Source organism: Podarcis tiliguerta (genome assembly GCF_965153285.1).
Source record: "Podarcis tiliguerta genome assembly, chromosome: 17".
Taxonomy (NCBI): domain Eukaryota; kingdom Metazoa; phylum Chordata; class Lepidosauria; order Squamata; family Lacertidae; genus Podarcis; species Podarcis tiliguerta.
The window spans coordinates 7,126,376-7,237,630 of record NC_139550.1 but is presented as its reverse complement, the minus strand read 5'-3'; the positions used below and the strand labels follow the sequence as shown (position 1 = coordinate 7,237,630).

General features: G+C 45.9%; 3 protein-coding genes across 5 annotated transcripts; 2 read left to right on the top strand and 1 right to left on the bottom strand.

Annotated features, from left to right (window-relative positions):
• Positions 1–762: 762 nt before the first annotated feature.
• Positions 763–67,190, top strand: CORO2A (coronin 2A). Of its 2 annotated transcripts, none has more exons than XM_083420174.1 (12): positions 763–1,384; positions 43,602–43,802; positions 47,940–48,056; positions 49,567–49,716; positions 50,924–51,103; positions 53,413–53,529; positions 54,147–54,251; positions 54,508–54,604; positions 57,763–57,875; positions 57,983–58,073; positions 60,787–61,046; positions 63,832–67,190. In XM_083420174.1, the coding sequence occupies exons 1-12, from the start codon at positions 1,370–1,372 to the stop codon at positions 63,961–63,963; spliced, it is 1,578 nt and encodes a 525-aa protein (XP_083276300.1). In that variant the 5' UTR covers positions 763–1,369; the 3' UTR covers positions 63,964–67,190. The 2 variants fall into 2 exon arrangements, with proteins under 2 accessions (XP_083276300.1, XP_083276301.1); XM_083420175.1 differs by lacking the exon at positions 763–1,384 and adding an exon at positions 35,748–36,049.
• Positions 67,191–69,782: 2,592 nt separating this feature from the next.
• On the bottom strand, positions 69,783–89,233 carry ANP32B (acidic nuclear phosphoprotein 32 family member B). 2 transcript variants are annotated; one of them, XM_083420678.1, is made up of 7 exons: positions 88,801–89,233; positions 82,128–82,277; positions 77,063–77,185; positions 75,079–75,274; positions 71,427–71,536; positions 70,880–70,943; positions 69,783–70,402 (listed from the first exon to the last, which is right to left on the bottom strand). In XM_083420678.1, exons 1-7 carry the CDS (start codon positions 88,852–88,854, stop codon positions 70,329–70,331), a joined length of 771 nt encoding a protein of 256 aa, XP_083276804.1. In that variant the 5' UTR covers positions 88,855–89,233; the 3' UTR covers positions 69,783–70,328. The 2 variants fall into 2 exon arrangements, with proteins under 2 accessions (XP_083276804.1, XP_083276805.1); XM_083420679.1 differs by having other exon boundaries at positions 71,427–71,533.
• An 8,876-nt stretch (positions 89,234–98,109) lies between these two features.
• On the top strand, positions 98,110–106,816 carry HEMGN (hemogen). Its single transcript, XM_083420765.1, has 4 exons — positions 98,110–98,346; positions 101,006–101,099; positions 103,399–103,733; positions 106,609–106,816. Exons 1-4 carry the CDS (start codon positions 98,265–98,267, stop codon positions 106,701–106,703), a joined length of 606 nt encoding a protein of 201 aa, XP_083276891.1. The 5' UTR covers positions 98,110–98,264; the 3' UTR covers positions 106,704–106,816.
• Positions 106,817–111,255: the final 4,439 nt, after the last annotated feature.

Here is a 111,255-nt window from a genome sequence, read left to right as displayed (position 1 = left end):
ATTCCCTCCTGCAAGAAGGCAATTCTTGGCTTCTTCACTATGCAGCTTTCCAAGAATGCTGGAGACATACCTCTAACCTGCAGGAATCTTCACCCAATGTCTGGCTCGAACCCACGAACCTGAGATTAAGAGTCTCCCGCTCTAGGTGTGTGTTCACATTATTCCTGTGATTGTAATCTGTTTTAACTGTTGCTGGTTTTCTTAACTGTTGTAACCTGCCCGGGGACCTGCTGCTAAAGGGCTGGGAATGAGTGTAATAAATAATAATAACATACCCTCCAGGGATAAGGAAAAGCAGGTCATTCTGGGATCAAGTCAGAAACCGGGGCGGCTTCTATAAATCTGGGGGCTGTCCTTGGAGAATAGGGACATTTGGAGGGTCTCTAACAACAACAAAAAAATTATGTAACCTCGCCCATCTGGCTGGGTTTCCCCAGCCACCCTGGGCGGCTCCCAACAGATTATTAAACACACGACAAAACATCAAACATTAAAAACTTCCCTAAACAGGGTTGCCTTCAGATGTCTTCTAAAAGCAAAACCAGAAACACAATATGCAAAAACCTAAATAAATTATGCAAAAATAGGTTTACAGTATACATAAAAAAAGAGAACAGAATAATGGATGCAAAACAGTTTTCAAAAACGCAACGGGGGAAAAAACGATGCCAACCATTGCGCTTGTTTCATTTGCGTAATTCGTACCGATTGCAGAATTGCGACCGCCCGGCTTAACCCTTCGGCGCCCGGCTCTCCCAAGGGAGCCGCCGCCTCTCTTCCCCGCAGGGACGGGATTTCGGGCTGCCTCCCATCTCCGCCCACCCGTCATCATCCACAATGCAACAACCGCCGCCTCTGCCGAGGTTTCTGCTCCTGCTTCGCCGGACTCCGAGGGCGGCACACAAAGGAAGCGGGAGGTGGGGGATCTTGGCCTGTCCTTCTCCTCTCCTGGCTCCACCCACCCCCCTTTCTCTCCAAGCGCGCGTGTGGACCCTGCAGTGACTTTGCAAGCGTGCGCTCTGCCCGGGAAGCGTGCATGCTGGAAGCGGGCAGATTTTGATGGGGTTTTAATTTTTTTTAATTGGTGCGTGGGTGACAGCAAGCAAAGGGTTTCCACCCCCCACGCATCCCCAAATATATATATATTTATAAATTCACGATCAATGAATGAACGTGATTCCATGATCCCGCAGCACCTGTAAAAGGGATGTGCTTAGGTGTGCTCTGATACAGGAGGAAAAACGGAGGAGGAAGAAAAGTGTTGCGGTGCAAGAGCAGGCAGGAGCTGAAATCTTTGCTGCGGAGAGAGACGACTGTGAGCTGGGCGGGCTCGCCAGCCCTTGGACGCTGCACCAAAAATCCAGGCTGCATGACCATCACAAAGGTAGGAAGAGGGAGCGGTGCAAACGAGGGACGAAAGCGACGCACCTGCTCTTGAACCGCGTCGCAGGTGCCGGGCATTTTGCAAGCGCCAGCCCAGATCCCGCAGTTCCACTGCTGCGTCGTGCGTCCGGCATTATAACGCACTGGAAACCGTCCGCTCGCAAAAACAAAACAAAATACGGGGGGGGGAAGTCTTGCAAATGTCCCTGAGCGGCTTGGTGGATCAGTCTTAGAAGGGTGGATCCTCCCGACCCTGCGTCGTTCTGGATCTGAGGGGCGGGGCGAAATCACAACATCAGCAAAAAATGCTTGCATGAATTTTACAGCAACATATACTTAGCTATCAAATCGTCGTCGCCCTCTACCCCTTTTTAAAAAAATACATCTGTCGGGTTGGGTGAGTTGCAACATTCATGTTTGCTCAGGGTAGAGGGGAGCCCTATCTGATTCCCACCCCAGTCCTTGTGTGTAAAAATAAGAAGCATGATCCGCCAGCAAGTTCTCCTGGGCAAGGAAACGCTTTTTCAGCCTGCAAGAAATTGGCACATTTCTTGTTAAGATCTGAGCATATTAGAGGAACTGATCTCAACCCTATCTTGTTCTAGATATGCGGGGAGGGGAAAACATTAGCTCTTGAGAGAAAATAAAATCGTATTGATTTAGGGCTGCCAACTTTGATTCCAGGAACAGAAGGCCGAACGAGGCCAGAGCCTGGAGGGATCTGTTTCACTGGGATAGATCTCCTGGGCGCGCCTAAGCTGGCCTTGGAGTTTGCTTGCATTTCAGGTCACCTGCGGCGAGTAGAAAATCTACTCCAAGTGACGAGCCATCAAATTTATTTGCCAATTTGAAGAAAGTTGGTTCTGCTTTTCATTCAAGCTGTCAGTGTCAAGTCCCCCTCTTCTCAGAATTCTTCTTCCTATACAGTATGCATTTCCAAACGCTAGCTATTTAATTTAATTTAATCATTGCTTTCCTACCCACCTAATGCCAACTAACTGCTCCATTGTGCTTGCAACCAGGTGGTTAAACAATGCCCCAAAAGGGTGGGTTGTTTCAAGTCTTTCAGTGCATCCGTATTGGTGAAAACAGGCTTCCAATCTGCTCTAGTGCTTTTTTGGAGCCAAAGGATGGTAGTTACTCTGGATAAGATAATTCAGAGTCCAGGTTTGATATTGTCTGTGTGACCTCGGTATGCCCTTCTGTGCCATGGGCTTGTTGCAGACGTAGATAAGGTGGTTGACTAACACAGTAGGATAGATTTATTGCCCTGACTTTGCCCTGGGGGCCAGGGAGACTTATGGAGGATTTGCAACAAGAATATTGCTGTAACTTTGCCCTTGAGTTCAGGGGAACCTGACGAGTGTGCAAAAGGATTATGATGTTATTATTTTCAAAGGAGGTTTTGTCTGCAACTGAGAACCACATGAAGGATAATAATCGTACTCTAGTTCCATAGAAATTCTTTTGCTATGAGAATGGGTGGCTAGACTCAAAAGAGAAGACTCCTGCACTTTTAAGCAAAAGAAGCAGAGCGCAGTCCAACAGGTGTAGCGTTTGTATCTGGCCATCCTAATGGGTGCTAGGTGATTTCTGAGAGATGTGGCTTAGTGTCGGTTGATCCAGCTATTAACTGTTGGGTGCTAATTACGCAGTTCTGGAGATCATAAGAATTGCTTTGTTGGATGAGATCAATACATTGTGCTCACGGTGGCCTTCTAAGTGCCTCTGGGAAGCTCATTTGCAGCAGCTATCCTTCCATGGTGTTTTCCTCCAGTGTCTATGACCACCATCTGGAGTTTGAGAACCATACCTAGCAATGGTTTGCTTATTTAAATGCCTAACGTTGCTTCCCCCCAGCCACATCCGATTCCCAATGACTGCCATGAAAGAGCCATGTAGTAAAACCAATAAACATTTTCTCCAATAATGAATCAAGTTAGGAAGCCAGCAGCCAAATACTTGGTTAGTTATTTAAAAGCGAAATGTGAACTTCAGCCTTCTTTGTGTCTTGAGCTCTTGGTCATGGGCACCATTCCTCTCCCCCCCCCTCCCCACCATTTCTTTCCCCTAATTTTCCTTCTGCTCCATCCATTGGCAGCATTCCCTAGTTCCAAGCTTTCAAGCTTGGACTCCATTGCTTTGGCCTGCTTCCTTCACCACCCCAAGTTCTCGTTTGCTAGGAGGTCCTCCTGTTCCTTTTTCATTAGTCCTGTTTCCCTGCCCATCTATAGGATCTGAGCAGCTCTTCTTGAGAGATTTAGGGTTAGAACAATGCAGTTCTTCAGCCTGTCTTGCCTACCATAGTGGCTCACCTAGAGACTTCTCCTCTAAGCCACGGTATGTCAGGGCTAGGCTGTGAGCAGCAATCTGAGATAAGCCAGGGACCACAGAACAAGCTACAAGTCAGGACCAAAGAGTAAGTGGGGTGTAATGGTTTTGAAATGCTGGACTAGGACCTGGGAGACCAGGGTTCAAATCTCCACTCAGCCAGGAAACTCACTGAGCGACCCTGGGCCAATTCCTGACTGTCAGCCTAACCTACCCCATCCATTCTTAAGGAAATCAGCCCTGAGGGCTCACTGGAAGGACAGATCCTGAAGCTCAGGCTCCAATACTTTGGCCACCTCATGAGAAGAGAAGACTCCCTGGAAAAGACCCTGATGTTGGGAAAGATGGAGGGCACAAGGAGAAGGGGACGACAGAGGACGAGATGGTTGGACAGTGTTCTCGAAGCTTTTGAATTCTGGTGCTGGAGGAGACTCTTGAGAGTCCCATGGACTGCAAGAAGATCAAACGTATCCATTCTTAAGGAAATCAGCCCTGAGTGCTCACTGGAAGGACAGATCCTGAAGCTGAGGCTCCAATACTTTGGCCACCTCATGAGAAGAGAAGACTCCCTGGAAAAGACCCTTATGCTGGGAAAGATGGAGGGCACCAGGAGAAGGGGACGACAGAGGACGAGATGGTTGGATAGTGTTCTCAAAGCTACCAGCATGAGTTTGACCAAACTGCGGGAGGCAGTGGAAGACAGGAGTGCCTGGCGTGCTCTGGTCCAGGGGGGCACGAAGAGTCAGACACCACTAAACCACTAAACAACAACAAAGCTTTTGGCCTCTGGGGTATAGTGCTGGAACTTTCCTGTTCCACTCATTAGGCACCATGGTTTTGTGGGGTTTCCCCTTAGCTCAAATTACCAGGTGGTTAATTAACACCGAACTTTCCTTTGGGGAGTTGAAGTATGCTCACCAGGGAGAAACACACTGGGGCTTGGGAGCCCATAATAAATGCGTGACACACACCATAGAAATGGGTGTGACAATGTTAAGGGCAGGCCTAGGCTGCGCTTGAATCGAGGCAGAGGTGTGTGCAGATTCTCTAACCCGGGACTCTGAGATCAGTAGCTGCCTCCAGCAGGGCAACTAGCAGAAAAGTTTGTGCTCTGTTGTTGCTATGTCAGTGGCAGAAGGTTTGGTGTCTTGTTCTCACATCAGACCTGGCCAATCCACAGGCTTCGTGTGCTCTGTTAGTTGGAGAGGTTGATATTGGCTGCGTACCTGTGTTATAGATGGATATAGGACACACAGTCCAGGGTCGTTCTCTGGGACCAGGAGGTTCCTGCTTCAAGCCTTGAGGCTAAGCAGAGACCTGTGCAAGCCTTTGCTTTGGGAAGTATATGATTGTGTCCTAGCATTAACCGTCAGGTGCATGTGGTTCATTGAGAGGGGGATAATGAAGCCACATTGGCAAGCCCTGCCTCCACCGCTGACATTCACTGGGTCCACATCAGTTGGTGTGGAGCTCCCCACAAATACTGATGCATGTGCATAGATCTCATGATGGGAGTTACTGGCTGGACAGGACCTCCTCTTTACGTGGAAGAAGTATACATGCTAGCCAAATGCACAGGTGGCATGGTACATGACTGTTGCACATGTCAGCAGTGTTAGATAAATAAGCTAGGTGCCAAATGGCTCCTTCAGTAGGGTTACAGTCACCAAAGCATAATATCTAGTTGCCATTTTGGGGGCCAGAGGGCTTGAAAGTCATATTTTCCAATAAAACTTACTGGTTCCTGAAATATAACTGCTAGAATTCTACAGCACGTATAGGCAGACTCCAGCCCTCCAGATGTTTGGGACTACAATTCCCATCATCCCTAGCTAACAGGACCAGTGGTCAGGGATGATGGGAATTGTAGTCCCAGACATCTGGAGGGCCGGAGTTTGCCTATGCCTGTTCTACAGGATTTGCTGCTAGTGTGTGAAAACAGTCAAGATCCAAAGATGCCCAGGCATGCACCTCCAAATGATGGAGACATCAGAGCCCATCCTAGTGCCTGGGCATCTTCACTTGGTTGCAAGTGGCCAATGAAGGGACCCCTGACCATTAGGTCCAGTCATGGCCGACTCTGGGGCTGCGGCACTCATCTTGCTTTATTGGCTGAGGGAGCCGGCGTACAGCTTCCGGGTCATGTGGCCAGCATGACTAAGCCGCTTCTGGCGAACCAGAGCAGTGCACGGAAACGCCATTTACCTTCCCGCTGGAGTGGTACCTATTTATCTACTTGCACTGGCGTGCTTTCGAACTGCTAGGTTGGCAGGAGCAGGGACCGGGCAATGGGAGCTCACCCCGTTGCGGGGGTTCGAACCGCCGACCTTCTGATCGGCAAGTCCTAGGCTGTGTGGTTTAACCCACAGCGCCACCCGTGTCCCTTCGCAAGTGGCCAGTAGCTGGGTACAAAATGTGCCTGGCGAATTTTGAATGCTGCATGTCGGCAGTGAGGCATGGCCAGCCCACACAACCCCAGATCTTCCTCCCACACGCTTTCAATGTGTGCGTATGTGTGTGCCTTCTGAACCCGCCTCACGTTGAGAAGGCTAGCAAGCCACTGTCATTCGATTCCCCCACCCTGCGTCTTCACCCACAAAGCACTCCATACGTGGTACAGGACTCGTGTTGAGTGTAGGATCAAGCCCTTGATGAACAGCTGTAATGTGAAGTTAATGAAAGGTAAAGGGATACTCAAATAAGTTCATTTTCATTCCTCAGGGTGTAAAATGATCGTTGTGCCGGCGGCCAAGGAGAGGCTTTGTGCAACACGGCACACAGTTGATGTTGTTAGAGCTGGCCAGGAGCTTTCCGTCTTGTGGCTGTGATTAAGGCTGGAGAGTGAAAGAGACACTGTAATCCTATATTGATTTACTTAATGCTGGCTGGTGTGACATCTAACTGGTTTAGTATCACTGGCTATGCAGAGAGCTGGTTCTCTCTACAGCTTTCGCATCTCTGACATGCAATACTGATTTTATTTTCTGTTGCTGTCCTGTTAAATATGCAGCTCGGTTGGTTAGAGCGTGCTGCTTATAACGCCAAAGTTGCAGGTTCGATCCCCACATGGGACAAACTGCATATTCCTGCATTACAAGGGGGTTGGACTAGATGATCCTCAGAGTCCCTTCCAGCTCAAGAATTATTAGAAACAAATAAGTGTGATTATCACGGATGCTCTGTTGTCTTGGGATAGATACATGCCTCCTCCAGTGGCAGGCAACCTTCATTCTATTAGTGCAACAGAATGCCCCTTGGTTGATGCTAAGCTATCTAATCCAGCTTGTGTAAGTGGAGGAGAGGTGGGTCTGCCTTATGCTAGGACCCATATAGCTCAGTTGGTAGAACGTGAGGCCCTTCATCTCAAGGTTGTGGGTTTGAGCCCCACATTGGGCAAAACGACTTTTATATTGCAGGGAGTTGGACTAGATGACCCTTGTGGTTTTGTCCAACTCTACAATTCTATGAGACAGATGGTCCATGGTCTCCAAAATCTCATTCCTTCCTAAACCAAGTTACCTAAGGAGCCAGGAACTGAGCTGATATTACTTATTGTTGCACTGGGTGCTGTACAAGCGAATATATGAAAGTCATGCGGTTGTATCCATTGGTGGCTTTCTGCTATTGCAAAGCACTTCCACAAGCACAAGGCATTTTTGACAATCTCCCTGCTCACTGCAACCGTCTGTGTGCAACTCCCCCCCTCCCAAAGCTCCTGTGGGTTGTGGGGCTCTCTGGAACATTATGGGATGTGGCATGGGTATGTCTGCAGCAGGCAGGGGTGAGGAATGAAAATCGAGGGGCCTTACCTCATGCAAGCAGTACAGTGGTACCTCGGGTTAAGTACTTAATTCGTTCCGGAGGTCCGTACTTAACCTGAAACTGTTCTTAAGCTGAAGCACCACTTTAGCTAATGGGGCCTCCTGCTGCTGCCACGCCGCTGGAGCACAATTTCTGTTCTCATTCTGAAGCAAAAGTTCTTAACCTGAAGCACTATTTCTGGGTTAGCGGAGTCTGTAACTGGAAGCGTATGTAACCTGAAGCATATGTAACCCGAGGTACCACTGTAGTTACCGTATTTTTTGCTCTATAAGACTCACTTTTTCCCTCCTAAAAAGTAAGAGGAAATGTGTGTGCGTCTTATGGAGCGAATGCAGGCTGCGCAGCTATCCCAGAAGCCAGAACAGCAAGAGGGTTTGCTGCTTTCGCTGTGCAGCGATCCCTCTTGCTGTTCTGGCTTCTGGGATGCAGAATATTTCCCCCCCTTGTTTTCCTCCTCCAAAAACTAGGTGCGTCTTATGGTAAGGTGCGTCTTATGGAGCGAAAAATACAGTATTTCACTAGAGCAAACCTGCTGTTAGATACAACTCAGCAATGGGGAATGGCTCCCCTTTGCAGCTGTGGTTTATAGAGCCATGGAAGAGCAGAAGTTCAGGCTGTTGGTCAACAGTGACATGCCGTCCGTGCATTGGGAGGTCGGAGGCAGGTCAAGGTGATAAGGCCAGAAGAAGCAATAAACCATGGGGAAAAAAGCCAAGGCTCTTGAGCAGATTCTTTCTTGAAGAACCTTCTGGTCTATTTAATGCATTGTGCTTCCTGTTAATAAATCAGTCCATTTGTGATTTTAAAGAATGTACTGTACTGCTGGTGATTCATTATCTCACTGCAAGCGAAACTGGGGACCTTTCCAAGGACTGCCTCGCCCTCGATAAAAGATTCCCTCCCCTACAGTCTAATGGTGGCCCAAACCAAGGGAGCTGCAGTAGATGACAACTCCCATCTGGAGAAGAACGACGTGAGGCAGGGCATTTGGGACATGGTCTGCATGATCAAGCTGATATTCATTGTTGGGGTTTCTTGGGTAGCAGAGGCAATGAAGGATGGGTTGTTGTTGTTGTTTAGTTATTTAGTTGTGTCCGACTCTTTGTGACCCCATGGACCAGAGCAGGCCAGGCACTCCTGTCTTCCACTGCCTCCCGCAGTTTGGTCAAACTCATGCTAGTAGCTTTGAGAACACTATCCAACCATCTCCTCCTCTGTCGTCCCCTTCTCCTTGTGCCCCCCATCTTTCCCAACATCAGGGTCTTTTCCAGGGAGTCTTCTCTTCTCATGAGGTGGCCAAAGTATTGGAGCCTCAGCTTCAGGCTCTGTCCTTCCAGTGAGCACTCAGGGCTGGTTTCCTTAAGAATGGATAGGTTTGATCTTCTTGCAGTCCATGGGACTCTCAAGAGTCTCCTCCAGCACCATAATTAAAAAGCATCAATTAGGAAATAAAGCTGTTGGCATATCCTGGGTCAGATTTACTGCCAGAAGCGCCTCCCATCACTTGGTCTTTTTGTGGTTTCTATATGGAGGCGGAGCTACTTTTGTTGGGTTCACATATAGCTTCCTGAAGGTTGCCCACACCTTCTGGCTGGCAGAAGTTCCCCGTCCCTGCTGTATGGGATAAGAGTTACAGTTACTGCATCCAGAATCGGAATGTGAAAGGTTCACGGAGCTAGTAGGAGTCTGAGAATACACTAGTGTCCTGCCCAGAGATGGGCTGCTCAATGCTGGCACTCCTAGTGGATTAAGATCAAGCTCTCCAGACAGCTTATATGGGCTAAACGGCAGCAAGCAGATTAAAAATCGTGCCTTGACAATAGCTTTCTTTATTGCCGAGAGAAGATAATATAACTGTTGTAGTTTAGATATATTAAAAAAGAGATTAAAATCCACAGTAAAAACAAACATCAATAAAGAAAGCCATCTAACAGGTGACCAAAGAGATAGACTTTGGATTAGCCAACTGATACATCAAATTAATAGAAATTATTGTAATTAATAAAGCAGCCAACACCAGCAAAGGATTAGAGAGGTTTTGCACTCTGCATGGATATTGGCCCCATCCTTTAGTCTGTTGATGGTGGTTTCCTTCCAAATACTCTGGTTTCATACGGGTTATTTTGGCTGCACATGGGACTGGTTATAAAGAAGCTGACATCCTTACAGTGGTGCTGCTTTGGGGCAAGGTTGATTCCAGCATCTGTCCGCCACACAGGTTGTGCTTGCCCATGTCCACCAGTTATAAGTTATCCACCTTGAGAAATCCAGCTGTGGAGGTTGGTGCTTGATTGCTCTGGTCTTGCCTCACACCCAGTCAAGAGATGAACCAGGGAGAGCTTCCTGCTGCTTTTCTGTATGCTCAGAACAGTGACTCATGGAGAAACTGGTGGGTGGGCTGCAAGGGATAATAATCCTTACTTTTGCATCCTCTGAAAATGATGTTTAAGAGTAAAGCATGCTTCCTGTTGAGTTCGCGGGGAGGAATCGGTGCACTATTAGAATGTGAGGAAATATTGCATTTGAACTTTGGGATTTCTGCTGGATGAGATGCCCCAGAATTAAATGCACATCTTCATCCAGACAGTGAACTTCAATTGGGATTCCTCCCACCACCCCTGCTAATAGTCAAGATGGGTGGTGGAATTCCTATCAGTATGGAAGTGAGACATTATAGGACCACCCAAAACAAGGGCCAGGGTTCTCCATACTTGTGGACTTACAGGACATACATAGAAGTGTAGATTTGTAAATGAAAACACCAAAGACCCCAAAACAACTCTGAACTTCCAAGATGTTGATGGGGCGGCAGTGGAAGTTGGATGAATAGCAATTGGTCTTCTCAAGGCCCTAACAGGCTGCAGCAAGTATCCTAGAGGGAGTGATTGGTACTAGGATGAAGAGAGAAAGTACCGTATTTTTCTCTCTATAAGATGCACCAGACCACAAGACGCACCTAGTTTTTGGAGGAGGAAAACAAGAAAAAAAATATATACTGAATCTCAGAAGCCAGAACAGCAAAAGGTATTGCTGCGCAGTGAAAGCAGCAATCCCTCTTGCTGTTCTGGCTTCTGGGATAGCTGCACAGCCTGCATTTGCTCCATAAGACACACACACATTTCCCCTTACTTTTTAGGAGGGGAAAGTGAGTCTTATAGAGCAAAAAATACGGTATCTATTTGCATAGATAAACTCCCAGCTTCAGTCTCCTGGATCTCCAGGTATGATTGGAAGAGGTGCTGCTGGTCAGTATAGAATTATGGAGATAGAGGGACCAGTGGTCTGGCTCAGAATAAGGCAGCCTCCTCTGTTCCTAAGAAACACAGTGACGAGCTTCTTTCATTTCCCTTAAAGAATAAGTGCTGCTGAAGCAAAATGGCCTGTTTTATTAAGAAAACAAGGCGAAAGCAAGTTCTTAAAATAGCGATCTGCAGTCGTATTGCTTTTCTGCAGTTGTATGGATTTTTAAAAATCTCTCATACAACACAGAAACCAAATGTGTCAGAACTTAGCAAGTGCCTCAGAGTGGGAGGAGTAAATGAAATGCTACCCCTAAAGTTGTTAAAAAACAAACAAATCTTCTCTGAAGAACACAGGAAAGTTTGGGAGGGGGAAAAGGGGAAATGACAACTTTTTCCCCTTCCCGCTCTCCAGAAACCTCCCTATTCTGATATGTAAAAATCCTGGAAGGGTATTAGGGATGGAAGGATGTGTGTCATGAAGTTAAAATATATATATATCTTCATGTTATTTAGGGAGGCTTCAGGAGATGGGAAAGGAAAAAGAAAACCTATTTTCTCATTCTCCAGAAAGTTCATCCAGCATAGTGATTCAGTGACTCTTTAGATATAACTGGACTACAATGCCCATCATCCCTGACCGTTGGCCATGCTGATGGGAGCTGTAGTCCAACAACATCTGTAAGGCCACAAGTTTCTCCTTCCCTGCTACATAGCAATAAAGTGCTCAAGTTTAGGTCTAGCAGTCAGCCTGAACCCATTTGGCTCTGTACAGCCCAGCGAACGAAAGCTTGAGGATGGGAAGACAAGCAGACATTCTTTTCTCCTTTCTCTTGTCCTGAAACCTCTGTGAGCCCTGAAGAGCACTATGAAATTACTTGCCACATCACTGAACAGGAGCACTTCTTAGATGCTGGGGACACACTGTAATATTTTGATGCATCGTGACACAGATGCATTGCGCATCAACATTCAGTTTTGCTTCTGCGGCAACGTGGTGTTGATATCTTCATCTCGCACGTGTAGAAAGTACGTAGGTCTGCACGCACAATTCTTTTGTTGGACTGGACCACTCTACCCAGAGTGAACTGGGGGAAATGTGTTCGGTTGAGAAATGTATTCTATCACTATCTCATTTTTCACTCTCTGATGTATTTCCAAAAATAGTTGCTTTCAAGTTTTGTTGACTAGTGGACTCGAATACATAGATCTCTCCTGTTGGAACCAGTTCACCTCTATCTTTAGAGTATCAGTTTGCTGTTGTCCTGCTATATATCATGGCGGGTATATCATCTTCCTCTAATAATCAGGAAAACAACTGCCAAGGAGTAAAAGCTTTATAAGCTGGAATTTGCCCTATCGCTGAAACCAAAAGTACACGATTACTTGCGGAGAAAACTGATAAGGAGTAATATTTTCTTGGTGTCCAAGTTACAAAGAATGAAGTGAAACAGAGCATTGTTTCTAGAGAAAGTAGACCAGGGCGGACTTGGATTTTTTGTGTGTGTGTTGTGATCCTTTATATATTGGTTTGGAAGGCCGCTAAGCAAGAAAGATGGACTTACTCAGAGAAGAATTTGGTGGAGACATTCAGACGCTCTTGATCTGAGATTTGGCTTTATTAGTATGCCCACCTAACAAAGCAAAAACATGAAACTTGGAATTTTAGGTAGCTTGACGATGTTCCCTTTTTTTTTTTACAAAAGTGTGGGGATCGTTTTCATCTTCTTGGATACAATGCTGTGCTGTGCTTTGGTTGTCTTTCGCTTTGGCTTAGTCCTTCGCTGAGGTGGCAAGTCTGTGTCTGGAAGCTCAGTGAGCTCAGTTGGTTAGAGCGTGGTGCTGGTAACGTGAAGGTTGCAGGTTCGATCCCTGTATGGGACAGCTGTATATTCCTGCATAGACTGGTCCTCAGGGTCCCTTCTAATGCTTCTATGAGTCAAAGAGTTTGAAAGAAGCATGGACAGGGTGACAGCAAGACCGATCAATTCAGTAACAAAACCCCCCAACTGAGTTGTTTAGATACAATAAATTCAATAACTGACCATTAACTGCCCTTTAATGGTGCCCCCGATTTGCTGCCTAAAGCAATTGCTTCACTCAGCCCTCACAGAAACAAGCAGAGCCTTGTATCAAAGGGCTTTCTGACTGATAAGTGCTATCTGGCCTGGGCAAAGGTGTAGCAATAGTTGTGTCAGCTGCTTAGCTTTTATTGCCCTTGTTCCCACGAACCCTCCTCATCTAATTATTCAATTTGCAGTGGAAAACCTTTGAGTTCTTCTTGGGGAAGGCTGATATCAATTCTTCCTCTCCATCACCCCACTCCACCCCGAAAAAAGAAATTGGATTAAAGGCTATATTTGGCTTTAATCAGCATCAATTCTCTGTTAGCTTTGTGGGGTAAAATTTGCTTTGCTCATAGATCTGGGAAGCCAATGAAAAGTCTCCTGCAGTTAACCTGTAAGAGGTAGAAGGCCTCACTTCCTGTTGTTTGAAAAGTTCAATTAGCAGGCTCTGCTTTTTTATGAATGGCAAGTTGTTTCTTTGCTGTGATGGGGGCTGGCACAGAATTCACAGGGTTGGCTTACAATGACACCGAAAAATGCTTACAATTCATTGGGGGTTGCTAACTGATCCCCAGCAGCTATCAGCTAGGAGACACCTTGCAGTTGTTGCTAGCCTGACACGGCTACTTGGATCAACAGAGCCACACAACACACCATTTGGGGACCTCTAGAAGCGCTCTCTGTTTCAGCACTGGGAGAGGGTAAGGAAAGCATTGAAGTCCTGGCTGGTGGAAGGCAGATAAACTTTCAGGTTTCCCTTCTGGTCCTAAAAGAAGGGAGTTTTGTTTTTTAAAATGATTTAACATAATTGTTACAAAGTATAAGCAGAATATTGCAAATACATACACATACAGTGGTACCTCGGGTTACATACGCTTCAGGTTACAGACGCTTCAGGTTACAGACTCCGCTAACCCAGAAATAGTGCTTCAGGTTAAGAACAGAAATCGGGCTATGGCGGCAGAGGTGGCCTCATTAGCTAAAGTGGTGCTTCAGGTTAAGCACAGTTTCAGGTTAAGAACGGACCTCCGGAACGAATTAAATACTTAATCCGAGGTACCACTGTATATTTCAAATAAGCACATATATATGAAAAAGGAACAAAAGAGAAAAAAAAAAGAAAAAATAAAGAGAAAAAAAGAAGAAAAGTTGGAAGAATTTCTTCCAAGTTTATTCTACAAATATCTCAATATGAAAATAATAATAAAATTTCATTGATTGACTTCCCTCACTTACACTGCACTTCCTATATACATTTCAAGCAAGATTGTATCTGTTATTCCGTATTTTTCCCATACAATCTCACACAAATATTCTAATCAATAAGTTTTCTAAATCTTTCATAAATCTATTCTAAACACAACCAAAAACTTACATTTAATCATTGTCTACATAAACAATCCAGAGGTTTTAAACAGCATCAGATTTAGGACATTGAGGGTGGTTCTGCCACACAGGGTACTGAACTGAGGGGGTGCAAAATTGAGAAGATCCGTTTGGGGACACCAAATTTTGGGCTCATGTTCTGAGGCGCCATATTACGAAAGTTCACCCCTGCTTCAAAACCGGGGGCTGGAGTCTACACACCCAAGCTGACCAGTTGTGTGTGTGTTTGTTTAGTGATACTCGTATGAACCTTCTAACATGTTCACTGAACATCTGAGAGGGTAGCAGGCCTCCCGTTAGAGCTCAAGGCTAGGTCACACTCCTATTTGCTGCGCACAGACTGCATTTGCAGTCCTGGGTTTTTAATCTATGTTCACACAACATCATCCAAAGTGCAAGTGTATCCTGTACTTCGTTATGGGTTGTTTCTCAAACCAGCTTCACACCAGCTGGAGTCCTTAAGTCATTTATCTCTAGACAAGGTGTGAACACCTTTGCAAAAGGGTAGACACCTCTGCCTATTGGTGCCTCCTCATGTGTACACAAACAGAAATGAACTGAAGCCAGGCTGGTGTGAGCAGCTTGGGGAGGAAAGAGCCATGAAATGAAGGTGGAGGAGGGACCTCAGAGTGCTCTAAGGTGGTAATGTGAGTACACTCCAAGTGGATTCTGATATAATACCAAACTGGTAGGTGAGTGATCCTTTTTTTTGATAATAATTTTTATTAGCTTTTAATTACAATCCAAAGGTAGGTGAATGATTGTTGGGCTCACCTGCTGCAAATTGTCTGGAGGCGGTCGGAGGATGGATGGCGGCTAACAGATTGAGGTTGAATCCTGACAAGACAGAAGTACTGTTTTGGGGGGACAGGAGGCGGGCTGGTGTGGAGGACTCCCTGGTCCTGAATGGGGTAACTGTGTCCCTGAAGGACCAGGTGCTCAGCCTAGGAGTTATTTTGGACTCACAGCTGTCCATGGAGGCGCAGGTCAATTCTGTGTCCAGGGCAGCTGTTTCCTAGCTCCATCTGGTACACAGGCTGAGACCCTACCTGTCCGCAGACTGTCTCGCCAGAGTGGTGTATGCTCTGGTTATCTCTCGCTTGGACTACTACAATGCGCTCTATGTGGGGCTACCTTTGAAGGTGACCTGGAAACTACAACTAATCCAGAATGCGGCAGCTAGACTGGTGACTGGGAGCAGCGGCCGAGACCATATAACACTGGTCTTGAAAGACCTACACTGGCTCCCAGTACGTTTCTGAGCACAATTCAAAGTATTGGCGCTGACCTTTAAAGCCCTAAACGGCCTCTGTCCAGTATACCTGAAGGAGCGTCTCCACCTCCATCGTTCTGCCCGGACACTGAGGTCCAGTGCCGAGGGCCTTCTGGTGGTTCCTTCGCTACGAGAAGCCAACTTACAGGGAACCAGGCAGAGGGCCTTCTCGGTAGTGGCACCCACCCTGTGGAACGCCCTCCAATCAGATGTCAAAGAGAAAAATAACTGCCAAACTTTTAGAAGACATCTGAAGGCAGCCCTGTTTATGGAAGCTTTTAATGTTTAATAGGTTATTGTATTTTAGTGTTTTGTTGGAAGCCGTCCAGAGTGGCTGGGAAAACCCAGCCAGATGGGCAGGGTATAAATAATAAATTATTATATATTATTCTAAATTCTTTATTTCTTCCTTACAGTTTGACCAGGGAAACTTGGAAATCAGCATGAAACCGTGGCTCCCAGTCCTAATATACAATGGTCCGCACAAGCCACAGTTTGCCAGTTTAGACAAAATGGTAAACTGTGGTTTGTCTCAAAAGTCAGAAAGGGATTAAGGGAATTGCAGTGTGCCGTGGGAGAAGGGAGTGTGTTAGTCAAAGAGTCCTTTGAGTTTCATCTGTGGAGTGCCACAGATGTTTCGACAAAATGTCTGAACCGACTCTCCCTAATGTTGAAGGATGTGGTGCTCAACAGGCACGAAAATTTAACTTTGGCTTCTGCTAGGGTGTTGGAAACCTGGCATGGCTAAGCTGACTCTGTTGAAACCACTCCACCTTTACACCAGAAAAATTGGGTGTTGATGATGTGGGAGGCTTTTTATTAAGCGTACTCTCTGACTCGATACAGATAATAATGGTAATTTTCACAGTGACAGACATTGCTTGGTTTATGGCGTAATGACTGTGGGAGTGTATAGTTCTTGTTTTTGAAAGTTTTGCTGGGAGAATTGAACTGTAAAGGTAAACAATATCTATTCACTGGTGAGAACTTGTGGAATCTGTCCACCTTGAATACGTCACCATGAACAACAAGCCGGTTTGAGAGCTCTGCACTCCTCAGGGATGGGTGCCGAGCCTAGACTGTGGCTGACTCCTTAGCAACTCTCATAAACAGAGATGATTTCACACAACTTGTGGTCAATTTTGAGAGTCTCTATTTGCCTTTCCTCCCCTGACTTTGCTTTTTGAGATAAAGCAGCCTATGACTAAATGATAAAGCCTTTATTAAAGATGGAGCAGAAACCGGTTAATGCTACTATTTCTCTTTTTGAGAGAGAAAGAGAGAGAGAGAGAGAGAGAGAGAGGCAAGGCCCTGTCAAGGACCTTTAAGGTTAATGTCAATCATTGGTCACACCCAAACCATATATTTAAAGAATTCTTATGCCTTTTTAACAGTCATGGGACTTCTGGGAACTGTAGCTTGTTGCTTAGTGTTGTAACCCCCTCACAGAGCTACAGTTCTCAGCAGCGCCCTTAACAAACTATAATTCCCAAGATCCTTTTGAGGAAGCCATGACCACTGAAGTGGTATAAAACTGCTTTCAATATATGGTTCTTTTGTAAATTCCAGAGGCTTTGTGTGTGCCTGTGCAATACCTGATCACTCCTTGGGGTGAATATCTGAATTTGTGTGGCTTCCTGTTTCCTGGTCTGACCAGACTAGACTTTTTTAATATTCTTTTTCCTTTGGTTATTGATTATGTGCATTTTTTAGCAGTTGACCCACAGATGTGGAATGTGATTCGACCACTGTTTTTTATATATAGAAAAAGGGTGCCATTACTCGCCATAAAGTTGTTACAGTTTAAATGCCACACTTTTAACTTTTGGCGTGAAATGGTTCTGATATTGAGTAAACCCAGAAAAAACAGCACTGGGTTCCACAGGATATCAGACAAGCCCCATCCTTTGTGAGTTTTAGATGCTCTGAAGACTTATCTCTTCCCTGAAACTTTTAACAACCCATATCATCTGAATTGCAGAATTATTATCTGAACCTGATTTTCATATTTTAGTCCTATGGTGCTGTTTTCATGTTGACACTCTTGTGTTTGAGATGCAGTGGTACCTCTGGTTACATACTTAATCCGTTCCAGAGGTCTGTTCTTAACCTGAAGCTGTTCTTAACCTGAAGCACCACTTTAGTTAATGGGGCCTCCTGCTGCTGCCATGCGATTTCTGTTCTCATCCTGAAGCAAAGTTCTTAACCTGCGGTACTATTTCTGGGTTAGCGGAGTCTCTAACCTGAAGCGAATGTAACCTGAAGCGTATGTAACCCGAGGTTTTTGTGGTGTTTTTATATGGCTTTAAATGGTGTTTTATTGTGTGTCTGGTGCTGGGTTTTTAACCCACTTCATGAATCTTTGTGTGTGTCTCGCAAAGTGGTAAACAAATTTGTTAAATGGAGAAACAGTAAAATCAATGGGAGGGTGGGGGTTTTTTGACTGGGGCAATGCCCAAAGAGGAGAGGAAGGTGTTAAAACAGCTCTTTGTCCCTATATTTGTTTTGCCAAGGCTTGCGGCCTACGAAGGCTGAGGTGGACAAAACAAGAGTAGGAAAAGGAACATGCAACCCGCATTCAATGTCTAGTGTTGTCCTTGACTTCTTAAGGCCTCTGTCAAGCACAGTGAATGATTGCTTATCTTCAAATGGCTTTTCAGTGGGCAGCATGCCCAGGCTGGAGCCAGTCAGGATGATGGTTCATTTTAATTGAATGATGTGGTCATGTCCATTAAGGAGTTCTGCATCGGGGAAAATTAAGCAGGAGGGAGGTCAAACATTTGGTGCATATTTCTTTCTGTTCCGGGATGCAAATTGGTTTGCCATAATAGCTGTGCTCAAGAGTCTTCCGAGTGGGGATTACTAGATTCCTCCTCTTCTTCTTCTTTAGACTTGCTTGTACGTACATGTTTATCGCTTGGTGATTTGTGTGTGTGTGAATGAATCATCACAGATTAATTGCTAGAGGTGAAGATTTCACTTGGCCTTCTTCAGGTCAAACTCAGGGCTTTCCGTGGGAGTCAGTCACTGAAATATACTCGGAGTCGAGAGTGGATTTCATGCTCTTTATTCAGCTCATAGTGGTGAGGAGGAATGGAAGTTCCCCCAGAATGTCTGCTTTATATACATTATTTACACAATGGGCCCCATTTGATTGGCTAATTCCAGGATTCTCCTGTAGGCCAATCAGGTTGCGGATTCCCTTCCTCTTGGAGCTGGATTGGGTGGCTCCTGTGGACCAATCAGACTGCTGCATTCTGGACCCTATTGTTCTAGGACCAATCAGACTGCTGCATTCTGAATCCTATTGTTCTAGGACCAATCAGACTGCTGCATTCTGAATCCTATTGTTCTAGGACCAATCAGACTGCTGCATTCTGAATCCTATTGTTCTAGGACCAATCAGACTGCTGCATTCTGAATCCCATTGTTCTAGGACCAATCAGATTGCTGCCTTTTGGATCCTATTCAACTCAGTACATACCAGTCACTCATTCAGTCTTGTGCTGATGGGTAAATTGAGAGAGAGTTGTTAGGAAGATCCTTATTCGCCTCACAGAGCTACAATTCTTACAAAGTGGAGGAACAGGGTTTTCCTAACTCGCAACAACTTTAACAAACTAGACTTCTTTCCCATCCTTCTCATTATACTGTAATATATTGATGAACACTTTTATTATGAAAATAATGTTGTCTTTTCTTCTTTGGATTTTTAAATTTTGTACCTTTGTTATTTCTTTATTTTTTCTTTTCCTTTTTTTATTGCTTTAGAAATTTTCTATTTACTACCCAATTTTATTTTTCTTCATATTTAAAGGGGTAGCACATAATATTTGTATAGGTATGTAAATTTTTAATCAATAAAGAATAAAGAATAATATTAAACAAAACAAAAAAACCAGACTTCTTGGGATTCTTTGCAGGAAGCCATGACAGTTTAAAGCGATATAATACTGCTTTAAACGTATGTTGCATATGAGTACAAGCCTTTTTCTTAACGTCCTCTTAGACCTAGAGAAAGGATCTTGGGAGGAAAATGTCAGCTGAATCTCACCTGCCCCCAAGGAAGATTTTTATCTGAAACCTGCTGTTTTTAACGAATGATTTCTCTAATGGAATAACAGCTTCTCCTTCGTGCCAGCTTCAAGTTTGCCTTTTTCTTGTTGTGTTGGTGCCAATTTCACCCCACCTTCTCGCTCCCTCTGCAATGAGTGTTCAGTCTTCATGTTTGAAAAAGGAGATCAGATTGTGGACCTCCCTATCAACATTGACTTGCAGTTCATTTTCCAAATACACAGCACGAAACTGGTCATAAGGAGCCTTTTCCTGACACAGCTTGATCAAGTGGGAGTTTGCCAGGCCTCCATCGCTTGTTGCAAAATAAGAAGGCTGGCCGTTATCATCTGCAAGATGGCTGGTGTCAAGCAGTTACGCTCAGAAACGTCTCCACATTTCAAAATGTTATCGACATGACTAATAAATTGGAACCGCTGCAGGTTTTCTCCCCAAGGAGGTGACTTTTGCAAAAGATATTCTCAGCTGCAGATGAACAAGGCCTCTTGCAATTGGGAAGAAATTCAGCCAGCCTTTTGATATCATTGCCAAAATGCTCCTCACTTCGGAAAACAGCAATAAGTTCTAGGGCCAGCGTTGCACGTTTCCTTTTGTGTGAGCGAGCACCAGAGGCTAATGGAGGAGCTTTGTAATACAGTAGTTGTCTAATTTGCAACAAAATAATCAGATTACGGTAGAGGCAAATGCACTTCTACAGTGCAGCTGCTAATAATTCTGTTTCAGGCCCACCAAGGAGAGCTACCGTTGTTGCGGAGAATATGAATCTCTTAATTCTGTGTCTGGTTTTGTTATGTACTGAGTTGAATAGGATCCAAAATGCAGCAGTCTGATTAGTCCTAGAACAATAGGATCCAAAATGCAGCAGTTTATTGGTCCTAGAACAATAGGATTCAGAATGCAGCAGTCTGATTGGTCCAAGAACAATGCAGCAATATGATTGGTCTGCAGGAGCCACCCAATCCGGCTCCAGGTGGAAGTGAATCCACAACCTGATTGGCCTACAGAGAATTCCGGAATTAGCCAATCACGTGCAGCCCATTGTGTAAATAATGTATATAAAGCAGATACTTTGAGGGGACATTCATTCCTCCTCACCACTATGAGCTGAATAAAGAGCATGAAATCCACTCTCGACTCTGAGTATATTTCAGGTTCTTTTCCCATTCAAATTATTTACACCCCACCAAAAGAAACAACAACTTCAAAGGACCCAAACCTCTGCAAGAAGATTACCTGTTGAGTGGGGTGGGGGGGAACCACACTCTAACCATGAGTTTCCATTGAACCATGAGTTTCTATCATACAATCATAATGAAGTGTTAGTAAGCCTTCATTACCCTAGTAAAAGGATGGTTTCCCAGCATCCTTAAGTAAGGTAAAGGTAAAGGGACCCCTGACCATTAGGTCCAGTCATGACCGACTCTGGGGTTGCGGTGTTCATCTCGCTTTACTGGCTGAGGGAGCTGGCGTACAGCTTCCGGGTCATGTGGCCAGCATAACAAAACCACTTCTGGCGAACCAGAGCAGCGCACGGAAATGTCGTTTACCTTCCCGCCAGAGTGGTACCTATGTATCTACTTGCACTTTGACGTACTTTCAAACTGCTAGGTTGGCAGGAGCAGGGACCGAGCAACGGGAGCTCACCCTGTGGCGGGGATTCGAACCGCCGACCTTCTGATCCGCAGGTCCTAGGCTCTGTGGTTTAACCCACAGCACCACCCGTCACCCACCCACACATATATACACATACATATATAAATATACATACACACACACACATGGAAATTGACTTCCCTTCCACTCCTTCCATGGTTCATTTTCATTTCCCACTATTACTGCATATTCTGATCCGACCACTTGAAAATTTAAGGGGTGTGTGTGAGTTTCTCCAGACCACTTAATAATATTTTTGTTTTGTTCTACAACTCAAAGCACATACATAACTCATATATTAATAACCCTAGCCTTGTCTTTCTAATATAATGGATGCGCTTCTGGATTAAAGGATTATAGGAAGGATTATATTCTGGATTATGTGAAGAAAACCAAACCATCAAAATGTTTTTTTCTTCAGCACCAGTATCATAACAAAATTCTAGCACCATATCCTAGACCCTAGGCCAGACCACCGAGAAGAGCTTTTTTACTAAATTCTCCAGGAGAATTTACAAGTTTGGCGGTACCAGCACTGTGTTATGTTAATCACAGGCCCACAGTCAGGGTTTGTGGTTAGCCTATTTGATAATCTGGCACTGCTCAAAACAGCTTCGACCTCTATCAGGAAAAAATCAATACGTTCAAGGCCAAGTACAGAAATCCTCGAATGTTCCGCTACCTTATTAGTTGTTTTGCTTTTCCAGTGCTACCACATTACTGCTGTCTGCAGGGAGCCATAGCACACCAAAAGTGGGTAAAAAAAAAAATCACACACCCCAAAACCCACCAGGACATTTGTGTGGAAAATTATGGGATTTCAGTTTGAGAACTTCTGAACCAGAAGTGTGATGGGATAGAGGGAAAGGGGACAGATTATTGGGAGCTGGAGAGGCAGAGCTGGAATGAACCATGCGTTGCCCCATAGTAGTTGCCGTTTTTACACAGGCCAGAGCTGAGACAATGGCTATTTATGTTGCTCTCGTGGCTGCTGACGTGAATAAACTCCTTTGTCATAAAGTGCCTGTGTGTTTTTCCTTGCAAGGCTGGTGCTCTTAGCATTCGTTGCTAATTTACAAGCCCTGAAGATGCTCAAGGACGAGCTTTTGGCAGTTGCTGAATTCTGCATCTTCTTCAGATGAAATCTCTCCCACCCCAAAATTGGGACCTGAACTGGGACGCCTCTGTTGGCCTACCATTGACTCTGACAGAAAACAAGATGCTCTTGTTTACAGGTTGCAGATCTGCAACCTTGATGTTGTTATTGGGCTACAGCACATTCATGTTTTCCGGGGATGATGGAAGTTGTTGTCCGAAATCACCTTGAGGGCAACTGGCTGCTCTGGGCTGTGGCTCAGATCCCATGCAAATAAACTGTTCTGAGCTCACTTTGGATGACAGCCTGGCCTGGATACAAATTGGTAAATATATTCAAGCAAAAGGCTGGTAGAGAGGCAGCCAGCACAGTCATGCTTTAAGTAAGAAAGGGAGAGAGAGGTTTGATTACCGTATTTTTCGCTCCATAAGACACACTTTTCCCCTCTTAAAATCTAAGGGGAAATGTCTGCGCTTCTTATGGAGTGAATGTGTGGTCCCTGGGGCTGGGGGGGGGGGGGAAGCTGGGCTTCCCCCGCCAGCCCCACAAGCTCCTGAGCAGCTCTGGGGTAGCCCACGAAGCCTCCGTAGGGCAGTGGGGAGCCTTTATCCCACTGCCCTGGGGAGGCTTCGCGGGGCTATCCCTGGCTTTTGCGGGAGGTGGGGGAAGGAACAGAGCGAGGCTCTCTCACTTCCCGCAAAAGCCCCCAAGAGCCGCGCTCCCTTTAAAGAGCTGCGCGGAGTGTGTGTGTGGCTCTTGGGGGCTTTTCCCCGAGGAGGGAGAAGCCCGCAAGCGCCGCACACACGCTCCACACGGCTCATGAAAGGGAGCGCTGAGCAGAGCCTGGGATGCATACAGGCTGTGCTCAGCGCTCCCTTTAAATAATATATTTTTTATTGAATTCCCCCCCCACCCCAAAAAAAGTAGGTGCGCCTTATGGTCAGGTGCGCCTTATGGAGCGAAAAATACGGTAATCTAAAGAGGAAGCCTCTGGCTGGAAAGTGAAAATGATGGTGTTGCAAATATCGACAAGGCAAGAGTGGGAGGAGTAGCAGTCGGGGGTTCCTTCTAAGATCATGGGAGCAACCCTCATCTTGCGGATTTTTGAGCAACTGAGAGTTTCCATCCTCGACCTCCAGACTCATCATTCCACTTGTAAATACAGTGGTACCTCGGGTTAGGTACTTAATTTGTTCCGGAGGTCCGTTCTTCACCTGAAACTGTTCTTAACCTGAAGCACCACTTTAGCTAATGGGGCCTCCTGCTGCTGCTGCCGCACCACCAGAGCACGATTTCTGTTCTCATCCCGAAGCAAAGTTCTCGGTCCAGTATATCTGAAGGAGCGTTTCCACCCCCATCGTTCTGCCGAGGTCCAGCACCGAGGGCCTTCTGGCGGTTCCCTCCCTGCGAGAAGCTAGGTTACAGGGAACCAGGCAGAGGGGCTTCTCGGTAGTGGCGCCCTCCCTGTGGAACGCCCTCCCATTGGATGTCAAAGAGAACAACAACTACCAGACTTTTAGAAGACATCTGAAGGCAGCCCTGTTTAGGGAAGCTTTCAATGTTTGATGTATTTTAATATTTTTGGGGAAGCCGCCCAGAGTGGCTGGGGAAGCCCAGCCAGATGGGCGGGGTATAAATTTGTTGTTGTTTAGTCGTTCAGTCGTGTCCGACTCTTCGTGACCCCATGGACCAGAGCACGCCAGGCACTCCTGTCTTCCACTGCTACCCGCAGTTTGGTCAGATTCATGTTTGTAGCTTCGAGAACACTGTCTAACCATCTCGTCCTCTGTTGTCCCCTTCTCCTTGTGCCCTCCATCTTTCCCAACATCAGGGTCTTTTCCAGGGAGTCTTCTCTTCTCGAGGTGGCCAAAGTATGGGAGCCTCAGCTTCAGGATCTGTCCTTCCGGTGAGCACTCAGGGCTGATTTCCTTCAGAATGGAGAGGTTTGATCTTCTTGCAGTCCATGGGACTCTCAAGAGTCTCCTCCAGCACCATAATTCAAAAGCGTCAATTCTTCGGCGATCAGCCTTCTTTATGGTCCAGCTCTCACTTCCATATAAATAAATTATTATTATTATTATTATTATTATTATTATTATTATTATTATATTATTATTATTATTTATTATTAACCTGAGGTAATATTTCTGGGTTAGCGAGTCTGTAACCTGAAGCGTATGTAACCCGAGGTACCACTGTAATAATAAAAAAGCAATCAGTTGCATCTATCACCTTCCCTTCCTACCTGTGCCCCTCATTGAGCCATCAGTGCCCTAGCCTTGCTGCTGACTCAGTCTGTGTTCCCTCGCTTCCTGTTCCCACCTACCCAAGAGCCTGTGCCTAAGGATGGAGGCAGGCAGACTTTCGTAACAACAATGAGAGATGACCTGGCATCTGTCTCTGATGGCAGGATCACTTCCTGGTGGTATTCACCACACACTGTGAAGTTGTTGTTGTTGTTGTTGTTAAAGAGGTCTTTGTGCAAGAACCCATCAAGCTTCAATCCGACTAAAATACTTAAGCTGTATTCACATCGTACATAAGATTGGCATCTTGGCTGCCTCTTAGTGCAGACCCAGATCGTTGAGCCTGAGCTTTCATAGCTGCCACCCACCATGAACCACCATTGGCAGGATTGGCAGCAACAGTCTCAGATACGGTCTATGCTTGAGATAACATTTTACCCTCTGGTTATTTATGCTGTTTTAAATGTGCATTTTACATTTGACTTCTTTTAGGAATTGTTTCTTTTGAAGTGTTTAAGATAATTTTTTGTTTGTTAACTTTGATGTGTTAAATGTGCATTCTGTGGTTGAGCTCCTTTGTAATGTTTTATTTAGAAATCTTTAAGTTTCCTGTTGATTACGTTGCTTTGAATGTATATTATTATTATTATTATTATTATTATTATTAGATTTATATACCACCCTGTACCCGGAGGTCTCAGGGCAGTTCACAGAACAAAAGCAAAATACAAAACCACAAAATATATAATCAAAATAAAAACAGCAATTTGACTTTCAGCAGTGATGCTTTATCCTGGATTGTTTTATTCGATGTTTTAATTCATTGTCAACTGCTTTGAGATTGTTTTCTTAAAAATATAAAGTGGTATAGAAATGTGGTGGGGTTTTTTTTTGGGGGGGGGGAGAGTTTGAAACACCCAGTCAAGTGATTCAACCCAAAGTGGCAGAATTTGAGTTCCAGTCTTGCCCACTGGTCTGACTTCCTGCCAAATGATGCTTCTTCCTTCCTCTGTAATTCTTTCAGGGCAGGAATCCAAATGAAAGCACTCTTTGCCATCTGGGGGTTTGGGAATGCTATGGATTTCTGCCAGAGGGACCAGCTTGTCTGTTCCTAATAGCCATGCACTGAAGATCTGCAAGTGACTTATACTTTACCTCTGAGGAAAAGCTCTGTTAGATGCTGAAGTCCGTTCCCTGCTGTTCGTGTATTCTCCTCTCCTTTTTATGAGAGATGCTGCCGTAATGTAGAGTAAATGGTACACCTGGGGGCCATTTGCTGATAAACCTTTTGCTCCAGCTGCACCGAACATTTAAAGCGGTACCATACCTGTCATGTTATTGTTGTTTAGTCGTTTAGTCGTGTCCGACTCTTCGTGACCCCCTGGACCAGAGCACGCCAGGCACTCCTGTCTTCCACTGCCTCCCGCAGTTTGGTCAAACTCATGCTGGTAGCTTCGAGAACACTGTCCAACCATCTCGTCCTCTGTCGTCCCCTTCTCCTTGTGCCCGCCATCTTTCCTAACATCAGGGTCTTTTCCAGGGAGTCTGGCCACCTCATGAGAAAAGACTCCCTGGAAAAGCTTCAGGATCTGTCCTTCCAGTGAGCACTCAGGGCTGATTTCCTTAAGAATGGAGAGGTTGGATCTTCTTGCAGTCCATGGGACTCTCAAGAGTCTCCTCCAGCAGCACATTTCAAAAGCATCAATTCTTCGGCGATCAGCCTTCTTTATGGTCCAGCTCTCACTTCCATACATCACTAATACCTGTCATTTCCTCAAAGAATTCTGGGAACTGCAGTTTGCTGCTGAGAGTTGTCAGGAAGCCCCTATTCCCCTCAGGGAACTACAGTTCCCAGAGCAGTTTAACAATCTCTTCCCAGGGAACTTTTGGAATTGTAGCTCTTGTGAGGGGAATTATAGCTCACAACACCCTTCACGAACTACAGGCCCCAGGAATCCTTGGAGGAAGCCATGACAGTTTAAAGTGGTGTGATACTGTGTAAGTCAAGGTTTCCCAAACTTGGCTTTCCAGTTGTTGTTGTTGTTTTTGGACTACAACTCCCATCACCCCTAGTAACCAGACCAGTGGTCAAGGATGATGGGAACTGTAGTCCCCCCCAAAATAGCTGGAGACCCAAGTTTGGGAAACGCTGGTTTAAATCTATAGGACAAATGTAACCTAGAATCACATCTGTAGCTCAAACCGCTTCAGTTTATGGCTCTGCCAATTTACGTATTTGGCAACCGGGCACAAGGAGTCAGATGAGCTCTGGTCTTAGATTAATCCTTAGCTGTTAAGGGATTGATTGTTCAGAACTGCTTTCCTTCAGTTTTCCAGCCACTGAGACAGGATAGTTAGAAATTGCAACAGCACTCTGAAGCCTTGTGTCCTTTCTGATAGCTACGATACAGTAGATTAGGCTCACAATTGAAACAGTTTTGCAGTTGGAATGTGGTCAGTGGGGATATGAGGTTCACCTGATTTTCCCTAATCTCCACCTTCTTTTAACATTGTTTTACAATCTCTCTGGTTTTCAAACACTAGATTTTTGTCTACCCAAAAGTTCCCAAGGAAAGATCTGCAAGTTATCTTTTTGGAGCACAGAGCTACTTTTCCTTGACATGCTTTTGAACTGCTAGGTTGGCAGGAGCAGGGACCGAGCAACAGGAGCTCACCCCGTCATGGGGATTCGAACCGCCAACCTTCTGATCAGCAAGTCCTAGGCTCTGTGGTTTAACCCACAGCGCCACCTGCATCCCTACTACCCCTCCCCTAATACACTCCATGCATAGTATAAGAGTTCACATCTTAACTCAGGGGTGTCAAACTCAAATTCATCGGGGGCCGCATCAGCAGTTTGGTCACCCTCAAAGGGCCGGTTGTATCTGTAGGACTTACAGTACAGGAGAGAAGGGTTCAGGCAGCCGTTGGATCTGTCACATCACAGGATGGCATGCGCTCAATATAAAAACAAGTGGATGCATGTAAAGTGGAGGTTTCCTGTGTAGAACGGCTGGCACCGCTAGAGGGCAGACGTTCTCTGGCTTGTAGGCTGCCGCGCATGCGCTGAAGAGGTGGCTTTCTTGAATCATAGAGTTGGAAGAGACCACAAGGGCCATCGAGTCCAACTCCCTGCCAAGCAGGAAACACCATCAGAGCACTCCTGACATATGGTTGTCAAGCCTCTGCTTAAAGACCTCCAAAGAAGGAGACTCCACCACACTCCTTGGCAGCAAATTCCACTGTCCAACAGCTCTTACTGTCAGGATGTTCTTCCTAATGTTTAGGTGGAATCTTCTTTCTTGTAGTTTGGATCCATTGCTCCGTGTCCGCTTCTCTGGAGCAGCAGAAAACAACCTTTCTCCCTCCTCTATGTGACATCCTTTTATATATTGAACATGGCTATCATATCACCCCTTAATCTCCTCTTCTCCAGGCTAAACATGCCCAGCTCCCTTAGCCGTTCCTCATAAGGCATCGTTTCCAGGCCTTTGACCATTTTGGTTGCCCTCCTCTGGACACGTTCCAGTTTGCCAGTGTCCTTCTTGAACTGTGGTGCCCAGAACTGGACACAGTACTCCAGGTGAGGTCTGACCAGAGCAGAATACAGTGGCACTATTACTTCCCTTGATCTAGATGCTATACTCCTATTGATGCAGCCCAGAATTGCATTGGCTTTTTTAGCTGCGGTGTCACACTGTTGGCTCATGTCAAGTTTGTGGTCAACCAAGACTCCTAGATCCTTTTCACATGTACTGCTCTCAAGCCAGGTGTCACCCATCTTGTATTTGTGCCTCTCATTTTTTTTGCCCAAGTGCAATACTTTACATTTCTCCCTGTTAAAGTTCATCTTGTTTGTTTTGGCCCAGTTCTCTAATCTGTCAAGGTCATTTTGGAGTGTGATCCTGTCCTCTGGGGTGTTAGCCACCCCTCCCAGTTTGGTGTCATCTGCAAATTTGATCAGGATGCCCTTGAGTCCATCATCCAAGTCGTTGATATAGATGTTGAATAAGACCGGGCCCAAGACAGAACCCTGTGGCACCCCACTAGTCACTCTTCTCCATTGATGAGACCCTTTGGGTTCGGTCAGTCAGCCAGTTACAAATCCACTGAGTGGTAGCATAGTCAAGACCGCATTTTACCAGCTTCTTTCTTGTGTCAAAAAAAAAAAAAAAAGCGAGAATAAAACGTGAAGGCTGGCGGCGGCTACACGGGCCACATGACGAGGTCTGGCGGGCCGGATTCGGCTCGCAGGCCTTGTGTTTGACACCCGTGTCTTAACTGCTTAGAAATAATAGTCACGCAGCGTGCATTGGTCAGTTGGGCTTTTGTTTTATTGTTTGTGTTTTGAAGTTTGAAAGCAGTACCTCAGAGGTGATTTTTTGATACATATTTTTTTAATTTGTGGCAGAAGGAGATGTCCTATAGCAGCCTGCCTTGCCGCTTCTCTGTTCACACAATAGGAGCCTTCCTTTAGGCCCAGCCTCCAGTGTAGTGTGTCATGATGTGAATGGAAGGAACAGATGGCAAGTGTCTGGCAATTTGTTAGGTAATGTAGCCCCTAAAGGAGTAAAGCAGCAGGAGCCTGCGGTACCAAGCTGCTAGTGTCATGTTTATGCCGAAATGTGGGATGCTAAGCCAACGCTTCAGGTGCGTATAATGGCAAAGAGTTGTATTCAATTCTACTCTGATACCATCTTAGCGTACATGAAGGTCTCTTATGTCCCACTGGTCCTCAAGTAACCAATCTAAGGCAGGGGAGTGACATCATTGTTTTGGTTTTTTAGAATCAGAGAATGGTAGAGTTGGAAGGGACCCCAAGGGTCATCTAGTCCAACCCCCTAAAGGTAAAGGGACCCCTGACCATTATGTCCAGTCACGTATGACTCTGGGGTTGTGGTGCTCATCTCGCTTTATTGGCCGAGGGAGCTGGCGTACAGCTTCCAGGTCATGTGGCCAGCATGACTAAGCCGCTTCTGGCGAGCCAGAGCAGCGCACGGAAACGCCATTTACCTTCCCGCTGGAGTGGTACCTATTTATCTACTTGCACTTTGACGTGCTTTTGAACTGCTAGGTTGGCAGGAGCAGGGACCGAGCAACGGGAGCTCACCCCGTCGCAGGGATTCAAACCGCCGACCTTCTGATCGGCAAGTCCTAGGCTCTGTGGTTTAAACCACAGCGCCACCTGCATCCAACCCCCTACAATGCAGGCATCTCAGCTGAAGCATCCCTGACAAATGACCATCCAACCTCTGCTTGAAAACCCTCCAAGGAAGGAGAGTCCATGACTTTCTGAAGGAGTCCGTTCAACTGTCAAACAGCTCTCACTGTCAGAAAGTTCTTCCTGAAGTTTAGTCAGAATCTCTTTTCATGTAACTTGAAGCCTTTGGTTCAAGTCCTACCTTCCAGAGCAGGAGAAAACAAGCTTGCTCCGTCTACCAAGTGACACCCGTTTAGATGTTTGAAGATGGCTATCAAATCTCCTCTCAGTCTCCTCTTTCCCAGGCTAAGCATACCAAGCTCCTTCAACCGTTCTTCATAAGGCTTGGTTTCCAGACTCTTGATCATGTTGGTTGTCTTCCTCTGCACACATTCCAGCTTGCCAATATACCGTATTTTTCGCTCTACAAGACGCACCAGACCACAAGACGCACCTAGTTTTTGGAGGAGGAAAACAAGAAAAAAATTATTCTGAATCTCAGAAGCCACAACAGCAAGAGGGATTGCTGCGCAGTGAAAGCAGCAATCCCTCTTGCTGTTCTGGCTTCTGGGATAGCTGCGCAGCCTGCATTCGCTCCATAAGACGCACACACATTTCCCCTTACTTTTTAGGAGGGAAAAAGTGAGTCTTATAGAGCAAAAAATACGGGACTTTTTAACTGGTGGCACTCAGAACTGGACATTCCAGGTGTGGTCTGACCAAGGCAGAATAGAGTGGTTCTATTACTTTCCTTAACCGACCTTCTCTTAAGTTTTATTATTATTTATTTTCTGTTGAAGATCCAGAATGCTGGAGTGAGGAAAGCTGGGTTCTCAGCCCCTCTTGCCAGGAGCTGCTCTGCACAGATTCCCAATATCTCTTGGTCACTGTCTCCAGAGGCTTAAAAGTTAACCCTTGAAATGACTGGCTTCTTGTACCTCTGTGGTTACAAGTTCTGTGATCACAAGGAGTTGGTCTCTTGTTCTCTTACTTATCTTTCTACTAAAGCAAAAACTGTGAGAGCAATATTAACACAGTGGGTATGATAGAAACAATTATACACAACAACAGAATAAATAAAGTAGCTGATCTCAGATTTGTTGTCGTCAGTGGGCGCTGCTCCCTCCTTTTCAAAATTAGATTTTTTTTGTGGTGTGAAGTTTGTTTGTTTTAAGTGTCTGCTGTTCTTCTAGCAAAACTGCTTCATAGTTTTATAATGTGTTACTGTTTGTTCTTTAACTAGGGTTCGTTCATCTCAGTTTGTGAGAAAATGCTGCTTCCTAAAAGTTTGTTCTCATGGTGCATGCCAAGTATGTTTTAGCTGATATTAGCTGATAGCCTTGTAGAGGTTGATAAAGTTGCAAGCGCAGTGGTGAATCATAGATTGTAGAGTTGGAAGGGACCCAAGGGTCATCTAGTCCAACCCCCTGAAATACAGGAATCTCAGCTAAAGCATCCATGACAGATGGCCACCCAACCTGTGCTTAAAAACCTCCAAGGAAGGAGAGTTCACAACCTCCCGAGGGAGACCATGGATAGAGATGAAATTTATTCCCTCGGCCATATACCATATTTTTCGCTCCCTAAGGCGCACCTGGTTTTTTGAGGGGGAAATCGAGGAAAAAAATATTATTCCCCCACCTCATAGAAAAGCTAGCAGAAGCCGCGCACCCTTTAAAGAGCGCACAGCTTTTGCGTGCTTTTGTGGGAGGTGGGGGAAATCCCCCACCTCGTACAAAAGCCCACATGAGCCGCGCACCCTTTAAGGAGCGCACAGCTCCTGCGGGCTTTTCTACGATGAGGGAGAAGGGACTGACTGGCCGGGTCAGTCCCTTCTCCTGGGGAAAAGCCCGCAAGAGCCGCGCGGAGCTTGTGTGCGGCTCTTGGGGGCTTTTCCTGCCTGCCTCCCCCCTGCATTCGCTCCATAAGACGCACACACATTTTCCGTTGCTTTTTAGGAGGGAAAGGGTGCGTCTTATGGAGCGAAAAATACGGTAATGCGAGGACTTCATGGAGCTGATTGGCAGCAGATTCCAGCTTCTTCATACAACGCAGAATGAATTTATGGAATCTGCTCTCACAACTTGCAGTGATGGTCACTGGCTTAGATAGTTTAAAAGTGCATTAGACACATTCATAGAGGAGGATAACTTTATCTTTGACTACGGCCCCCAATAGTTCAGCTGAACCTCAATGTTCAGACAAACGCTACTGAATAAATGAAATACTGTGAAAATCCCTGAAACGAGAAGTAATCGACTAGAAACATTATCTTATAGAAATAAACTAAATAATAAAAATCAAAAAGTTTAAGGGGAAAAATTAGAAAAACCTAGAATTGAACAAAGCCTTAACGGGATGCCGGATACAAACCTCGTTTCACTGAACTGTTCAGTTTCCTCAGAAGGAAATAGAGAAGTCATAAACCTTAAATGACCAAGTTCAAAGAAAGGGGATAAAACTCCCAAAAATTCTGAAGTATTATAATCCTTACTCGACCTAGGTGAAGCAAAGCCCATAATAGGTTTTTTCAGCCCATAACAGGTTTAGTAAAATTGTACTTATTTTCAATTGCTTCCCGCACAGATACAAAAACACAAATTGTGATAATGACCATGCTATTCTGTTTTGCAGAACAGTCTCCATTCTCTGGGTATTTTATAGCATGGGTCACCAGTTGTTTTTGGATTATGACTCCCATCATCCCTAGCTAGCAGGACCAGTGGTCAGGGATGATGGGAACTGTAGTCCAAAAACAGGAAACACCGTCCTGGACTCTTGTGTGTCATCATCTCTTACAAGACACCGGGGCTAACCTCCTTTGGCAGGAAGCATTGCAAGAGACAGCTTGACTTTGGGAAGATTGGCTCCCAGTACGTTTCCGAGCACAATTCAAAGTGTTGGTGCTGACCTTTAAAGCCCTAAACGGCCTCGGTCCAGTATATCTGAAGGAGCGTCTCCACCCCCATCATCCAGCCTAGACACTGAGGTCCAGCTCTGAGGGCCTTCTGGCGGTTCCCTCACTGCGAGAGGCCAAGTTACAGGGAACCAGGCAGAGGGCCTTCTCGGTAGTGGCGCCCGCCCTGTGGAACGCCCTCCCATCAGATGTCAAAGCGATAAACAACTACCTGACATTCAGAAGACATCTGAAGGCAGCCCTGTTCAGGGAAGTTTTTAATATGTGACATTTTAGTGCATTTTTCATCTTTGTTGGAAGCCGCCCAGAGTGGCTGGGGAAACCCAGCCAGATGGGCGGGGTACAAATAATAAATAATAAATTATTATTATTATTATTATTATTATTATTATTATTATTATTATAAGATAAATTAAGGGTAGTGTTAGACATTTTGGAGCTCTAGGGGTCCAGTCTTTGTGTTGCTTCCAATAATGCTTTGCACTACAGGCACCGTTTGTCGGTACATCTGTGCTTATTGCCTGTTCTGCCTTTGCATATAATGGCTTGGTTATAGGAGCCACTTTAAGGCATCAAACAAAAAAGCAAATCCTGACCTTTGGAAAGCTCTCCCCAGGAAGCAGAAACTTGTAAAATATTACATTTTGAGGGTGATTATTTTTTTACACAGTGATATTGACCAGCAGGGGGCATTTGTCAGCTAGTGGAATCAGTCTCTGTTAAGTAATGGTGAATCATGCAATTCTTTCAATGCATTTCCTCTAGAGCAGCGGTTGCAACAGCCGGCATTGTCACAGGGGAACTGTCCCACCCCCCTTTGCAAATTTGTACCCAAGAAGAAACAAAGATGATTCAGTTATTGGTGTTTGCTGTTGTCCCTGCATGGTAGGAAGCAGTTAAAAGGACAAGATGAGGATTGATATCGATAGCCTGGATAGCTCAGTGGGATGAGCTCACGTGGTGCTGATAATGCCAAGGTTGCAGGTTCAATCCCCGTATGGGAGAGCTGCATTTTCCTGCATTGCAGGCGGTTGGAGTAGATGATCCTCAGGGTCCCAACTCTACAATTCTATGATTAAACCACAAAATCTGCTGTATTTGGGTCTCGGATGAATTTTCTGACAGCTTATATGCCGTATTTTTTGCTCTATAAGACTCACTTTTTCCCTCCTAAAAAGTAAGGGGAAATGTGTGTGCGTCTTATGGAGCGAATGCAGGCTGCGCAGCTATCCCAGAAGCCAGAACAGTGAGAGGAATTGCTGCTTTCACTGCACAGTGATCCCTCTTACTGTTCTGGCTTCTGAGATTCAGAATATTTTTTTCTTGTTTTCCTCCTCCAAAAACTAGGTGCGTCATATGGTCTGGTACGTCTTATAGAGCGAAAAATATGGTATATAAGCTGTCAGAAAATTCATCTGAGACCCAAATACAGCAGATTTTGTGGTTTAATCATAGAATTGTAGAGTATATGGTATATTTCTCATACATCATGCAGGGACAGTTCATATGCCCTGTCAAATGAAGGCAAGACACAGGGAAGAGGAAGTGCTGTTGGGAAGTAACTGAGAATAAGTACAGTGTCTGGACTGGATGGCGGTTCGGCGAAACTCCCTGTGTGTTAGGACAGGGCAGCCGCCTAGCCCTCTCCAGAAAGGAGAGGGCCGGCTTGCTGACGGTGCGTAAAACGTCCTGTTCAGCAAATCCGCACTGACTACAAAGTCAGCATCTTTCTGCCAGCAGAGGCTTGCATCATCCTAGGTTAGTAAAAGGAAGATCTGTGTCTGTCTGTGAGAAGAGTCTAATGGCAATGTAACCTCAAGGTTAGATTACTGCAATACGTTGTAGGTAGGGCTGCCTCTGAAGATGGTTCGGAAACTTCAGCAGCCAGGTTGCTCACCTGAGCAAGACGGCTTGAACATACAGTGGTACCTCGGGTTACAGACGCTTCAGGTTACAGACTCCACTAACCCAGAAATACAGTGGTACCTCGGGTTAAGTACTTAATTCGTTCCGGAGGTCCGTTCTTAACCTGAAACTGTTCTTAACCTGAAGTACCACTTTAGCTAATGGGGCCTCCCGCTGCCGCCAGAGCACGATTTCTGTTCTCATCCTGAAGCAAAGTTCTTACCCTGAGGTACTATTTCTGGGTTAGCGGAGTCTGTAACCTGAAGCCTATGTAACCTGAAGTGTATGTAACCCGAGGTACCACTGTATATGTAATAAACATCTTCCATTCTTCCTTAAATTCATTGTCATCTCTGCTTCTTAATTTCATTGTCACTTTTGCCATTTCAGCATATTCCATTAATTGAGCTTGACAGTCTTCTTTAGTTGGGACACCTTCTTCTTTCCAGTGTTGTGCTAGTAGAGTCCGTGCGGCCGTAGTTGCATACGTAAATAAGTTCTTTTGCAATTTTGATAAGTCCAAAAGTGGAAAAGAAGGACCAACCGTTAAACCACTCCGAAAATTGCAGCTCTTTGAGGGGCAGCCTGAAAACTCCAAGCACCCTTAACAAACTACAGCTCCCATGAGTCTTTGTGGAAGTAGTAAAGTGGCATTATGGAATTGTATGGAAGGGACCACAAGGGTCATCTAGTCCAACCCCCTGCAATGGCCCAACGTGGGTTCGAACTCATGGCACTGATATCTTTTTTTCTTTCTTTTTTGGCCACTTTGGCCTCAAGACCTGCCAACCGCTGGCTTGGCTATTTATAATAGAATATGGCCCCCAGGGTGAAATAAAGTTCCCCACTCCTGCATTAAGGGAGTATATCTTGCTTAAATTCTGCTTCTGCCTTTGGCAGTATCGGAAAAGGGAAATAAAAACGGAAGAGAAAATAAAGAAAATCGGAGCCTGCGACGTACAGGAAACTGGTTAGGCCAACGTGTGCCTCTGTCTTGAGGAGAAATCTGTGTTAGTGGAAGCCCTTGAGCATTATACTTAAGCTTCGGCGGGTGCCCTCAAGCAGATTAACCAAACAGACTGAGGGTAGGTAACTGATACCCTGAGGTCACAGGTAAACATGCAGAGACTGTACACAGAGCTGATTCACCTGACTGGCAGGGAGGCAACGATGGCCACGCCCAACCGGACAAGGTTTCAGGTTCCAATTTCATTGTTTTGTTCCTCCATATACACACCTGACGGCGCAGGCTGAGGGCAGACGTGTGCAGTCAGCATGGGTTGCTGAACTTACCTCTTTTCCTGGTTCTTTCCCTTCGTTTTCTCGTCATTAACAGAAACAAACAAAAACCCGTCAGCCTTTTTTAAAATTTATTTTCACGCAAGCGACAGAACAATAACTTGCTGGATCTCCTCGAAAAGCTTAATTTGTTGGAAACAGATTGCAAATAAATGAAAGGTAAGTGGTTTAGAAAAAAAAATGTTTTCATTGTTTATGCATTTAGCGCCGTACAATGTAATGCCGGCTTGCACAATTTGTGGTCCACCAGTCATATAGGCAGCCCTCTGGCGCAATGTTCAAGCTTCCTGGTTTTGCTTCCCGCCTGAGGCTGAAAGAGCCAGGGCAAGCTGTCAGCTCACAATATATGGCTGGAAAAAATCCTGCCAGGCCTGCTCTTGTGCCTTGAGGAACAACTTGATCTGCAGTCATTAGCAGGTGATATTGTTTATTCCCCATGCTACAAGGAGCTGCAGTCAGATGGTGAATTCTGCACATCATTTGGTTTAAAAGGCACTTGGGCAAGCCAGACAGTTCTTGACTCTCGCTGCCAACCCTCTCAGCTATGTATTGTGACTTGCCAATAGCCTAATAACGTGCCCTCCAAGGTACACAGCAAAAGCAAACCCAGGAAGTTTATTGCTCTGGTTGTGGAGTGTTGTTTGGCTTGAGGGATCACACGTTGTACAGGCCTGGCGCAACACAAGCCAGAAAGACAAGTCTCTGCCCTGAGGAGCTTACGGTTTGTATTTTTTAAGTGTGAGGGAAGCCAGGAAAGGGAGAGCGACAAAGGAAGGAATGGAAAGGCAACCTTAGCATAACCTCTTGGCAATTTTGAAGACTAATCTACAATGTACTAGTCTCAAATTTCACTTGCCTGTGCAAAATAAATAGCATGCTGTGGATCTACTTTCCAAGGTGAAAAAAAGAGAGAAATAATGAGCTGAAATGTTATCATTCAAAAACATTTTCACATGCTTAGAACACCAGTGACTAAAATGGGCAAAAAGGCTACCAAACGTACAGAGTAGTGTAACCGGATCTTAACTTTACTTCTGTTTAACCCGATATATCCATTTTCTGGTTGGTTATTTTAAGAAAGGGTCCATAGTTCTGTAATCTTGCGGTGTTTTGATTTGGTTTTGCTTCCTTTTTGCCTACAGAAAACTAGCTCTTCAGGGAGCAGACCTCTTCCCTGACTTGCTGGTTTTCCATGAGCAGGGATCTCTTGATGTGATGGGACATTCGGACAGGTGGTACCACCTGCCACGTTCCCAGGATCTGGAAGGAAGAATGGAGGTGGTTAGAGAGCCAGCAGCTCTTCAAAGCTAGGATGGAAAAAGATGGAGAGACTTAAGCCTTAGGGGCATGATCAGTGCCATATTTTGGAGTAAAGGTAAAGGGACCCCTGACCATTAGGTCCAGTCGTGGCCGACTCTGGGGTTGCGGCGCTCATTTCGCTTTATTGGCCAAGGGAGCCGGCATACAGCTTCCGGGTCCTGTGGCCAGCATGATGAAGCCGCTTCTGGCGAACCAGAGCAGCGCACAGAAACGCCGTTTACCTTCCCGCCGGAGTGGTACCTATTTATCTACTTGCACTTTGACGTGCTTTCGAACTTCTAGGTTGACAGGAGCTGGGACCGAGCAACGGGAGCTCACCCCGTCGTGGGGATTCGAACCGCCGACCTTCTGATCGGCAAATCCTAGGCTCTGTGGTTTAACCCACAGCGCCACCCGTGTCCCTTATATTTTGGAGTAGGGAACTGCAGGATCATGGCATTCTTCTGGGAGGAATATTCACCCTGTAAATCAGCAGTGAGATAGTGGAAGGGGCTGGTGCAATTAACAGAGAAAGTGAGTGCTTTTAGAAACAGCAGCAAACAAACAAAAAGACCTTGGTGTGTGTGTGTGTGTGTGTGTGTGAGAGAGAGAGAGAGAGAGAGAGAGAGATGAGCAGTTTTCCTTCTGTGTTTTCATATACATTCCTCCCCTTTTTCTCTTCTCTTCCCCTCTTTCTCATACAGCTGTGCAAATAAGTCTACAAAAGTTGCTAGCCCGCAAAACAACAACAACCAGCAAACACTAGCCGGCTTACCCACACATCCCTCCTTCTAGTTATTTGTGACATATTGCTGATGCCTGGAAACTTTCCCAACGTGCAGCAATGTAGCAACACATCCTCCCGTTTAATGGGCTTCTAGACTACACTGATATAAACAAACATATATGCAGATAATTCGGCAAAAACATGTCTACAGCGCTTAGGAGCAAACAGCCTCCTACTTTCTGAAGGAGAGATAACCATCTCTTCTCCGTTTAGTGCCAGGAAATCTGACGGTTAAATTCCTTTTTGCTGTGTAAAGGATCACCTATTCACAGTCACACTGCGTACAGCGGGATTAAGAGAGATGTTTGAGCTTAGCCTCCGGCTCTGCTTGGCAAAGTACTTGACCTCTTCAAGTCACAATATGCTTTTGATTTTTTTGATCTTTTTAAGCATCATGGTATGCATTTCTTCTTTGCCCTCGGAAGGACCTGGCAGCTGCTTTACATTCTCTGCTAGCTTCCTGGTTCAATTTTTTTGCAATGCACTCTGTGTGTGGCTGCCTTTCAAGGCTGCCTTACTTGAACTGCTCAGTTGGTCCAAAAGTGCAGCTGCCTGACAGTTGGCTGAGTCAGCTGCATAGAGCATATGATACCTGTGCAGTGGTACCTCTGGTTACGAACTTACCGTATTTTTTGCTCTATAAGACTCACTTTTTCCCTCCTAAAAAGCAAGGGGAAATGTGTGTGCGTCTTATGGAGCGAATGCAGGCTGCGCAGCTATCCCAGAAGCCAGAACAGCAAGAGGGATTGCTGCTTTCACTGCGCAGCGATCCCTCTTGCTGTTCTGGCTTCTGGGATTCAGAATATGTTTTCCCTTGTTTTCCTTCTCCAAAAACTAAGTGTGTCTTGTGGTCTGGTGCATCTTATAGAGTGAAAAATACGGTAAAATAAAATGCTACCACTGAAAAATACGGTAATTCGTTCTGGAGGTCCGTTCTTAACCTGAAACTGTTCTTAAGCTGAGGTACCACTTTAGCTAATGGGGACTCCCGTTGCCGCCGCTCGATTTCTGTTCTCATCCTGAAGCAAAGTTCTTAACCCAAGGTACTATTTCTGGGTGAGCGAAGTCTGTAACCTGAAGTGTCTGTATCCCAAGGTACCACTGTATTGTACCCCATTAATACTTCCCACAATCCCAACCTCACCTTTCCCATACCCGGCTTGCCCCGGTGGGTCCCAGTCATGACTACACCCCTCGCTAGCATCCTCTTCCTGCACCCCACTAGCAGGACCAGTGGACAGGGATGATGGGAGTTGTAGTCCAACAATAGCTAAGGACTCGAGGTTGAGAAAAAACTGCCATAAAAGCTTCTTAACAGCTCCATATGCTCAGTCCATCAAGTGAGTCCTCTGCTCCAGAAAACTCACTATGAGTGGTAAAGTGAGAGACTGCAAGGAGCAGGGACCTTTTGGTCATGGCACCTTCTTCCAAAGTTTCCTCCTGGAATGGGGACGGGACTGTCGACGAGTCCATTCTGTTGGGTCTTCGAAAAGTCTAGTAAAAGCTTTGCAAGGCTTTGGGGGCCGTTGGTCTAGCATTAAATGCAGTTCTTTCCTGGGTTATTTTATGCGCCAGTAATGATGTTTTAAGGTTTGATGTTGGGGCAAATCTTCATAGCTTGCTGTGAATGTATGGTGGCTCACCAGGAGCCTGATAAACCTGCTGTTTAGAATGAAAGCAGGAAGGATTTGCCACACACACCTGGCAGGCCATAATATGTGACTGGTGGGCTGCATAAGGCTTGGTCGTTATGGCTGTATTTTGGTTATTTCTACTCTCGTTTTAACGGGACGCAGGTGGCTCTGTGGGTTAAACCACAGAGCCTAGGACTTGCCGATCAGAAGGTCAGATCAGAAGGTCGGCGGTTTGAATCCCCGCGACGGGGTGAGGTCCCGTTGCTCGGTCCCAGCTCCTGCCAACCTAGCAGTTCGAAAGCACATCAAAGTGCAAGTAGATAAATAGGTACCACTCCGGCAGGAAGGTAAACGGCATTTCCATGCACTGCTCTGGTTTGCCAGGAGTGGCTTAGTCATGCTGGCCACATGACCCGGAAGCTGTATGCCGGCTCCCTTGGCCAATAAAGCGAGATGAGCGCCGCAACCCCAGAGTCGGTCACGACTGGACCTTATGGTCAGGGGTCCCTTTACCTTTACCTTTACTCTCTTACAATGTTTGCATTATTTGAGGGGGGCGGGGAGTGACGAATAATTCATTCGACAGCAGCAGCATCCCATTGTAGCAGCATCCCATGAAACTGTTCCTAAATGAGCTAAGCATGAAACTAGGGAAACCCAGCCAGATGGGCGGGTATAAGTAATAAAATTATTATTATTATTATTGGCATAAAAATTTAAGAATCGCCCTCCTGGATCAGGCCAGCTATCTGAACCATGTAGTTTCCCACCTTCAATCTGACTCATCAGAAACTCAAAACGAAACAGACTGAAGGTGGAGATGCACATAACATTTTTCCCCCCAAGTAGTGGCGTCAGTTTGGAAGTTTTGCATTCAGCGCAAAAGGAACTTTTCTGTTCAAGGTCAAGTCCTGAAGGGAGATGGGTGGGAACCACAATTCTGCAAACTGACTGCAGAAGCTCTGATTGACAGGCACCCACGATGTCATCAGGAAGCCTCTTCTCCAATCCCCAGAGCAGTTTTGTTTAAAAATCCCAAAAATCACTGCAATGACCGATGACAGGAGAATAAGGTCTGCTGGCATTTCCATCTTATTCTGATTGTGAAGCCGAGAGGAAGCTGGTTTTGGGGGGCCACTATTGAAAGAGTTTAATAGTATGCCTGTCTCCTCAACAGTGATGTGGGTTTTCTAAAAAAAAAAAAAATGAATTGGAAAAAATTAGGGTAATTTGCATTGGGAAATTATTTGATGTCCTGGAGAATGATCTAATCCAGCATGATTGTTTTCCTTGTTTTAGCAACCAGAGCTAAAAGCTTTGAAACTGCCAAGCCGGCCTAATACTTTATTTGTAATTGGAATTCATTGTTACGAATGAACTTATGAAATGGAAAATTTTCTGCCTCAGATCACTGCTCCCCTTTGCCCTGCTAATTTAGTTTGGTGCATGTGCTCTAATTGTCTTTATTAACTAGGGAGAGTTGGCTAATCAGACTGTTTTCTGGTATCTATCCTTAATCACTGCCCCCGTTTTGTCCCTGCTTTCCTTTAGGGGGAATTTTTGAGGGGCATTTTTGACCTGCAATACATACATGTGCCCTGGTATTCATTAACTTGCCTTCTGCATCCCCCTCCCTGTAACTGCCTATCCAGAAAGCAAATGTTGCTGGTGCATCTGAGCTGCAGCTACTCTATAATATTTAAAAACCAGATCCATTGTGGGAATAAACGTTCTATCAAACATTTTTAATTCAAAAAATAAATAAACAAATAGGAAATCTAGCCTATGAAAGTTGGGGGAAAGTCCTTTGGAAGAATTCCCATTGTGTTCAGTTTGGCTTACACTCAAGTAAGCATGCACGGGATTGCAACCTCAGTTTAACACAACTGCTTAAAAAGCCAACTCACCTTGCCAACAAAGGTCCGTATAGTTAAAGCTATGGTTTTCCCAGTAGTGGTGTATGGAAGTGAGAGCTGGACCATAAAGAAGGCTGATCGCTGAAGAATTGATGCTTTTGAGTTATGGTGCTGGAGGAGACTCTTGAGAGTCCCATGGACTGCAAGAAGATCCAACCTCTCCATTCTGAAGGAAATCAGCCCTGAGTGCTCACTGGAAGGACAGATCGTGAAGCTGAGGCTCCAGTACTTTGGCCACCTCATGAGAAGAGAAGACTCCCTGGAAAAGACCCTGATGTTGGGAAAGATGGAGGGCACAAGGAGAAAGGGACGACAGAGGACGAGATGGTGGGACAGTGTTCTGGAAGCTACCAGCATGAGTTTGACCAAACTGCGAGAGGCAGTGGAAGACAGGAGTGCCTGGCGTGCTCTGGTCCATGGGGTCACGAAGAGTTGGACACAACTAAATGACTAAACAACAACACAACAACAGGGTAGACAGGATAAATGGATAGACAGTAATCAGGGAAGAATGTTCAGCAGTGTGTCAGAATGTGAGTGTGTGAAGACAGACAGGCAGTGATAATTGATGTAAGAATAGGCATCCGTCTGTCTCGGGAGACAATGGAAGAATCATACCACTGGAAATCAAACCACTGGGCAGCTACAGTGCCTGCTGTGGCTGTAGAGACCAATACAGAAGAGACATGTTTTGTTGCAGGTGGGGCAGTTGTAGGTGTCCGGCTGTGCTTCTGCAGGTGTGCCATGGCATTGCTTCTTTCTGCACTCCGCCCAACAGTCATTCCCCCTCGGGCATTGTTGTGGGTACACAACCTGACTTACTCTTTTCAGTCATCTACAAGGAATTCCCATATATACATATTATATTGCTGGCATCCGTCAGTCTCAAGAGACAATGGAGTCAAACCACTGTGTTAGCGGCACTGAAGTGAGCTCCCTGGGGCGCAAGCCTTGGCAGTGTGTCTGGAGGTCCTGGGCTGCTGAGACGACAAGACCTCTCAGCCTCACTGATGTGGTCTAAAGGAAAGCAGAGCGATATGCTTGGCACTGGCTTAGCTGCAGGAGTTGCAAGAAGGAGGCTTACAAGGCGCCACTCAAGTGTCTTAGGGACTCAACTCTGGATTTGTGTAGGGTTTACTCCAGGGGTCAGCAAACTTTTCCAGCAGAGGGCCGGTCCACAGTCCCTCAGACCTTGTCGGGGGCCGGATTATATTTTGAAAAAAATGAACGAATTCCTATGCCCCACAAATAACCCAGAGATGCATTTTAAATAACAGCACACATTCTACTCATGTAAAAACACCAGGCAGACCCCACAAATAACCCAGAGATGCATTTTAAATGAAAGGGCACATTCTGCTCATGTAAAACATGTTGATTCCCGGACCATCTGCAGGCTGGATTTAGAAGGCGATTGGGCCAGATCCGGCCCCCAGGCCTTCGTTTGCCTACCATTGGTTTACTCCTTAGCCTTTTCTTCTCCCGATAGCCCGCAAGGTGGCGGAGGTTTCGTATGAGAGTTTTCCTTCTCCTAGATGGGCTGCTTTCTCAGGTTGACAATCCCCAGCTGCCCCTCACTTTCCTCCACAGCGTGTTCAGAAACTACCTTCTTGACTGTTGGACCCACCATTAGTCTCATCTGTTCAATCCACCGGAGCTTGTCTTTGCATGCAGGGGAAGTGCCCAATTCACCAAGGGTTTGCTGGGATGCATATAAATACATGTACATACTAGCAGTTTGAAAGCACACAAGTGCAAGTAGATAAATAGTTACCACTGCGGCGGCAAGGTAAACGGCTTTTCCGTGCGCTCTGGTTTCCGTCACGGTGTCCCGTTGCGCCAGAAGCGGTTTAGTCATGCTGGCCAAATGACCCGGAAAGCTGTCTGTGGACAAACGCCGGCTCTCTTGGCCTGAAGCAAGATGAGCACCTCAACCCCATAGTCGCCTTTGACTAGACTTAACCATCCAGGGGCCCTTTACCTTTTACCTTACATATACAAGAGTGTCCTCATTTGAATCTGAAATCTCGAACGGTCAGGTGGCTTCACGGTTCCGTTCTCTGTGTTCATTGCAGATGTCATGGTCCCCTCAGTACCGGAGTTCAAAATTCCGCCATGTTTACGGCAAGGCAGCCGGTAAGGAGAAGTGCTACGACTGTGTGCCTATCACCCGCAGTGTTCACGACAATCACTTCTGCGCTGTGAACCCGCATTTCGTTGCTGTTGTGACCGAATGTGCCGGTGGAGGAGCCTTTATTGTAATACCAGTAAATCAGGTAAGTACCACCTTACTGACAGGTGTAGCTGGTTTTGTGTGTCTGTACGTCTCGGTGGGGAATGGAACCTCCTAAAGCCCAAATGGCCCATTCATTTTAACAGAGGAGCATATTTTGAATGGAGTAAGGCAGAGGTTTTCATAGAATCATAGAGTTGGAAGAGACCACAAGGCCATCGAGTCCAACCCCCTGCCAAGCAGGAAACACCATCAGAGCACTCCTGACATATGGTTGTCAAGCCTCTGCTTAAAGACCTCCAAAGAAGGAGACTCCACCACACTCCTTGGCAGCAAATTCCACTGTCGAACGGCTCTTACTGTCAGGAAGTTCTTCCTAATGTTTAGGTGGAATCTTCTTTCTTGCAGTTTGGATCCATTGCTCCGTGTCCGCTTCTCTGGAGCAGCAGAAAACAACCTTTCTCCCTCCTCCATGTGACATCCCTTCATATATTTGAACATGGCTATCATATCACCCCTTAACCTCCTCTTCTCCAGGCTAAACATGCCCAGCTCCCTTAGCTGTTCCTCATAAGGCATCGTTTCCAGGCCTTTGACCATTTTGGTTGCCCTCCTCTGGACACGTTCCAGTTTGTCAGTGTCCTTCTTTTCAACCTCTTTGAGCCCACGGCTCTCTTGTGGCACCTCTGTGGGGCCCAGGAGCCCAGTAATGCCACCCCTTGTCTGCAGAGCTGGCAGCTTCTCGTCCTTTTTCAAACACCCTCCCTTGTAAAGTGTTCCCTCAAGCTCCTCTCCCCTCTCCTTGGGAGTCCTCTGGGCAGCCGTAGCTGCCGCCCCTGGTCTGTGAGCTGCCCCCCTGCCCCAAAGAGAGGTGCCTCTTCACACTGCCCCACAGGGGCCTGGGAAGTACCCCCTGGCCAGTCACAGAGGCACCATTTGCCTGCGGAGCTTGTAGCCAGGGCTGCTGCAACAAACAGCTGTGCAAGACTTTGGGAGACAGAGATGGGAGAGGGCATCAGAGGAGGGAGGGAAGGAAAGAGGGACAGAGGCCAGTGTTGCCCACGGCACCCCTGACCGTCCTTCAAGGCACGCCAGGGTGCCACACTGGTTGAAAACCAAAGTGATTGAAAGGCCAACAGTATTGGATCTATCTACTGACTCTCATGAACTGGGAACTAGGGCAAAGGGCTCATTTACACACATGCACACAAACCCCATATAAACTCCTTTTGCACTGCATGGGTTCATTTGGCTTGCGGCTCACGCACTGCTGAGTTGCAGAAGAATTGTCTGGGACCTCCTCCCTGCCCATACAAACACCAGGACTCTGGAAGAGCTTGTTGTTGCAGGTTGAAGGGGGCTTAAAGAGCCCTTTTGCCTTTCCCACTCATCCTGACCAGTGTGGTGTAGTGGTTGAGAGCGGTAGTCTTGTAATCTGGGGAACCGGGTTCGCGTCTCCGCTCCTCCACATGCAGCTGCTGGGTGACCTTGGGCCAGTCACACTTCTTTGAAGTCTCTCAGCCCCACTCACCTCACAGAGTGTTTGTTGTGGGGGAGGAAGGGAAAGGAGATTGTTAGCCGCTTTGAGACTCCTTTGGGTAGTGATAAAGCGGGGTATCAAATCCAAACTCTTCTTCTTCTGACTTGCTTGGTGAGCCCTTTGCAGATGTATTGGTTTTCATAAGAGAAAGCCATATTTTTGGGAGAGGGTCCCTGGGATATGAGGCTCTGCTGGGGGCCAGACTGAGGACTTAAACCACTTGCCACCAATTCTTGTACTAAAGATGGTGATAGAGCTATAGGAATATCCAAAAGGTTGTCATCCAGGATAAAGTCACAAATGCTTCCTTTTGTAAATGTATGTAATTCTGGGGCTGGTTTTGGACAACACATTCACAGGGTGATTGGACTGAATGACTATTCCAAAAAGCACTCTTTAAAAAAAAAGATGTATTTTGTTTTCAAAAGTGTTCATACTTTACCACCAATAATATATTTAATTTATCCATTGACTTCCCATCCCCCATGGGGTTCTATGTTTATTTTTAATGTTGCATATTTTAACTTATAACACTCCATATGTACATCCGAAGTTATTAGCCTTAATGTGTTTCTTCTCTTGCTCATATTTCAAACCCTCCTCACGTTTTCACGTAGCTATAATAGCTCTTTAGATGTTCTCCAAAAGCACTCTTAATTGGTTATTGCCCCTTTAAGACAGGGTTTACTAACCATTTTTCCCCCTGGGGAAAACCTTTTGAGGGTTGTATAACAGTGGCGGTGTGGCCGAAAGTGGGTGTATTATTATCTTCGTCCTCCAAACAGCCACACATCACCTGTGTTTCCTTTATGTAATAGATATATGTTTTAAGCCAAAGTACCATGGTCTGCAACAACAGAATCTTACTTACATATTTAGTATAATCCTCTCTAACCTTTACAGCGCCCCTCAAAACACCTGTCTGCTACAGACCCCTTGTGGTGAAAATATATACAATAAGAAAAATGTGTTTTAGCTCAGCTCTCTGTAAGGTTAAGAGGCCATTTTAAGACTCCAGTCCAGATAGAGGCACAGTAAAAACATATACCCAGCCCACAACAGCGGTTGGAAATTTGCATTTCCTATTGAAATATACTCAGAGTCGCAAAGTGATTTCATGCTCTTTATTCAGCGCATAGTGGTGAGGAGGAATGAATGAAAGTCTCCTCAAAGTATCTGCTTTATATACATTATTTACACAATGGGCTGCACATGAATGGCTAATTCCGGAATTCTACTGTAAGCCAATCAGGTTGTGGATTCACTTCTATCTGGAGCATGATTGGGTGGTTCCTGCCAACCAGTCATACTGCTGCATTGTTCTAGGACCAATCAGACTGCTGCCTTTTGGATCCTATTGTTCTAGGACCAATCAGACTGCTGCAGTTTGGATCCTATTCAACTCAGTATATAACACCTATCTACGCTGCAATGCAAATGGAAATAGGCTTCCGATCCTCAGTGTGTGTTGCAAGCAGGGTTGCACATCGCAACCACATTCATACTGCTTGAGATGAAGGAAACTCCTATGCAAGAGCCTCTCTCCTTTGCTGTTTCTGGGTAGTATTTGAAAACACACGTAAGCTGCAGTTATTGCAGGTTCTTAATCTGCATTGGGAGTCTAGCTTTGCAACCTACCCATTACAGAATATATTCCAGCTGGTTCCATGTTGAGTTTGTCATCATTTTCCCTCTTCCTTCATACATCAGGTCTGTCTTTCCCCCTAAGCCACACATACATGGTTATTCATTTAAATGTCCATCCTTCACCATCCAAAAAACCCCAAACAAACCTCAAATGTTCAAAAAAAAGTTGTGAAAGTAAATCAGGAAATGAGGGGTGTGTGTGACATTTGTGGCGTCACAGAAACTAGCCAATAGGCACCACTCACAGCTCCATTTCAAATCAGCTATGCTGGAAACTGGTGGAAAGCTTGCCTTAGGAGAGAAAAATATAAGTGCTTGTATTAAACATATGGGCATTCTCAGACTGGCTTGGCTGCTCTAAAATATGTTTTTCTTCGCCCTAAATTTGTATGTGTTTTGTTTTCAGTCCTTCCCTACTGGATTGCTTCCAGATTATCAGTATTTTGTGGGAGGGATTCAAGTGCATAGAAGAAATTTAGGATTGCAGAATCAACGTGGATCAGTGCACTCTGTCACCCTAGTACAAGAATCTACTTTTTTAATTAAAAAAAGCAGCAGCAGACTTTTTGCAGTTAGGAAAGTGACAGAGAAACGCAATGAAAAGTGTGGGATGAATACATGATTCACAGGAAGATGTATAAACACCACGCACAAGCAAATCAGAATGAATGGTCAATAAAGACTGGATGAGTCTAATTTCCACAGAACTTTGTGCAAGCGACTCAGGATGACTGCTCAGTAAACAAATAATCTGAAGGAGCCCCTAGTCTGTGTAGCTTGCATCCCTGCAAAAGGGAACACAATCAAGTTATGGCAACTGTTGATACTGGTGGTTTAATATGGGTAGGAAATGGCTCCAAGAGACATTAAGGGGTCAAGATAAAACCATGAAGGACAAGACACACTGGAGAGTTCTGTTTTGCTTTATGTCGATTGACAGGCCTTATCAGAGACGTTGCAGTTTGGGAACTAAATCTTTCTGTTTGTTTCCAGACAGGAAAACTGGACCCGCATTACCCTCGCATCTGTGGGCACAAAGGGAATGTTTTAGACATTAAGTGGAACCCTTTTGATGACTTTGTAATAGCCTCGTGCTCTGAAGATACCACTGTAAGTTTTTGGAACCTCTGGAGCGATATAACCCCTGTCAGGTGCAGACAGAAGGCTGCCTAGTTTCCTAACTATGGTTAGAAGATGGAGATTATCCCATAGGCTCACCCCCTTTCCTTTCATAGCTGTAGTTAGTGTTAAGTCAGCACTGTTCTAACCATGGTTAAAGGTAAAGGGACCCCTGACCATTAGGTCCAGTCGTGGCCGACTCTGGGGTTGCGGCGCTCATCTCCCTTTATTGGCCGAGGGAGCTGGCGTACAGCTTCCGGATCATGTGGCCAGCATGACAAAGCTGCTTCTGTCGAACCAGAGCAGCGCACGGAAACGCCGTTTATCTTCCTGCCAGAGCAGTACCTATTTATCTACTTGCACTGGTGTGCTTTTGAACTGCTAGGTTGGCAGGAGTAGGGACCGAGCAACGGGAGCTCACCCCGTCGCAGGGATTCGAACTGCTGACCTTTTGATCAGCAAGTCCTAGGCTCTGTGGTTTAACCCACAGCGCCACCCGCCTCCCCCTAACCATGGTTAGCTCAAACCAAAGCCGGCAAATATGTTTCCGGTTGTGGTTGCCTCCTGTAGAGTGGATGTAACCACACTGAAAATGCTGGTGCGAGCTTAACACTGGTTAGTGATTCAGAATTCAAGAGAGAGGTAGGAGCACAAAAGGCATCAAGGTGTTTTTGATGATGGTGGAGACTGGGCCGCAACATGTTTACACTAGTTCTAAAGGCCTCATCATTTGCTAGGAAGGTTCCAAGGGACAGCTGATAAAGTAACAAGGAGATACTGTTGTTGGAGCAGTAGGTTTGGATGTTAGAGCCAGGTTTAACTTGACTGAGTTCATAAGGTTGTTGCGAGGCCAGAATGCCATTCTTTGTAGGCAGGGTGAGAAATGCAAATAAATAGTTCAGTTGAGACTTCTTGAGGTCCTGGTTTGACGCTTCCACCCTAAAGCAGTAATGCAGGAAGTGAGACAGATCAGATATCCTGCCCCCCTTTTGGGGGGGGGGGGAAATGGAAAGCACAACTCTCACTGGTCAGGTGGAACATCTCTCTTGACTTGGTGTTACCTTTGTTTGTGCATAGACACTTGGTGGCCCACATGGCGGAAACAAGGGACAGGATGGATTCCTACCTAGACTGTGAGGGTTCGATATGCACTGGGTGCGCATTGTTCCTGCCCCTCTGCCACCCCCTGCAAACCATCTCTCCATCCCACATTCCTTTACCCTCAACCAGTGGCGTAGCGTGGGTTGTAAGCACCCGGGGCAAGGCAAGTAATTTGCGCCCCCTAACCCGTGGAGCCAGGTAGGGGCAGAGAGCTGCGAGTGCGAGCTCGCCCCCCCCCCCCAGATGTTGCGCCCGGTGCGGCCGGCCCCCCCTGCACCCCCCACACTACGCCACTGCCCTCAACTACTGATTAAGACTTATTAGTCCTGATTGCTGCTGCTAATGGCAGGTGTTGATTAACGGAGCTGGCTTAAAGTCTCTGCACTGCTGTGTCTCTTAGGTTAAAGTCTGGAACATTCCTCACCATTTACTCACAACAAACATCACAAATGCACAGAAGGAGCTTCTTGGTCATTCGCGAAGGGTGGGCCTCATCGAATGGCACCCAACTGCGAGCAACATCCTTTTCAGCACCGGCTATGATTACAAAGTGAGTCGGGGTCTTCTGAACCTTCATTTCAAGCATCAACATGCTGTTGTTCTGTTCTGCTTCCATGGGGGGAGGGTCTTGGGCAGAGTATCTGAGGTGTGTGAAATGAATGAGAGGTTATAAGTCATGGGTAGGCAAACTAAGGCCCGGGGGCCAGATCCGGCCCAATCGCCTTCTAAATCTGGCCTGCAGACGGTCTGGGAATCAGCGTATTTTTACATGAGTAGAATGTGTCCTTTTATTTAAAATGCATCTCTGGGTTATTTGTGGGGCATAGGAATTTGTTGTTCTTTCCCCCACCTTCCAAAATATAGCCTGGCCCCCCACAAGGTCTGAGGGACAGTGGACTGGTCCCCTGTTATAAGTCTCTGCCACAGCTAGAGGATTTTGCATCATAGTTACTTCCTGGCTTCCAAAACATGGTGGCCACAGTCTATTCCCAGCATGCATAGAGAACACAAAGCAAGAGAGGGGTAAAAATTCCAGGGGCGCGGGGCAATGGATAAGCCAGCCCAGAATTGCCTATCAGGATGTTCCCACAACTTGTTTCTTTAGATTATGTGTATGTATGTGTGTGTTTGTGTGTAGGGAGGTGGCATGTTGTTGTTATTTGCGAAAAGCGCCATATAAGCCTGAATTGCAAATAAATATGCTACAGTTCTGCAAGACCACAGAATATGGTATTGGTTGCAGAATTCAGGCGCAGAATTGTAGAGTTGGAAGGGACCCTGAGGATCATCTGGCGATTCTAGTCCAATCCCTGCCATGCAGGAACATGCAACTGTCCCATATAAAGATCAAACCTGCAACCTTGGCATTATCAGCACCAGGCTCTAACCAGCTGAACTATCCGTGTCAAACACGAACCTCAATTTTCATCAAAGCCAGCAACAAATTGGGATTTTCTAGTCCTTAATGCTTGCAAAGGAATGAAGTAAAAGTGGGTGGTGATGTCTCCTGAAACTTCACAAGCCAGATTCATTGCTGGGTGTAGTTTTCAGTGTTCAGGGGCTGGAGCATTTGCACCCCATGCAGGGCTAGCAGAAGCTGCATAAATTTTGCCCAGGGAAAAACACGGAAATGTGCTGTGTGTAATTTGACCAAGTTGCATAGCGTTGGGAGTAGTCACTGATCTTTTTGTGCGTTGTCTGCACTGTGGGTGGGGAGCTCTGGAAACATTCATGAATGCCCCTCTCTTTGCCTTCAGATCATGATCTGGAACCTTGACACCAAAGAGTCTGTCATTCAGACCCCGGTGAAGACAATCCACTTCCACACGGACGTCATTCTTTCCATGTCGTTCAACACAGACGGGAGCCTCTTGGCCACGGCCTGCAGGGACAGGAAGATAAGGGTCATTGACCCACGAGCAGGAACTGTCTTACAGGTATGCAGGGCTGGCGAGATAGCGCCACGCGGGAAGACTGCTTGCTGTTTGTTTTAGATGGCTGAAAGGATGTTCTCTCTTGTGCAGAGGAGAAGGATAGGTCTGCAGGTCAGAAGGTGGGGTGCATCTTTCTCTGAAACAGCAGGGTCTAGATCAGAAGATCTAGCTTAGATCCTACACCAGGTTTACATCTGGGGACATAAACCAGAGCTGCTGTCATTTACAGCCTTATTCTGTTCTGCAGCTGGGCAGCACTTTCAAAGTTAGCTTCTCCTGCTCCTGAATCATGATGAATTGATTCTGAATTGGAATCACAACTCTTTTTCACATCGGATGGGCTGGCAGCCTAGCTTGATATAGGCAGTTTAGGAGTGGGAAGGTGACTCGGCTGCCGTCCATGACATTAAGATCATCACTTGACTGCTTGCAGTTACCTTCTCTTTCAGGTGGGGAGTGTCAATCAAGCTTAGATGGGTTGGTGGGCCCAATGTCCCTCCCCAAAGGCCGCCTTGGGGCTACGCCCGTTATTTTGCACCATAATCGCCACATTTTGAGGGAGGCAGAAGTCAGTCATAGGTCATTCAGTTCATTTCTAAAGTACCGTATTTTTCGCTCCATAAGACGCACTTTTTCCCTCTTAAAATCTAAGGGGAAATGTCTGTGTGTCTTATGGAGTGAATGTGTAGTCCCTGGGGATGGGGGGGACGGGACCCGGGCTTCCCCTGCCAGCCCTGACCTGTTCTTTGGGGCTGGCGGTAGGGGAAAGCGCTTCTGGGGCAGCCCACGAAACCTTCGCAGGGCAGCGGGGAGCCTTTATCCCACTGCCCTGGGGAGGCTTTGCGCGGCTACCCCTGGCTTTTGCGGGAGGTGGGGGAAGGGACAGAGCGAGGCTCTCTCACTTCCCCCACCTCCTGCAAAAACCCCCAAGAGCTGCATATTTTTTTTCTTGAATTACCCCCCCCCCAAAAAAAAAAGTTGGTGCGCCTTATGGTCAGGTGCACCTTATGGAGTGAAAAATACGGTATCCCCCTCATTATTCAGTGTCCAGCCTGATGCATTGTCCTGGACCGGTTGGACTCACAGGAATAGTGGGAGGGAACCACACAGGGTAGAAGGCTGAGAGCTTAGGTGGGACGATGACGAGTAATCAGAGGGAAAAGATTGGGAAGAGCTGGTGTCAGAAGCTAAAGGCATAACAGGGCTGAGTGTGCTAAGACAGTCTGTGGCTGAGAGAAGTTCAGAAGTGGAAGCTGGTGAGTGGGAGACCAAGAGGCAGAGATGAGTCAAGTGGGCGAAGAAGCAAGGATGTCTTCCCCTTCTGCTGCAACAAGCTACCCTCCTACCTGGTCTCCCAGAACCAGAAAAGGCATGAAGTGGGAAGAACAAGGCATGCAGGTGCAGTCTCCGATTGCTTGGGGAGGGGGGGGACCTGGAAAGGAGACATAGATGGCTATGGGGAGACAGGAACCTTTAGTCTGGGCAATTGATCCATGGGGCAAGAACTACAGTGGTACCTCGGGTTACATACGCTTCAGGTTACAGACTCCGCTAACCCAGAAATAGCGCTTCAGGTTAAGAACTTTGCTTCAGGATGAGAACAGAAATCGTGCTCCGGCAGCGCTGCAGCAGCGGGAGGCCCCATTAGCTAAAGTGGTGCTTCAGGTTAAGAACAGTTTCAGGTTAAGTACGGACCTCTGGAACAAATTAAGTACTTAACCCGAGGTACCACTGTACTGGGGATGAGCTGCTGTGCTCATTAGGCTTGATGCTCAGCCAAGTCCGTGCAGATCCTATTCTTGCTAATAAAGAGTTAACTTCAACAGGCAGGGTGTGATTTACTGCTGGCTTGCTCCTGTCACTTATCTACCTGGGATCCTGATTCCCAGTTACCCTCTTCATTGCTCCTGTGAAGTGTTTCTGTGTCCCAAGGCCTGTGGTATACGCAAGTGGAAAACGCAAGAGGGTCCTGCAAGATAAGCCTTTAAGAAGACAGTCCTTTATGTAGTTTTCTAGCTCAGATGATTCATCAGCTGGTGTGTAATGTGATCGTTCCCCAGGAGCACACTGGCGTTCCCCAAGAGGCCTGACAAGCCCTGCCTTGACAGTCCTACCTTAAATGAGTCTGGTATGGCTTCCAAATCATATATTGCTGCATCAGCTGTACAGGGAGATAAGCAAAAGCTGTGAATTTTGATGGTGGAGGGTTTTCAAAACTTCAGACAATAGGCAGGTGCAGATGAGTTTCACTGAAAGAAGCAGCGTTTGGTGTGCTTGATTTCCTCTGAGTAACACGCCATGTCTTCTTGCAGGAAGCAAACAACAAGTCTCACAGAGTGAATAAAGTTTTGTTTCTAGGAAACATGAAAAAGCTGCTCTCCACGGGGACATCGAGGTGGAACAACAGGCAAATTGCACTTTGGGATCAGGTGAATTGCTCAGCAAACCACGTCAGGCACTCGCCACGCTAATGGCTCCATCACAGATCAACACTTCAGCTCTGTCTCTCTCTCTGCTGTTTAGGCCATGCGCACACACTAAATCTTTAAAGCTCATTCAAATCTAGTATCAGACGGATAAACAGCTATGTGCTTTTTAAAAGACATCTGAAGGCAGCCCTGTTCAGGGAAGCTTTTAGTGGGTGATGTTGTATTGTGCTTTTAGTAATTTTTTTTTTGTTGGGAGCCGCCCAGAGTGGCTGGGGCAACCCAGCCAGATGGACGGCAAGCAAACAAACAAATCAAAGCAATTATGGACAGAGATGTGCAAAGAGCTTCTCTCTGTGAGAGAGCACAACAGTGGCTGATGTGGGGCATGGCATGCCTGCGCCATTTTGTGTCACTTTCTCTGCTCTTTTAGATGTGGCAGCCATTTTGTTTTATGCCAGGCCCCCACAGCCGCCATTTTGTGACTGGTGCAAACGCCCTATGTGCCCAGTGGCCCCAAAAGGTTGGCGGCCCCTGCTCTAAATCCTTCCAGAACTGCATTTGTTGTTCTTGTTGTGTTTTGCCACTTTATAGCTGTCGTTTCTGGTTTCCTCACGCAGGGTGACCTTTCCGTGCCTTTAGTAGAGGAAGATATGGACGGTTCCTCGGGTCTCTTGTTTCCTTTCTATGACTCGGACACACACATGCTGTATGTGCTGGGCAAGGTGAGTCCTTGCCCTTGCTACAGAGTCTTAAGTATGTGGGCAAGACTATAAATAAAACTTGTGCAATAACTAGATTCCCATGCCTGGCCGTTGAAACTGCTCTCCACGTGGAACGGGCACTTGAGCGAGTTAAGAACGGTGGCAGGATTCTTTAGCTGGGGACCATGAAATGTCTTCCCCCAAATGGTGTGTCGGGAGCCAAGCACACCCTTCTCTTGGATACAACACTGCCCTCTTGTCTCTCCCTTATCTCTAGGGCGACGGGAACATCAGGTACTACGAGATAAGTTCGGAGAAGCCATACCTAAATTACCTGATGGAGTACCGCTCCCCTTTGCCCCAGAAAGGAGTCGGTGAGCTTGCCGCCATTTTCATTGCTGGTGATGTGCGATAAAGGGGTGTCCGTGAACAACCGATAGGGCAAGAGGCAGCTGGTCATGGGAAGATAACGGGCCTCGCTCTGTTCCTCCTTCCCTTCAGTTTTGTCACAGCTGTGCAATGTGGCTGAGGTTCTTCTTTTCGCCGCTTCCCTTTTGCCACTGAGGGAATTTCATCAGAGAACTATTGCTTTACTTCCGGCTATTCAAAAATACCATTCTAAGAGACCTCCCCCCCCCTTTAGCTGTGTACACAGCATACAAGGCTTCCCCCCCCCCCCCCAATAATCCTGGGAACTGTAGTTTAGCTCTTCACAAAGCTACAATTCCCAGCGGAGTTCCCAGGGGGGGAAGCAGTGTCTTTTAACTCGGTTTTAAACAAATGAAGCTTCCATCTGAATATGCAACTGCACCATAGAGCGACCATTTTCTGTTCCAACTAACAGGCCTCCTTCTCTGGGGGTGCAAAGGGGGGGGATTGGTTGGCTATAGCCCAGCTGAATCCTCAGTCTCTTTAAACAGCCCCCCAACTGCAGAGGAGGAGGGTGTAGCTGTTGGCATTTTCTAGTTAAAACGCTCCGCGGAAGTTGGAAGTTAATACTGAATGTCTGTTGGAAGAGCACACTTTGCCCTGGATGTAATTACATGGAGACTCTGAGTTTAGGAAAATTAGAAAGTTACTTTTATTACAGGAAATGCATGTTTGAGAGAAAAGATCCTGGTTCTGTGTGTCTAAGGTAGAGACACAAAGGATGTCTCTCCTCTCAAGGAGAAAAGCAAAGGAGGAGGAAATGAGTAGGGTGTGTCATTTTAGGGGGCGAATTTAATTTTTGCAAACTTCTTCAGTGAGAGGGTCTTAAAAATATGTTTTTGGGTGTGAGGAATTCAAGCCTGCTATTCTTTTTATGATCAGACAATGTTTAGCTTGGCCCGTCTATGTTTGGTGAAGAAGCACAAAAACTGCTTTTGGAAAACCAAAGAATTTTAATTTTACCTTCTGAAAAGATCAGTTAATGCCTAATAACAATAACAATAATAATAGCTACAAGAACTTAGTCATTTTTAATGATTACTATGCAGTTTTACACAGTTTTACTTCCCAAGCAAAACTGAATAGCTCAGTAGATTAGAGCATGGTGCTGATAATGCCAAGGTCGCAGGTTCGATCCCCGAATGGGACAGCTGCATATTCCTGCAGTACAGATGATCCTCTGAATCCCTCCAACTCTACAATTCTATGATTCTAAATTACCGTATTTTTTGCTCTATAAGACTCACTTTTTCTCTCCTAAAAAGTAAGGGGAAATGTGTGTGTGTCTTATGGAGCGAATGCAGGCTGCACGGCTATCCCAGAAGCCAGAACAGCAAGAGGGATTGCTGCTTTCACTGCGCAGCGATCCCTCTTGCTGTTCTGGCTTCTGAGATTCAGAATATTTTTTTTCTTGTTTTCCTCCTCCAAAAACTAGGTGCATCTTGTGGTCTGGTGCGTCTTATAGAGCGAAAAATACGGTATATTAACGTAGCCAAAATATCTTTTGAATCCCCAAGTCATGCTTCAACTTTTCAGAACCCCTCATTTTGGAAGTTGAAAAATTTAACAAGCCCTAGGAAATGAGATCGGCAACCCTGAGAGGTCTAATGCCTGAGAAAAGGTCAGCACCAATTACGTAGGTTGGAAAGGACAGTCTAAAACAGGCTCTTCCTCCCACGCTTTCCCAAGCAAACACATCAGCCTCCTGCAAGCTGAGTTGCATCCCAACACTTCTCAACAGTAGCTCTGGGCTTTTCCTGACGCAAGTCACTTCCCGCTTGCCACTGTAGATTTTGCCGCAAAGCAAACCAAGGGTGAGGCAGTGAGAAAAACGGAGCGGCTGTTAAAGAGACAGGAGAGTTTTCCAACTTGTTCCCTGGTGATCCCACATCAGGTTGGAGACGGAGGCAGCAACGTTTAAGAGGAGTTGGATGGGAGAGAAAAATTGCACAGAGAGGGAAGCAGTGTGTTCTGTGACGGTTGGAGAAAGACAATGTCGTAAGTGCTGGATGGGAGGTAAAGACATAAGAGGCCAACCCTGCTCCCTGCTCTCTGTTTCCCCCCTACAAGTCTCCCTGCATGTTCGTAGAGGAAAAGGAGCAGCTGGAGTTTTAGGCCCCATGTTAAGGACCTCGTAAGTGCCTCCCTCAATCAGTGGCCCACCTAATCCAGCAATCTGCTTTTGCAGTGGCCAACTAGATGTTGTGGGAAACTTGTAAGCAGAAATGGAGCTCTGCACTTGTGCTTCCTCACAAGTAGTACAGTCACACCTCGGGTTACAGACGCTTCAGCTTGCGTTTTTTCGGGTTACGGACCGCCAAAACCCAGAAGTACCGGAACAGGTTTCGGCGGTTGCGCATGTGCAGAAGCACTAAATTGTGCTTTGCACATGTACAGAAGCGCCGAATCGCAACCCACGCGTGTGCAGATATGCCGCTGCGGGTTGCGAACGTGCATCCCGCACGGATCAAGTTTGCAACCCGAGTGTCCAGTGTATTCAGAAACTTACTGCCTCCAGCAGTAGAGGCAGAACACGACCATCATGGCTAGTGGCCACTGATAGTTTTATCTATGCCTCGATCATTTTGGCTGCACTTCTCTGAACCTTTTCCAGCTTTTGGAGGTCAGGCGACGGGATCTGTTCGCAGTATTCCGAATGCAGTCACACCACAGATTTGCATGATGGGGTTGTGGTAATTGCCAGTTTTATTAGCAGTGTTGGCCAGTGCATGTCTAGTTTCACACTGCCATAACACTTCTGGGAGCCAGTGTGGTGTAGTGGTTAAGAGCGGTGGACTCGTAATCTGGGGAACCGGGTTCGATTCCCTGCTAAACCACACGCAGCTGCTGGGTGACCTAGGGCTAGTCACACTTCTCTGAAGTCTCTCAGCCCCACTCACCTCACAGAGTGTTTGTTGTGGGGGAGGAAGGGAAAGGAGAATGTTAGCCGCTTTGAGACTCCTTAAAGGGAGTGAAAGGCGGGATATCAAATCCAAACTCCTCCTCCTCTTCTTCTTCTTCTTCTTCTTCTTCTTCTTCTTCTTCTTCTTCTTCTTCTTCTCCTCCTTCTCCTCCTTCTCCTCCCTGCTTCCTTGGTCTTTAGGTTTCATGCCAAAGAGGGGTCTGGATGTCTCTTCCTGCGAGATCTTCCGATTCTACAAACTGATCCCAGCCAAGTACCTGATAGAGCCGGTGTCGATGATAGTTCCGCGTCGGGTGAGTGAATCTCCCCTGGCTTTTGCCGGGTGGCTTCTAAACAGGGCTGGGGGGGGGGGCGGCACTTGCTCAGACGTAAGCCAGTGTGCTCTGGTATCTCTCTGCAGTCTGAATCGTACCAGGAAGACATCTACCCGATGACAGCTGGAGCCCAGCCAGCCCTGACGGCACAAGAATGGCTAAGTGGCAGTAATAAAGGTCAGTGAGTCCCAAAGGGCCTGAATCAAAATGATGTCCTCCTTTCTCTGGTCTGCATTGTGTTAACGGCAGAACTAGAGGATCAGGTGAGCGACACACCTGTAGGAGCGTTGCTAGGTTTGAGCGGGGACCCTGCGCAAGATGCCCTTCAAGCGCCAACCTCCCATATTTCTCACTGTCCTCCCCACCTGCTGCCTGGCTTTGCTGTTCCCATAGTGACAGTGTGGTGTAGTAGTTAAGAGCGATGGGCTCGTAATCTGGTGAACCGGGTTCGCTTCCCCGCTCCTCCACATGCAGCTGCTGGGTGACCTTGGGCTAGTCACACTTCTCTGAAGTCTCTCAGTCTCACCTCATAGAGTGTTTGTTGTGGGGGAGGAAGGGAAAGGAGATTGTTAGCCACTTTGAGACTCCTTAGGGTAGTGATAAAGCGGGATATCAAATCCAAACTCTTCTTCTTCTTCTTTCTGTTGAAACCACTTGGCGTAACTGGAAACTGCTCGGATATCTCTGTCGGTCGAGCATGAGACTTTAACCTCAAGGTTGTGGTTTTGAGCCCCACGTCAGGCCAAACATTCCTGGGTTGCAGGGGGTTGGACTAGATGACCCTCGTGATCCCTTACAGTTCTATGGAAGGTGTGCTTCCCTGCCCATCATCTGAATGGTAGTACAGTCATACCTCAGGTAACAGACGCTTCAGGTGGTGTTTTTTCAGGTTACGGACCACCGAAACATGGAAGCACCAGAACGGGTTACTTCCGGGCTTCGGCGGTCACGCATGTGCAGAAGCCCTAAATCGCACTTTGCGCATGTGCAGAAGCGCTGAATCACAACCTGCGTGTGCGCAGACGCGCCACTGCGGGTTGCAGACACTGCAGGTTGCGAACGTGCATCCCGCACGGATCATGTTCGCAACCCGAGCATCTGCGGTATGAGCACACCTTGCTCCCGTTAAGGAGCTCATCATAAGCTCAGTCACTCCTTTGTAGCCATGTTGGTACCTACCCAACACTGGACATCAGGTATCGGGCAGGCACAGGGGAAACAGCCTCGTGGGCCAAAGGAGGCCTGGCAGGCCAAATTTGGCTCATGGTCTGGAGATTCCCTGCCCCTGCCCCTGCTTTAAGCATGAGCAACGTTGAGACATGAAGCTACAGAAATGTAGGCCCTGCACCTCTGCAGTGAATGTGTAATGATCACCTGAGACAGTCTCCAAGGCTTGAGTCCTCCTTGGGAGTTGCATGCAGCAAGAGAGGCCCATAAGACTTTCCTGCTTAGCTCGCTGAGGAGCTCTGGTGCATGGAAGAATCATTCTCTTTTGGCCTAGCCAAAGAAATTGGGCAAAATGTGAGAAATAAACTATGTGTCAATACATCGCCCAGGAACGGTTTGAGGGCAAGAGCGCAATGGCACCTTCACCCGCACTGTACCGTCGCCAGTTGAGGGCCTCATTGCGCTTTGGCCCTCAAACTGAGGGAGGAGCGAGCTGCTGGGACTGATGCAGCTCATTCTTCCCTCAGTGTGCCAAGAGTTGGCGGCAGAGGGACTTTTTCCGACGCCAGTGGCCCAGTGTGTGGAGGAAAGAGAAGAAGAAGAAGAAGAAGAAGAGTTTGGATTTGATATCCCGCTTTATCACTGCCCAAAGGAGTCTCAAAGCGGCTAACATTCTCCTTTCCCTTCCTCCTCCACAACAAACACTCTGTGAGGTGAGTGGGGCTGAGAGACTTCAGAGAAATGTGACTAGCCCAAGGTCACCCAGCAGCTGCATGCGGAGGAGCGGAGACGCGAACCCGGTTCCCCAGATTACGAGTCTATTGCTCTTAACCACTACACCACACTGGCTGCATCGGCTTCGGCCCTGCAAGGTGCTGGGGTGAAACAGCCGCTGCTCTGCCGACAGAGCTGAGGCAGATTCACTCTGGTGCCTCATGGGGCTAGGCCCAATGCAGCTTGTTCCTCCCTCCGCTTTTCAACATCGCAGTGTATCCCTATATCACGATGTTTGGCTGGTGATATGTCACAATGTTGAAAATCTGATATCGCCCAGCTCTAGTTGTGTGTACTTTCTCTAGTGCAGAGTACAGTGCTACCTCGGGTTACATACGCTTCAGGTTACATACGCTTCAGGTTAGAAGCTCCGCTAACCCAGAAATAGTACCTCGGGTTAAGAACTTTGCTTCAGGGTGAGAACAGAAATCGTGCTCTGGCGGCGCAGCGGCAGCGGGAGGCCCCATTAGCTAAAGTGGTGCTTCAGGTTGAGAACAGTTTCAGGTTAAGAACGGACCTCTGGAACGAATTGAGTACAGTGGTACCTTGGGTTAAGTACTTAATTCGTTCCAGAGGTTCGTACTTAACCTGAAACTGTTCTTAAGCTGAGGTAAAACTTTAGCTAATGGGGCCTCCCACTGCTGCCAGAGCACGATTTCTGTTCTCATCCTGAAGCAAAGTTCTTAACCTGAAGCACTATTTCTGGGTTAGCGGAGTCTGTAACCTGAAGCATATGTAACCTGAAGCGTATGTAGCCTGAGGTACCACTGTACTTAACCCAAGGTACCACTGTATATCATCAGTCCTCACAGGCTTCATTACTGGAATGAGTGAAATCTGCTTCTTTCTGTCATTCACTGGCCTGGCTCTAAAAACCTCTGTGAGTCTTCAGAGTCTGTTCTGAAATCCTCTGATCTTTGTGCCAAATGCTCCTTCCTGTTGCCCGCAGGCCCCGTCTTGATGTCTCTGAGACCAGGCTCCGTCATCTTGAACTCTTTGCCGCCACTCCCTGCGAAGGAGGCAGTGCTGGAAACCACAGAGTCTGCCCAGCTGCGGACCAGGGTGGCAGACATCATTGAAAAGCCAAGCAGGGTGCAAGAGAGATGGGGGTATTGGAAGGCCGAGGAGAGGGGGCCAGAAGACAGGAAAATCGGGCTGTCAAACGGCTTTGATGTTTTTGAGTGTCCTCCGCCCAAGACAGAAAACGAGGTATGATTGTCTGACAGTGAGAAGAAGCCTTGTTGGCAAGTCAAGATGAGCAGCTTAAAGTGGGTGCTACCGCTCCGGCGGGAAGCTGAACGGTGTTTCCGTGCGCTGCTCTGGTTAAACCACAGAGCCTAGGACTTGCCGATCAGAAGGTCGGCGGTTCGAATCCCTGCGAGGGGGTGGGCTCCCGTTGCTCGGTCCCTGCTCCTGCCAACCTAGCAGTTCGAAAGCACGTCAAAGTGCAAGTAGATAAATAGGTACCGCTCCGGCGGGAAGGTAAACAGCAGTTCCGTGCACTGCTCTGGTTCTCCAGAAGCGGCTTAGTCATGCTGGCCACATGACCCGGAAGTTGTATGCCGGCTCCCTCGGTCAATAAAGCGAGATGAGCGCCGCAACCCCAGAGTCGGTCACGACTGGATCTAATGGTCAGGGATCCCTTTACCTTTACCTAAGCTGGAAATTGGCTAGCTGAAAGTCCCCTTTCTCAGGGTATGCAAAGCAGTACAAGGAGTGAGGGCTTGCCCAGTTGGGCAAGGTGCCAATACAGCTTGTTCCTCCCTTTGCATATTTAAACTGCTAAACCGAGGAGTGTGCAGCTGCCCTTGCCTCAGTTGAGCAGTTAAAGGAGACCCCAGCCCAGCGCTGGCTCCTGCAAGCTGACGGTGGGGTGGGGGCTCTGTGAAACTGCTCAGCTGAGGGGAGCACGGTTGCCACTTTCTGCAGTGAGCAGTTAAAGGAGCCCCGATGCTTCTCCCGCTTGTGGGCAAGCTGCGAGAGCACTGGGGCAGTCTCAGCTGCGGAGGGGGAACCTTCCCGATTCCCCAGCTGAGCTGCGCAAGCAAACTGCATTGTCTCAGCCTGCAAGCCTGGGTGAAACCTCCTCAGCTCTCTAGGTGAGAGCTGGGGCAGTTTCACCTGGTGTCTCGCGGGCAGAGGCCAGGGCATCTTTTCTTCCAACATCGCGGCATATCACCAGACCGCGCTGTTTGGCTGGCGATACACCGTGATGTTGAAAAGCTGATATTGGCCACCAGCCTTACTGGGGTGGGTGGTAAAAGGTAAAGGTAAAGGGACCCCTGACCATTAGGTCCAGTTGTGGCCGACTCTGGCGTTGCGACGCTCATCTCACTTTATTGGCCAAGGGAGCCGGTGTACAGCTTCCGGGTCATGTGGCCAGCATGACTAAGCCGCTTCTGGCGAACCAGAGCAGCACACAGAAACGAAACACCATTTACCTTCCCACTGGAATGGTACCTATTTATCTACTTGCACTTTGACATGCTTTCGAACTGCTGGGTTGGCAGGAGCAGGGACCAAGCAACGGGAGCTCACCCCGTCGCGGGGATTCGAACTGCCGACCTTCTGATCGGCAAGTCCTAGGCTCTGTGGTTTAGCCCACAGCGCCACCCACGGGGAGGGCACTAATATTTTTTAACCGAAGACCCACACTCGCAGTCTGCCAGCCCTCTAGTGGGGCTCATGCACACGCAGCCTGCACATATATCACACCCGTACAGAGCCATTCCACCTCCCAGAACTGAGATAATTTCAGTACTCCAGAGCAGGGGCTTCCAAACTGCAGCTGAGCTTCATTCATGCGGTCTGTGTTGTGTCTGCTAAGTACGGCAGGCACAGCGCCTGCTCCATCGTTCTTAGAAACTGATGGTCCATCCAGGTGAGCAGGACATATGGGGGGGGGGGGAGGCCATTGAATATTGTGGTGGGAGGCCATTGAATATTGTGGAGAGGATTAGCAACACAAAAGAACGAGCAAGAGGAAGCAGCGGGGGGAAAGTCAGTGTGGAATTCTAACTGTAATGCAACAAAACGCAGTGCAAGAAATAAAATATGATTAAATATCCTACAGCGTCTAGCACAGTGCATTACAATTCATACAGGAGGCAGAAAAATCATTTAGTGGTCCGCCAGGACCCTCGCCAATTTTCAAGTGGCTCATGGGGCAGGGGGAGGTTTGGCACCACTCCTTTGGAGGAACTCGCATATCTTAAAATTACTAATGAAGGCTCATTAACTTTGGCATACTTAGGGAAACTTGTAAAATTCTCAAGCCTCTTATATACAGTGGTGCCCCGCAAGACGAAATTAATTCGTTCTGCAAGTTTTCTCGTTCTACAAGTTTTTTCGTCTTGCGAAGCACCAATGTGTATTGACGGTTTCCCATAGGAATGCATTGGCGGTTTAAAAAAAAAAGGCGCAAGACGTTTCGTCTTGCGAAGCAAGCCCATAGGGAAATCCGTCTTGCGAAGCAGCTCAGAAAATGAAAAACTCTTTTGTCTTGCAAGTTTTTCGTCTTCCGAGGCATTCGTCTTGAGAGATGAAACCTCTCCCATCATAGCCTTGGGATCAGTTTTGGCACGGCTACAGCTAAACAACCCACCACCATTAGGAGCAGGTCAGGGTACCCTGGAAACAGAAAAGGATGTTTCACCAGCACTTGGGAAATATCAGAGCGTTCCTTCCTGTTTCTGGAGCACTCAATGTCTTGCTCTCAATGGCTGTGGCTTGCTCAGCACTGCACAAGCTGCGACAACCCGGTCAGATGGGCAGGGTATTATTATTATTATTATTATTATTATTATTATTATTATTATTATTATTATTTAGCAGCTGCACTCACCTTTGGGGCTGCCAGGGCCTCTTAAAATGTCTTACCAGAGTCACGAGTTTGGCCACCGCTGATCTATACAGTTCAAATAGACATCAAACGCTAAAAAAAATCGTGGTGGATATAGATAGCATAGTGACTTGTGAAACCTCTGCTTTCCAGCTGCTGCAGATGTTTTACCGGCAGCAGGAAGAAATCCGGAGGCTCCGCGAACTGACGATTCAGCGGGACGTGCAGATCAAACAGCTGGAGCTGGAGATTAAAAACCTTCGCATGGATTCTGGCAGGTTCTGACGGGACGTCGCTTGGCAGCCTTTGGAAGGCGGTTCAGACTCCAGGACTGTGGTTGCCTCCAAGTACTACTGCGGGGAGATTTTGGATCAGGAGGACTTGAGATCTTATAGGCAACTCATTGCCTGCCTCAAGTGCCCATTTTCTGGAAGCCAGAGGCCGCTGGGATTCTTACGGGTGCTTTGTTTACTAGCCGCCTTCTTCAAACCAGAGAACGAACTGGTTTGAAAGTGGCCCCGAGTCACTCTGGGAAGTCTCAGTGTGAAGGCAGAGGCTCCATCAGCTGCCTTGTGCCTGTGTGTGCCTGGTACTTCATTGAGGAGCAGCGAGGGCATCTTCCAAGTCCCCAGTGCCCATCTGAGCTTGGCCTTGGGGTGGTTTTGACTCGTCCAGGCTGTCCAGCAATGACCCGTTGCAACATGAAGGCGAAGTGGCTCAGGACTCTTCCCTGTTCCTCCCCGGAGCTGAACAGAGCAGGCTGTTTCTACACTGAATTACTTTTGTCTCTCTTGTGGTCGATGATGGTTTTGGGGGGGGGGGCATGTCTAAGTCATCCGCTTCCCTTAGTTTTATGGGTTTTCCTTTGCAAATATGGTTGCACTCAAGAGGTGAGGAGCAAAGTCTGTAATCAGTAAAGGCAAAATCAGGAATGTAGGTTTGTTTGGTTATAAAGGGGAACAAATTTCAAAAGCCAAGCTTTTGAAAGGGACGTTTCATTGTTGAGCCTTGTGAGGCAGACCATGTCGTAACCAGAGCATATCTCCAGCTCCTGTCTATACCCAGTCATCTTTCAACTTCACCCATAATATTTCCCCAGAATCACTTCATGCCTTAAGCCAACAATAGACTGAGGACCGATTCTCTGAATTGGCTTCCTTCCAGTTGCCTCAAACCCAACCTTCCACTAGTTCCTTCTTCCCTCTGTCACTTTTCCACGGAATTTTGTTGCCAGAATTAACATGGGACATTGCAGGGCAGTGTCCAGAAAGGAGTTCAGACATCCAATTTCCAGCTCATTTTATAGAATATTCCGTCCTTCCCCATTTCATCTGGTTCAGAGCCTGTTTCTAGGACTACGCTTTTGAAAAATCACAAGGCTCTTCTCTCAAACCGTTTCCCATCTTCTGCTCCAATACCTACGACCAATGCTTTGCCTGATCTTCCATTGCCTGCTGATTCCCACACAAGTCTATGCAAAGCACTGCCATCCGCGTAATTCTCCTTCCTGGTCTCGGGGCTGACCACCAGAAATATCCAAAGACTGTGAAGCCCTGGGACAGCGAAGGGATGAGTCTTCTGGCGGGATATCTTTAAAGCACTTCTCCCCAAGTCCTGAAAGTTAAGACCTGTTGCTGAAAAACAAAAAAATGCTTGGGTTCCTGCGATGTCAGGACCTGGGGCTTGAAGAAACGCAAGCAGCCTTGCTCATAATAAAATCATAAACCCCCCATTGCCCTGGCTAGTTCGGGAAAACTCAAGAGTTGTTCAGGAGTGAGAGCAAGGAGCACACCCAAGTCGGGTGTCTGTAACACCTCTGATGTCGAGGTTAAGTAAGGCTGGGCCTACAGTGCTCACATTCTTCTATCTTGAGCTAGATTTTTCCCCTTCATTCACTTTCCGCATAGCTTCTCAGAAAGACCAATAATTACCAGTTCAAAAATCACTCCAAAGGCCTGCTTTTAATTGCAGCAATCCCCAATGGCTTGATAAAACTGTGCCCAGGCATGCCTCTCCCCATCTTGCTTTTTATAAATTTTTTAACCTTAGCATTCGATCTGCCAGTGCTTGTTAGGAGTAACGCCTCTCATATCCTACCTATAGAAGCAACAGTGCAGTTTTGCCTGGATTGCACTATTCAGGTTATTGGGAAGAGGGTTGGATAGTTCCTGTGTATACAAAGTTATCATATCAAGAATCTAGCCTAGCTTTCTCTTGGCCATAATGCCTTTTCTATGTGCATATGCTTACGTAGGGAGCGCATTCAGGCGATTCCTCCATTTCAGTCTGAAGTGCTACAAGCCCAGAAAAGCTGTATTAATTGTGGCTTTGCTACTCTGGTGGTCAGAACAGTGCAAGAGGCATCATGAAACCTGTACGAAACTCAACCTTACTTGGATACCAAGCTTTTGCACTTTTAAACTGACCTCTGAATATTAAAGAGTATTTTATACCCATCGCTCGTGGACTTTTATCCAATCCTTTTAAAAACTAGTGTCTCCACACTTTATTCCAGAGGGCCGTGATCTATTAGGAACTTTTAATAGTCATGTTGACTGTCCATTGGACAGTCTAGATCATGTTGTCTCTCCCAAATGTGACTAGCCATTATGTTCACAATGGGGATATCCACCCTCTACTGCTAATCTCAGAGATTTTCTCTCTCCTGCCCACTGCCCCTAAAAAAAGCCGAGTGATCAGTTTTATCTAGCTGTTGCTAACAGTTTATTGTTGCAGTCCAACAGCATGAGACTGCTGTGTAGCCTTTTTGCTGGTTGACAAGGGGGACTGAATCCGGGTTCCTGTTCCCTTATCCCAAACAACTGACGAGCAGGGATCCGGCATTTATTTTTAACAGGGATGGGACCAGGGCACCATCCACGCAGAATCCGTTGGCACAGGCTCTAATACCTCCAGCTATGGATACATGTGCAGATAGTCCCAATCAGGATGGAGAAAAATGATTGTTAGTCATACTTAGGGTAGACTCATTCATATCAATGGACAAGTCAATTAATTCCAGTGGGTCCACTCTGATTATGACTAATGCTGGCTACCACGCCCTGCAATTTGTGGGATTGCTCTCTTTCCTTGTTTACAATGCAGAATAAATTATTTATAGTAGTAGTCAGCTAAGGCAAAGGGAAAGTTAAGTTTCAAAACGCATTTTTAAAGTGTACCTTTAAATGATTTTTTGCTTGTTTTTATGCATTTTATCTGATCAACAGACAGCAATGTTAGCCATTTATCAAGGGGATTCCTCAATCCTAAATCTACTTGAAAAAAAATTACTGCATTATGTTTACTGGTAACCTTTCAGAAAATGAATAATTCAGCACTTGAAAGTTATTTTTTAACGTATCACTTCTCTGTTCTATGTAAACCTTGGAGATGGTACATTTTAAAGCAACGCTTTACTCATGTATGTTGGAGGGAGAGAAATGAAAAGAAAATATCTATACAGTAATAGCAAACTGGTTACGCTTTATTAAACAGTGCCTAACTATATTTAATGATTGACAGTATTCTTCAGTATTTTGTTATCTTCATTTAAAAGGAAGCAAATCATTTAGAATACAGTTGGGGGGGCATACCTGAAAGATACTTGACTGGTCACAATTGCACAAGGAATGATCCAGCCAAAGTTAAACACTCTTAACAGCTGATTGGTTTCAGTAAGAAAGTGGATTCAATGGGATTCAATCCTTAAACCAAAGCAAATATCTGAATGTACCACTCTGTTCCAGTTAGATTCCATGCCAGCCATGCAACCAAGTCCACAAAAAGCTAGTAGCCTACTACAGTTTTTACTAGTGCTACCGACCATGCGTATCAGTGCAAGTTAATCTGTGGCACATCAACAATATGAGAAACACACACTTTATTCTTAAATGACTGACAAGCTGCCTGTCCATGTAGGCACAGCAAGATGGGGAATCATATGCACAAATAATTTTACATAGAAGGTTTCCCACCCACTTGGGCTGGAATCCCATCAAATACCTCTTTGAGAAAGAAGAGTAGGAAATCTGGTTTGTCTCCTCCCACCCTGTCAAAACAGCCAATTAAAAAAACACATTGTTTCAGGTTTTTCTCTTCTACACATACATGTAGCCCCAGGAGCTATCGAACCAGGAACCACTATCCTTGGTTGGAAGATATCCACCTAACTTAAAAAGAAACTCAAAATGGAGTAGTAATTTTCTGTTCACAAGCACCTCTTTTCTTAAATTGGCTGGTACCCAACATATATATATGTGCTCTAGTATATCACTAGCTCCTGTAATATACTGTAACCAAGGAGTCTCTACAATTCCAGAGGTGCACAGAATGTGACACCGGGCACAGAATTCTGCTTCCTGAGAACCTCAGCTTTCAATTAAAAGCAAAAAGAGACCGGCTATTAGGCCTAGTGCCCACAGATTATGTTTTGAAACTACAGGTGCCTACAGAATCTCATCTCCCAGAGGTGTAGCGAAGTATTTCCCATGGTCAGTAGGTGAAGTTTCAGTGCACTGCAGAAAGCTCCTTGCCCCTCCGTTACTTGCAAAACCAAAAATGTCTACACAAAACTGCATAAATTTGCATAGTTTATACAGGTTACAGAATGCAGCTTTTGATTTGGAATATGATTTTCAGCATATACATATCCTGGGAAAAAGAGTCTCACTCCTTTATTTACTGTTGCTGGATCTATCACTACCAACAGCATATAAATATGAGCATTGGTTCCAAAGAGACATAATTCCAGATTTATTTTTGTCCCTTAGCCACGGGATCCCTTTCAACTCTTTGATACAGTTGACTTCAGAACAGAATGACATGAAAGAGCCACACATCCAATTGTGTCTGAGCAGAAACAAAGATTTCTACTCCTCACACCCTTGCAGCCCCGCCACAACATGCTGTGTGGGGTTGGCGAACTCTCTGGGACACATTTGGAGAAGCTGGGGGAAATACAGGTGGATCCCAGCCATTTTCTGCATTTAATTCAATCTGAAATTGGAGGCAAGGTCATGTTAGAATGCCTCACTACATGAGAAGGAAGGATATCAAAAGCTCCAATTAACAGCTTTCAGCCTATTTAAAGGTCAAGTTCACTTCCATTATATGCATTTTCTATGACTAGGCTGTAATTCCATACCTACTTACCTGAGAGTAAGCCCCACTGAACTCAGTGGAACTTCTGCGTAGAAATGTATAGGATTGAGCTGTAAGAGCTCATTTCCATGTTGCATGTTCTGCAATCCTATATGCGTGTATACAGAGAAATAAGCCCCATTGAGATTAATGGGATTTATTGCCACGTAAGTGTGTACCGTACTGCATCATTAATCATGTACACAGATCACTGTATTTTGTAATGCAAGAGTGCCCTGGCCATACGACGTATTTTTGTCCGTGTAAAACATGACAAGAGGTAAAAGATGGGGTGGCTTGCTGGTATATGCATTACAATCTGAGCATATGTGAGCACATGCACACAGTGTAAATACATCTTCTTTTAAAGATTTTGCACATGGGTATGGAACTTTGTGGACAAAAGATACCAATCTAAGAACCAATCCTATCTTTTTTCAAAATGTATTATTGTGGTTCAGAGATTTAGGGCAATATTATTTGCAAAGTGGGTGTAAAAGACCAAGTGCAATTTAAGAATAAAGGGTGTCTAAATAACAAAGGCTTGTCTTCAGCACTGGGTGTATTCTACAGTTTACTACGAGCACACACACAAAAACCACAAAATTTGGTATCGACCATGGAAATCAGCAACCTGAAAATCTTAGTTTTCGTTTTTAAAAAGTCCATCCTTAATAAGGTGGGTTTTTTAATCTGTGGCTAAAATCCTTGTAAGGTCTGAAGATTTCTAGTGGTTATGGCTTCAATATCCCACGTAATTCATTGTTCATCTCCTTGACTAGCAGAAGCAGAATAAATTATGTAAACCAAGGAATTTACATGGGTCAAGGAATCTAGCTTCTGCTGGTACAAATTTTTTAAAAAATTAATGCAGAGTATACACAACCCTGCCCATAATGTGGTTTTAGAGAAATGAGAAGGCCACAGAATTTCAGATTAAGTCTGAACATAACAACTTTGCAAGATTAGTTTACCAAATAACGTTTATTTCATTTCAAGTTCTTAAAAATACTTTTCTGTTGTTGCATAAAACATCCTAATGTAAAAAATATCCAACAGCTTAGAAAAGGAAAAGGAAGGCAGGGAAAGCAAAGCATGAAGAACAGTCCCCAAAACATCAGGACTCTATTTACAAAGCCTTTTTGCACAGAAAGTAAAAAAGGGACTACAGTCAGTGGGTAGTGTGTAGCCCCTGACAACCAGGACTGACCCATCACACTCGTTCTTCTTGCTATGGCAACAGTGGGAGATGAAGGCCTGGGAACCCCAAGGGGATAAGTGAAGGTGCTAGCCCAAGAGGGCTAGATCTGTAACCACCTGGAGGAGATCAGCTGCAGGGTATGTGGAATGTCACAGGAAAGGCCGACTCTTTGGCTCTTTGAGTGCTGCACCCGAGGGGGGAGGGGGCTTGTTTAGACAACTACAATGTGCCTCAAGTGCTCCTCAAGTCACAGATCATCCAAGGGGTGGCCCAAGCAATACTGAACAGTCCTTTGGGGACACAGAAGGCCTTAGTCATCTTCTTCATCCCCTTCGTCATCTGCTTCTCTTTTTCTCTTTTCACCTTTCCCACTGTCTTCTTCATCTGTACAACGACCAGAGGAAAAAATACATTTCATCATCTGATAAAAGGGCAGCGGTACAACGGTATTATCCCATAAACTTATTCTGGGCTCCAGCAAAGCCTCCAATTCTAGCATTTCAGTAATTTACTAGCACAGTGGCTCACTCACTCAGTTGAAGGAAGTTCAACAAGGACCAAGTACCTCCCACCTTTAAGGGTTTGGAGGCCACTGGCTGGCCACAGCCACCAAGGCTTGCACCCCAACAACCAAAGCAATAGGGGGAAAATCTAGAGCCACACATCCTTGCTGTCTTTACTTGCACTTCCCATCTAAAATGGAACGCTTTACTTAGCACAATATTTTGGATGGGCTGGGCTAAGCATCTAAAATATTTTCTGTCACCGTCTATCCTTGTCCTCTTCATCCCACTCACATCCATATCCTGTCATCCTGGAGATTTATATAATTAAGGAATTGGTTTGAAACTTTGAGCATACCTTCATCCTCCTCTTCTTCCTCGTCCTCCTCCTCCTCTTCCCCATCACGTCCAAACTCTTCCTCCTGAAAATATAAGCATGTTTGCAACTGAAAGAGTAGCACTTTTCGTCCCATTTGCATGATACCTCCTGGAAGGAGGTATTCTCAATCTCTGCTGGGTAACGAAAGACACTGGATGACATCAGCATAGAAGCAGTGATGCATGGCTGCAGCCAAGTCTCTTTAATGTCACCTTGGCTGAAGCTTGCAACCAAGCAACAGCCAGACAGTGTGCAACACGCAGAGGCAGACCAATGACAGAACATAAATTGGGTAATTCAGAATAGAAGGTTTCATTATTTCCGTTATTCTGGTAGTGGGAGGCCCGCTCACTGTTCCAGCTGCCTTTGCCAGGTCATATGTAAGGACGCCGCTCAAACATCACTCAGCAATTTCACCTCCAAGCAAGCAGGAAGGCAGATCCAGTTACTCTTTTTGCTACTTGGCAGATAAGCCTCTCAGGTTTCAACACAGAAAGCATAAAAGCAGGAAATACTTTTAACTAACCTCTCCGCTGACTTCGTCTTCCTCGTCTTCTCCTTCTTCTTCCTCATCTTCCTCATCAAACTCCTCCTCCTCACCATCTTCCTCCTCTTCTTCATCTTCTTCCTCACCTTCTGAGAAAGAAATGGTTTCTGTAACTTTCCTTATAGTTAACCTGCATTTTTCTCAAAGTTAGGAAAGTTTATAACTGTCTTAACATACCTACTGTATTGTTTAAACTTTGTACTGTATGGTGGCTAAACACTGCAGTGATCAACAAATTTAATAAAAATCATAATTAGGAGACTAACAAATAACAAGAATACCCGAACAAACAGAATTCCCAACTAGGTAAGTGGATATACTCAATATACACTGGCCTCATTCATCACAGCAACACGAAGGCATGGTATATTTAAGAAACAACGAGCTGCCCCACAGATGACCAAACAAACCATAGTTGAAGCTTGGTTTGTTCTATCCCCCACCTATTCCTCATTGCCTGCCTGATATACTGTTCTTTGTGGTGCCTTAACACCAACATTACCTCACCTCACCACCAACGCCTTTACCATTGTTAGCTGCATGAACACAATGAGATTTCCCCAGCTGCTCTCAGAATGGGCTGATCCATACCATCTCCTCTCCCTTCAACTTCAACTTTTAAACACCAACACCTCCTGTTTGGCCTCCTGGTTTTTAGTCAAAAGTACTGAGACTTCAAGGGACATGGGTGGCGCTGCGGGTTAAACCACAGAGCCTAGGACTTGCCAACCAGAAGGTCATCAGTTCAAATCCCCACAACCGGGTGAGCTCCCGTTGCTCGGTCCCTGCTCCTGCCAACCTAGCAGTTCGAAAGCACGTCAAAGTGCAAGTAGATAAATAGGTACCGCTCTGGCGGGAAGGTAAACAGCGTTTCTGTGCGCTGCTCTGGTTCACCAGAAGCAGCTTAGTCATGCTGGCCACATGACCCAGAAGCTGTACGCCGGCTCCCTCGGCCAGTAAAGTGAGATGAGCGCTGCAACCCCAAAGTCGGTCACGACTGGACCCAATGGTCAGGGGCCCCTTTATCTTTACTGCTGAGAGTTCAAAAGAGCAGCCTGCTGGATCAGACCAATTGCCCATCTAGTCTAGCACCCTGTTCTCACAGTGGCCAGGCTGATGACAAGCCTGAAAGCAGGACCTAAGTGCACTGATGGCCTTAACCTCCATGAATCTGTCAAACTTCTTTAGAAGCCATTGTGGTGCCATGGAGATTGTCCTCTGAAACATCTCTTCAGTGAGGATGTTGCCTTTAAAGGTGCTAATTACTGTGAAGTTTTAAGCTGCATGAGGCTATTGCAAAGGGCAGGACAGTGTTGTTTGAAAAGGTCATGCCTTCCGCCCGCCCCCCAAAAAAGAAGTGTTTTAGATGTTTTGCATGTCTTAAACTGCTGTTCCAGTTGCTCTTTTTTTTTAACCTTTTAGTTAAGAATCTTAAATATGTTGTAGCATACTGTTTGTTTTGCTGCTTTCCCATTTATTCCTTTATATTTCATTTTAGCTAGGTGGACTGCAGTCCATTTAAATTTCCCTCTCCTGGAACAGCAGCAGCTGTGAAGTGAAGCCATCTGGCTCGCAAGAGAGGACTTTTTGTGGAGTAGTGGGATCAGGAAAGGAATCTGTTGCCAGGCAAAGTTAGGAGGGAGGTCTTCTTCGGGAAAAGCGCAAGCAAGAACTGCCTAGCCTTGCACACAGTCTCGTTTTTCAGCCACTTGTGCCTTATGACTCTGCAGCTTGATGAGTATTTTGGGCAAAGTAGGCAAATAAGTCATGGCTAAGCAAAGCTGCCATGTTTGTGTGCCAACACCAAGTCAAAGTTAAAACAGCCCACAATTTGTAAGCCAACAACAAATCATGGCATCAGACCGTGGTTTGTTGTCAGAAACCCTGGGCAGGGTTCGGACATCTAAAAAAATCAGTTAGGCCAAACAAACTGATGGATTACTTTTAAGTGTGGACCAGGACACTGCAGAAGTGCTCTGGTAAGCCCCTTTAATTTCTCAAAGAAGCTTTCAAGCACAAAACAAATCTGATGGGAAACGATCTGATAATGACTATAAATGAAAAAAGTAATGCCAGCAAGATCCAACATAACTGACTGCAACCAATTCAACACTGCATAGAAACAGTCAGAGCCTTCATGCCAGCCTTCCTGGGTTGCAAGCCCTCCAGTGCAAGTGACTGTATGGTCAAACTGCCTGAATTGCTACTGATAAGGTAAAGGTAAAGGTACCCCTGCCCATACGGGCCAGTCTTGCCAGACTCTAGGGTTGTGCGCTCATCTCACTCTATAGGCCGGGAGCCAGCGCTGTCCGCAGACACTTCCGGGTCACGTGGCCAGCGTGACAAGCTGCATCTGGCGAGCCAGCGCAGCACACGGAACGCCTTTTACCTTCCCGATGGTAAGCGGTCCCTATTTATCTACTTGCACCCGGGGGTGCTTTCGAACTGCTAGGTTGGCAGGCGCTGGGACCGAACGATGGGAGCGCACCCCGCCGCGGGGATTCGAACCGCCGACCATGTGATCGGCAGGTCCTAGGCACTGAGGTTTTACCCACAGCACCACCGTGTCCCACTTGCTACTGATAAATGATTGTAAATAACAGAGAAACAGAAAGGTTCTTTCCCAGCTCCCTACCTCAAATTACTCATTAATCATCGGAAGTACAGTCATACCTCAGATTGTGAACGCTGTGGGTTGCGCATTTTCGGGTTACGGACCACACCAAACCTGGAAGTACCGGGTTACTTCTGGGTTTCGGCACTCGCGCATGCGCAGAAGCACTTAATCACGCTTTGCACATAAGCGCTGAATCGTGTCACGCGCGTGAGCAGACACAGGGCTGCAGGTTGCGAACGTGCCTCCTACATGATCATGTTCGCAACCCAAGGTTCCACTGTAATTCAGTCGCAAGAGAGCAAGAGTAACAAACAGCTCTTTTGAAGCTGTGACTAAAGAAAAGAATATGTATCTGTGGCAGCACCACAATGCAACACTCATTCCAACTGTGGCTCTTTCTACTGCTAACCCAACAGCAACTGGTACTTGGTACATGAGAGTGGCTCACGAGGCAGTGTTAATACCCACCAACACTTCAAATACATTAATAAGCTACTAGAATTTAGCATCTAGTCTCTCACACTCTTAGTGTAGGTTGTATGCTAAGCAGTACACAAGATACTCTAATCTAAAAAGAGCCTGCAGATTTTGTGAGTGCAAGGCTATTGCAGCAATTTGTGAACTATCACCAGACTCCTGAAGACATAACAAAGGAGTAACTTCTTCTATGATTGCAGAAATAAGTTTACATCTGTAACATGAGAAGATCCAGTTACATTTCTGGAGTGGAAGTATCTATCTTTTAAAGATGTACGCATACTAAAAACAACACACCATTTCCTTGCAATGTGACTTAAGGAAAGTCTTAAGAGGTGGCTATAGCATTTTTTGTCTGAGTTATGGTGCCAGCACATTTCAGAAGGATATGAGTATATAATGTGCCATCTTAACTCAGCACCAGTCCTTCTGCAATTCAAATTCTAGACGAAAATGAGGCAAGTGCAATTTTTAGGTTGGAGACCATCGCTAAGAATTGGACATTCTCCACCCAAAAGTAACAATGCCTGTCCTCACCTTCTTCACCTTCCTCGTCTTCCTCATCAACGCCATCTACTTCACAATCTGAGTCAGAGGCTTCTTTATCTTCCTGATCATATCCATCCAGGTAGGTGAGCTGAGGAAGCAGCTTGAAGACACTCTCTCGGTAGTCATTTAAGTTTGTTACCTCGCAGTTGAACAGGTCAAGGCTCTTCAGAGAGTCCAATTTTTTCTAAAATTGCAAACAAGTCAAGCTATTATTGCATGGACAAGAAGCAACCACTGGATAATTGGGGGGACGGGGAAGGCATGTTTGTCAAGGCTCTGCCTAAAACTTGGTAACATGGAAGTTTATTTTCAGGTGCTTCATCCTAATACTTTTGTGAGGGAAATACTGAACAACTAGCTGAAGCAGTTATCTAGTTATCTTCGAAATGGGGGGATATTTTGGCCTAATCACATTGGATCTTACATGGGTGGAATCAACTCTTTCCTTGTTTGGTACACTATTTTGAACTCCACCTGCAATAGGGGTTTAATCTTGATCTACTTTATAAAAATCTTGTAAAGATACACAGTAACTGAGGAATATATGTGAAGCACTTTGAGCATTTTAAAGCTCTATATAATGTTATTAAGTATCATTACTACACTCTACATCTACAAGTTCCTCTCCGTGCAATGAACCAGAAACTCAGATGACTGGAAATTCACCTGGAGACAATTGTAACTCATGAATCACCTCATAAAAGGTGCTCCTTTGAAAAATTAATTCAAACAAAAATAAACCTCAGGGTTGTGGGTTCAAGCCCCATGTTGAGTGAAAGATTCTTGCATTGCAAGGGGTTAGACCAGATGATCACCGCAGTCTTTTAAAAAATCAGTAAATAAATTGGTAAAACTTTTTGGACTTCCTTCATATAAAATAAACAATGTTCAGCAACATCATCTGCCACCTGCATGCTAAAGTAGTACAGTCTAAGGTAAGCATTGCTGCTTTGATTCTAGACACCATATGAACTGCCTTTAAATATTCCATTTTTGCATGGTGAAATTAAGACGCTTGCTTGAGTTATGATATCATTAGCAAACAGGTACTAAGCAGAAAAATGAATCTACTATCTGGAATAAAAGCAAATCAACTTCTAATTTGACTTGATACTATTAACATAATTTATAGATTAATACAACTTACTTGACTAGTGATTTTAGGAAATCCTTGAAGAAACAAGGTACAACAAACAGAATATGAGTTTTTGTCATAATTTCCAGTCAATATGTTCCATGTTTGACAACAATGAAGTTATGCTGCACAACAGGCAACACACGATTCCTATTTTAACTCATTCTGCCAAACAGGATAGGTGGCAAGTGGATTTGTAGCAACTGAGTTTAGAATTCTGACTGCACATCATCATGGCTGAAGTATGGAATTAAATGTTCTGATAACATGCATTTTTATGGACAAATCAGATATAAAATCAAAATCTGCCAGACACAGAAAGAGGAGTCTAATTTGACTGAAACCAATAAAGTAAAAAGGTTAACATGAAAACATGTAATGGGATACAGGCTTAAGATATAAATGCTAACTTGGCTTCTGCCTATGTAGCTGATGTAGATTTGAATCTGGAAAATGCACACACATTGAAATGTTCATTTGGCCTCTGCTGACCTTGCTAGATACATCTTTTGAAGCAGATGGGGAGGCATATCCCCATCCAGGGGCTTACTTGTTGCTCATTACTAAAGCTGGATTAGGGTCAGTATGTTTGGGGCCAGTATGTTTGAGAACTAGAGCATCAGCTATGAAATGTTATAAGAGGTATATTGCTTGCTTCATGTGTCTTGATTTGGTCTTACATTTACTTAGTGCCCAGAAAAATGAACTAAGCAAGGCATCTATGTTAGTATCAAACTGTAGACTGCCTTTTGGGGGGAAAGGCCCTCTTTTGAATGATAATCTCTGCATTTAAACCCCAGAGAGGCATAAGATTTTTTTAACCCATTAAGAACATACCAATGGCTCCAAGGTACTGATATCCTTCAGCTTGTTTCCACTGAGGTTTAGATGTGTGAGGTTTGGAAGTTTTTCTGCTAATACATCAAGACCTCCAGAAATTCGGTTGTCACTGAGTTCAAGCTGCAACAGGAACCACAAAAGGCAAAATACTGAACATATCAGCAACAGTGCAGTTAAAAGCAAAACATCCACAAGGCTGAGATTCAAATAATATTTATCCAGATCAATACTTAAATTTATGCTTGCCCCAACAAAAAACATTCATAAATATACCTGGCAATAGAAGCTAGAAATTTGTGCTCACTGAGTTGCAGTGCAATGCTGTGGTAAATATTCCCAATTACACCACGTTAGCTTACATCAGGAAGAGGTTGCTACATCACTGCATGCACAGTTGGAAACCTCCCCTTGCCCCAAGGGCTGAATTTCCTTGGGGGGGGGGGGCAGGGAGGAAATGGTTGCATATCCAAAGAGGGTGAGGCCAAAACATATATATGTATTTTCCCTCGTTCAGTTTGACTTCAAGATCTCTTCCTGCATGAGCTGTTCACTGTGGGATGGGGAGGGGGCATGGTTTGGAAAGAGCAAACTGGGGGGCAAATTCCCCATGTCTGTCCTAATGGCTCCAGTCTTTCACAGCATGAAACATATACTATCAGCTATGGGTATAATATACATTACCAATGCTTTTCTACCAGTTTAGTTGTCATGGTTTCTAGTGAATCCCAGAAACTGAACTTTAATGGGGTGCTAGAAATTCTTTGTTAGAAGTTCCTTTCCCTTTCAAGGACTTCAGTTCCCAAGGCTGACTGCGAAGTGGGAAGGATTATGAACACAGTTTTACCTGTGCAATCCTATGCAAGTCCTATTAAGTTCAATCATAATTACTCCCAGGTAAGTGTGAACATAGTATTCTAGGCTAAGTCTGTAGAGTAAATGGGCCCTATGTTTTTCCAAGGCTAACAAAATTGCTGACCTAGGTTTTTGATGATTACCCCTAACACAAATACAGCTCTGTTGCTCAGCCATTTTCTTAAGAGAAGCCTCATGGTCAAACATGGTTACATAACAGCCTCTTCTTTTTTAAAAAATCACTTTGCTCCAAAGCATACATCAGATGAAAAAGCCTGAACAGATTGAAATGCTGAAATGAATGAAAGTTATCGGAGTTGGTGCAGTAAAATACATTCTATACAATTATTCTGTTTCTCCTGCAAATAAATAAAAGGTACCAACAATGTAATCCTATGCATATCTACTGGGATGTAAGACCCACGGTTCAATGGGTCTTACTCATTACTATGTGTTTAGGATGGCAGCTAAATGTTTAGGTTGCTATAGCATGGTATTATTCATTTATAAAAGTACTTATATACCACCAATTCATAAAATACAATCTAGTGGTGTACACAGTATATGCAATAAAAAAAAAACATTTTAAAAGTAGAGGAGTATTAAAATGACTGGCTGATTTAAAAAAAATACCATTCAATAGTTGCATATGCCTGTCTATATAAATAGATGTCTTCAAGAGACACTTGAAAATGAAAAGCAAGAATCCCTGCCAAATCTCTGCTTGAAGAATGTTTCACAGCATGGGACCAGAAACTCTAAATACCTGACTTCTAGTGGAGGGAAATAAAGCCTCTGCAACACAGGGGACAAGGAGCAGCACCACTTGCCATGTAATTTGGCATTTAGGCTCCAATCCTATACCCACTTTCCTGAGATTAAGTCCAACGGCTCTTAAATTTATCTTAATCCTCAGTCATCACTGAAATCAATAGGACTTACAGCTCCTTAACTTTTAGCTGGACCATACCCACAGTACTGGTATGTTGTCATGAGAGAATCTGAACAAGGTGCTATTTAAGCGGGCAACAAGATTGCTGAATTAATGTAAAGCTGAATTAGGGAACTGCCATAACGAACAATCCTTGTACAGTACTTAATTCCATGAGGTCAATGAACTTGCTTTTTCCAAATCAGCGTTTCTACAGTTGACTACCTGGGGGGCACTAAGTTTGAAATCGAAATGTGCAATTTAGTTTTGGGGGTCAAGATTTAAGATGATGGCCAACCATGCTAATTTTTAAAATTCACATTTTAACTTTATATGTGGTAGCCATTTAACACTATCAGTCTTGCACATATACACAGAGACAACTTCCTTAACAACAAAATATTTTACTCGTGAAGCAACTGTGAAAGGCCCTATTCTCATTCTTTCTACTCTACGTGTATTTTAGTTAGCATGCCCATTTTGCTTGCATGTAAGCTCCAACAAGCAAACAAAAAATGTTGGCTTCCCTAGCAGCACATTCCTGAACTGGAATCCTGGTCTAGACTGAGATTATTGTCTCCCATCTTGACATTTTTCTTTAAAAAAACAGAGAGGATCCCAATTCAGCTACATTCCTTTATGAAAATGTTAGTTGTTCAATACCTCTCATTCTAAATATGCTCTATCAACAGGAGCAACTAACACACGTGTGTGTGTTCCACACCACATACCAAGAAAACGTAGTGTTTCCTTGCAAGAAATATATTTGCATATAGGTTTAATATACACTATTTCCCCCTGCTTATTAGAGGTAGGTTGGTAGAAAAATTAGTTAAGTGTGTAAGAGGGATGTTGAGTAGCAGTCATGGAAGTGAAATCATCATGGCAACAAGAAGCCAATTACTACTTACTTTACCCACATTTTAAATCCCCCCATACAATGTATTTTATGTATTCTTTTAATCCCAGGTCAGCTGGGATCCAGAGATGTCTTGCATGAGCAAAAAAGCACTTCTACTTGCCAAGGGAAGCTCACCAAATGCCTCCTGGTTCCCATCCTGCTACTACTGTCCAATGCCCCCTCCCATGGTATCCCAGATGGTCCTTGGACTCTCAGGAGTAGCTTTTCAGGGGCACAGGGAGCAAGAAAGCCAGAAAAACACTGCTGTGAGCTTGGAGCTCCACTCAATTTTCTCTGGATCCAACCCACTGAGTTTTGTGCTTATATGGAATCCTTATGAAGGAAGTTCTGATTATAGTTAAGGTTCTTGGGTGCAACGGGCTAACTTCAACATTTTATGGGATGGCTTCAGAAATCTTGGAAAATCTGCCAATTAGACATATAATATGGAAGCTGACTATGTATTTCAGAGCTAGCTAAAATCTTAGTTTCACCCAAATTACCTAAGAGATAAGGGCTGAATAAAATTTAGGAGGGTAGGTGGAAATGATACAAATAAAACAAGCAGGTACAAGTACCCAATGCAGATTTAAGTGGACTTTGATCTTTATGGTGTATCAATCCATTATCTGATAAAAGAACCTAATGTACAACTTGCACCACCAGCATAATATGGGAATGCTTGTGAAACAAGCCTGCCCTCAGATCTCAGCCATTTATAAGCACGTCCTTAAATTGTTTCTCACGCTTTACTACGCTTTACATGCAAATACTCTTAAAAGTCAAATGACTGCATTCATTGAGGAAAAATAGTTTCAGGAGCAGAATTTGGTACCAAAAACCTACCTACCACTTTCCTGCTCCAAATCACTCTCCCCTTTGCAGAGTTCCACATACATACTAGCATCTCCAAATAGGTATTTTCAGCTCTGCTGAAGGGTGAGCTATTTGAATAAATATTGGGAGGGAAAGAACTAAGGACCAAATTCTATGCTACAGATACCTCTCCTGAAACTGAACTCTTCTAATGGAAAAACGGGTATCAAGATTTTGCTACATGCAACACTAAGTTCTAAAACTCATTTGATTTCTTCTCCCTTCTAAACTTACTCTACCTTTTGTGACACACTTCTGTGGTAACAGTTTTCAGTGCCTTCCTTCCCCGCTTAACATTTAAACATATAAGTGTATGCTGTTGAATTATGTCATAAAATATTTAGACTTATTATCATAAAAAGTAATTTTCAGGTAAGACTTGGAACATAACATTTAACCACATTGTGTATTTTACTGATTTTCTCCCTATTCAAAATATCTCAGTGCACGTACTTTTGGAAAAATGTTTTGAGATATTTATAGAGCACATAAAATGAATATGTCATATTTACGTTAAGAAACTAATAGAAGTCAAACATGCTAGATCAAATCCCAATTGTTTTGGGAGACTGGGAAAAAATTATGGAAAGTCCACATCACTATTCCCAAACAAACCCTTTTCATAACATTCCTCTACAAAATTACAATGCAAAGTAATTAATCTCTTAATAGTGGAGTAGCCAAGAAGCTTGGGAGGACAAGACAAAATTAAAGCCTTTCCCTATTTCTGCTATTTCAATGAGCTACAATATGCTATCTTCACACCTCTGGCTCCTAACCATGATGCAGTATGTAGTTCTGCTCCTCTGACTTACAGGTCCCATTGCAACAAGTATTTTGCAGGCAACTCATCCCGCCACAGCTCTGGGTCTTTTTTTGCGGGGGGGGGGGTGAGGAAGGGAAAGGAAGAAGTGCCATCAAGTACAAATATTTGATACCCACAGCAACACTGTGACCCACGGGTACCACCACAACTTGCCCAACCACGCCTCCATAGACAGCCACCATTCCGAAAGGCAGATTGCAACGGCAATGCGCTTTTGCCACTGAACTCTCCAAATCTTAATCAAGATCCACAACGCCAGCAACAGGTACAGTAACAATTTCTGCTTCATCTCTTCCTCTTTGCTATCTTCCTCCAAAATGATTTTAAAAGTGAGTTTGGATCCACTTCATTCATTTTTCCAGTACTGCTCTCATTAGGACTCCTTTTGCAATCTGCTCCTTTCCCCCTCCCTGCCCAATTATGTATTTGTCCATACTGAGCCCCAAAACAAGAGTTGGGTCTAGAAAAACACCCGAGACAAAGGACTGTGGGCTGAAAGAGGTATGTGTCAGTGTCACAGGATCTCAGCATATATCTAAATCTATGATTACGTTTTAGAAAGCAAAGGAGAAAAAAAGCCATTTGATTTGTAGCCATATTAAGATCATTTATAGAAATGGGAATTAGCAACACTGTGCAGATATGAAAACCCAATCATCTCCCACCCAGGGCTTACCTTTTTCAACTTTGGGAGTTTAGGGAGATTCAAGACAGATGTCAGTCCAACGTTTATTAAACTAAGAAACTCCAAGTTGATAAACTCTCCTGACAGCCCCTCAATTTTGCCTTCATTTGATCTGCAGTTGTCAAGAACAAGCTCTTGGACCTGAAGTGACAAACAAAGAAGTACAATTTATTTAAAAACAACAGCAAGTAACAGTGCACAGAACTGCATCTGATAAAAATATCCCACATGTACATACAGGGAAGTCTGCGGCTATGCAATTATTTTGATTTACAAACTACGTAAACCTAACTGTTTGTTGCAAGTTAACAATTCATCAGCTGCAAAACCCCATGTAACTGTGATTAAACATCCCTTTCTATCCCTGCCTACTAGAACCCACTCCAAATTAATAGAACTTTCATTTCTTCCAAATGACACCTAAGCACTGGAGGGTTTTCAGAATTTAAACGAAGCCACCACAAGCAAAGTACTTTGAACCACTCTGAAAATGTTGTCGGCATAGAATTCTCTACACCACTGACTATGTTTTGCAGAGAAGCTTCTCTTACGCTGCAAGAACAGCATTACAGGACTGACTCAAAAGTATAGAAAATTTCAATGCAGACATGTTTCAAGAATACCTCAATCAAATTCACTTGCTGGTGGATACCATAAGCTTTCCCCCAAATTAAGTGCAATGCAATGGGGTATCTTCAGGGTGGGGATGTCGTCACAATACAAAGGGAGTAATCAGATACTGCTGAGAAAAGAACACTAACGGACCAGGGAGAAAAGCTACAAAGGGATAATAGTGCCACTGTGCTAAATATAAAGCATCACAACGCAAAGGGGAAAAAGATAACAGAAAAGAATAGGCAGAAGGTTTCATTTCTAAGTATGCTATCACACCAGGTTTGTGTGCCTCTCTGAAAAGTTAAATAGTATTTATTGTTACATATTATCAATAGCACTTTTTAGAACTGCACAGGGGTGAGAACCCTGTGGCCCTCCAAGTACTGCTGGGCTACTAATCCCATCACATCTGACCGATGGAGCTGATGGAAGTTTTAAGTCTAACATCCCTGCCCAAACAACTTACAATCTAAACCAGAATTTCCCAAACCTTTCATGTTGGTGACACACTTTTTAGACATGTACCATTTCGTGACATAGTAATTTAGTTTTCTTAGCAAACCGGAGGTTAACCCCTTTCCAGCCCCAGGAGGAGTGTGACACACCCACACACTGCAGCCGACACACTAACGTGCTACAGCACACAATTCAGAAAGCTCTGGTCTAAATGTTAACACAGCAAGAGACAAAGGGTGGGAAGAGTAACAAACAGCTATCATATATCAATCATGTGAGAGGACCTTTAGCATTTGAAGTCTATGCAAAGTACAGGGTTTGTATTTTCAAACCTCAAGTGTTTCAGTACAATAGTCAAAGACCTAAATAGAATATCTGCATGAAACCAACCCAAAGAGGCTTCTCGTTATGAAACCTGCCTTAACTTCATTGTGATAAAAATATATGAAAAGCAAAAATTAAGATAACTGCTGGCGTGAAATGTAAGCAGCTCTAGGAATCTCTGTTTTAGATTTCATACTGATAGAGTTAAAATACACTGTAATTCAGGCAGATGAATGCCCCCATTCTAGCCTAGCAGAGGATTTGACCAGAAGCAAGACATACACCACTAACTACAGTCTCCAATCATTCACTACATGTGGAAAGTGAGCAAACATGCCCAAAACAAGAGGGTGTGCTGGGGAGTTTATCTGCTCATGGCAGACCTGGTCCCACCCAAAAGGAGAGGCCGAGGGGCAGAGGGAAGACATATTTTTAAGGGCTGTCTGGTATCGGAGCAGAATACATGCATCAAGTCAGATAATTCTACAATTCTACAAACCTAAGAATTCAAGCCATAAAAAAAAATGCATATAAAATTAGTTTGCTATTTTTACCATTATCATAATGCAAGTAAGTCATGACTTCATTTCAATATAATTTCAAAATTAGCAGTACTATTACCATCATCTGTTGTAACAGATAGCAAAGAGCAGTTTATCTTAAATTCCTTTTTCCAGCTGAAGAATTTTAATGAATCTAAAACAAGTGCCTCTTCTTCTTTGACAGTTTCACAAGCCTGATCAAGCAGCAGATCCAGTGCTAATTATTTTCCTTAATATGACTGTATCAAATGCATACCAGCTCATTACAAACTGTTAAGTCATTTACGAGATTTCACATCAGATACTCATGATTAGTTTCCTAAAAAGTGTTTTTTTAAAAGTTTAGGGATAACATGGCATGTATTTTACCACAAAGGAAAAAGCCCTGATATACGCCAACAGGGAGAGAGTGGCTTGCCCTTTACTAATGACCCTCAATAAACATATATTAATTTGAACTTTGTACTCAACGTCTACCAAAAATATATTCAGCTATATATGTGACAATTTTATATGAGCAGTCACTTGTAAAGAATTTTAAATGTTGGTCTATTTCTCCAGTTTATAAATAATTAAAAGAGCAACACCTGCATAGTAATACAGTGGCACCTTGGTTTTCGAACGTAATCTGTTCTGGAAGACTGTTCAACTTCCGAAATGTGTGAAAACTGAGGATCAGTGGGTGGTCGGCAAACTCCATTGAAGAAATGGAGGAACACGCCTTGGAAGCAATTACTTCTGGGTTTTCGGCATTCGAAGCATTCAGCTTCTGAGGCGCTCAAAAAACGAGGTTCCACTGTATCAATACAGATCATTCATTCTCTTTCCATTGTGAGGAATATCTTACTTTTTGAAGTTCCAATAAAGTTATTTACGCAGCTTGAAGGACTTTTTATTTATTTCTTATCAAATCCCTTTGGCAGAATTCCGTCATCTTAGCCAAGGTGGCGGCACTAGTTAGCCTTCTCTCCACTTCTCCCTCCGCATTCAGACTGTCGTTACAATTACACTGATGTAACTTTCACCAAATATATTGTTCTAATACATTCTCTCTTTACAGTAGGGATAGATACCTCTGGCCTTCCAGGTGCTGAGGGCCTCCAACTCCCACTAGCCCATGCCAGGTATGGCTAAAAGTCAAAGAAGGGCCACAGGTTCCCCACTCCTGCTTTAGCGAGTATTAAATGGACTCTAAATAGGGCTGCTGTTTGTGTGTTTGGAAAATATATCTGGTGCAGAAGAGGTCAACTGACCAGTATGTTGATGAGGGAACACATAATATCAGTGTCCAATATCTATGTTGTTTCCTAGCTATTCCTAGGCATCTAATTAGACACCTGAACAATCAGGTGCATGAAGATCTTGTAGTTCGAACTATTACGGAAAAAATCCTTCCTCAATCAGTGCAGCTATTCAACTGTTTTTAACCTTTCCTGGCTGATGCGCAACATCTAATACAGGGGGGTCAGCAAACTTTTTCAGCAGAGGGCTGGTCCACTGTCCCTCAGATCTTGTGGGGGGCCGGACTATATTTTGGAGAGAAAAAATATGAACGAATTCCTATGCCCCACAAATAACCCAGAGATGCATTTTAAACAAAAGAACACATTCTACTCATGTAAAAACACGCTGATTCCCGGACCGTCCGCAAGCCAGATTTAGAAGGTGATTGGGGCGGATCCAGCTCCCGGGCCTTAGTTTGCCTATCCATGATCTAATAACCGGACTGAGTTATTGGCAAAATATTGTTGGCACTACAAGATTAAGGCACTCCCAGGTGTCAGTTTCTGTAACAATAATGTTATACATCAGAAAGTGCAACAGGAAGTATCCATTGGCACTAAAACCATGATGATTCAGATCATCAACCACCTTGTAAAATTAAGTGTTCCAATTACTACCTGCTGAATTTGTGTACTTGCATGAATATTAATGTGTATGCAAAACTCTCCTGTGACAAAATGCAACAGTTAATAGAGAATGGAGGCCAAAATAAAATGAGGGGTCCTTCACTGGCAAATCTTTTCACAATTCAAAACAGAACATGTCATTAAGAACTTCACAGGGGGCATAGCAGCGTCTCATCAACATTCAGCTATGCAGAGTCCATACATAACAGACACTCAAGAAGTGACTCATGCACAAATCTAAGGACAAGCAAAATCATAGAATTATAGAACTGTAGAGTTGGAAGGTCTCCCAATGGTCATCTGGTCCAACCCCCTGCAATGCAGGAATCTTAACTAGATCGCAGATGACAGATGGCTACCCATGTTAGATTACTGTTCACCAGGAAGGAGACAACTGCTTTCAAATGGCCCTGATGTGTGCTATAGAGTAACAAGCAGTGGTTAAATTGTGCAGTATCTGCCAAGAAGCACCCTCCTGTTTTACTGCTCTGTTGGTTCAAACTACTTGTTTTCTTTCAAAGTTGTAGCTTTCAAAGATCACCTTTTGTGAAATGCACTTATCTGGCCATGCCCACCCTCTACACAGAAGATACAGTACAGTCCTACTTCATATTTCCTTAGGTACTGTATACATGTATGATGCTTTAAATACGCACAGGCGGTGATTATTAAACACATCATGGCAAATGGAGCATCCTGCTGCAAAGCAAGGACAAGTAAAAAAAAACCCCTTCCTTCCAATTGCAGAGGTGGATGCAGTGGCATAGCGTGGGGGGTGCAGGGGGGGCTGGCCGCAACATCTGGGGGTTAGGGGGCGCAAATCCACGGGTTAGGGGGCGCAAATCCACAGGTTAGGGGGCGCAAATCCATGGGTTAGGGGGCGCAAATTATTTGCCTTGCCCCGGGTGCTGACAACCCACGCTACGCTACTGGGTGGATGGCGATCACCCCAGTACCATCATTGCGGTCCCTGACCTATCCCCGGCTCCCAAGACTGGAAGGAAAACAAGGAAAGAGTTGGAAGCACACTCTTTGCCTCTCTTTCCCACAGGAGACAGAGGTGAATAGAGAGAGAGAGGATGGTACTTGGCAATGAGGCTCAGAGTCCCTCTGCAGCTGCTGCTGGGGAGAGAGACACTGGAATCTCTTTTCAGAGCACTGGCTGAAGCTGGAATGCTCCCATTCTGCCTTTCCCATAGGGAAGGTTGGGGGAGACTCCTTTGGTAATTCTTCTGGAGGTGCTTCCCTCCCCTCCAGCTGGCAGGTGAGAAGAGCCCAGCAGCCATAGGAAGGCTAGGAAGGCCAGTGAAAAATTGTAGACCTCCCCACCACCCTACTAAGGTAAATCAATACGGCAAGAAGAAATGCATTGCAACTCTCACTTTTTCTGGTCTTTCTCCTAGGCCTTTAGTGTGACCCTAGTGCCACAGAAATAAAGAAAATCAAGGTTTCCTTGGCATGAACTCTGCTACACCAAGCTTACTTTCCCCCCTTAAATCCTTCTTGCCCTGTGGGAATATTAGCATACAGAGAGCCATAACTCTGCAAGGTGGAAAACCTTGATTTACCACCCAAGAACGTGTGGTTGTGCCATTACAGTACTGTAACGCACAAATGTCTGCCACTCTAACCATAGTAATAATAAATAATAATAATGTTATTATTTACACTCTGCCCATCTGGCTGAGTTACCCAATACCGCAAAGGGCTTTCCAACGAGACAGGCACACACTTAGTACGTTCCCCAGGCACCATCACTGTTACCTGGTGTGCAGGTGTGTTTTCGGTCCTAGAAAAAGTGCTGCTCCCCCCAGTTTTCAAGCGCTCACGGCACCCCCTATCGCCCCTTTAAAACCCATTCCACTCGCATTGAAAGATTTTCGAATATGCTTTTTTGTTTGTTTGGAAGGCTTTTAAAACCCGGAACGCGAGATATAACTCTCTATTTTAAACTAAAAAACACACTCCTGCTTCAAATCAGCGGCCCCCGAAGAAGCGCTTCCCTTCGGATTGGTGGCGCCTTTAAGGTTATTATTACAGTATTATTCTTATTTGTGAGAGGAAAGTGCGGTGCTGCCGCGCGGGGGGGGGGGGGGGGGGAGGGAAGGGAAGCAAGTTTTTGGCGGGAAGATGAGCGGCGGCTCCCATGAAGGGAGGCGGAAAAAGAAACGCGGGCGAGCGAGAGCGCGCGCGCGCGCTCCCTCCCTAACCCCCTCCCCGGTCGCCCGTTTAAAGGGGGAAGGCGGGAGACGGAGCGAGCGACCAGGCCTCAGCGTGCGCGCGCGCGCGCCAAAAGAAGCGAACGCGGAGGAAGCGCGCTCACTCGCTCGGCCTTCCGTTTTTTGTTTTTTAATGCAGCTGTTGCCCGTTTAAGAGGGACGCTGTGGGGGGGGGGGAGAAGAAGGGCGCGCGCACTGGCTAAGAAGAAGGCGACGGACGCGGCGGGGCCGTCGCGCGCACGCGAGAGAGAGAGGCACCAACCGCCTCTCCGCAGGCAGCCCACGCTCTCTCCCCTCACACGGACGCAGCGGCGGAACAACATGGCGGCCGCGCGGAGCCCTTCTCCTCAGCCAGCCGCCCGCCCGCCCGCCGCTCTCCCCCGACAACACACGCGCCCGCTTCTGCTCTTCCCGCCTCCCTCAGGCCGAGCGACCTCCGCTCTCTCTCCCTTTTATCCGCCATTCCCCTCACCTCACACCCGAACCGAGCTCCCCTCCCCCCCCACCCCCGAACCGGTTGCACCCTCTCTTTCCCCTCCCTAGCCCCAGGAAAGTGGGTGGTTTCGGCGGTGGTCGCCGGCTTCCCGCCCATGCTTACATCCGGCGGAGTCCTGTTCCGCAGCTCCAAGTGGATCCGCTTCTTCATGTCCATGGCGGCGGCGGCGGCTGCGACGGCGTCGTAAGTGGGAGGAAATGAGGCCCTTGCGCGCGCACGGGGCTCCGACTTAACTCGCGGAAGGGCAGCGGCGGCCGAGCAGGAGGAGTCGTCGTCGTCGGCAGCAGCAACAAGGCAAGGCTTGGAGCGCTGGGCGCCGTCGTCGCGACTGCAGTTAAACTGGCGGCGGGGCCCTGAGCTGGGCTGGGCTGAGACGGAGCAGAATCAACGGACGGACTTGGCCGCCAGGGGGCGCGCCGGGGAAGAGACTCCCCGGAACTCCGTCGTCATAGCCACACCCCGCCCGGACGGGCGGGCGGCCGGCGGAGGCGCGCTCCCGCCTCTGCGCCTGGAGCGCGGGAGGCCGGCGCGCTCCTGCCTGCTGCCGAAAGTTGCTTCCCACCCTTTTAGGTCGACACGGGCAGCCCTCCCCCCCCCCCCCAATCCCAGAACAGCTGATCGTCGGTCCCATTGTAAATTATTACTTGATCCAGGCCTGCAAAAACTTACGTTGCTGCTGCTTCGATGTTTGCGGTCTCGGGGAGAAAGCAGAAGCATGGCTTCCTTCCCCTCCCATTGCCGGCTAAAAGCAGCATATCGATATTTTTTTATAAATACCTGCACGATTATGTCCCTCCCCCCCGCAACCATGCATATAACATTTCACTTACATTGAACATCATTTGTCATTTTGTTGCCCATTTACCCACCTTTTTGGGATCCTTCTGGAGCCTGTTTGGGTTTTTACTATCCTGAGTAGTCTGGTATCATCTGCTTTGCCCACTGATTTCAGTGAACTTTGGGACAGTATATGGCAGCTGCAAAACCCCTGATTGGGATTGGGGCTATAGTGCTGGTGAAGGATACTTTAAGGTTTTGCTGTTGCCATAGTCCCAGTTCAGAAGCTTTTGTTTCTACTAATGGTAGCTTCCTGTGAAAATAGCTACTGGGCCCCTAATCCAGGATTAAAGCTCCCTCCCCCCAATTGTACTGACTTGGATCAGAACCCCCCCCCCCAATAGCTCTTAACAAAAGTGTAGCATTACTAATGTCACATCTGTTTTGGCCCATAAAGGGTAAAGGGACCCCTGACCATTAGGTCCAGTCATGACCGACTCTGGGGTTGCGGCGCTCATCTCGCTTTATTGGCCGAGGGAGCTGGTGTACAGCTTCTGGTCCCAACCTTATTCAAATTCAAAAACTGTGATAATATCTCCTGAAATTTTCTTAAAGTTGCTGAAGGATGAGTGGGGGAAAACAAACTGGATCAGGACCATGTCAAAGAGAGGCAGTTCAACCTTTTCCCTTATTGCCCAGTCTAAAATACCTCCCTAAGATACTACTCTTGCTGGGGAAAATACATGGGTAAATAGCTTGGAAATTGGGGGAGGGGGCGAGGCGGAGGTGCACTGGTGAAAAAAACGTTAAGCTTCTGTCCATTTGCCATAGCTCTGATCTACCCTTTAGGGGAGAAAGCAATGTTGAGATCTGATGACAAATATCCTGTGTGTAAATCTGCATAGGATTGAGCTGCACAGGACAGTTAAAGTGTAAAACCTAATGCCTGTAGGCTAGGAAGCCTTTCTGAAAGTATTTAAATTATTAGGAGGAGATACCTGAAAGATAAAGAATAGGAAGCTATTGTAGATTGAAGGAGCTCCATTGTAAAAGGTGTAAAAGGCACAATGGTAGGCATGAAAAGGTAACAAAAGGCTGAAAGCAGAGGAGTTTGCATGCAAAAGAAAGAAATATGAATAAAGCAATCGCAACTGATGCAGTAGTGATGGCTCTTGCTTCATGGAGAAATGATCACCCACAGCTTCCAGCCAGGTAGTTATTTGATGCCATAGTCTTTCAGGTTAGGAGTTAACAAAACGTTACAGATCACCTGAAGGGCTGGCCCTACCATGGGGAATCTGCCTCAGGCTGCAGATGCCATGGGCAAAGAGCAGTAGGGAGCATTTGGAGAACTATAATGTGTGTACCATGCCTGCCCTAAGCTATCTGCCACTGTGTGCACTGTCTCCATTTTCTGTGTTGAAGTAAAATTCAGCAGTCTGACTTTTGTTCACGGAATGGGGAAGAGACAATAGCTTATCCTTTACTTCTTGCAAAGGCCAGACTGATTACCTGTAAGGCCATTAAAGATTGTTGCAGGATGTTTCAAAAAGTGTAACATTAATTCTACACACATACAGAACCCCACTTTAGTGTTTCAAAACAGCAAGGAACTGTTTCTGCCAGATCAATAATGGTCCATTGCCCAGCTCCACCATGGCCTTCTTCCTCCCTTGGGAACTAGCTCATTTATCATCACAATGATTCTGTCTTCCTGTGGCAACAACTAGGGGTGGGCATGCTGCCCTTGGCACCTCCATTTCTGTGTGCTGCTTCTGGGGCTGGGTTTTCTGGAGCAGCTGAGCCATTCACGAATGGAGAAATATTCTCTCTCTCTCTCTCTCTCTCTATATATATATATATATTTAATAGAAAGAAAGAAATGTGGAACCCGTGGCCCTCCAGAAGTTGTTGGACTCCATCTCCCATCAACTGTGATCATTGGCTATCCTTACTGGAACTGGCGGGAACTGGAGTCCAAGAGGGCCTCTCCAAACTAAGTGAATGAGCGGCAAAATGGCAAATTAAATCCATTATGAACAAATGTAAAGTGATGCATGTTAGCACAGGACATCTTCATTTCATATGTATGCTCATGGGTTCTAAGCTGGTGGTGACAGACCAGGAGTGAGATCTTGGGGACAACTCTGACAACAGAATGCTAGACCAGATGAGCCAGTGGCCTGATCCAGCAGATTCTTCATATGTTCTTAATTACTGGAGGGCCACAGGGTCCCCTTTCCTGCTTTGGTGTTCTATGCATGCATGCTTATTGAAGGATGTGCCCTCTGGCCACATGACACAGGCCTTTGGTCCCAGTGGGGTTTTGGGTACAGTGTTAACTGCTGTCCTCCTAAGAACATGAGATGAGCACTGCTGGATTAAAGGTGTGTGTAGCCCAACATGTTTCTCACACAGTCAACTAGCTGCATCCACAACCAGGACATTAAGACAATAGTCTTCCTGTTGTTGCTCCCCAGATATTTGGTAGGCAGCCTAATCCTTTATTTTTTTCATTTGTGTTCACAGAGTTTAAAGCAGGGGTACTTCTAGCTGTGAACAGAAGCAGGGTCAGCTCAGTATCAGAGTGGTGTGTGTGTTTATTTTAAATAGATCAGGGCTCCTGTGATTTAAAAGTCAAATCGAAGAAGGGTTTGTGTGTTTTGGCAAGTGCAGCTTGTCATGCACCAGTTGAAACCCAAACCAAACGCAGCACCGGCTGAAATTCTAGTTTTGCACACCTACCAAAGGTGGTGCAGGTGTCTGTCCTCCCTTGGCCTGAATTCAAAACCACTGGTACCGATATTCACTGTCCTGCTCTCAAACATTGCTCTTACCCGCATTCTTATTTTGCTTCTCACCCTACCAGAGGAGCCTTGACTACGGTGCTGTGAAGGAGAAAGTTAGAGATAAAACAGAAAAATAAATTAGAGGCCAGCAACCAGGTCTCCCAAGTGTTGACTGCCGTTTTTGGAGGAAGGGGGAATCCTTAAGAGGGCTGTTGCCAGCACTAATTCTGCAAATAATATAAACTAGCCCATGACACACTCTGCAGTTCACAAGACCTTCCCTTACATTAGTGAGAGGGTTATTGTCCTTTATCTGCACACCCTGCCGGTTTCTTTCACCCCTCCTCACTGGTCCTTTTACATTCACTTCTTCCTCCAGTCGCTGCTTTATTCTCTTAACCCCTTCCTTTGTATTCCCAGTTTAACTAAATAACATTAACAAATATTAAACTTTTCTTTTACTGTACTAATACCCTTCAACATCTCTATCCCTTTGCCCTCAGAGACCTGCCTGCCTTCCCTGGGTCTTCTCTGTCTCCCTTCCACCTTTACTCAGCATGCAAGGAGTTGCTGGTGCTGGCATTAGCCCAGCCAATAAGGCATGGCAAGGGGGCAGGCCAAGCAAGGAAGGAGGCGGTGGACAGGCTATGGCACTAAGGCCCACAGATGGTCCTGCCTAACTTAGCCCTCTGTTTGAGAAACCTCGCTCTATCACAGTACACCTGTTTCACCAGCAGGGGATGCTCGTGCTACAGAATGATATGGCACAGTATTCTGTTTAATGAAGGGGAAATAGCCAATGCTGTTACAAGGATTTCTCTAGGTAGGTCTACTGTTACTGATGTTGCAAGGGAGAAATAGCATGTATTGGAAGGTGGCAGAGAAAGGGAGCTGTGCCATCCTATAGCTCAGCTCTCAAAATATAAAAAAATACACAATTTGTCTACTACATCATTAAACAATAAGGGCAGCAGTATTAAAAAGCTTTTTTTTAAAAAAAAATAATATCCCAGCAACTATTCACCAATAGCTAGGCTGAAGGGGGAATTTGGTGCTTCTTTGGGGGTAGAATTTCATAATTGGAGCTGGACAACAGAAACATATCCTATCTTGGGTCGCTGCCCAGCTGCTCTACGTAGAAAAAGGTTTCCTCTGTTAAAAGTTAAGAGTTGCATTTTCTATGTTCACCAAAGGCACAACCTAACAGAGTTAAGCAAACTGGGTTCTATTTTACAGCAATGAGAGATCCTTGAGAACGTGCAGAGTTTAAGAACTAAAAATCTTATCATTTGATAGGGGCGAAACGGCTTTATTTCACCCAGGTCAAAGACCCAGTTTGGCACACAGTACACACCAAGGCCTGTTGTCTTTGTCCATGGAGTTTTCTTGGCAGGGATACTGGAGTGGCTTGCCGGTCCCTGCTCCAGGTGGATCACATTTGGTCAAAACTCTCCACTATGACCTGTCCGTCTTAAGTAGCCCTGCACGGCATAGCTCATAGCTTCTCTGAGCTATTCTCTGAGCTTTGACCAAACTGCGGGAGGCAGTGGAAGACAGGAGTGCCTGGCGTGCTCTGGTCCATGGGGCCACAAAGAGTCGGACACGACTAAATGACTAAACAACAACAACACACACACAAAGGCTGGGAGCCTCAGTGACACCCCTCTGGAGGCTTCACCTGGGGCAAAAAAAACAGCTAACCCCCCCCCCCCCCAGCTATGGCTGGGCCCTTCCCCTCCCTACCAGTTCTTCCCTGGCAATACTGCCCTGCAAGCAGCTTTTAGGGTCCACACACAAAGCTCAACTTCCACCTGGTTTGGGAGCTGCAAGTGACGGGTTGTGAATAGGGTTCAGTGATAATTTCTGTCACTTTGTAGCAGACAAAGTGCCCTTTTTTGTTCTATAGACTGTGTGGCGATCACCCAGGGCCCCCGGACGTTTGACGGTCTATTGACCCTGCGCCACCACTGTGATTGCTTTTTCCGCTGCCACCGCCCCGTATCTCACGGGGACACATGGAGTCCAGGCAGTTGTAACATTAACAAATAATCAACTTTATTTTTAAATGCAGGAACAAGCGTATGGTTTCAGTTGTATTTTTCTCTTGTCAGTTTCTTAAATCTTCGTTCCTAACAACTTCAAACTGAATTATTCCCAACTATCAATCTGACTCCACCTGACAATTCCTCTCACTCTCTCACAATACAACTACCAACCCACACCTATTCCTCCCTCTTCCTTCTCCAACACCCAAGCCTCAACCGACTTTCAAAACCTCCCACTCTAACTTTTACTCCCCCCTTGCATTCTCACTGGCCAATCACATCACACCCATTTTAACCCTTTCATTATGACCCATCCTAGGCTGCAAACACCACAGGCTGGAAGGGGGAAAAGTTATCTAGGTTGACCTGTCATCTCTGACTATTTTGCTGAGTCACGGTCATAATGTATTATCAGCCTTCAGCAGACTGTAAAGAGAATTTGGTCTGAGTGCTTCCAAATGTGTCAGGCAGGCCTTCATGTGAATATGAATAGCGGCTGACACTGTTTTAATGGTGCTTCAAATGAATTGTACAGTGGTGCCTCGCATTCTGCGAGTCTCTTCGTTTAGCGGTTTTTTCGTCTTGCGAAGCAACCCGATTAGCGGATTAGCGCTATTAGTGGTTTAGCGGCTATTAAAGGCTTAAGGGATTAGCGGATTAGCTGCTAAAAGGCTATTAGCAGCTTAGTGCCTTAGAAAAAGGGGGTGGGGAGCGAAAAAAAATCTCAAGACTCGCAAGACATTTTCGTCTTGCGAAGCAAGCCCATAGGGAAATTCGTCCTGCGAAGCGCATCGAAAAACGGAAAACCCTTTCGTCTAGCGGGTTTTCCGTCTTGCGAGGCATTCGTCTTGCGGGGTACCACTGTATATCCTCCTCGTAAATTTTGGGGGGAAAGGCATAAACAATGTGTCCCCAAGGGGGCATCAGGATTACCTGGGGCATGGGGAGGTGCTAAAAGGCAAGTGGTTGACAGTGGGCTGCTGGAGGTGTAAATAATTAAGACTTTGAAAAACTGATATCACTGGATTAAGTTCATCAGTTTTGCTGAATAAATCAAATGGATAGTTTTAATAGGATTTTGAATAAACGTGCAATTAATTGTTACTGTTTTGAATTTTATTGTGTTATTATCGTTTTGCGGGTTCCTGGGATGAACAACTGGACTTTTGACTCTCCTGTGCAGGAGAGCCCTAGGCTATCACTCTTTTGTGAGAGGGGTTTAAGTACGTACATACTGGGAAATGTAGGTTCGTACAATTAAAGTAGATTACAGTGCTCTGTGGGGTGTATGGGGTGTTAGGAAAGGGGTAGTACCTCTGTTGGGGGACACGCCATGCTCCTTCTGGGGTAGTTTGTCCACCTTTGGTCCCCACCCTGCACTCAGCTCTCACCTGTGGCTCCTAGAAGCTGTCATAGCAGCCACACCCCGTGTATGGCTTCGACTGGCCCGCTAAACCAGGTGAGGGTAGCCAATGGGTCTCAAACCCTCGGCCAGTTAGGAATTTCCCCTGCATACGAAGACAGGTTCTGGCAGATTGAGTGGATGAGACCAATAGTGAGTCCAATAGTCAAGAAGGCATTTTCTGCATATGCCATAGATTTAGAGGGAAGTGGTGGACAGATGGGGCTTGTCAGCCTGGGAGAAGGAAAACTCTGATCCTAAACCTCCACTGTCTTCTGGGATATTTTCAGGAGAAAAAATGGTTATGGAGTAACCCCTACACAAATCCCAAGTGGAGTCCCTAAGATGGTTGGATGGCAGTGGCGTAGCGTGGGGGGTGCAGGGGGGGCCGGCCGCAACATTGGGGGGGGGCGCGCTCGCACTCGCAGCTCTCTGCCCCTACCTGGCTCACTCACTCACTCTCACTGCAGTGCTGGCTGTGCGAATCTGATCCGAGCCGCCGGGTCGCCGCCCACTGTGGATGGGAGGGTGCCAGGTGTGCAGTGTGGTGCGGAGAGAGAGCGAGGGACTATCTGGGGGAGGGACAGTGCAGCGGGGGGGGGGGCGCAAATTACTTGCCTTGCCCCGGGTGCTGACAACCCATGCTACGCCACTGTTGGATGGCACCTTGTACTACTTCTGGCAACTCCTGCAGCCAAGCTGGTGCCAAACGTATTGCTCTGCCTTCCTTAGAACCACATCAGTGAGGGCAAGAGGAGGGTCTTGTTGCCTGGGCAGCCCAGGATCTCCATATACACTGCTCAGTCTTGCACCCCAGGGAGCTCACTTTGGTGCTGAGTGGTTTGACTTCACCCCTGCAGACATACTCCATTGTCTCTTGAGACATTCTATACCTGAATATGGAAAAGACACTTTTGTCCTGGTGTCCAGCTTCTCTTTCTGGCCTCTCTTCACTCAATCGCCTACCAGGTCATGCCCCTCCGCAGTCTTGCTCGCCTGGATGAAGGCTAGAGAGAGATGTTCAAGCGTGTGCAGAAACTAGCCTACTGTACGAAGGTCAAATGTACATTCATTGCCCCCCCCCCCGCTTTTATTCCTGGCCCCACTGTGGCTAGCATGTGGGCTAGCAGAAGGCATTGCAGGGTGAAAAAGGCCCTCCACCAACCACATAACAAATCCACATTAAAAAAAGAATAAGAAGTTTTGAGGTTTGGCAAGTGATGGGGAAATGTATTGAAAAGTTTGGAATGAACAAAAGAACAGGAAGACGTATAAACACCCCACAAGCAAATCAGGATAAAAGCAGGCTAGATGCTCATTGTCATATAAGCACACCTGCAAACAAATGGGAATGAATGTTCACTTAAAAACTGGATATAATCTAACAACTGTGTAAGCATTGTGCAAGCAAATCATAATAAATGCTCTGTAGTTAGGTTGTTTGGGGGAGCCTACAGAAAGGGAGAGTTTGTCTCTGGTGCAATAATGGGCTGTTTGGGATTCCTTTTTAACTTTTGCAAGCTTCCACTGTGAATGCCATGCCTTGCTTCTGCCTAATCAGAGAAAGCAGGAGATATACAGAGCTCCCTTTGCAGCTGCCCCATTTACCACTGTGACTTGTAAAGTCTGCCCCACCTTTGCAGAACAGCAGAATAATCTGTCTTGAGCACAAGGGAGGTGCCCAAGGGGCGGGGGGCAGGGGAGAGTCCAAATACTGATGTAGAAGGACCTTTGAAAGGCAGCTGCAAACATTTTCATTTTTTAAAAAAATGACCGGAAATTTGTGAATTAGGGAATGTCAGTATGGTGCCCTTGCACATACTTTTAGTCTGATGTGGCCCATTCATATTTCAGATCTTTTTGTAACACAAAGGTCTACTTTATTATACTTTTCCTATGGTGGGATTCTTCCTTTTATATGTAGTGTATGCTTGTGAATTTATGCTTTTAATGTACCGTATGCATTCTCAATTAAATACCTGAGGCACAGCCCTGCAGTACTTACGTAGCAAGTTTTCTGTTTACCCTGTCCTAGAAAGTATTTCCTCCTTTCTGTTACAATCATTACTAAATATATACTGTATGTATCAATTTCCATCAAACATAATTTTTTAAATAAACATTGGTGTCCTCTTTTGTTTTTGTTTTTTGGCGGGGGAGATGGGTAGGTTGATTCACTCCCAAACAACATCTCATCCGTGGGTGTAGCAAAAGGGAGGCAGGGAGGGGCAGCTGCCCCCCTAAATCAATAAAAAATACATTGCAAACAGTATGTCTTTTTGAAAACGCAATATTTGTCAGGAGGGGCATGTTAATGTTTTTGGCAGAGCTATGCCATGAGTTATGAGCATGAATTTAAACACCTTTGCAGCATGATAAGGAAAAGAAGTATTAACATCCCAGTGGCTGGAGCAGATAAGATACTCTGGGTGTGTAGTTTGTTTCTTTTTTCCTGAAACTCTTCATTTAGCACTAAAGCGGTACATGTGTCAGATGATTCTATGTTGGAATTAAGCTCTTTTTCATATATATTTATAAATTAAGAAACTGCAGATGGAGAGCTTAGAAAAAGACCATTCCTATTCTGAAAATCCACAGCAGCCAGTGGTCGCAGCGGAGGACTATGCAGTTCCAGGTAACAAATATTATTCTGGGAAAGGGGAATCTTCTAATGCAATTCTGTTAAAATTACATTCTCTCCAGTAGACCCTATTTAACAGGGGCTGCACCTATTTTTCTGGCACGTGTCTCTGATAAAACTGTTCCTATTTTTTACCTTTGGGGGGAAATGTTGGGGATATGTCTTTCCCAAATTTTCTTAGGCTGCATTCCTATATTCACTTTCCTGGGAGTAAGTCCCATGGAACTCAATGGGGGCTTACTTTTGAGTAGGCATGCATAGGATTACATGCACAAGTGCAGCAGGATAGTTCAGATTTCAGCCCTTTCTTCACAGTCTTTAAAAACCTGAGAATATAAATACCATGGGTTTTTTAAGGCTGCATTCATGACGATACGGTTAAAGCACATTCAAAAGACATTTCCCCCCTCAAAGAATTCTGGGCATTGTAGTTTGTTGTTGGCTACTGGGAATTGTAACTCCATGAGGGGAAAACTAGAGTGACCGGGATTGTTTCGAGTGTTCTAAAGGTATAGTGCGTGTACACAACTGAAGTGTGCTGTAAGGTTACTGAACACATACCCAGAAAACTTGTTTGTTCTGGTCAGTTCCACTCTTAATGACACATTTGTCTTCACTCAAAGTTGCATATCTGAATGGAGGGCAAATTCATCTCAGCAGCACAGAACCCCAGGAAACAGGTGTTTGAAAAACTGTAGGTGCAGGGACATCACAAGAGGCATAGCTCCATGGTCACTCTGCCTTATGGGCTATCTGCCTAATAACAACATCCTGGTAACTTGTATGACAGCCTGGGGTTTTAAAGTTTTGCTGCTGAATGCAAGGATAGTTAATGGTGCAGCATACATTATCCAGAATTTGATCCTGCATGAACATGCTGACATGGTATGTATCACGGCAGTGGCATAGCGTGGGGGGTGCAGGGGGGGCCGGCCGCACCGGGCGCAACATCGGGGGGGGGCGCTCGCACTCGCAGCTTTCTGCCCCTACCTGGCTCACTCACTCTCTCTCACTGCAGTGCTGGCTGTGCGAATCCGATCCGAGCCGCCGGGTCGCCGCCCACTGTGGAGGGGGGGTGCCAGGCGTGTGGTGCGGTGCGGAGAGAGAGCGAGGGACTATCTGGGGGAGGGACAGTGCAGCAGGGGGGGGGCGCAAATTACTCGCCTTGCCCCGGGTTAGGGGGCGCAAATTACTTGCCTTGCCCCGGGTGCTGACAACCCACGCTACGCCACTGTATCACGGTGACCTAATTGGATGAGGTGCGTGTGTGAATTTGTTTCAGTTGTGTCCACCAGGTTTTACCATACAGTAGGAAGTTAGACCCAGGGGACAAGAAGGTGGAGTGCAATGATCTATCCTGACTGCCATCGCTTGAACCAGATGCCCTATTTAGCCTTTGCCAGGTTTTGAGTACGTATTTCTGAAGCTGGGTGCTCAGGATAGGACAAGGGCTCCATTGGCTCCCAGTACGTTTCCGAGCACAATTCAAAGTGTTGGTGCTGACCTTTAAAGCCCTAAACATATACCTGAAGGAGCATCTCCACCCCTGCCCATTCAGCCAGGACGCTGAGATCCAGCACCGAGGGCCTTCTGGCAGCTCCCTCATTGTGAAAAGTGTAGCCACAGGGAGGCAGAGGGGCTTCTTGGTAGTGGCACCCACCCTGTGGAAAGCGCTCCCATCAGATGGTCAAGGAGATAAGTAACTATACAACCTTTAGAAGTCATCTGAAGGCAGCCCTGTATAGGGATTTTTTTAAAAAGTTATTGTTTAATGTTTTATTATGTTTTTATATATGTTGGAAGCCGCCCAGAGTGGCTGGGGCAAAGCAGTCAGATAGGCAGTGGATGGATGGATGGATGGATGGATGGATGGATGGATGGATGGACTGGGCAACCCTATTTTCATCAAAGAAATGTTAGAGGGTATGCAAATGGTGCAAGGAGTCTCCGGAGGTTTCCTACGTTTTCCTCCAGTTCATGGATCGGGGATTGGATCTGGATGCTCAAATAAGGCTTTTGTGCACTCCTAATATCTATTCATGTGGCCAAGTGGGTGTAAGGTAAAGGTAAAGTACCCCTGGATGGTTAAGTCCAGTCAAAAGTGACTATGGGGGGCAGCACTCAACTCGCTTTCAGGCCGAGGGAGCCGGCGTTTGTCCACAGACAGCTTTCCGGGTCATGTGGCCAGCATGGCTAAGCCGCTTCTGGCACAATGGAACACAGTGACAGAAGCCAAAGTGCACGGAAACGCCGTTTACCTTCCTGCCACAGCAGTACCTATTTATCTACTTGCACGGGTATGCTTTTGAACTGCTAGGTTGGCAGAAACTGGGATAGACCAATGGGAGCTCACCCCATCATGCAGATTCGAACCGCCAACCTTCTGATCGGCAAGCCCAAGAGGCTCAGTGGTTTAGGCCACCGCGCCATCCGCGTGTTGGGGGTGGGGCTTGCTGCTGAAGTCCTACCCACCCCCAATGCACAATGACTGCAAACATCCGTTGTATGAACAGGACTTTTCTGTTCATCTTCCTAACCCGACACTCAGGGTTCTCTTGGTGGTGGCACCATCCTCTGATCTTGCAACCATCTCATCAAATTCTATTTCCTCCGGGAGTCGTCTCTTCCTCTACTTGCTTCTTTGCTCTTGCAGAGGTTGCTGTCACGCGCCATTTGAGAGACCGAGAGCTTCTCAGAAAAAGGAAAGCCGAGGCAGAAGAAAAAAACACTCACCAATGGGTCCTGAGGTAAATTAGGAGGATGACAGTGGTGACATTGTAGCCTAGAATTTTGCGTTCTAGTAGTGTTAAAAATGCTACGGCAATGAGGATTGGAATAATATATATACTTGGATTAATAATATATGTTATAGGTTTGTGCATTATTAAGAAGGGAATTTGCTTCCCTGTAGAAAGATTTTAGGTCTTTTGCATTACTGGACTCTGCCACCTTAATAAACCTGATTTTGATAAATGAGGTGGGCATGTTTACTACTTTAGTGGTAGTCAGTAGTTTTAATTGGGACGTTTATTTAGCATGGGTCCCACTATTTTGGTCCTTTCGTACTAAAAATAGTGCTGCATAGATAAAAACCGACCTGGATTTCTATGGTCTGAATTCAGATCACGTAGGACTTTAATCATTGGAACAAACAAACCTTTAATAGCGGCTGCAGTATGGGGGTGTCCTTATCCAACATCGAGGTCGTAAACCCCCCTTGTCGATATGGACTCTAGAAGGGGATGGCGCTGTTATCCCTATAAATTTTATTCAACTGTCCATTTAGTTTCTAAGATGTCACCATGCCAGGGTTTCTCAGACTTGGGTCTCCAGCTCTTTCTGGAATACAACAGGACCAGTGGTCAGGGATGATGGGAATTGTAGTCCAATAACAGCTGGAGACCCAGCTTTGGGAAGCCCTGCACTAGGCATTGCCTGTATGCTTTCAAGCATGTATTTGAAATTTAAGGCTAAAGGCTTGCTGGACTTAAAAACCACGCTATACCTCAGCTATGTGTAATGTTAGTCCGGTGGTCTTGTCTGTACAGGACTGCAGATATTTGCACTATTATCCTAGACTTCTGTTTATCTTTCAGAAAATGGGTCCCTTGGGCTGGAGAGGGGAGTAGGTAAGGGGACATTTTGGCAGTGGCGTAGCGTGGGGGGTGCAGGGGGTGCGGGCCGCACCGGGCGCAACATCTGGGGGTTAGGGTTAGGGGGCGCAAATCCACGGGTTAGGGGGTGCAAATTACTTGCCTTGCCCCGGGTGCTGACAACCCACGCTACGCCACTGCATTTTGGGAGTGGGGGAATAGTTTGTAGGGGAAGGGATTAGCAACAAGGTTCAGCTGCCAACCACTCCCTCCTGCGGGCTATTACTTCCTTTTTATTATTATTAAATATATATTTATTAATTTAAAATACAGTGGTACCTTGGGTTACATACGCTTCAGGTTACAGACTCCGCTAACCCAGAAATATTACCTCGGGTTAAGAACTTTGCTTCAGGATGAAAACAGAAATCGTGCAGCGGCGGTGCAGCGGCAGCAGCAGGAGGCCCCATTAGCTAAAGTGGTGCTTCAGGTTAAGAACAGTTTCAGGTTAAGAACAGACCTCCAGAACGAATTAAGTACTTAACCTGAGTACCACTGTGAATAGATTTATGAAAAACAGACGTACATACAAGTAAACAAACATACCATCAAACAAACAAATAACTGAAAAATCAAACAAACCACCACACTATAAGATATATGATTAATATAATTATCATCATATATACCGTATTTTTCGCCCTATAGGACGCACTTTTTCCCCTCCAAAAATGAAGGGGAAATGTGTGTGCGTCCTATGGGGCGAATGCAGGCTTTCGCTGAAGCCTGGAGAGCGAGAGGCATCGGTGCGCACCGACCCCTCTCGCTCTCCAGGCTTCAGGAAGCTATCCGCAAGCCTCACGTGCCCGGTGGGAGGTCCCGCCAAATGCGCGAGGCTTAGGGCGGCAGCCTGCAGCCCGAAGCAGGGGGTGAGCTGCGGAGCCCTCCCCCTGCTTTGGGCAGATGTCCGCAAGCCTTGCGCGCCTGACGGGAGGTCCCGCTGGGTGTGCAAGGCTTGGGGTGGCAGCCTGTTCTGGGGGCTGGGGTCGGGGGAAGCTCAGGCTTCCCCCGCGCCTGGGGGGGGGAAATAATTCCCCCCCTTTATTTCCCCCCCCCCCAAAAAAACTAGGTGCGTCCTATGGGGCGATGCGTCCTATGGGGCAAAAAATATGGTACTCCTGGGCTAATGCTTTCTATTCAGCTGCAACTGAATGTGTATTTTGGTCCTGAGATGCTCAGCGGCTGAATCCCTCACCCTAGATTAAATTCTGTCCTCCCCCCCCCCCCGTGCTCTCACTGAATCACCATCACGGAAGCCAACCCGCTGTTAAAAATGAAAGGCAGAATTTCAAAAGGAGCCCGCCACTGATTCTCGTGAACATGCTTGCAAGCAGGGCCCTTCAAAGTAATCCATCAGATCCCTTTATACCAAAAGGCCTTTTGTGTACTACAGGGAGCAGAAGAGGAGCAAGCCAACCGGAAGGGGAAGAGGGGCCCGGAGAGGCAGGGGCAGGGCCAGGGGCCAGCAGCAGGCTCCAGAGCCACAGGAAGAACCTCAGCCGGAAACAGTGGTGGAGGAAGAGAAGCCTGAGCTACAGGTGACTAAATTGGAGGAGGAGGCGGCCCAGAAGAGTCTAGATCTCCCAGCGAAGTCTTCTATCCCTTTTCTGGAAGCTGGGGAACTATATACTCAGAAGGAACTAGCGGAAGGAGTCCCCCTTGCGAGTGCTGCTGAGGAGCAGGAAACAACTGGTGCAACCCCAGCCGGAAGTGCTGTTTTCTCCATGGGTAAGGAGCCCGCAGTCTGTAAGAATGAATGTGTGCTTCCCGATGACCTGTTTGTTGATCATTCTCCAATTTGTTTGCAGATCCATTAGACATCACCGGCTGTTTTGATGCACATTCGGTCAGACTTTTTTTTTTTAAAGGGACTTTGGACTGGTCCACACTGGAACAAATGTGGACTCCATCCTTAGGGCTCTCCCACCCAGACCGTTCTCACTTTAAATGCAGGGTTTCTCTGATTCGGAAAAGCCCTGCGTTTTTTTATATTGGTTTCCACATATTACATTACAATACAGATGTACCAAAGCCAACACCATTTCTCCCCCATCTCCCCATACATTTACATTTATATTTCCTCAATCCATCATCTTATTCTTTTCTCCTTCCTCCCACTTCCCTCCGCCCCCACTCGATTTCCTCCACATTATACAATTAACAATAATCTTTGCATTCTACAATCTTCTCAAATCATCTATATATTCTTGTTATCTATTCATCAAAACATTTCCACTCCTTTTTAAATTTTTGATTCGACTGATTTCTTATGATAGCAGTTGATTTTGCCAAAATTAAATATTCATTTAGTTTACAAATCCATTCCTCCTTTGTGGGTATAGTTTGTGACTTCCACCTAGCAGCAATCACTATTCTAGCAGCTGTACTTGCATATAGAAACCCCCCCCCCCCGGTGGTATCTCTTCATCTATCAATCCAAGGAGATATGTCTCTGCTTTCTTTGTTATTGATATTTTCAACATCTTCTTTAGTTCTTCAAAATTTCTTAAATTTCTTCCAAAATTTCTTAATTTCCTCACACCTCCACCACATATGTATTGTTGTTCCTATTTCTCCACCACATCTCCAACAGAGGTTGGAGGAAGAGCCCTGCATTTAAAGGGATAATGATCTGGGGCAACACTGGGTTGGGCAGGATGTCGTGTGTACACCCCTACATGAATGGGAAGACACAGTGGTGTGAATCCACATTTTGCTCCAGTTTGGACAAACCCTAAGCATCAAAGCACTCTCCCCACCTGCAATAGCCAGAAATTGGTATTCAGAGGCGTACTGCCTCCAACAGTGGCGGTAGAACCTAGTCCTTTGAAGCATTTTGTTACCTCTGCTTACCCCAGTAACTGTATCTCAGGCCTCACTAGTCGATTGGATCAAATAAGGATTCCGTCGTTGCTCCAGCTTTACTGCTGGGACTGAATCGGCCCTAACACATAGCACAGATCCATTGCTTTGCCCCAACCTCCTGGATCATAAAGCTGCAGGAACACTGAATAAATATAATTATTTGCTGCTTTGTTATAGAAATTGCCTGGGTTGCCCTAACAGAGGCAACCTAAAGCTAAGCAGTTATCTGAAACAACAACGTGACTTACCGTATTTTTTGCTCTATAAAACTCACTTTTTCCCTCCTAAAAAGTAAGGGGAAATGTGTGTGCGTCTTATGGAGCGAATGCAGGCTGTGCAGCTATCCCAGAAGCCAGAACAGCAAGAGGGATTGCTGCTTTCGCTGCGCAGCGATCCCTCCTGCTGTTCTGGCTTCTGAGATTCAGAATATTTTTTTTCTTGTTTTCCTCCTCCCAAAACTAGGTGTGTCTTGTGGTCTGGTGCGTCTTATAGAGCGAAAAATACGGTAGTTATTGGAAGCCTCTTGACCTCTGAATTGCTTTTTGTTACACAAAGGGAGAATACAAATAGTTTTTGTTCTAATTATTCTACATATTCTTCCCCTTCATACCTGCTACTATGAATTGTTGATGTTGTTACAGGTAATGAAAAAGAATGAAAAAACCTTAATAACTTACAGGGAGAGCGTAAAGTTTAGCTGGATTGGGGCCATAGGGATGAATGCAACATAGTGCTAAGGGGAGTGTTCTTGCAGCGCAAGCATTTTAGCTCGTCAGGAAGAACAATCTCCATGCTACTGTTTGGGGTTTCCCCCGATTCCTGCCCCCTCAAGCAATGGGGAGGGCTTGCTGGGGGTGGGGGAGAGAAAGGGCAAAAGGCCCTGTTGTGCCAACAGAAGCTCTTGTATTGGCTCCCGCTAACGGGGATCATTTGTAGAATCCGGCCCATATGTTTGATCAAGACGAAATGTTGTGTTAGCCATCGGTCTTTTGTTTGGCCATATCTAGTAGTTACTGTGAATACTAGGTATTATTGTGTCGCAGTGGCATAGCGTGGGTTGCCAGTGCCCGGGGCTGCACGGAGGGGGTGGGTGGAAAGGAAATGGATGAATTACGCATGCAGATTCAACCAGTGGCGTAGCGTGGGGGGTGCAGGGGGGGCCAGCCGCACTGGGCGCAACATCGGGGGGGCGCACTCGCAGCTCTCTGCCCCTACCTGGCTCACTCACTCTCTCTCACTGCAGTGCTGGCTGTGCAAATCCGATCCGAGCCGCGGGTCGCCGCCCACTGTGGAGGGGAGGGTGCCAGGCGTGCGGTGCGGTGTAGAGAGAGAGCGAGGGACTATCTGGGGGAGGGACAGTGCAGCGGGGGGGGGGGCGCAAATTACTTGCCTTGCCCCGGGTGCTGACAACCCACGCTACGCCACTGGATTCAACTGCCTAATGGCTTCCACGTCACCCAGGAGATTGCAGCCACAGAGATAAGAAGAGTCGTTCCATCGTCTGGAGAGGTCACTTCCTGGTTTGCATGGAGCAGCTGTTTTCAATAGCGCCCAGAAGTACGCAGTTGTATTGAGGCAGCACCAGGTGTTCAATTTTTGCGCCCCCTAACAATTTTGCACCCGGGGCAACTGTCCCTGTGGCCCCAACCCCCATGCTGCGCCATTGTTGTGTTGATTATTGTTGGGACTGCCTCAAACAAACAGAAACCTTTATACTTAATGTTTTCTTCCTTTTCAGAACCAGAGGAGACACCAAGATCAGAAGAACCAGGAGAAATTCCTCAGTCCGTGGAAAATGATCATTTGGAACAAAAGTTCTATGGCTTGCTTTAATTGGCAGTAATTTTTCACTGTTCAACTTGAAACACTGTTAGAATACATGATACCTGCTATTCTTGTGTGAGCAATAAAAGCCAGCGGCCTTTGCTGCTGTCACCTTTCTGCAATTTCATAATCCCTGAAACGCTCAATAGCTCTGTTACATGCTTCCAATTTCCCCATGACATTATAAGTTCCGGAGCCAGCACTACCTGAGTTTGGCTTCCTCAGTCAGGATGATAGAGACTTAACTGCGTTTTTAGTATTTGGATTATTTACAAATATTAGAGTTCACATCAGACACCTTACATCACATCTTCAGAAAGAGCCTTCCTGAACCTATAAGGTCCCAAGCTCACAACAGCGCTCCCTCTCATCCTCTCTTTCCATTGAATTTATTTTTATGCTGGAGTTTATGTGCTTTTCCTGCATTTAATCCGGATTTCCCCATAATGCAGAAAATCTGATAATGAAAAACAACACATTATGCGTCAGGCATGGAAGCTTATTAGCACAATCTGCCCTGGTGGCTGGTTTTGTCATGTGGGTAGTAACGGTAAAGGTAAAGGGACCCCTGACCATTAGGTCCAGTCATGACCAACTCTCGGGTTGCGGTGCTCATCTCACTTTACTGGCCGTGGGAGCCGGCGTACAGCTTCCGGGTCATGTGGCCAGCATGACTAAGCCGCTTCTGGCGAACCAGAGCAGCGCACAGAAACACTATTTACCTTCCCGCCGGAGCGGTACCTATTTATCTACTTGCACTTTGACATGCTTTTGAACTGCTAGATTGGCAGGAGATGGGACCGAGCAACAGGAGCTCACCCCGTCGTGGGGATTCGAACCACCGACTTTCTGATCGGCAAGTCCTAGGCTCTGTGGTTTAACCCACAGCGCCACCCATCTCCCTCATGTGGGTAGTACCACATCCCTATTTCTATTGGCTCCTTACCTGAGCACAACATCTCCATTTTGTTTGCAGTTGAAAAGGAAAGAAACCTATTCCCACTTATGGCCACATGCCCCATTTGGAGGAGCTATTATATGAAGATCTCAGTATATAAACTATGTTGGTGTGTTTTTAAAATAGTTAAATATAGAAGTTTTGTTCAGGACCTGTTCATCACTCTTTCACTTTTCACAATACTTCAGTATATATATATATATATATATATATATATATATATATATATATATATATAAAAGGTAAAGGGCCCCTGGACAGTTACATCCTGTCAAAGGCGACTATGGGGTGCAACACTCATCTCATTTTCAGGCCAAGGGAGCCGGCATTTGTCCACGGACAGCTTTCTGGGTCATGTGGCCAACATGACTAAACCGCATCTGGAACACCAGGATGGAAGCCAGAGCACACAGAAACGCTGTTTACCTTCCCGCCACAGTGGTACCTATTTATCTGGTGTACTTTCGAACTGCTAGGTTGGCAGGAGCTGGGACAGAGCAACGGGAGCTCATTCTGTCATACGGATTCGAACCGCCAACCTTCTGATTGGCAAGCCCAAGAAGCTCAGTGGCTTAGAGCACAGCGCCACCCACAGCCATGACACACGGTCCAGTCCTGATGGACCAGATTGTTGTGTCACAAGAACAGGGGAAAGCCCATGACACACTGAACACTGCAACTGAAGATCAGTAGTATCAGGCAAGGGGCTCTTTCTGGGAAGTTGGTAACCTATCCTTGGGTTATAATATACCACTTCGGGCTGCTGGTGGGACCCCACAGGGTGGAATGCTTCTACACACACATACAAAAAAGAAAAGGAAAATATCCTGAATACGAAACAGTAGCATGTCAAATAGAAGATTAGGCTAGCTTCAGTCTCCCTGACATCTACCGTATTTTTCGCTCTATAGGACACACTTTTTCCCCTCCAAAAATTAAGGGGAAATGTGTGTGTCCTATGGAGAGAATGCAGGCTCCTTGGCTTCAGCGATAGCAACGTGAAGCCTCCGAAGCGCAGAGGGAGCGCTCCCTCCGTGCTCCGGAGGCTTCGGGTTCCTTTCGCTGAAGCCAGGAGAGCAAGACTGCATAGTTTCTATGTAGCAGTCTATTTTCATTTTAATTCATTTACAAGAGTCCCCAATTATATTCTGGCACACGTTTCATAGTGAAAAATGGGACTAATCACACAAACAAGGAAATTGGAATCTACTGTATATTTTGGGAAGTGGTTTTGTCTTTCTGCCAGTTTGTTTTTTGTAAGTTTAGACAACTCTCTACGTATCGCCAAATTTGGCATGAGGGTTCCTGAGGTGGAGGTGATGCTGTTCACTGTGTTTGCTCTCTCCCCCCCCCCCCGCATTTTGAATCAAAATGGCAGACCGAAACATCACTTTGGCATGACTGTGCCTGTTTTTCGACATAGTTTCATCTGCCTCTTGTGACAGCACCACCAAAGTCCACACAGAGGTTCCTGAGGTGGAGATGGGGGATCTATGTTGTAAACGGCGGGAAGGTAAACGCTGTTTCTGTACACTCTGGCACTCGCCACGGTCCTCCATGCACCAGTAGCGGTTTAGTCCTGCTGGCCACATGACCTGGAAAGATGTCTGTGGACAAACACCGGCTCCCTCGGCCCTAAAGCAAGATGAGCGCCGCAACCCCACAGTCACCTTTGACTGGACTTAACCATCCAGGGGTCCTTTAACTTTAGCATTTACCTGTGGCTTTGGATGTAACAGGGGTGGTGATGGGTACCCTGTGGCAAGATTATGAAGTAACACAAGGCCATTACTTTGCTTGCTTTGTGAATATTAGCAGAAGGAGGTGCAAGCAGCTAGCAATCTGGAGGGAAGAGAAGCCTTCTTGGGCTTTTTACTGAAACAGGGTGGAATGAGCACCACCTGCTGTTTTTCCAAAGGTACAAATGCAATTTTATATATTTCCATATATTTGAATGACATTTTAGTTGATTAATCATATGCCTTTCGCGGGTCAATTCAGCTTAAATAAATGTGTATTTTGCCAAAATCTCAGTACGTGTGTTTGTGTGATACTGAAGGAAGCACAGTCAAAGTTTACAATTTAATAAAGTAGAAACTGCTACTCACTTTTAGAAGGCCATCTTTAATCATTTTGTTTTCCTTTGCTATTACAGTAATACACTTGGAATAAAAATTAAAAAGACACAAGCATGCCTTTAACACACAGTTCCACCCATTAAAATTGACCAGTTTGCCTCCTGAGGAAATCTTTCAGGAAGCAGAAGTGGTCCTCAGCAGCCCACCCCCATGAATATCTTCATCACACCATCTGAGCACACATCCTCCAGATAGTCTTTACTGCTTGGTGATGCCAAAAATATGACAGTAAACATGTGGTGGGAAGGGGATGAAATTGCTCAGCTCCCCAAAGATCTAGTCATCACCAACCATTTTGGACCTGGGCTCCATCTTTAACGTGCAGGATGGCCCTGTGGGTTAAACCACAGAGCCTAGGACTTGCTGATCAGAAGGTCGGCGGTTCAAATCCCCGCAACGGGGTGAACTCCCGTTGCTCGGTCCCTGCTCCTGCCAACCTAGCAATTCAAAAGCACGTCAAAGTGCAAGTAGATAAATAGGTACCACTCCGGCGGGAAGGTAAACGGCATTTCCGTGTGCTGCTCTGGTTGGCCAGAAGCGGCTTCGTCATGCTGGCCACATGACCCGGAAGCTGTACGCTGGCTCCCTCGGCCAATAAGGCGAGATGAGCGCCACAACCCTAGAGTTGGCCACGACTGGACCTAATGGTCAGAGGTCCCTTTATGGAACTTTACTCTTTTTAACTCATTATGCTCATCTTTCCCTTGCTCACGGCTCCCCCGTTCTCTTTCATTCCTCTTTTTCCTTCTGGTGGGGTGGGGAATCTCAGGCCTGTGGACTGGATGCAACCCTCCAGGGATTTTTAGCTGGCCCTTGGGAGTCTCCTCAGGCCACACAATCCCGCACGGCCCTACTTGGCACCCTCCTTTTAATGTTTTTTTTGGGGGGGGGGGCGTTGCCTAGATGGAATGTTCTTCTGCTCTGATAATGCTTCTTGCTTACCTGAACAGATGATGGACATGGTGTGTAGAAAGAACGGTTTCTACTCATGGGCCGTAAGGCTGCTGAATGGAAGACAGCAACATTGCAGCTGATGTTCAGGGTTGGTGGTCGTATGACAGCACACAGAGTGTAACAAGGGCTGAGAGATTGTGGGGGCAAGGGGGGGCTCATTTAATCTCACTGTAAACAAGTGGTACAGTGACAATAAAGTATGTATTTTTCGCTCTATAAGACGCACCAGACCACAAGACGCACCTCATTTTTGGAGGAGGAAAACAAGAAAAAAAATATTCTGAATCTCAGAAGCTAGAACAACAAGAGGGATCTCTGTGCAGCAAAAGCAGCGATCCCTCTTGCTGTTCTGGCTTCTGGGATAGCTGTGCAGCCTGCATTCGCTCCATAAGATGCACACACATTCCCCCTTACTTTTTAGGAGGGAAAAAGTGAGTCTTATAGAGCAAAAAATACGGTATTTCTATTTTCTATTCTATTTCTATATAACTAGCCTACTGTACAAAGACAG

Bases quoted from the DNA above. Each gene is read 5' to 3' on its own strand.
- CORO2A (XM_083420174.1), top strand. The intron at 48,057-49,566 runs GTAAGTTTTTGG...TGTGTCTCTTAG, and splicing joins CGTGCTCTGAAGATACCACT to GTTAAAGTCTGGAACATTCC. The intron at 51,104-53,412 runs GTATGCAGGGCT...GTCTTCTTGCAG, and splicing joins GAGCAGGAACTGTCTTACAG to GAAGCAAACAACAAGTCTCA.
- HEMGN (XM_083420765.1), top strand. From the start codon at position 98,265: ATGGAGAGCTTAGAAAAAGACCATTCCTATTCTGAAAATCCACAGCAG. The intron at 98,347-101,005 runs GTAACAAATATT...TTGCTCTTGCAG, and splicing joins GGAGGACTATGCAGTTCCAG to AGGTTGCTGTCACGCGCCAT. The intron at 103,734-106,608 runs GTAAGGAGCCCG...CTTCCTTTTCAG, and splicing joins AAGTGCTGTTTTCTCCATGG to AACCAGAGGAGACACCAAGA.
- ANP32B (XM_083420678.1), bottom strand. From the start codon at position 88,854: ATGGACATGAAGAAGCGGATCCACTTGGAGCTGCGGAACAGGACTCCG. The intron at 82,278-88,800 runs GTAAGCATGGGC...TTGTCACTTCAG, and splicing joins GGAACAGGACTCCGCCGGAT to GTCCAAGAGCTTGTTCTTGA. The intron at 71,537-75,078 runs GTGAGGACAGGC...TTTCTTTCTCAG, and splicing joins AGACGAGGAAGGTGAAGAAG to AAGGTGAGGAAGAAGATGAA.